We start from the raw sequence: 118041 nt of genomic DNA on the forward strand, positions 1-118041 counted from the left end.
AAATCTATGTAAATAAAAATGGAATGGTGTTTGTATGTAACGAAATGGCTTACGAACGGGTCATCGGATTTAAATGATTCTTTCTTAGTTTTGTTTGTCAAGGGTTCCGACGTGTTTGTGTGTATAAAAATCCCAGGATATTCACCGGAAAAGTTGAAAAAACATGCGCGAACTAAACTGTCATTTTATATGGGACGGTCAAAAGCGTTTTTCAACAGCCTACTTGATGGCAAGACGAAGTTTGCCGGGACCACTAGTTAATAATAAAATCTGTACACTCGCCTTGTGTGTCAATTTTCCACATATAAATTATGCACATATATCGCCTCCACTTTTGTACGCATAAGCCCTTTTGACGACATCTTATACGGCATCTTTGCACATATAAGCATCGCATAACGGAAAAGGTGATTTCGTTATATATTTATTCTGGTTGTCTGGGCGGAATAACTCCGACCAAAGGAACATTCCCGAGTTGCTCTGGCCACTTTTAGAAACTAGATATATGTACGAGTATACTGACAAAAAATAATTGAAACCCGCTGAGCGGTGGGAGTTTAAGTATTTTTTCTCTAACTCAAGCCTATACAGGTTAAGGTGAAACGGTTTGGACCTCAAAGAATACACTAAAACTTCAAAGGCATTAATCTCGCGAAGGAAGCATTCAACAACAGTTCACTTTTTATTTGGGTTTGTGCACTAGCAGAAAGCCTAAAATAAGAAGATTAGGAACGTTTGTCTACTATGTTTCCAGCTTAGTGCCTTTAAAAACGTGAGTAGAGATTTTTTGGATTCCGACATTTTTCACCTTTGGTTTCAACTACATTGAAAATAAACTAGTTTTAGGCATTCGATAATTTAAATTGATCGTTTTGGAATTAGATGTACTTAATTTAGTAGAAGCACACAAAATGTTTTCAGATGCGTTTTTCCTCTTCACTGAATCGCTCTTCACTCCCTGCTATGAATCGTCCTACCTGGGTTGCCCTGCTGTCTTCTCGAAGTCGTTTTTTATTTCCCTTTCTTCTTCTTTCTGGCGTTACGTCCCTACTGGGACAGAGCCTGCTTCTCAGCTTAGTGTTCTTATGAGCACTTCCACAGTTATTAACTGAGAGCTTACTGTGCCAATGACCATTTTTGCATGCGTATATCGTGTGGCAGGTACGAAGATACTCTATGCCCTGGGAAGTCGAGAAAATTTCCAACCCGAAAAGATCCTCGACCGGTGGGATTCGGACCCACGACCCTCAGCTTGGTCTTGCTGAATAGCTGCGCGTTTACCGCTACGGCTATCTGGGCCCCTTTCTGAATCGTATTTTAGCTCTGATTCGCCCTCTCTTTGAACCTGTTTTTCTAGTTCTTCCCTAATCTGTTTTTTCCTTGATTCCTGTTTTTTAATCTTCACTGAAACGTCCTTCCTGTCTTCTTTTAATCGTTTTTGTTCTCTCTTCTCAATTGTCTTCTTTTCAGCATCTTATTTAAAATTTGTATTTTCATCTTCTATGAGACAGCATTTGTCTATTCCTCATCGTCATTTTTATCTTTATTGATTTATTTTATTTCATTATTGATTGATTTTTCTCTGAATTGTCCTTGTGAAGTCATTTGAATCGTCCATGCTTCCTTCCCTAAATTGTATCTCTTCTCAGATTCGTCCAATTTCTCTTTTCTGGCTTGCCTCTTCGTTCAATAGTCCTTTCCGGCTTCTCTGGATCGTTCTAAGGGTCGTCTTTTATCACGTGGATAAAAGATAGAGATGGTCGGGTGTCAAGTTTTCAAAACGGGTATTGAAATTTGATTTTTTTTCTGATTCGAGTTCGGGTTCGGGTTTGGAATAAGTATGCTTAGGGTTTGGAATAAGTATAGTTAGGGTTTGCGTCGGGTTTGTTGAGCATTACGAATAGTTTCCTTATTAATCAGAAACGATAACGTCAGCATTTTTACAAACTCGGGTTATATTCGAGTTTTTCTTACAACATTTTCTCAACATTTTTAAAGTTTTGTGTGGACAAAAAACCACGAGGAAGGAGGAGGGGTCTTGAAAAAAAGAAAGTTTTATGTACAGCCAGGCCTTTATCTGTTTCGCTTGAATCGTCGTATCTCTCTCTGCCCTGCAGCTTATATTTTCCCATGTCGGAATCCGAATTTTCGTTGATGTGAACCATCATTCTGTTCCAAATGACTTTTTCAAAAAGTTTACTGATGGAGGGAAACAAACTGATTGGAGGATAGCTGGAAGCTTCTGCAGGTTTTTTGTTCAGCTCAACCTTGGCATTTTTCCATTTGTCAAGAAAATAATCACTAACGGAGCCTGCGGAGTACCAGGGAACCCTCCACAGTATTCCCGGGTAGAGGAGAATAGCAAAAGGATAACAAAATTTCCTATTAAAATAGAATGTTTGAATAGCAAAATTTGTTCTTTGTTTGTTTGAAATAAGAGATAAAATAACAAAAATAATAACTAAGTTTGTATGGCATAAAAACTAAATAATAACATATTTTGCCATTGTAATAACAAAATAATAGCAAAAATATAGGCAACCGTGAATAACAAAATATGTTATTATTTAGATATTGATAACAAAATAATAACTTAATAAGCTATTGAAAAGTAGATCAAAATAATGGTGATTTTAGTTCTTTGACTTCAATATCTTAATTTAGCATGATTGAAAAATAAAATTTTTGCTTTCCTGCTAAAAACGTTTGCTTTTTGAATCTTCAATGAATATCAAACAAATAGTAAAATGAGCTAATATGGCAAAATATGATGTTGGTTTGTTCTCATGAATTATTTAAATAAAGTTTTCAAATATCAAAATAATAACATAATTTATTGTGATGGCGATGTTTACTATTCTTTAGATATTTAATGTTTTTTAGTATTTTTGCACAAATAACAAATTTTACCATGATAGTATATTTTGTTATTGATTAGTTATTACATGACTTTCAAGTATAACATACCAATGACAAATTTTGCTATGTTTTGCTATTGATGAGATATTTATGTCATATATTAATAACATAATAATGGTTAAACTAGATATGATTGCAAAATTTGTTCTTATTCTACCATTATTTTGTTATTCACCTCTACCCGGGTTGTGCCCTTCCTGTGCTACCCGGAGCGATGGCGCAGGTGACCGACCTATGTTTTTCGCTGCTGGTTGCTGATATTGTAAAAAGCTTAATCCTGTCTAGTTTGGGTAGTGGCTACGGTTAGGATAGCTCAGATCAATCTTCAGCATAAAAGAACAGCAACGATCAATCTTTGCCGACTCATGCAAAATGGTACAGCCCAAGTGGCGCTAGTTCAAGAACCTTACTTTCGTAAGGGGAACTTCTATCTAGGTAACCTTGTAGACCCAGTGTTTGCTACTTTCAGCAAACTTGAAATGGCACACTCGCGTTCCGTGCCCCGCGCATGTGTGCTAGTTATAACGCAATCGTTGCTACACTCATTTCTGAGTTAACTACCAGAGATGTATGTGCTGTCATTGTGTCACTGTGCTGTCACTGTGTAAATTTACCACATGATGAACCATCCCCAACGGATGACTTCAAACGAGTTGTCGTACACTGCGTAACAAAAGGCCTTCCGCTGATTGTGGGCAGTGATGCCAATGCTCATCACTAGAGATGTACCGAATAGCACTATTCGGCTTTCGGCCGAATACCGAATAGTTGAGAAATTATTATTCGGCCAATCGAATATTCGGCCGAATAATGACTCAATATTCGGCCGAATAAAACCCTTAATTTCGGCCGCATAACACCTAGTTTTTAAATAGGGATAGCTTCCACGGTGAAGAATTGATCGGAATGATCGTTTTAAGCTTTTGAAACCGTGTGAAAAAAAAAAACAAAAATCATAAGTTCTGAGGATTTATATTTCTAAAGTAAGGGATTTGTATCTTATTGATTGCGTTTTTGATCCATTTAACTTTTTAAGGAACTAAGTTAATATGTCGCTTTATTTCTCATCCGACTTCTGCAAGTTATATCTGGAAGTTCATATTAATTGAGCAAATACACTGCATAGGGTCGGTGTTCTCTTAGAAGACAGTCCCCTATATTCGCATTAGTAGCTTTTTACGACCGTTTTGCTATAAATCGTTGCAAAATATTTTTTGACATGAAGGTCAGGAGCTATTTATCTAAATATCATCGATTCACAGCTCGATTTTCTTCAAAAAATGATCGAAATAAATCGTTTTACTTAAAATTCCTTGCACTTATAGTACACCTATTGTTCCTATAGTAAAGAAACTTCTTTTTTTCTTTGGATAAACTAAATGAAGAATTAAGAACTTTTTGGATTTAATCGACAGCCATTCTATAAAGTAAAAATATAAAAGTTTTGTAAAAATACGATTTTTATTTTTTTCTTCTGTTTTGCCTACGCCGTAAAGCTTTTGGGAACAGGAATTAGAAATAGTGCTACTATAGTCACATGTGTTCCAATAGTGGCACAAGCGATAATAAATGCAAACATATGAATTTTCGTTGTTTTCATATTTTTTACAACATCAAGATGGAAAGCACTTTCAGATCACGTAAAAAAGCCACAATACAACCCATGCAAGATCAGTGAAAGATTGAATGGCTTGTATATTGAGCAGCACCGTAATGCCATAGAAGGGAAAAATTTTACATTTTTAAACATTTAGCATCAAACTCTATCCATGGAATCCATCAAAAGGAAAATGTGATGTATCATCACTTGAATAAATTAATCGTATTTTTTTTTTATTTTCCTTCGTATGAAACATAATGTTTTGTTACAATTTAGTTTATTTTGTTATTATTCGGTCACTATTCGGCCTATTCGGCCGAATAACAGATTTCAAAATTCGGCAGACCGAATATTCGGCAAAATCAAAATAATTGAGATATTCGGCCCGAATATTCGACCGGCCGAATATTCGGTACATCTCTACTCATCTTATCATCTGGGGCAGCTCAGAAATCAATTTAGGAGGCTCCAGTCTTATGGAATACTTAATATAGGTAATCGCTCAACCTTCATGGTACCTACTAGACAAGAAGTGTTAGACATTACTTAATATAGGCAATCGCTCAACCTTCATGGTACCTACTAGATAAGAAGTGTTAGACATAACGCTCTGCTCACGATTTGACGAATTGGCATGTATCAGACGAGGAATCATTATCTGATCATCGCTACATCTTCTTTGAACTTCGCAGACTTTGCGTTTTAGGAATCCCCGGTCAAACTGGGAACTCTATACTGAATTGGTTGCGACCAAATTTCGTGGATATTCTCCGTCCATTGATAATCGAAGTGCTTTGGATGATGCCGTTGATACTACATACAATGTAGGATTACATTGTGGAAGCTTTTAAAGAAGCATGTCCTCTGCAGTCTGTAAAGACTACAAGAGGGGCCCCATGGTGGAATTCCGATCTGACTAGATTCAAGAAACAATGTAGGAAAAGTTGGAACAGACGCCGTTCAGCTGGATCAGAGTCGTTCAAGTTGGCTCGCAAGGCTTACAAGAAGTTTGAGTGAAGTTAGTCGGCTGAACAAAATCCTTGCAAAATCGAAGGATTTCCAAGTGAACGAAATTCGCTTACCTAATGGTGACTTTACTGGTGTTGTCTTCTAATGAAGTAGTTTTAGAATGTTTCTTCAATACACACTTCCCCGGATGTGTGGAAATAGCATCTACGGATGAACCAAATGTCTTTTCATGTAGTTATGAGTCTCTGGCTTCGGCTTGCAGCATCGTAACTACTGAATCAATTCAATGGGCACTCAATTTATCCTGTTCTGCTCCAGAAGGGATATCTGGAACGCATTATTGATCATCACATCCGTGATGTTTATTTGGCAAACATGCCTCTTCATGTGAATTAACATGCTTACCAATTTGGAAAGTCCACTGTGACTCTTCTACACAAAGTTGTTTACGATATCGAGGAAGCATTCGCTCAGAAGCAATCCTGCTTGGCTGTTTTCTTGGATATTGATATATCTGCTTGAAGGTAGAGCTGGTGCTGGTGTATATTCTCGTGAGCTAAGGCTGAATCAGTTTTACTCACTTGGTAGAAACTGCACCGTTTTTCAGGCGTAAATATTTGCTCTTATGTGTGGAGTACAATCAGCACTTCAACTGCGCGTAATGGGTAAAGTCATATACTTCTGTTCAGATAGTCAGGCTGCTATAAAAGCTCTTGCTTTGGCCAACTCAAGTTCGAAGCTTGTTATCGCATGTCGAACTCAAATTGAGGAACTGTATTCAGTTAACTTTGTAAACCTTGTACACTGAACGAAAGCTCCTTCCGTGAATTGGATGATTTGTAATTCACATGGCTGCAAATCTTTGCTTTCCTAATTTTGAATGAGTACGAAACAATATGATGCATCCACAGTCCATTGAACAAAAATCATCCAATTATGTGATGACGTTCACTATAGATTTGAGCTACTATAAGCAGATAATTGAATTATAATAAAACAAATGACTAACGTGCAACTTATGGTAGATTTTCTTTTCCCCATGTCTCAAACCAAAAATCATCCAATTATTGTCTGAAATACCAGATGGAAAACTGATGATTGAATATGTCAAATTATCTTTGCAAACCGCATCGTAAACATGGCGACATCAGTAGGAAAGTGTGCTATTCATATGGAATAATCCACAATTATCCTTAATTATAGCACCTTTTCATTACATTTTAAGCGTAAGTACCACCCACAAATTGATTATACCAGGTTTCTATGAAGTTGAAGCTGTGGTGCCCATAGAATAGGAGGAGCAGCGCATCACTTGTTCATCGAGGAGGAGCATTGCATCACAAGGCATCCAGGGATCCATTCTCGAGAATTGTAATAGTGATGATTGATATACAAATAAATACTAAAATACATAAAACCAACATCGTCGGGTGATTCTTTATTTTCCAATTGAATTTGTTTTAACTTTTAACTTACAAGTAATGGGGATTGTTTACATTGGAATATGATAATCATTCAATTTTAGGCATCTATCTGAAGGGTGAAAATCGTTTCAAGACCGGATGATTTTCATTCGGTGTGATTTGTAAACAGATGATTTCCATGCAGATGAAAATCATCTTGATTGTGTCTGATAATAGGTATGGGGCGGAGATGAGGCAAAAATCATTCACTTTATGGCGGGAGATTTCGTTCAGTGTATGGGTACCTGGCCATTCTTCCATCGCTGGAAATGAATTGGCTGATGAACTACACTGAGAAAAATCTACACGTCAAGGTCGTGTGTTTTACTTATAGATTTGCGCAATGAGGAAAACCACATGATTTGAGTGTGGTAGCCATATGGATTTCATCATTGATTTCACGGTATAATAACATGTGTATCAACATTAGGTTGTCATGTGAAACAAACATGAATTTCCAAATATTCAATCATGAAAACCAACTAATTTGCTTATTGAATTCGAAATGTAGTAGCTTTAGATAGTCATGTGTGATAGAACATAAATGTCAAGGGACTGAAAGAAGAAATTTAGTAGAAATACTTTTGCTCCCCAAAATATGGATCCGAGGCTCCTCTGCTTGTCGCAAGCTCTCTTGATTTTTTTTCAAACCCGTGAGCCAGCAACAAGCGGGGCGCCGCAAATCCATAATTTGGGAAGCCAGGGATAAGCATATTTCATTTTTTTTTTTGAAACTGAAAGCCAGGAAAATGTGTTAGTGGAATCCGATTTTTCTACTAAACTATACATTATAATCAATGTTTTCTTATAGAAAGGTAGAACTCTCGTATATCGGTCAACTTCACTAATAAAAGAAAAATCGAATTCACAAATTTTCATCTAACACTTTCAGCTTCAAAATTTGCTTCTTCTCTTTGGAAGCATGATGATGGCTGTCGTTCGACACGAGGTCCAACCGCAGTTCAGTTCACTATGCATCCCATGGGTTGATCACAAACAATATAGAAGCTTTGAACATGGAAATCGATAGCATAGCTCATGGATTTCATCATAACAATCTCATTGCGCAAATCAATGAATCGACCAACTTGAACATGATGATTATGACACAAGATAACCATAAGCAAAACACACTGAATCCGTGTTGGAGTGATGATCTATGCGTCCATAGGTTGACACATACGAATCTGAAGAGAAAGCTTCGGGAACTTATGTGGAAAAAATATGGAATCCCTGTTGTCGATTGATGAATCAATCCATGAAGCAATACACAGGAATTTAATGTGTAACACACACGAAGTTTGCAAGAAAATCATAGCAAATCGATATGGACGTTCATGAATCGATCCATAATTATAAACACACAGATCGAGCGTGTGGATTTTTATCAGTGTATCAACGAACTTAAGGTAACACACGATAGACTCATCGTGGCATTCATGAACAATCTATGTTCAAACTATCGTTGAAAAGAAAATTTTTCTGTTTTATATCATATCGATCATTCGGTGATCTATCCGGATCATATGCTTGCTAACAACAGGCATGTTGATACACTTTCAGTTCATCTATATCCGGTAGAACCGATATCACATCCCCAAAACTACAAAATTGATCATCATTTATGGATAGCAAACAGTTGCACCTTAAGCACCGCCAGCACATTTTCAATCGGAAGGATTTTGGCGCGCTCGAACTGACAAATCCTCCGTTGTGGTGAAACTTCTTCCGTCGACGTGATGTTGGACAGTTTTCTAAAACAGTCGAGATAAAAGCCGAGACGCAGAGCAATGACAGTTAGTTCGTTCAAAACTTCGCTTCGGAAGTCCAACCGGCGAACTCCAGATTGGTGCTGCGAAGTCAATAGCACATAATTTTCAACACCAGAAAAAATAAAAATAACAACATAACAAACAGTTTTTAGAAATATTTCAGAGTTTACTGTCTTACTCATCTATTTTCCAAGCAATTATTAGTTTCTCAAACAGAGCTAAACTTGTTCCGTACATGCTTTTGCTTAACTTTTTGCGTTTTTTTACTCATATTTATGCCAATTTTGGTGGATTTCCAAAATATGGATCTTCATAACACAATTATTCATATAATACCAAAAATGAAAAAGAACAACTATGTGTTTACTTCTGATACGCAATTGATTGGATTAACTCATAAAAAAAGGAATATTTCAATAAAGTAATGAAACTTGAAAAATTTAAAAGCGTAACGATTTTTTTAGGAAATTCTTAAAAAACGCTGCTTTTCGGAAATCCAAGAATGAGCTTTAAGGTTCTTAAGTGATTTTTATTGAATCATATAGACATGTAGCTTGGGATTGCAAAATCTGGTTCAGCTACCTTTCCCTCGAATGGCGGTTTCCCGAATGTCGTTCTCCGAAAATCTCGTTTCCCCGAATAGCTCAGTTCTCCGAAAAGTCCTAACACTCATAATTGTCATAACTTTTTGCATGTCAAGGTGATCAAATATCCTCTTCTTTGGTAGCTTATTCATGTTTCTAATTCAACACTATCTCACTACCAGAGCATAAGCAAAGTACTGACCATTAAATCGAGATATTGATTTGATTGACATAAGAGATAAAAGATCTGAAGACAATATCAAAATTTTATTCGTGGAACTTCTGAGCCATAGCTAAATTTGATGTTGGAAGATCTAAGGAATAGCTCTCTGATATTGGTGAGATCTTATAAAAGCTAAATATGATATGCTAATAGCATTCCAGGAGTAAATTTTAGATTTTATTTTCGGTTCTTTTATCTCTTATTTCATCTATTATTTCAATATAATATCACTTTTGTATGTCCATATCAAAATTTACTATTACTTAGTTTTTTTCGCCTGCTCGGGTAAAGACTATTATTGCACATTTTTGAGCTGCATTGCTTTAAAAGAGAACGGGTCATTCGGGAAAAAGGCTTCGGAGAAACGCATAACCTTTGTCTTTTTATTTTGTCCCGTTCTTGTTTTTTGTTTGTCCCGTTTTTGTCTGGTTGGCTTATGGTCAGCCTATTCCGGTCCCATCGCTCTCTTCCGCTGGTGCAATCGATGGACAAAACACTAATGATTCGATCACGCCATTCGCATTGCGCGAACCGGACACTTTATCCTTACCTTTTTTGAATCGCTCTCCCCCCTAGGAGCGAGCGACAAATCATGGACCAAATACTAGCAGTCGTCACGATCGATCAGATTTCGGACAGTACGGATCTACAAATTTGCGTAATTTTTCCAAATGGTTATCTAAGAAATTTATAGCTGCCTATTCTCGAAACAAGAAAACTAAATATTTTTGTGTTCAACGTGTATATTGGACTCAAAAACACAATTGAGTATTTACACATTCAATTTAACATTTCCCTAAAACGTAATCTCGCTCACAAATCTTCGTGTTTCACTTTGTTCTCTTTCTCATTGACATCGATCGTAACCTTCTGGGCAACCTTCCGCCCTGGGGACACAATCCGTAGCACCTCTTCGGTTAGCTTAACTTTCCTAATGGAGTTGTGCATCGGTGAACCGAGCAGCAGATAGTCTCCACTCTGCACGGCATGCGCAACCAAATTGGTGTGGCCATCGTCGCTGTGCAGTGCTGCCAGAATGTTTCCGTCCCAGTCCAGACGCAGAACCGTGCCACGCTTGGGGAATAGAGCGGCCACACTGTTGAAGTTTCCGATGAAATGCGACACCCGCAAGGCCAGATGGCTTCCTGTTTTCGCATAAAGGTACTCGAATGGAACCTCAAGCATACTCATCAACCGTACGAGGAACTTCCGGGCTTTCGGGTACGATGCCAGCTTGGCCAAGAGCGAAGGGTTTTCATCGTCAACTGCAATCAATACAGCTGCCCAGATACCCGTGTCGTCTTCGACAAGGTTATCGATCTGACCTGGTAGTCTGTCGATGAAAATATCGTGAGTACCCGCCTTGGGGCCTTTCAGGTAATACCGACGAATCAATTGCCCTCCCAACTCTGCCACCAGAACGAAACTTTCGTCTTTACTGAGTGCCACTCCACTTGCACCGAACACCTCATCGATCAGAACCCTGTTCTTGCCGGTGGCACGTGAGTAGTGCACGAGACGTCCCGATGGATTCAGTAGCATCGCCTGTAAGCCATCCTCAAAGCGGAAATCCGACGACATTTCCGACCAATAGATGTCTCCATTTTTGGCCACATCCAAGTTCATCGGGATTCCGGGCTTCCGGGACACTTTGCCTCCTTCGATGACCTCATCCAGCGATACCAGCAGCTTCTGCTGGCCGGTTTTGATTTGAACCTGATAGATGCCGAAGTACGGTTCAACCACAATCAGGTTGTTGCCCTGCGTGTCGAACGCTATCCCAAGGGGGTGTCCGCATTCGCGCTCCTGGTAGGGACCCTCTGTGGAATAGAAATATTCTATGAGCTGTGATTTTGGAAGGCACCATCAAAGTACACTTACTACACTCCACACCGAATTTGGTAATCACTCGGATCTGGTCGTTGCCGGTGATCTCGACGATTTTTCCACCGGTTATCGAAGCGAATGTGCTGTTGCCTCGGACTAGAATGGACTCCGGAGCCACCAACTGGTTCTCGAGCCACGGTTGTGGATTGTTGAGAAGCCGATTGGGAGCGAGGACCCCTTCCAGGGGACGTGGCGGTAAAACACTGGAAAGAATTCAATGTAATTAAATGTCTTCTTCACAAAACCCATTATTGAACTTTGTACTCACCTGAATTCTTTGAATGGAAACGTTGGAAAGGGTGGCAATCCCGGTAGGATGGCCACTATTGCCACGAATATCGATACCTTTACTGCAGTTGATGTAAAACCCATTTTCGATTGGATGGGATTAATTTACAACAGATAAACTTACAAAAAAACGCAGCAGTGGTTTCAATTGTCTGCACAACTGACGCCGCACTGTTAAATAACTTTCGCTGATAATCGATATATAGATGTCTTTTGCTGTTCGCTTTTGAGGTCGATGTATTGGATCAGATGTTTATAAACTTTAGCCTCAGCTGCTCACGCTTAGCGGTCTATCTTATCTTGCTCGGCTTTGTAGTTCATTCCTTTGGTACAGACACACATGTGGCGGTAATGCATTTTTTGTTCTCTCTCTAGTTTTACGTACGCATTCAATCGATTGTGTGAAGTTCGATGTGTCAGTGTTTTGGATTTTCTCAAGATTAAAAAAAAACTTTTACGAAATCATACATATTTTAAAGAAAAATAATCAGGCTGCAATAATGTTCTTAAATTTGTTGTCCTTAAATATATTTGAACTCCTTCTATTTCTCCAGCGTTCCATGAAAATGTCCAATTTTGCAAAAGTTTCTTTACCCATTATGTCTAAATCTTTCAGGAGCTCCATCAAAAATTAATCCAACAGAAATGTTTCCAAATATAGTGTATTAGGGGTGCAACAGTGCGAGTGAAGCAAGACTTTTTTTTAGATATCTAACTTAATTCAACTGATATGTATGATTACAAATCTTAAAATATTTTTACTGGGAAATGTTTGTGTATAAGAGTTATGGTTGAATTTTACAAAAAAGATAAAATAGAACAATGATGCAGCAAGCGAATTTTATTTTGAATAATTTCTTTCGCGAACTTTTGAATGTTTTATATTCAAATTAGTGAGTCATTCTATAAATGTATCTCTTAGACGTCGGGAACAGAGTTGAATTGTTGATAAGTAGACGACAGTGAAATATGTCAGCTAAATTGTGAAAATTGAAATTCCTTTAGGGTATAGTGAGGTAGCGGGGGATTTATATACAAAAAACCACATCAAGCCGAGTAAGGTCGTATATACCGCACCGATTTTTTTTTTCAATGTTATTTTGGCATTAACTCTTCGAAGCTTTTAGATTGCTTCAATAATAAGACCATGTTACTATTCGTTTCTGTAGAACAAAATTAAAAGCTTTTTCATCCAGAATATTTTTTAAACTCGCTTATAATTCTTCAATATGACCTTCTAATTAATTTTTATTACGCAACATTTTTGGCGTATTACTTGAATGAACATCAAATCAATTCTGTTCAGAGTTGTTTCTTTCGTCTTAAATACATCTGCATTCATGTCCAATGAAACAGCCGTTAGTTAGGCGACCTTCACTTACATCTATACCAGTCTGATGGTTTTTCAAGAAAGAGCTCATGCATTTTTCATTAAATATGTATTTCTCAGTAATACATTTATAATTGAAGACCGGCCGGATTTTTTTTCGATTTTTAGTAGCCTAAAATTGAACAACAATTGGATATTCTCAAATCCATGAACAAAGTACCATCCATCTTGCTTACTTCCAACAGCTGTGAACGTAATTTGATGTCGACAGCTTTATTTGGCGCGGTAAATGGCTGGGCATGGCGTACCATTGGTACCTCGTGTACCTGCAGGAATAAAATAGACCCCTTTGTGCGGTCCTTAGCCTCTTGCCCAGCAACTCCTATCCCTACCTCCTCGTGGTACTGGCCGGGGTACGAGTAACCTTGGGGAAGATCGGGTAACCAACCCCCGGTGGGAACTTTGGTCGTATGCTGACAGGGAAGGGGGGGTTTGCTTTTGCAAACCTGGAGCGTCTGTACTCCACGTTAGGAGCGGCTCACAACAGCGTCTGTTCCCCATGTCAGGGGCGGCTGATCATCGTCCGAGTGCCAGAGAAGGACTCTAAGCTAAACTGCGCACTATGGCCCTCCGAACATTTAGGGGGAATGGTCCTCCGGAAATCTAGGGGGTTGGTGTCAGGCCCTGCAAGCCAACCGTAAAAACACATCAGCACAGGAACGCCAACGAGAGAATACGGACCGGAACAATCGGCAAAGACCACAGCGACGAAAATGGACTAGCGATTGGAAACTCGGTACGTGGAACTGCAAATCTCTCAACTTCATTGGAAGTACTCGCATACTCTCCAATGTACTGAAGACCCGCGGTTTCGACATCGTAGCGCTGCAGGAGGTGTGCTGGACAGGAGCATTGGTGCGAACGTTTAGAGGTAATCATACCATCTACCAGAGCTGCGGCAACACACGCGAGCTGGGAACAGCTTTCATAGTGATGGGTGATATGCAAAGGCGCGTGATCGGGTGGTGGCCGATCAATGAACGAATGTGCAAGTTAAGAATCAAAGGCCGATTCTTTAACTTCAGCATAATCAACGTGCATAGCCCACACTCCGGAAGCACTGATGATGACAAGGACGCATTTTACGCGCAGCTCGAACGCGAGTACGACCGCTGCCCAAGCCACGACGTCAAGATCATCATAGGAGATTTGAACGCTCAGGTTGGCCAGGAGGAGGAGTTCAGACCGACGATTGGAAAGTTCAGCGCCCACCGGCTGACGAACGAGAACGGCCTACGACTGATAGATTTTGCCGCCTCGAAGAACATGGCCATTCGTAGCACCTATTTCCAGCACAGCCTCCCGTATCGGTACACCTGGAGATCACCTCAGCAGACAGAATCGCAAATCGACCACGTTTTGATCGATGGACTGCACTTCTCCGACATAACCGACGTCAGAACCTATCGTGGCGCCAACATTGACTCCGATCACTACCTGGTGATGGTGAAACTGCGCCCAAAACTATCCGTCATCAACAATGTACGGTACCGACGCCCGCCCCGGTACAATCTCGAGCGGCTGAAACAACCGGATGTCGCCAATGCGTACGCGCAGCATCTTGAGGCAGCGTTGCCGTATGAGGGCGAGCTCGATAGGGCCCCTCTTGAGGACTGCTGGAGGACAGTCAAAGCAGCCATTAACGACGCTGCCGAAAGCGTTGTCGGATATGTGGAACGGAGCTCAAGAAACGATTGGTTCGACGAGGAGTGCCAGGAGGTTTTAGAGGAGAAGAATGCAGCGCGGGCTGCAATGCTGCAGCATGGTACGCGGCAAAACGTGGAACGATACAGACTGAAGCGGAAACAGCAAACCCACCTATTCCGGGACAAAAAGCGCCGCCTGGAAGAGGTGGAATGCCAAGAGATGGAGTTGCTGTACCGTTCTCAAGAAACGCGGAAGTTCTATCAGAAGCTCAACACATCCCGCAAAGGCTTCGTGCCGCGAGCTGAGATGTGCCGGGATAAGGATGGGAGCATCTTGACGGACGGACGCAAGGTGATCGAAAGGTGGAAGCAGCACTACGATGAACACCTGAATGGCGCAGAGAACACAGGCACAGAAGGTCAGGACAGCGAAGGCGATGGCTACGTCAGCACAGCGGACAGCGGAAATCAACCAGCTCCCACGATGGGGGAAGTTAAGGATGCCATTCAACAGCTCAAGAACAACAAAGCCGCTGGCAAGGATGGTATCGGAGCCGAACTCATCAAGATGGGCCCGGACAGGTTGGCCGCTTGTCTGCATCGGCTGATAGTCAGAATCTGGGAAACGGAACAGCTACCGGAGGAGTGGAAGCAAGGCGTTATATGCCCTATCTACAAAAAGGGCGACAAACTGGAGTGTGAAAATTATCGTGCAATCACCATCCCAAACGCCGCCTATAAAGTGCTATCCCAGATTCTCTTCCGTCGTCTATCACCTATAGCAAACGAGTTCGTGGGAAGTTATCAAGCAGGTTTCATCGACGGCCGCTCGACAACGGACCAGATCTTTTCCGTGCGGCAAATCCTCCAGAAATGCCGTGAGTACCAGGTCCCTACGCACCATTTGTTCATCGATTTCAAGGCGGCATACGATAGTATCGACCGCATAGAGTTATGGAAAATCATGGACGAGAACAGCTTTCCCGGGAAGCTCACAAGATTGATCAGAGCAACGATGGACGGTGTGCAAAACTGCGTGAAGATCTCGGGCGAACACTCCAGTTCGTTCGAGTCTCGGCGGGGACTACGACAGGGCGACGGACTTTCGTGCCTGTTGTTCAATATTGCGCTTGAAGGTGTCATGCGGAGAGCCGGACTTAACAGTCGAGGCACGATTTTCACGAGATCCGGACAATTTGTTTGCTTCGCGGACGACATGGATATTATTGGGAGAAAATTTGAAACGGTGGCAGATTTGTTCACCCGCCTGAAACGCGAAGCAACAAGAGTCGGGCTAATGGTGAATGCGTCGAAAACAAAGTACATGCTGGTTGGTGGAACTGAGCGCGACAGGGCCCGCCTAGGAAGCAGTGTTACGATAGACGGGGATACCTTCGAGGTGTTGGACGAGTTCGTCTACCTCGGATCCTTGTTGACGGCTGACAACAATGTTAGTCGGGAAATACGAAGGCGCATCATCAGCGGAAGTCGTGCCTACTATGGGCTCCAGAAGAAACTGCGGTCAAGAAAGATTCACCCCCGCACCAAATGCACGATGTACAAAACGCTCATAAGACCGGTAGTCCTCTATGGGCATGAGGCGTGGACTATGCTCGAGGAGGACTTGCAAGCTCTTGGGGTTTTCGAACGCCGAGTGCTAAGGACGATCTTCAGCGGCGTGCAGGAGAACGGCGTGTGGCGGCGAAGGATGAACCACGAGCTCGCTCAACTCTACGGCGAACCCAGTATCGTGAAGGTAGCTAAAGCTGGAAGGATACGCTGGGCAGGGCATGTTGCAAGAATGCCGGACAACAACCCTGTAAAGATGGTGTTCGCCACGAATCCGGTCGGAACAAGAAGGCGTGGGGCGCAGCGAGCTAGGTGGATTGATCAGGTACACCAGGACCTGGAGAGCGTGGGTCTCAGTCGAGGATGGAGAGAAGCGGCCATGAACCGAGGGAATTGGCGAAATATTGTTGGCGAGGCTTTATCAAGATAATTGATGTAAAGCGAAATAAATAAGTAAGCTTTATTTGAAAAAACTTTCAATTAAAGGGTCTTGTTTCCCGGACATGAAAAAATCGCGGGATTCGTGATTTGTATTGTTGAAATGAACTCAAATTTTCTTTAAACTAGCATAAAACGCTCGAAATTTACCTGAAGTTTAAAATTATGATGCATTAAACAACATATAAGCCCGAATATATGTAAAACCTTTGAAAAATATGTTCTGTCCATAGGTATGTTTTGACCTGAGCTATATTTCAATGTCTGTCAAAAAACAATTTTCTAATACAGGAAAAGGATAGTTTTCTTAGCGCTCTTGTTTCACTTCGGCAAAGGTTTTTTAAGGTTACTAAGCTCATATCTCTACCCTATATTGAGTGGAAATTTGAAATTTGTTATCAGATGATTACTCTTTTTCTATTTATAATTTAACAAAAATATTTTCAAAAAAGGGGTACCTTAATGATTTATTGGCATCAGGAGTTTTTATCGATCGAATCATCTGAAACTCGGCCGTAAGATGTTTTGCAAAATATGGGTCCAGTGGTTTCACCAAAAAACTTTGCCAAGATTAATCTAAAGTTCCAAAAAAAGGATCTCTCTTCATAATGCTTATTTTATTGTATTATATATATTATTTGTTTATAAAATTTAAATAGAATCACAAGATATTCTTCTATTCCGCTTCACATTTTTTTTTCTTATGCCATGATCTCATTTTCTTCAAAAACATAAACTATTGTATGAAAATGCAGAGAAAATCCATGAGATCCATCCGATGTTCGTGAACTCGATATGAACTCATGTAACCATACTATCAAACTTTCTGATTCACATTTATGGTTCAGCAAACAAATTTCAGAAGTATGTTTGACATATTACTTGAGGAGTTAGTTGCTTCAATATTCACTCAAGAAGGTTTGATGTAATTGAAATCCATCACACCTAGTTATGATTGATATGTCGAGCGAAACTTCTGGCATTTCATCCACCTTATGACCACTATTTTCATACGAACAGTACCCAAAACTTCGTGATACATATGAGAGAAAGCCTACTAAAAAGTTATCCAAGCAAACATCTTCCAGTTCCTCAGCAAGTGACAAATCTGCTCGCGACAGCCAAAGATTGCATAACAATTGTCAAATAGTTGTGTGGATCCGAATCACTGTAATTGAGTAAAACAACGGGAAGAATACAGAACAAAATCATTTCAAACTGTAAAACCTAAAAATGTGTCACTCCGAGCAAAAGAGAAAAAAAGCGTGTTCAAAACTTATTTAGATTACTAAAGAAACTATATTTGTATAAACAAGAGCTAAATCGTAAGTTTAAATCGCAGTCTTAAGTATAAATTTTACTCTTTATGGACGTTTTACAAAAAAAGTCTCATACTTTAAAATCATGTACGTATATTTATCGATCTACAGCACATTGTAAACAGTTTTCTCCGAATATTTCAATTGGTAATCTCAGAATAACATATTATGAAAATAATATGTGGAAAACAAAATCGATTTTATTACAGCAGTGTTGCCATTTTCTATGATTGTCATTGTGCTTTGAAAGGTCTTTTAATAATAAAGCAATTGTTTTTCTATTGTGCTTTAAATGTGACGTGAGGACTTATTAAGTGACTCTATGGAGGCGTAAACTATTTTTATTATTAATACTATATTAGCACTTCCGTCAGGACGTACTTTCAACCAAAAATATCTACTCATATCAGTTCTCTTCAAATTTAAAATTAGGCTGTGTAGATATTGCTTTCGGAGAACCAAGCTTTTTGAAAATAAAAAATTATATTGTTGAGTTTTCCAGCCAATTTATAACAATCATTGATTTTGATAACCTCAAAAAATCGACCGTTCTAAACGTTGTTTCATATTCGTGTGCAATTAAATTATTTTGAAGAATATTTTATTATTACAACATTGTACAATACTAGTCGAATGATGTACTGAAAACCGACTGAAATTTCATTGATAAATTAAAAAGATACACGCACAAAGTGTCTACTTTATAAAATGAACAGTCCTTATGATGGACAAATGATCACGAGGGAGGAAGGAAGGTCCTGGAAACAAAAAAAAAATGACCACGTGGTCCCTCAGCTACTTCCACGAATATTTTATAGAAATTGTAAGATTTAATCTGCAGTGTACGTTCTATAGAAATTAATCCAGGGCTTGCACTGAAGAAAAAGTCCAGGGATAGTTTTATGACTATTTTTTATGGGTTTGGAGAACGAGCTTTTCAAAGCAATCGAGTGTTGTCCCTGGGCCACGGGATAAGGGATACCAAATATTCGAAGTTTAGAATTAATCTGCCCTTCTACGTCTACTTGTCCCATGTTCTATGCAAACCTTATGAACCGTGGGACAAATATGCGTAGAACGGTAATAATACAGTATACCGATTGTTTCCTTGATGTAGTTTTGTTAACATATGTGTTAAAAGCAATGTGAGTTTATCAAATATTTACTTCTTGCTGGATTTATTGTGTCCAAAAATAGTTTTCTTACAAAAATCTTATCAGGAAACATTAAACAGTTTTATAAAAAGTTATATTGTAAGAAATCTGTCATAAAACTCAAAAGTTTGCTGCTAAGGGTCGTACCGCCAGCAGAACTATACAATATTAGACAGCTTAAAATTAACCCATCGATGAATACTTCAAAGAATTTGTCGAGAAAACTTAAAAAAAATTCCAAAAGAATTCCTCCTGGGATATGAAGTACCGTAAAGTGCCGTAATTCAGCGCAGTTAAGGAATAAAACGATTCAAATTGTTAATTAAAAATTAGTATTGCATCAACAAAAAAGCTTTATGGGTAGATCGCTAGCAAATCTATTCAAGATTATGGGAAAAATATAAACTAGACTGTATTCATAATTTACAATTGTGATTTTTTTTAAATAGTTCACTCGTTGAAATTGCCTAATTCCGCGCATTTTTTAAACGCTTTTCCATATTCCGCGCAGAAGAATGCCTAATTCCGCGCACTCATGAAACAATCAAATTAACATTAATTTTGATAAGGGGCTGCATCCATTAGTTACGTAACACTTAAAATTGAAAATTTTCAACCCCCTCCCCTTCCGTAACACTTTTTGTATGAGAAAACGTAGAGTTTTGTATGAACCGTAACTTTTTAGTCTACGTTCAGTTTTTTTTATTAACTTTTTGTCTATCACATGAAATAAAGATAACCAAAACCGTGGCATTGGTACGTGTGAATTTCGTCTAGGGGAAAGTGGGGCAATTTGGCCATCTTAAGAAAAGTCGTAATAATTGAAATTTTTAGATCAATACACTAGATACGCACGATTTCCGTCATCGTAAAAAAAAAACACGAATGAATTTTTCGTTGACTTTTCTGTCGATGGGATGATATGAGCACCCTATTTTATGTTGTGAAATTATCCCATAGAATCTAACAATTTAATTATTTTATTCATCGAACTGGAAAGTTTAGAAATGAAATACTCTTTCGAAATCTACTGAGCTCATATTTGGCTTAAATATGCTTCTTATTGCATAGTTTTAGACAATTCGAGAAAAAACCTCCATCTTCTTCTTCTTGGCATTAACGTCAGGGGGACAGAGCCTGCTTCTCATCTTAGTGTTCTTATGAGCACTTCCACAGTTATTAACTGACGCTTTCTTTGTCAAAGTTGCCATTTTTGCATTCGTATATATCGTGTGGCATGCCCAGGGAAGTTAAGGAAATTTCCACTACGAAAAGATCCTGGACCGACCGGGAATCGAACCCAGACACCTTCAGCATGGCTTTGCTTTGTAGCAAACTGCACTGTTCATACAGTACAAGGACCAGTTCGCATTATTGCTTGGAATCAAAGGATTTTAAGCAAATCAATTAATGGTATCCACTAATGCCACGGGTAACTGAAACTTATTTTTTGACGTTGGATATTTAAGCAAAAAGAAACCTCAGAAGAACCTAAGGGTCATCCATAAATTACATCACACAAAATATGGCCATTTACAATCCCTCTCCCCCGTATTATCATACTTTTTGTATGGAGGCTTCGTAAATTATGTAGAGATCGTAAAGTTTCCGTGAATCATTTCCCGAGAGTGTGTCGTAATTTGTGGGGTCTTCTACGATATGTTGTTTGTACAATAATTCTATATGGATTGTACAATATAAATAAGAATCATAAAGAAGTATACATTGCCAATGTTATGTGTGGTTCATTATGCTAAGTAAATTTTGTGCGTACAGATGTATACACTTAATTCAGAATGCCGAATCTCGGCTAATTTCAACCGAGATCCGCACAGCCGAGCTCGTGAAAAAAATCTAAGTGTGTATAGACTATTTTGTTGGGGCTGTGCATAAACCACGTGGTATTTTTCCCTGTAAGGGACCGTCCATAAATGACGTAGCATTTTAGGGGGAGGGGGGAGTCTACGATTTTGCTACGAACCATGTATTAAGTATGGGAAAATAAGCTACGAAGGGGGAAGGGGTGCCAAAAATTGGTCAAAAGATGCTACGTCATTTATGGACGCTGCCTAAGTGGGCTTTTTCGATATTCCGCTTGTACATGAAACGTATGTATGCATAAAGTTACTTTTTAGAGAAATAGACAGATGTGAAGATGGATATAGCATATTATACTTGTCTGTTGTTATGCGAAGAACAGTGCGCGGAATTAGGACATTATGAAAAAAGACGTGGCCTAATTCCGCGCAATACTTTTTTGAATAAAACTCAATAATTATGCTAATAGTTGATAAGATTTCATAGAAGCACCATGAAACATATCTGTAGCAAGTAGTTCCATGGAATATTGCATAAAAAATAAAACATTTTCAATAAAGAAATCGCGTTTGTTGTTGTCCTACAGTCTTAGCGCGGACGCTAAGAAAATTAGAAAAATAACGTCTACTCCGACGGGCCTTCACTGATTATTTTTTTATGCCGCGAAAAAATGCCTTATTTGCTTTTATTTGTGATTCAAACTTATTCTTAATCAAATTAGCCTCGAATAGCATTAAAAGTTGCTGAAATATTAATGTGTATTTCCATATATAAATAATTTTGTATGAAATGTGCAGAATTAGGCACTGCGCTGAATTAGGGCACTTTACGGTACTTCGTTTATTTTTCAGCGATACCGTCAGGTATTTTCTAAATTATCCTTTGGAGAACTCTTTCTAACATTTATCCATGAACTTCTCTAGGAATTTGAAAGAAATTTCTCCAAAAATTAACAATGAATTCTCTCCTAAAATTAACTTGAAAATCCCTATGAAATCTACATTTGAAAAATAAAAAGTATTACTGGATGAACTATTCCAAGAATTCTTGCAAAGAACATACTGGGATTTTTCAATAATACAGGGGATAGGCAAAATTATTGAGATGGGCAACATTTTGCTCAAATTCAAATGCTTATAGCTTTTTTAAAAATGGATGAAATTGAATGCATCTGGAAGTATTTGATGGCAAATTTGGTCTAGTTTCAAGAATTGGCCATGCCTGAACAAGTTTTACGGAAATGGCCTTATATCTGACGATTTTCAACGAATCTTAATGTGTCCACCGGCATTCAATCATCAATTGGATCTAGTTTCTTGGGAAAATCGTAACATATATAGAACGTCACACCGCATAAAATAACAAGCAACAGAAAAAATGTGATTTGGACATGACTTTGGAAAATCCGGTACATATCCGGTGTCCGGTGGCCAATATGCATGGCCAAGCGAATTCCTGAAACAAGACCAAATTTTCCATCGAATACTTCCAGATGCATCCAATTTCATCCATTTTTAAAAAAGTTATAAGCATTTGAATTTGAGCAAAATTTTGCCTATCCCCTGTACTTCATGTTTTCGTATAATAATTTCGCTAATGACACCTCAAGAAATTTTTGCATATAATTTACTTCAAGAATTCCTTCTGAGCTCGAATTCGGAATCATGGGTTTCTTCAGGATCAGGAAGCACTTTGAATAATTTTTTTTTTTTTCTCTCGTGATAATGCATTTGAAGTTCTGCTATGAATCAGGTAATAATTACTCCAACGATTTCTTCGTAAAATCGTTACTACCTGCAACCCATGAGACTATCCAGAAAGAAATTTAAACACAATTTTGGAAGTGAAGGGGGTTAAAACCTTGTTTTGAGAAAATCGACATTGAAGTTTTTCAGTAATTTTTTATTCTATACTAATTGTATGGGAGCCAAAAAATCAAGCCATTCTTTTACAAATTATATTATTTTTTTCTGTTGAATGAAAAAACACTTGAAAATACTGTTGGAAAGCTTGAAAACAGTAGATTTTTTTATTATACTTAACTTGAAAAGGACCAAAATGTCTAAAGGACTGTCTATCCGGTCCATACTGACGCATGCCACTTTGTGACCTAGAAATTATGGTATTTTTGAAGGATTTGCCGTAAATAAAGATTTTATCAGTAGTCGTTCGGTCTACAACGAAACCAGCTTGATAACGATTCTCGTGTTCCGACGATTCTTCGTGTTCGCTTTTCCTTATAAATTGGTTCCCATCATTCCACTCCTCCGATAGCCGTTCTGGGTTGTGATACTGAAGATTATGCCTATAAGCCGATGCAGACAAGCGTCCAGCTTCTCCAAGCTTATTTTGATAAGTTTAGCTTGATTCCAACTATAACCAACTGCGTTATTGTTCTTGAGTTGTTGCTTTTCCTCAAAGATTCATACATTTTGTCCGTTGTTTTGACCATCAATGCCTTAGCGCTATTCAAGTGTCCATAGGAGTGCTGTTTCCATCTTTTAATATCCTTTCGTTCATCCGTCAAGATTCGCTCATTCATATACCTGAACATTGCTGCTCACGTAACGACATGAAGCATTTACGGAATGCCTTTGAGCTGCTTATAGAATTTACATGTATCTATAAACTCTCTCGAAAGAAAAGAACATCGATTTTTTTTTTTGGAAATCTATCAACGGTGTTGTCAAGAAAGGATGGACTTTCGTGCCTGCTAACTCAAGTAACCAAATAGCACTTTTATTCGCCCTCCGTGCTTATATAGGGCTATTATAGAGCTGACATGCTCTATATTCGCCGTATAACAGCCCTATAAGGCCAAAAAGGCGAATTAGCGGGCCAGTGGTTACTTGGGAAGTGCTAATCAACATCACTCTTGAAGGTACCATGCTTATAACTGTTTTGAATAGCCACAGTACGATTTACCAAGGAAAAACGTTAACAATTTACCTAAGGATTTTACCAGCAATACATCCCAAGAAGGATCTTACCATGAGAGGAGTGCTAAGAATACGCTAGGGAATTACTGAAGATCTCTTCAGCAATCTTCCAATCATTTTGCTAGGAAAACATCATTAGTTAATGAAGGGAATTCGTCAGATTCTTAAGCTTTTCCTTGGTGATTCGTATAGGATTGTAATATTTTGACGAATTTCTGTAGGAATCTCTCGAAGATTTTTGCAATACTTGGCCAAGCATATAACCAGAATCTTTTAATAAATTACTCGTGAGGAATTCTCGATTCTAAATATTTTTCGGAAAATTTTTCTTTCAATTCCACCGTACTAAATCAAACAAACCCATATTACATTTATTAGTCAATTATAAATATCATTTTTATTTACTTTATTATTTGCTCGCTTGTCACGTTATGGTTGTGGTTGTTGTTGTTGTCGGTATCCTATGTTCCAAGTATTTTCCCCATCTTCACTTACTCTTCATCTTACTCGCCGTGTACCAATCAAGTGGTGCCACCTGTATCAATGTGGTCTCGTTTATCTTCCGCACAGGAATGATTCCTTTTTTTTGTTGCCATCTTCCTCGGTTTCTGTATCGTAGATTATATTCAATCAATTATCATTGTAATACCCTTAAAAGTAGAGATTAGGTGTTTGCGCGGCGCCTTTATATGTCCCAATTCTTGCGCATGACGTGTTTTTGAATGCTTACTTAAAACTTTCTGTTTTTAACTATTTCTGTGCGGGTATGTATGGGTGTGTTCATCGTTTTTTTTTTACTGGAAGGGATTTCAGGGGGTGGTTGTTCTGTTATGCTTAAAGATTAGTTACTTTTTGTTTATTTTTAATAGAACTGTGGTAATTCGCATTTTTTTCAAAAGTTATCAAATCAAGCTAAATTTAGAGTTTTTTTTTCTGTTCTAGATACTTTCTTTTTCAAAGAGTTGTTTTGTTCGTTAATCTGCGATAAACACGTACACATTTACAGTTCTAACATATGAAATTTCGTAGTTCATGTTTTGCTTCATTAGTTCAGCCGTCTTCAAGTCTTGTTTCTGATTTCGGTGTGGGGTCTCATCTAAACAGTCGATTTTGCAGAACATCAGCAGCTGCATTTTCTTTCACATTTACTGGAACCAGATGCGGTTGTGCTGGTTTTGCATTTTCTGGCTAAAGTTGATTACAGTCGGTGTGGATTATTTACAAGGTATCTTTGGGATATGATGGGTAATTTCACTATTTGCGTTTTTTTTTTGGGACACTGGATTAACATACAAGATGTAAACGAAATTGACACACATTCATTCGAAATCGGTCACGCTTCAAATTTTTCAAATATGATCATAATACTTTTTTCCCCGAACGAAGAATATTGATGTGGATACTTACTGTGGTTCACTTACGTCTGTACTTGAGTTGTTGTAATGGGGATTTGGACGAACTTAAGTCAATCGTAAACTTGCATTTACTGTGGACAAGCAATGTTTAAGCAAAATCAATTTACGCAAACTACATGAATTATAACATATATCACAACATATTTGAACTCATAAAGGTCTATTTATATAAAGAAGACACGGACACCATATTCAAACATCTAGCTGCACTGATTATAACATAACAGGAGACAACTAACAATGTACTGCAATGATATGGCCGGGAAACAATTCTCATGAAAAGTTTCGAAGCTTGAAGCGTGATTCAATCTCACACTTCATGAGTTTACTGCCTGATGAAACTAACCGCACGGCCACGAAGCCCTAATAATCCATTTACAAAAGTCGAAGCCTGCTTTGGGGCTGTGATAAAGGGTGAATGGTGAAATCAATAATGTTGAGAATTGCTTCGAAATTTGCTTTAGACCACCAATTTTCGGAGCAGCAAATCGAAGTAGCCTCCATGACAGGCTCATCGATTTGAATGAGGAAGCAAAGGGTGCCGCCAATCATGATCAGCATTTACAAATTTGGATGAATTAGGCAGGAAATCTTGAAATCTCCATTAGGGGAGTTTCCTCCAAATCGCAAAATTTAATGTTGATAGTCCAAAAATTAAGATTTGTAAAAAATCGTAAAAATACCGACATAAAATGTTACAACACGTGAACAAAAATACATAAGCATAATACATGATGAAGGATCCCCGGAATGTGGAAACGAAAAAGTAGAACACCAATCGATACAAAAGACAATAACACAAGGAAGGTTTCTTTCAACATAACGAAACGATGCGCAATAAAAGCGAGCGAAGAAATAAAACAAACAAAATTATAAAAATTGTACAAAAAAGCATATGGTTTAATGTAATTGTTTAAGATCGGCGCGCAAAAAAGTGCAATATACAGAAATTTACAATTGTCGTTGGCTTGCATCTACATCAAGTGATTCCAATTACACTAATTATAACTCGTTTTCATTCTACCTATTAGTGTTTGATTCAGTACAAATGTGATAGCTCGTCAACCATTAAAATTAATACACGGTTAAAACATCACAATACGCGTGACGATGAGTGATTTGGGTTACGTACGTTCGATCGAACTAAGCCGAAAATAATAATATTAATAATAGAATAATAATACACATCCGTTCTACTAATGCTATCTCGGCGCGCTAAAAAAAGCAGAGCTAATGGTACGATTCGAACACATTCATTTTAATACACAGTAAAAAAAAAATAAAGATTATCAAATGTCGATACAATATGTGTCGCGCGTAAAAAAAACATAAAAATCTAAACCTGTAACACAGATAAATGCACTGGGACACAGTATACAGAGCGCGCGCACGTAGCTTGGCGTGTGAGTTAACAATTTTACAAGCAATGTGTTTTTTTTCTGATTTGTCAAGGTACATGTTACACTAATTTTGAGAATACACTTGCGTCAGATTTTTTATTCGAATTGCGTTGCTATGGGGGTGAAAACGCTGCTGTTGGGGATGATTTTTAACTGTTTTACAAACTAGAGAGAGCCTGATTGACGATCGATGAACCACAACAATTTTTCCACACTGAAAAAACGATCATTCGTGGCTGTTTTCGAAGAGGGGCGCGTTATATAAGTTGGACAGTTAAGGAACGTATTTCGCTTTTCTAGATCAAATGGAACTGCCTTGTGGTTGGTGTAGTTGTCAGGGGTGCTTAGAATTAAGCTAAAATTTGAAATCCGGAGACCTAAAAATTATGAGTACTTGGTATGGTTTGGTTTTACGCTACCGCGTAGGCGGAGTTTAGAGGGATTCTTCATTCGTTTCGTTGTAAGAAATCTACGATTGATGGTCCTACCTGACTCGGTGAGCTGGGTTGAATTGTGTTTGGTTCGTTTCATTTTCGGGTTTCGGAGCATGATTACACACGCTGATATTCGAGATCAGTTTTGTGTTTGAGGCTGATATTTGATTATTTGGAGTGAATAGATTGTCCTTCGTTAGTGAGTATTTAATTGAGAACAGTAGAATAAGGATGAACTACGAATGTGACTTCAAAAAAGGAACTTAGTCCGAGAATTGAAGCAGAAGTTGAACATCCATTTCTTGGTATACGTTTTCTTCTCAGTAACTTTACATTTCAGGCCTCTTATCCTTTGTAGCTTAGCTGAGTGTTTTTCTTCTGTAGAGTATTTTAGCCAATGCTTCCATTATATACGAATATTATGGTATGCCCATTAAATATCCTTCCACAACTGAGATGCGATAGACATTGGTTAATGTGGCACACTATCCCAAATGGGCACAACTCGTTTTAAAAAGTCTCTTACTCTATTAGGACTTCTTTGTCAAACTTCCAAGGGCTCTAATAACCCTTTTCCAAATGTTAACAGCAATGCTCCGCAGTTGCAGAGAAAATGCTCAGCAGTTTCGTTGTCAGCTTGACAAAAACAATATTCAGAGGACTGGATTTTGATCATGTAGCTTTGATCTCCCACTAACAAAACTGCTTCCCGTGGCAACCATGAGGATGCAGAGGTATACTCGGTCTTTTTTAACAATGGATGTCACACTAACATTACTTCCCTTCCCTGATGATCGTAAGGACGTGGCCAGCGCCATTATTGACATTACTAATTTCAGAGTCCTCGAAAATGTACACTGAAGATGGTATGCTACTTCCAAGCTACATCTGTTGGTTCCCTCTACAATTTAGATGATTCTTGTCAATCACGGAGTACCAACTACGAATTGTACGGTTATCAATGCTCATGCGCTTTTGAAATGACTTAATGCAGTCTTGCAGCCGCAGTAGCGTTGTTGATGTTTTCACATACCCGTCACCATTCCTTACGGTTGGCGTGCCTTAGTCCTCTGTTGTATTCCGTTAGAGCTTTTTTTGTATTCAATCCAATCTAAAGTTATCTTTGCTCTATTGAACAACCTGGATTTCTTCCTTAATCCTGCCAGCTTGTCATGCCACCAAGACACATTCCTGTTAGATTACCTTTGTTGAATAGGACAGCTAGCATTATAAGATAAGATCATTTGATGGGTTTTGATCTCACAGTTACGGCTGTACTGAAAACAAAGGCGAACTTTCATGCGTTTTATTGAACGTCATACGAATAAGAATCAGGCCCAACAGTTCTCTTTAACGAAGGATAACATCAACATCTATCAGTAAAGCCAATCGTAACCAACATACAGTATTTCCAAAAGTATCATGATTTGGTTGTTGAATAAATCGACAGTTGTAGGTACTTCTAAACGCTAAATATCACAATTTTCGAAAACTAAAAGTTTCTTAGCAGGGTGTTTCGACGCATAAATTGTTACCTTGCAAAAGTGTCCTGTGGAGTCATATATCTATTTCCATATGACTCCATCGCTAGTTTCTGAGGCTTTCTCACCTTCATCGGCAAGAGACGATGCTCTCGTCTGGAGCAGAAGAGGACCATAATTCGGCAAACTACCGAGAGTTCTTAGAAAGGACCCTTCATGTTGATAAGCTGTCTGCTTGAAGGTTATATTTCAGGTTATCTGTCTTTATGAATTCAGCGATTAACTTGCTTTCGAAGGCAGGCGTGAAGAGAGGTCTGCAATACACTGATGACAGACATTAGAGGAAGAATCTCAACTCAACTGTTCAAGTACGGTTATTGCAAGATCCAGTCAGTTTGTTGGTTTCGCGGACGATATATCCCATTAACGAAGGACAACTCTATTAGTAAGGCCAATTACAGCCACCGTGCAGTATTTCCAAAAGCATCATGATTTCGTTATTAAATAAATCGACAGTTATATTTCTAAACATTAAATACGGAAATTTTCGAAAACTAAAAGTGTCTCAGCAGGATTTTTTACGGAAAAGGCAACGTGTTTCGGTTTCCCAAACATTCAAGGAAAAACACAGAAAACGGACACAAGAACACCTAACTAAAACTAAAAATATAAATATTAGTACACAAATACACAATAATATCAGTTGTCCCGCTCCGCCTGACTTTTCCTAATAAAGCGTCGTAGAAAGGACGACGTGTGGTTATGACGTGACACTAAACTCACATTTACACTTCTATTATACACGGTTGGTTTGATACAATTGAAAGGAGAACAGAAACATGCGCGCGAAACAAAACGAACAGTCGCTAGTAGTGTATACGTGGGATTATGCCTAATACGCTAGAATTTGATTCTGAACAAAATATATAGTTTCACAATAGGTACACTCTTCTTTCAGACGAAATAATAATACTTACACATTGCATGTCACGAAGCAATCCATTCCACGATTTTGTTTCATCGAATTTCACAATGATAGAAAAAAAACACCCATATCAAAAACGATTGCAAACAACAGTGTTCATTGTGAACTTTGCACGCGCACACACACACAAGTCGATTAATCAATTTTCAACATACTATTTCTGTGGATTGTTGTTGGCCTATTACGGAGAGGAGTACGCACTCATTTTTTTTTCCTGAACTACACACACTCTAAATAATAATTACATCGAGATTCGATCCTCTTCCGTCGCCGGTGGTTGGTCTGCAGTGCCGTGCTCTGGGAAGTGCGTACTCGCTTAAATTTGATTCTTTTTTTTTTGCATCCGATCGCGACTCGAAAGGTGGGGAATGTTGTTGGGAAATTATTGATTAGTACTTTCTTAATTTCCAAAAATCGATTATTTAGGCTTTTTTGCGTCAGAAATTAAAAGCTTCTACTCACAGATCCTACTTAATATTCGTTACTTTCTTCATAACGTCTTGCTTTAGAGAGGTGTCGGAGCACGATACAGTTCTTACTGGCATTAGTTTTTTTCTTGTCTTCTGAAACAACTATTGGATTGACGATGAAACATGTTGCGTTCACAGTTTTCGCCAGCAATCTACATACTAGTGTGGTGCTGTTCTCTTCACGTTTTGCTTAGCATGTGTATGGGAGGGTGTGTGGTGTGAACTTTATGTTTCCGGATTATTTCTTTACATTCACTAGTTTTTTTTTTGTTTAACACAGTATGATAAATATAACAAGTCCCTAGTTTACCATCAAGGTGTGCGATTCCATTGGCGCCGCCGAATCGTACAGCGTGTCGGTGTCCTGCGTGGGTTCACCCTGCAGCTGACACTGGTTGGTGAGGGTACCAGCACCACAATCACAGAAGAATCTGTAATAGAAGCGATAAATAGAGGTGGTTAGATAGTGATATACTAAATTGTTGTGATCTGTTGGATTCTAAGAGATAGAATGATGCTTTGAAACCGTTTCGGAAGGGTAACGCCTATCCATAACTAGTTCGGACTATGATGGTTTGATTTCAAGGCATCCCAGGATAGGACATTCATAGCAATACATCTGGAGATTACTACAGTAGACAAATGTGCTCATTCTGCGCGGCGCGTGAGGTGACACGAGTTGAACGAGGTGACAATTGTCGACTCGCTCCCATTGGATTAACATTCGTGCCTATTCTGCGCGGCGTGTGAGGTGACACGAGTCGAATGAGGTGACAATTGTCGACTCGCTCCCATTTGATTAACATTAGTCGTCTCACGTCACTCGCGGTGAGAGCGACTCGTCTCTACTCACACGCCGCGCAGAATAAGCACGATAAGTCGTCTCGCGTCACTCGAGGTGAGAGAGACTCGTCTCGACTCACACGCCGCGCAGAATAAGCACAAAAAACACGAAGCGCCTACGTGATTATTGAGATGAAATTTAATTTAGGTTAACTTCTGCGTCCATGAATCCTCTCGTAGTGTATGAGGTAACGCGCCCTACCTATTGAACAGGGAGTCGGGAGATCGATTCTCAACGAGAAGTGTATCTTTTTCGCTTAATTCACTTCCATTTGTCCATTTAAGAGTTCTGTTTGATCTTTCGACCTTGACACTTGCTTTTGCCGGGGCGAGTGACGAGGGCAGGATCAGACATGTCGCGCGTCGGTCTCGTAAGTGAAAAAGTGGCGTGATCGGTGAGTTCGGTTGAGGAAAGTGAAGAAGTGCCGCGATCGGTTAGTTCTGTTTGATCTTTCGATCTTGACACTTGCTTTTGCCGGGGCGAGCGACGAGGGCAGGATCAAACATGTCGCGCGTCGGTCTCGTAAGTGAAAAAGTGGCGTGATCGGTGAGTTCGGTTGAAGAAAGTGAAAAAGTGCCGCGATCAGTTAGTTCTGTTTGATCTTTCGACCTTGACACTTGCTTTTGCCGGGGCGAGCGACGAGGGCAGGATCAAACATGTCGCGCGTCGGTCTCGTAAGTGAAAAAGTGGCGTGATCGGTGATTTCGGTTGAAGAAAGTGAAAAAGTGCCGCGATCGGTTAGTTCTGTTTGATCTTTCGACCTTGACACTTGCTTTTGCCGGGGCGAGCGACGAGGGCAGGATCAGACATGTCGCGCGTCGGTCTCGTAAGTGAAAAAGTGGCGTGATCGGTGAGTTCGGTTGAAGAAAGTGAAAAAGTGCCGCGATCGGTTAGTTCTGTTTGATCTTTCGATCTTGACACTTGCTTTTGCCGGGGCGAGCGACGAGGGCAGGATCAAACATGTCGCGCGTCGGTCTCGTAAGTGAAAAAGTGGCGTGATCGGTGAGTTCGGTTGAAGAAAGTGAAAAAGTGCCGCGATCAGTTAGTTCTGTTTGATCTTTCGACCTTGACACTTGCTTTTGCCGGGGCGAGCGACGAGGGCAGGATCAAACATGTCGCGCGTCGGTCTCGTAAGTGAAAAAGTGGCGTGATCGGTGAGTTCGGTTGAAGAAAGTGAAAAAGTGCCGCGATCGGTTAGTTCTGTTTGATCTTTCGATCTTGACACTTGCTTTTGCCGGGGCGAGCGACGAGGGCAGGATCAAACATGTCGCGCGTCGGTCTCGTAAGTGAAAAAGTGGCGTGATCGGTGAGTTCGGTTGAAGAAAGTGAAAAAGTGCCGCGATCAGTTAGTTCTGTTTGATCTTTCGACCTTGACACTTGCTTTTGCCGGGGCGAGCGACGAGGGCAGGATCAAACATGTCGCGCGTTGGTCTAGTAAGTGAAAAAGTGGCGTGATCGGTGATTTCGGTTGAAGAAAGTGAAAAAGTGCCGCGATCGGTTAGTTCTGTTTGATCTTTCGACCTTGACACTTGCTTTTGCCGGGGCGAGCGACGAGGGCAGGATCAGACATGTCGCGCGTCGGTCTCGTAAGTGAAAAAGTGGCGTGATCGGTGAGTTCGGTTGAGGAAAGTGAAGAAGTGCCGCGATCGGTTAGTTCTGTTTGATCTTTCGATCTTGACACTTGCTTTTGCCGGGGCGAGCGACGAGGACAGGATCAGACATGTCGCGCGTCGGTCTCGTAAGTGAGAAAGTGGCGTGATCGGTGAGTTCGGTTGAAGAAAGTGAAGGGGTGCCGCGATCAGTTGGTTCTGTTTGATCTTTCGACCTTGACACTTGCTTTTGCCGGGGCGAGCGACGAGGGCAGGATCAGGCATGTCGCGCGTTGGTCTGGTAAGTGAAAGGGTGGCGTGATCGGTGATTTCGGTTGAAGAAAGTGAGAAAGTGCCGCGATCGGTTAGTTCTGTTTGATCTTTCGACCTTGACACTTGCTTTTGCCGGGGCGAGCGACGAGGGCAGGATCAAACATGTCGCGCGTCGGTCTCGTAAGTGAAAAAGTGGCGTGATCGGTGAGTTCGGTTGAAGAAAGTGAAAAAGTGCCGCGATCGGTTAGTTCTGTTTGATCTTTCGATCTTGACACTTGCTTTTGCCGGGGCGAGCGACGAGGGCAGGATCAAACATGTCGCGCGTCGGTCTCGTAAGTGAAAAAGTGGCGTGATCGGTGAGTTCGGTTGAAGAAAGTGAAAAAGTGCCGCGATCAGTTAGTTTTGTTTGATCTTTCGACCTTGACACTTGCTTTTGCCGGGGCGAGCGACGAGGGCAGGATCAAACATGTCGCGCGTTGGTCTAGTAAGTGAAAAAGTGGCGTGATCGGTGATTTCGGTTGAAGAAAGTGAGGAAGTGCCGCGATCGGTTGGTTCTGTTTGATCTTTCGACCTTGACACTTGCTTTTGCCGGGGCGAGCGACGAGGGCAGGATCAAACATGTCGCGCGTCGGTCTCGTAAGTGAAAAAGTGGCGTGATCGGTGAGTTCGGTTGAAGAAAGTGAAAAAGTGCCGCGATCGGTTGGTTCTGTTTGATCTTTCGATCTTGACACTTGCTTTTGCCGGGGCGAGCGACGAGGGCAGGATCAAACATGTCGCGCGTCGGTCTCGTAAGTGAAAAAGTGGCGTGATCGGTGAGTTCGGTTGAAGAAAGTGAAAAAGTGCCGCGATCGGTTAGTTCTGTTTGATCTTTCGATCTTGACACTTGCTTTTGCCGGGGCGAGCGACGAGGGCAGGATCAAACATGTCGCGCGTCGGTCTCGTAAGTGAAAAAGTGGCGTGATCGGTGAGTTCGGTTGAAGAAAGTGAAAAAGTGCCGCGATCAGTTAGTTCTGTTTGATCTTTCGACCTTGACACTTGCTTTTGCCGGGGCGAGCGACGAGGGCAGGATCAGACATGTCGCGCGTCGGTCTCGTAAGTGAAAAAGTGGCGTGATCGGTGAGTTCGGTTGAGGAAAGTGAAGAAGTGCCGCGATCGGTTAGTTCTGTTTGATCTTTCGATCTTGACACTTGCTTTTGCCGGGGCGAGCGACGAGGACAGGATCAGACATGTCGCGCGTCGGTCTCGTAAGTGAGAAAGTGGCGTGATCGGTGAGTTCGGTTGAAGAAAGTGAAAAAGTGCCGCGATCGGTTAGTTCTGTTTGATCTTTCGATCTTGACACTTGCTTTTGCCGGGGCGAGCGACGAGGGCAGGATCAAACATGTCGCGCGTCGGTCTCGTAAGTGAAAAAGTGGCGTGATCGGTGAGTTCGGTTGAAGAAAGTGAAAAAGTGCCGCGATCAGTTAGTTCTGTTTGATCTTTCGACCTTGACACTTGCTTTTGCCGGGGCGAGCGACGAGGGCAGGATCAGACATGTCGCGCGTCGGTCTCGTAAGTGAAAAAGTGGCGTGATCGGTGAGTTCGGTTGAGGAAAGTGAAGAAGTGCCGCGATCGGTTAGTTCTGTTTGATCTTTCGATCTTGACACTTGCTTTTGCCGGGGCGAGCGACGAGGACAGGATCAGACATGTCGCGCGTCGGTCTCGTAAGTGAGAAAGTGGCGTGATCGGTGAGTTCGGTTGAAGAAAGTGAAGGGGTGCCGCGATCAGTTGGTTCTGTTTGATCTTTCGACCTTGACACTTGCTTTTGCCGGGGCGAGCGACGAGGGCAGGATCAGGCATGTCGCGCGTTGGTCTGGTAAGTGAAAGGGTGGCGTGATCGGTGATTTCGGTTGAAGAAAGTGAGAAAGTGCCGCGATCGGTTAGTTCTGTTTGATCTTTCGACCTTGACACTTGCTTTTGCCGGGGCGAGCGACGAGGGCAGGATCAAACATGTCGCGCGTCGGTCTCGTAAGTGAAAAAGTGGCGTGATCGGTGAGTTCGGTTGAAGAAAGTGAAAAAGTGCCGCGATCGGTTAGTTCTGTTTGATCTTTCGATCTTGACACTTGCTTTTGCCGGGGCGAGCGACGAGGGCAGGATCAAACATGTCGCGCGTCGGTCTCGTAAGTGAAAAAGTGGCGTGATCGGTGAGTTCGGTTGAAGAAAGTGAAAAAGTGCCGCGATCAGTTAGTTTTGTTTGATCTTTCGACCTTGACACTTGCTTTTGCCGGGGCGAGCGACGAGGGCAGGATCAAACATGTCGCGCGTTGGTCTAGTAAGTGAAAAAGTGGCGTGATCGGTGATTTCGGTTGAAGAAAGTGAGGAAGTGCCGCGATCGGTTGGTTCTGTTTGATCTTTCGACCTTGACACTTGCTTTTGCCGGGGCGAGCGACGAGGGCAGGATCAAACATGTCGCGCGTCGGTCTCGTAAGTGAAAAAGTGGCGTGATCGGTGAGTTCGGTTGAAGAAAGTGAAAAAGTGCCGCGATCGGTTGGTTCTGTTTGATCTTTCGATCTTGACACTTGCTTTTGCCGGGGCGAGCGACGAGGGCAGGATCAAACATGTCGCGCGTCGGTCTCGTAAGTGAAAAAGTGGCGTGATCGGTGAGTTCGGTTGAAGAAAGTGAAAAAGTGCCGCGATCGGTTAGTTCTGTTTGATCCTTCGACCTTGACGCTTGCTCCTGGGCAGTGCGTCAAGAAAGCCCGAACAGTTTTTTTTTTTTTTTTTTGGGTCGCGCGCTTATTTCTTTTTTTTCCTGAGTGCTTTTTTATAGCCGAGCAAACGAGTGAAGCCGAAAGTGGATTGTGGCTGCTCAGTCAAGGATAACGGATCAATTGGTGAGCTCGTTTCATGCTACTATTTCTAATCTATAAAATATGTATGACTGCACATTCAATCGTTACAATGGTGGGATGTAAATATGATTTTTCAACAAACTATGGATGGTTCGTCACTGTGAGTGTCGACACAAACTCTGATTCATGATTTAATTATGTTTAACATTTTTTTTCAGAACACCTCTTATATACCTTTATTTTTGTAATTAAAAAAACTTTGAATGGTTCGACACTACAAGTGTAGACTTGCGAAAGGTTCACTTTATTCAACAAACTTTGGATGGTTCGCCACTGTAAGTGTCGGCATAAGAATAAGAGTGTTCTATGATGTCCCAACCAATCGAGTTTTTTGTTTCTTTTCAAATGAGTAAAATATAATAACACATGCTTTCGTCCTGACAGCTGTAGAAATGTTACATTTAGGTATTTGTTCAACAAACTTTGAATGGTTCGTCACCTCAAGTGTCGGCATAATTTTCCTCTACATAGAAATTGTTCATATCAAATGAAAATATTATATTTACGTATAAGCATGTATATATCTCACAAATCATTGTTTATCATGGTCTAATCGCTTATAAAAGTGAATCCTATGACCCAACGATCCTCCCCATTAACAAACATCCCTCCCAGTAACCTTTGTGGAGATGCAGAGGCAAACACGGTCTCCAAAAAGCAAAGGTTACACACTAACATTCCTTCCCCCAATCCCACCTGACTGCAAGGACGTGGCCGGCGCCGTTATTGACCCTGTATAAATAGAGGCACTGAATTATGCACACTGAAGAAGATTATGGCCAATCCCAGCCGAACTTCTAGTTGATTCTTTGTGCATTTTCACTGACTTCGGTCAATCACGGAATAGCAACCATTGATATGTGTAGTCAGTCTAAGCTAAGCTAAGCTAATTCACTTCCATTTGTCCATTTAATACAATTGCAAAGTCGTGCTACTTCTGCGCGGCGTGTGAGGTGAGACGAGTCGAATGAGGTGACAATTGTCGGCCCGCTCTTATTTGATTAATTATAAGAATAAGCATAAGTATATGTAGTCTCTACTTTTCCAAAAAGGCGTGCATAGTACAAGGATGTTTTATTCTGCGTGACCATTGCTCTCTATAATCTTGGTTGGACCACGATTTCTACATTTTTCGACCTAATACTGTTCGGTACTGGGAAATCTCCCCCTATTGTTTTACATAGAATCGTACGATTGAATGAAGTGGCTCATACTGCCCCGTTGGGTAGCCTCATTATACCCCATATGGTTGGTGAACACGCGTAAAACATGTTTAGATAGATACAGGGGATAGGCAAAATGATTGGTTCCGTACATGTTTTGAATTGTCCACATCCTCCGGAGCACCTAGAATCTACTATAGAGTGGTCATGGCGTGGTTCTGAAAATACTTTCATCACCTTTAAAAATGATGAAGTTCAAAAGCTATGTTGATATAATTTCGGACACGTTCAAAATTGGCCACATCTGTCGGGGCATCTCGAACCTACTGCAGAGTGGCCATAGAAAAAGCCGGTAAAACTTTAAGCAGGTATTGAAAATGCTTCCGGAAGGCTCAGCTTCAAAAATCCAACCTAAATCAAAAACATGTTTTGCATTGGCCACATTCCCTGGGTACTTGGAACCTACTGTAGAGTGGTCATGACAGCCATTGGTTCTGGAAATGATTTCGAATGCACCATCTTTAAAATCCTTAAGTTTATTTATTTATTTATTTATGCACCGTCTTCGGCTACGCCGTACAGACTGAATTCTTAGTAGCCACTTATTCTAACACTGAATACATTTTTGGACAAATTAAAATCAAACTCGTCACAAACATCATAATCATCAAACTGTTGTTATATCCAAAATTAGAGATTGAAAAGGAATTACTAATAACACTAAATTAAGAAGTCGTTTGGAAGGAACATTCCATGGAATCAATTCGAACAAATCGGGACAGTCTATATTGTTTGTGATAAAGTCAAAAATGAATGATCTTTGCGATCTGATACGCCTTGCAGAGAGGAATTCTAGGTTAATTAACCTAAGTCTTTCCGGATAGCTAGGTAAGTTTATCGGATCATGCCAAGGAAGATGACGTAAAGCAAACCTTAGAAAGCTTTTTGGATGCGTTCAATTGCCAGATTATGCGTTACGTAGAATGGCGACCAAACCGGAGAAGCATACTTAAGCATGCTGCGTACAAGAGAACAGAATAAGGTCTTAAGGGGGCAGGATCCGTCATTGATTTCGGAATTTTCAAAAGCAGTTTTTTCGTTCAAAATCAAGAAAATTTACACGAAAATGTGTTTACTGTATTCTGTTCCCCTCCCGAAACACTGTGAACACATTTTCATCGAATAATATTTAGTTTTGAACAGGAAAACTGCTTTTCAAGTTTCGATGATGACGATGATTACGATGACGGAGCGTTGATCGTTAAGACAATAAACATCGGTAAAATCGGAAACATGGGGACGGATGAAACCAAGCACGGTAAATGCTTTGTCATGCTTATGTGCTCGTTACATCTTAATTTTGATTCAATCGTAATGTTCTAAAAATCTATGTTATATTGATGGAGCGAAATGATATTGGATCGTAGGAAGGAACTTTGCACTTTTTTATCGTTTACGCGCATGCCATTATCATCGCACCAGATGACTACTTATCCCTAGTAGCACACATGTTATAATTGAGGCAGAATAACTCTTATATGACTAGATCTGGTCATATAAGAGTTATTCTGCGTCTATTATAACATGTGTGCTACTCGGGATGTCATCTTGTACTTCGACACAATCTGCAGAGGCGGCAATCACACGGAAAATTTTTAGGTTGAAGTCCACACTATTTGATCCATAACTGTGGGGTCATGGTAAATATTTTTTTAATGAAAGTTCTTCAAATTCTTTTTATTTTGCCGCTGATTACCTATACTTGAAGCTACATTGTGACATAAAAATAGTATTGATCGACACAATAGTTATTTTATAAGAAACATTTGAACATATAACTTCCCTTAAATGAGCGGAATCTGGTGCACTGATGGTACTTCCGTGTGATTTTTTCGAAATTTTGTAGATGCATTTCATTAAGAACCTCCAGGAAAAATCCACATAAAATCCCCATAAATTCTTGCTAATCAAAAAATGCAATATATGCTTAATTATCGTAATAATACATACATTTCTAGAGTAAAACCTGAAATACGACTTTCCTCAAAGTATTCAGCAAGCATACCACAATATTCCTAAATAATGGAAGAAGTGATTAAAAGGCTCTACAGACGAGGGAAAAATCAGGAAGAAAAACTTGGATAAATCGCTGGATTATTGTGTTTTCAGAAATCCTTAGTGAAATTTTAAATCCAATTCTTACTAAATTTCTGCAGGACAAGTCCTGAAATCATCGTGGGAATTTCTATAGAAACTCATGGATTCTCGTAGAAATATCTAGCAACATCCAATGGAACTCTTGGATGAATTCCTTCAAGAATCACACAAATAATTTCAAGAGGAAACTCTGAAAGGTCCTTTCAGAGGAATCCTTGGAGGAATATACGGAAATGTTTCATAATGGATCCCCCTACATCAGGTCCGTCTTGTACAACATATGTTCCGTTCGAAAATTGGGTTGCTTTTATTATGGGCGTTGTATAACAAAAGCTTTTTATCGTCAAAACTAAGCATCAAATCCTGTTTGATAATATCTCGGGTGAGAGATATTTCGATTTGAAAAGGTTTTCTATACGCAACATCGCAGTTTTTATTAGCTTAGAGCTTAGCTTAGCTTAGACTGACTACACATATCAATGGTTGCTATTCCGTGATTGACCGAAGTCAGCGAAAATGCACAAAGTAACAAGTAGAAGTTTGGCTGAGATTGGCCATAATCTTCTTCAATGTGCATAATTCAGTGCCTCTATTTATACAGGGTCAATAACGGCGCCGGCCACGTCCTTGCAGTCAGGTGGGATTGGGGGAAGGAATGTTAGTGTGTAACCTTGGCTATTTGGAGACCGTGTTTGCCTCTGCATCTCTACAAAGGTTACTGGGAGGGATGTTTGTTAATGGGAAGGATCGTTGAGTCACAGGATTCACTTTGATAAGCGATTAGACCATGATAAATAATGATTTGTGAGATATATACATGCTTATTTGTAAATATAATATTTTCATTTGATATGAACAATTTCTATGTAGTGAAAAATTATGCCGACACTTGAGGTGACGAACCATTCAAAGTTTGTTGAACAAATACCTAAATGTAACATTCCTACAGCTGTCAGGACGAAAGCATGTGTTATTATATTTTACTTATTTGAAAAGAAACAAAAAACTTGATTGGTTGGAACATCATAGAACACTCTTATTCTTATGCCGACACTTACAGGTGTGGAGTATGAAGCCTCATGAAAATCGACGGAATAAAGACGGCAGATTCCTACATTAACATCTTGCGGGAAAATCTGGAGGTTTCGCTGATCCAGACGGGCCTTGAAGAGAAATTCATATTCAACAACGACCCGAAGCATACTGCCAAGAAGACCAAGTCTTTCTTCCGGTCTTGTCGGATTAAACCACTGGAATGGCCTCCACAAAGCCCAGACCTCAACCCCATCGAGAATTTGTGGGCGATTCTCGATGCCAGGGTTGACAAAACTGATGTTACCAACAAAAATAATTATTTTGAAGCCTTGGAGCGCGCCTGGGAAGAACTAGATCCACAAAACCTGGTGAAAAGCATGCCGAAGCGCCTCCAGCAAGTCCTTAAGGCCAAAAGAGGACACATTAACTATTAAATTGCTTTTTATTTTTCTTAAATCATCTTTTCTGAGGCCAAGAAGGAAGTGGGCACTTTTTTGTCACTATTTTTTTCAATACAAATTGATTTTCTTTTTCTTTGAGTAAAACTCTTTTTTTTATCAAATTTTCGTGAGTGCAACTTTAAAAGAATATCAAAAATAAAATATCAAAAAAGGTTTAAGTGTGTTTACTTTAATTTGAACCAAATCAATGAGAGAAATTCAAAAACTGGTAAGGTGGGCACGTTATTTTGCCTATCAGTGTACGTCCATAAGCCATAATTGACGGACGGATACAAAAGAACAATCAACTTTAATGGTGTGGGAGTTGGAATATGTCATTCAGCAGCTCAATATTTATCGCTGGCGAGAATAATATCCGCCCTAAACTAAGAATCTAAATCAGCAAAGATGATATCGGAGCTGCTTGTCAGATTCTGGAAGGCAGAAAAGCTACTAAAGTAGTGCAAGAGATCTTATGCAGAACGACAAATGTGAGTACGAACATAAAACCATAAATCATTGATTTCATGGTTGAACACGACAATATAGAAAAAGGCATTTTAGATAAATCATAGATATAAATCCTTCTAAAATTTAATCGAATAAAAGGCGAGATCACTTACCTATCATGCCGGATGAACTCGACATCATGGCCCGCATGACACGTCTTGATGCAGTTCACGCAAATCGCGTTCCGATCGGTTGTGTTGCACGTGTGACACCGGTAGAAGTCGTGCATCGGAAACGACGTGTACGAGCTGATCTTGTACAGACACTGACCGCCGGAGACGGCCTTCTCCACCTCGTCCTGGTTGTTGAATATCTTGTTTCCCCGCGTGATGGGCTGCACACCACTCGCCAAGCACAACCCCCCGAATTTGTTGTTGAAGATCTGGTTGAACTCCAGCGTTGCCGTGGCATTGTTGGTTATCTCAACGCCCGCCGCCAATCCGTCGAATATCCGGTTCCGTTTAAGAATGGGATGGCTCTGCGTGGATATCAGTACTCCGGCTTGAGTATTTCGGAATATGTCGTTCTCTTCTAGAACACCTTTGCCACCGTTGAAAATGCAGATGCCACCATCACGGCCATCGTAGATTTTATTTCGTTTCAACGTAGGATTTGAATCAGTCTTAATCCACACTCCGGCCATCGCATTGTCGAAAATCTCGTTCTGCTCCAAGAGCCCCAGCCCCCCATTATACACTAACACTCCACCGTTTTGGCCGCCCCAAATCTTATTTCCTCGAATCACCGGATTGCTTCCCGTTCGAATTTGAACCCCCGAATACAGATGGTTAAATATGTCGTTATCTTCCAGTTTGCCGTGGCCGTTATCGTAGAAGTACACCCCGACCTGCTTGCCTGAGTGGATACGGTTCCGCCTTAGAACCGGCGTACTTCCGGTCGTAATCCACACTCCGGCCAGCGTATTGGCGTACACCTCGTTCTCCTCTATCAATCCTTGACCCTTCTCGTGCACATAGATGCCCCCATGTTGCCCGTGATGAATCTTGTTGTGCCGCACTATCGGATCGCTTGTCGTTCGAATTTGAATACCAGCTAGTGCATTACCGTAGATATTGTTATGCTCAATCAGTCCTCGGCCTTCGCCGAATATGTACACCCCACCCTGATGACCGTTGTAGATTTCATTTTTCCGTATCGTCGGATTACTGTTGGATGTGATCCAAACACCTGCAGCGAATCAAGAAATTCAGATGAATGAAATTCAATTTTACAGTTTATGCAAGCGAAATCCTTACCCGCAAAGTTATTGGAATGGATCTTATTCTCTATAAACTGGCCCAGTCCGTTCTCGTGGACGTATATCCCTCCGGTTTGACCGTGATGGATCTCGCACTTGACCACCGTCGGGTTGGCTCCCGCCTTCACCTCGAAGCCCGCTATTCGATTGTTGTGAATGTCATTCTTTTCAAAATATCCCTATGAATAGAAAGGTGATCGTTTCAGTAACATGTTAGTATTTTAACCTGCGTGCTGCAGGATTGTACCATCAGTCTGAAACACGAAAGGCTGAATATTCATAAGACTGAAAGCGAAAGGCTCAAATCCGGATATAATGAAATATAGGAATGTAAGACATGAGATGCAAATAAGCCTTTTGAAACTCAACCTTTCGCGGGAAACTCTCCACGGCAATACGTACCATCCCGTTATCGAAGGTAAAAATTCCTACATCCCGCCCGTGGTGGATGTGGTTTTCACGCATGATTGGACTAGCATAGTTTTTCACCCAAATACCGGCCAGCGCATTCCGGCTAATCTCGTTATGTTCGTAGGTCCCCTGGGCGTAATCCGTCACGTACAAGCCAACATTTTCGCAATCGCTAATGTCGCAGTACTTGATCAGTGGATTGGCACCCACACCGCTGACGCAAACCGCCGCACCCACTGTCGGAAATGAGAAAATATCTGTTAGGAATTTTTCCGGAACGGTCATTCTCTCTTCGCAATCACTTACCCACTGACGTACTCCGGATGATACAGTGATCGATCGTCGGACTACAGTTTTCGCTAACCTCCAAGCAGTAGTGTTTGTGGTGGGGCACCGTCGATGTTACGTCCGGCGAAAATTTCAACGTCATGTGGCCCACATAGGCGTGCTTGGCACCCTCGACAAACATCACAGTCGATTCCGATTCCCGCTCCAGGATGATCGATTCGGCCACGTTTCCCGGTGCTGCACCGATCAGTGCCACATCCGAATCGATTACCAGAAACTCGCCCCGGTATGTGCCATGATGAAGAAAGATTAACGATCCGTTGTTCTCCGGTGGGCAGTTTTCATCGCCAGTGGCGGTAGCTGCTCCCCCACCAGCAGCAGAGCTGGATCCAGAGTTACTAGAGCTACTATTATTACCATTATTACTAGTGCTAGTGTTGCTATTACTACTATTGCTTCCGCCCACCACGCCGGCAGGATTGTTGTTGGCCGAATTTTTCTCATCGGCGTAGTCCAGGGCTGCCTGAACCGTGTTAAAGTACGCTATACTTCGACCCTGATACCTCCGATCTTGGTAACCTTGCCTCACATGGATACCTCTGTACAGCTGCCGAAAGCTCTCTTTCCATGGATTCGCATAGTCTGAATCTTCCGATTTGACAAAGATAAACTTACACGGTTCCGGATTGAACAGCGGAAGGTCGTACTCATATACGCTTTGGTAGAGTCGTTTCCACAGTTCCGTATCGTTAGCGATTGTTTGGAAGCGTTTGCATACTAGCGAAACCCGGCAGAGGTCCTGCTCGAGCAGATAGGAGAATATGGTTAACAGAACTTCGTCTGGCATTTCATACTGCAGGTAATGGGCGGCCGATTGCATACAAAGCGCCGTCACCGTGGCACTGTTGGAAGTAACGGTGGAATTGCCTAACACACTGCCAACGCAACTCCCGGAGTTGCCCGTTGCCATGGCGGTCGTTTCTGTGCTGGTAGAATAAGTACGTCTAGGTCGCTTCCGTGCCGGAAGCATGTAGGCAGTATTGCCATCGTAAGCTAGAGATTGATACTGATGCGATTGTAAAAGACTATGACTACTGTTACTGCTAGTGCTTGAGCTTCCGCCGGAGGAGGACGGTCCCGCTCCACTGGATCCACCTGAACTGCCAGACCCGGCAAGCCAGCTGCCCGAGTCATGTGCCGCCAGGGGAGACTTCTTTCTTAGATCATAGGGCGAGTTTGAGTTCTGTTTGACCTCGGAGAGGGCAACCGAGGAGATGGCATTGGAGGATACTGACGGCGACGACGTGGACGACGATGCTACCGCCAGGGAAGATGACGAAGACGCTGCCGCTCCGGTTAGCAGCGCCGAGGAAGATACGGAAGAGCAACCTTGTGACGAAGACGAGCCGGAGGACGATGACGAGGACGACGCCGAAGATGGTGCTGTGCTTGTACTTGTGCTGATTGGTACGTTCGGATTGTTTAGGTTACTTACGTTGCTGCCACTGGAGGAGTTGGTGCTGTTGGTGCCGCTGCTGGAGGAACTGGAAGAGGCGGGATTCACGGACGATCCGGAACCGGGCGCTGCGGCCAAGGTGGGACCGTTGTTCTGCTGACCGGTTGGTGCTGCGCCCACGTTCGGGGCCGGAATGTTTTGACATGGTGGCTCGCAGAGTGCTGGAAGATAAAGGATACGAAATACGGATTAGTATTTTTTTAATGGTAAATCAATTGTATAGTAATAAAGTAGAATTATAAGGAATAATCAAAAACATTACTTGTGAAGTGATTCTTGATCCGTTGAGACATGTCGCAAAAATTCAACAACTGCACAGTACAAGACTATTGAAAACCTTCATATTCTAAAAATATATCTTCTTTCTGGCATTACGTCCCAACTGGGACAGAGCCTGCTCCTCAGTTAGTATTGTTATGAGCACAACCACAGTCATTACCTGAGAGCTTTTTTTGTCAATTGACCATTTTGGCATTCGTATTTCGTGCGGCAGGCTCGAAGTTACACTATGTGCTGAGTAGACGAGAAAAAGTACTTTACGGTAGGATTCCAACCCACGACCCTCAGCTCGGGCTTGTTGAATAGCTGCGCAATTATCGCTACTCGCAGTCATAGCTCAGTCTAAAACTTTATTTGGTGTTAAATTGTTTTGTTTTGCGAATTGAGCTTCTCTGGTAGATTCATGTATGATTATCTGGGTAGATACTTTCTCCAGAAGCTCAAGAACATGGATCGTCCAAAATTTACTGCAAAGCTCCTCCCTCGATCAAGGATTTCTTGAGCAATCCACTAAATATTTACACATAAATTCGAGTGAACCCAGAAATCAATCAACAACACACATCCACAATGGATGTAACGTAAATTTGTAGAACATTTTTATACCCCTTCAAAAACGTTTATGGAAGAAATCTTTTGAGAACCTTAAAAAAATCTCAAGGAAATCACCTAGAACTTCGAATAGATCCTTACAAAACATGTCGAAGCAGTCAACAATTTTGGGAAGTCATGCCAAAGAGTTTTACCTGAAACCACAAAAAAAAAGGTTTTACCTTGATCTCCGGCAGGAATTTCTCAATAAATACCATGAGGAATCATTGGACAGATACCTGCCACCGGTATTCTACGTAAGAATTCGCCAGAAATCCTACAAACATCTTGAAACGCAAATCTACCAAATCCATTAGGACTCTTTCAAAGATCGTGCAAATCAAAGTTCTTGTTAGCAATCCTCCAAAGATCGTGGAAGATCTTTAGCACGAAGTCTCCAGAAGTTTTCGACCATGACAATGTGTTGTAATAATAGGTACAATGAAATTGTGGGAGTTTTGATTTGAATTTTTACCAAGATTTGCACAGCCGAGTAGTGGGCAAACAAATTTCCTGGGATCTCAGGAAAGGAAATAAAATTGGAAAACCGAGATTCGTATAGCCGAGCTCGTGAAAAAAGTATATAGAAGGAAACAGAAGAATAGCTTTTAAAGTATAACCAGATACCAAACAGGGACCAAAACATATACCTAGATTTTAATAAGGATTCCCCAGAGAATCCAGCAGAAATCTCTCAGTGCTAACTATTCTTTTGAGAGTTCTTTGTGACATTACGCCAAGTATACTCTTTATATTTTCCAAGACTATCCAGAAATTTCATCAAAACGCAATCCAGGCACTTGTTGAAATTTTACTTCATGTGTCAATTCGAAAATTCATTCAGAAATTAATTTAGTGATTCTTGTATGAGCTTCCAAAGGAATGCATTCGAGATTTTTGTTCTAAATATCTTGAAGAATTTATTCGGCATTTTTTCTTTCAAAGATTTGATCGGAATAGGAATAAAGATTCTTTCATCCGTGGAGTTCATCCTGGGATTTCCTCCAAGATTTTAGTTTAGGACTTTTTTAAGAATTCAACAAGTAATTGTTCTAAAGATATCTTCAGAAATTAGTTCAGTAATTTGTTGGAAGTTCTTCTAAAAGTTTTGTTTACGGTTTTAATTTCAAACAAGAAACATTTAGGGTAGAAGCACCAGTTTTATCCTGAGAAAACATTAAAAATATATATGGTCAGCCCTATATCTACTGCAAATGCGTCAAATGAATGCTTTCAATCCATTTATGTATGAAAAATATCGGAACTGAGCCGAAACCTATTTTCGCACTAAAAATTGCAATATAGGCCAGCCAGAATCAGTTCGGCCAGGTATTTAACTTCGATGCTTAAATTGGACTATCACATTGATGCCTTATGCAGCGTCCATTTATTACCGTAAAATGGGGTGTTAATGGATGAAAAAAAATTACTCAAATTTCAAGCTACTTCTTCTTCTTCTTTCTGGCGTTACGTCCCAACTGAGACAAAGCCTGCTTCTCAGCTTAGTGTTCTTATGAGCACTTCCACAGTTATTAACCCTCTAATACCCAACCCCGCCTTTAGACGGGGTACACTTTGGAATTTAGTGTATTTTTTCGTAGCTCAGAAATCAAAATGATTTTATTTATGGCTTTAACCTTAACTCATAACATGCATATAAGAAAAGTTTTTTATGACTTTTGAAACTTTTTACTATTTTTGAAAATTGTTTGAAAAATTGTATTCCTATATAACCCACAAATGCCTGGGGTTCATTTAACGTGTAATACAAAAATGCGAACCTTTTATATTTTTCTCCGATCAACCTATCACAGAAGAATAGCTTGGTCGTATTAAAATAGTTTTAAACCTGTTTTTCCGTTAATTACACGGAAAATAAAAAATATCACAGAAAAAAAATATAAATTTAATATTTTTAAAAGTACCGTGAAAACTTAAATTTTTATTATTGCCAAAAATCAGTAACCAGAAGAGGCTTCAAGAAAAAATGAACAAGGATAGGGATGTTCGAAAATAAAAATTATAAAAATCAAAAACCAAAATTCACAAATTCGTGAATAAAAATAAATCATTGCCCAAAACGTGTTTAAAACGATTTAAGATAACGAAAAATGATATTTAGATCGAAAATAAAAATTTGGGTATTAGAGGGTTAACTGATAGCTTTCTTTGCCGATTGACCATTTTTTCATGTGTATATCGTGTGGCAGGTACGAAGATACTCTATGCCCTGGGAATCGAGAAAATTTCCTTTACGAAAAGATCCTCGACCAGCGGGATTCGAACCAACGACCCTCAGCATGGTCATGCTGAATAGCTGCGCGTTTACCGCTACGGCTATCTGGGCCCACTACTTCCAGTATATCAAGGATTGAACAAAAGACAGCCCTACCATTCTCTCGTCGTGTAAATCAAAAGCCAAATACAATGATGACGATCGTATGACCGATTTCTAAGATAATCATGAAAATGCGTGATTTTTGACGGCAATGCAAAAGTGGGTGTTAAGGAATTTTAATTTCGTAAATAAAACCATATTTTGCCAACAACAAAGCATAATATTTTTGGTCAATAAGTTTCATATTTTCATTAAACTTCATAGGTTATGTTCAACCCTTATTAGATAACACATCAATATTATTGAACTTAGAACTCCTGCAAGCGCAAGCCGTTTTATTTTAACTGCTAAGTCTTTCATAGTTTTCAATCCTATTTGGGAACTATCAATGCATCGTAAAATTATTTTGAAATGATTTTTGTAGTTATGTGCAACAGAATCATAACCTATATACAGTCAGTGACATAAGTTAGTAACCAAATGCTGTTTTCCATACAAAATGCCCAAGTTTGGGGTGCTGTATCTCAGCTTCTGAAATTGAACAACTTTGTGGAACTGACCAACAGCCCACAAATTACCATTTTTGAATTGATTTACAAAGTCTTTCGGTTACTTACTTTTGTCTTTGAACAACCCTCTGAAACTCTATGTAAAATGACTGCAATGTAATAATTCCCTTACAGGCAAAATTTCAAGTTATTTGTAGTTCATCATCCAAATTTCGGACTACCAGAAGCTGAGATACAGCACCTCAAACTTGGGCATTCTGTATGGAAAAACAGCATTTGGTTACTAACTCTGACTAACTAACTGACTGTACTTGTAGTTTACGAATCCTAGAAGCTGTGCAGAGCAACTTCGTGAAAAACCTATCATACAGTTACTCCCTTACTCGATATTCTGTATCTCGATATCATGTTAGGGAACCATAGTAAAAGTTGGTTTTCATGGCTAACTCGATAGTCTCTTGGATCGCAGTTGCACTGGTTTTGTGTTCTGTAAGTCGATACTTCCCTTACCCGACGGTCCTTTCAATATGGAGTTATAGAGAGTTGACTGTATAAGGATAATTTCAACAAGCTTTCATTTAATAGTGGAAATGGACAAATTGCCCTGTAAATAAAACACTACACTAAGCAACGTATTTGCATGTAACACCCAGTTACATGGTCGGAAAAATACTGGAGAAAAATATCCCAGTATGAAGCGTAGATTTAACGCACAGTGGGTTTAGTGCCCGACGAGGCCGCGCAGTTTCTTAAAAAGAGCTAAAAATGACAAAATATCATTATTGTATACTACTCCAATCCAAAACCACTTGAAGGATCAATGGCTTCCAAACCATTTCTGAAAAAAAGAATCATTCCTGTCTCCAGTGTGATCGAACGAGTTTTGAAACAGTATAAACAGAAATCCCATTTTTACTTTAATGCGTTGTTATCAAGATATAAGTAAATCTAGTACTTTTAACAAATTTCAAGAATAGACATTATGGTGATATTCAGTAACTAACAGAATAATCTCCTTCTTTTATAATGCAGTTTTACTTTACAGAATAAGCTAAAAGTATGTTGGAATATATTACGGCATAAATCGAATGAGTTTAGTAACTTCCAAAAAGTAGAATGGATAATCCCTTAACACCCCTCTTATTTGCAAAAAGAGACTTTTTCCATAAAAGTTATCAGAAGTCAAAATCTAGATGAAACTTTCAAAAGTTTTTGTCTGCGTTATGATCTCAATTAAATATAACTACCTTCTAAATTACTCACATATTTTTCTCAAATTGTTTTCATAGTTTTGTAGTTTAATGTATTCAGCCTATAAAATTCGAACAAAAATGTTTTGAAACGTTTTCAATGTGTAGGCTCCACAATACTATATTTCAAAAGACATCCCCTATCACATAATGCAGCTCACAATCCTCCGAACAAATCAAGCATTTCAGATGACTGATATATCAACTTTCGACGTTTTTGTGACTTGTCAAACTTGGTTCAATCCCTTAAAACCCCACTTTACCCATTTTACGGTACGTAACGCTGGAGTTTATTATAAATTATTGAAGAAGAGAACTCCTCTCCTGGAGGATCTCTGAAGTGATTTCTGGATCTTTGAGAATGTCTTTGATTATTCTTCAGGTAAATTGTTGAAATAATTATTTAATATTTTAAGACACCCTGGATAGTATCCTGCATAATTTTCTTGTAAATTTCCTGGGAAACTTCAAGGGAATTTTATGGAGAATTTGAATATTCTGGTGTGAAACCCTAAGCCATGGACAATTTACTTAAGAAATTATTCGAGAAATCTTTGAAAAATACTGCATGATTAATTACTCAATAGAAATGCTGAAGAAGTCTCTAGAGAAATTTTTGCGTTCATGGATAAACTTCATTAGAAATGACCGAATCCTCCTCAATTTCTCTACAACTCTTCTGAAGATCAAATTAACGTAAAACTGAAAACAAAAAAGTTAGACCAAAATAACTGATTTTTCGGGTCCACCCTAAGATAAAACTTTCAGAATCAATTTGCTTAGCTCAAATGAAGAGTTAGAACAAAAGTGTCTATGACAAAGTTGGTCAAAATAACATTTTCTAAAACAGAAGAGCGGAGCTACAAATTTCAGCAAACAAAAACGTTTGAGTCAAAATTTATACATAAATAAGGGCCATCCTTTTCAACGTTTTTCGTAGAAGATGCAAAACTCAATTACGAATAACTTCTCTGAAGACATCGAACGTCTAAAATCGACGAGAACGGAGAAACCACTTTTTTCCTGCTAAATTGTCGATTCGGACCGTTGTGCAATGATGAATTCTGTCTTAAATTCAACTAGTACCTCCAAGATTCAAACACTTTTCATGATATTACTAAATTGTTGATTAGTAAAGACATTTATTCAATCAATTCTAGGATAATACGAAGATAGGATTTCTTCATGATTTTAAAATCATTGGTTTGTCAAGTATGTTTGTACATCTTCTTTTGCACAAAATTCATTTTAATCGATTTGTGAAATTTGATGAATTTTCTTCAAAGATGTTCAACAAAATCAATCCAGTGCCTAGTTTCCTCGAACATTGCAAATGAAAGTTTTCAGGCACAATTTTTCCATTGGTATCTCGCTCAAGACGAAACGTTTTGAATCCGATATAAATATTGTACCGTAATTTCGGGTGAAATTGATCATTTTTCACAGTTTTCCATGTCTGTTTTCTATAATGTTATGAATTCCCAACAACTGACTGCAAGAAAACAAATACAACGTCGAGTCTCATTAGCTCATGCACAGAAATATTCATACATATGTTATTTTAGTGCTGAAGATCGTCTCTAAAATAAAAAAATATCAAGGAATCCCATTTCAGGGTGATTAAACCACTTATTAAATCGATTACTGTTAGTTTTTAAAACAACTCTACCTACTTTATACGGGCTCTCTTGATCCAGATATGCTTGCTAAATTCTTAACAATACAATATTTATGAACATAATAAACAATTATTTTCAAGACTGCCGCAAAAAACGCCTAAATGTATGCAATTTCCGAAAAAATCTCCTGATATCTAACAAAAATTGAATTATTTTAGCAAAATGAGCAAATTGGTACGAATTTAATTACTTTTTGAAGTTATTTTCAATTAAATGGCATTGTGTACATGAGAAGATGTGAAACAACAACATGAGGCTAAATTGGTGGGTTTGACCAAGGGTGGAGGACGGCTGTCAAATGGGAGTAAAATTGAAAAGCCGCCAACCTAAGGGATGGTACACAAATTATGTCACGCAAAATTTCAACTTTTTCGATCTACTCCCCCCCACCCCCTTTGTCACACTTTTTGTATGAATCCTCCGAAAATTTTGTAAGGCTTGTCACGCTTGGCTCGACCCCCTCCCCCCTTGGAGCGTGACGTAATTTGTGCATGACCCCTAAGTCCAGTACCAGTTTTTTGTTTGGTCGTAATTTTGTATGGTTGTTTACATTTTAGAACCAGCGACACGTTGGGGTAGCAGTAAAGAGCCGCCAGTACCTCCCTTGAATTTGATAAGTTTTGCACAAGGAGATAGAACAATATTTGATTAAGGTGGCACTCTTGCCCCAAATTCCGCTAGTAGACAACCTGAGTGATTGAAAGGAACCCCATCGTTGCGTAGGGCTCGAAATGTGACGTTCCCCCAACAAAAAATCGACTGGTACTGAGAGGAAAGGTCATTAGGCGAATTCTAACTACGTGTTTTGTGAGTTATTTACTCATGCCTCTGTCCATTATTTATTCATTGTAACAAAAAGACTGATTTTTCCATATAAAGTTGGGACAACCTAAAAGAGATCGAAGACTTTGAGGTTCCTACCGATATTCTGAATGCTGACTTTGAGGCTAAGATCGTTGAAAACCAAGAAATATATTGGAATTAAGATGTTCTCTTAGGTCTCTCTTGAAATATTTTAATTCCGATTTATGAACCCCGGAGATTTACATTTAGGGACATTGATCGACTGAGGACTTCTTTACATATTCTAGATCTAGAAAGATTTCTTGGATTTCTCTCAAGAGACGTGATAGTCCATGTTACTTGAAAAAATAATAAATGGCATTGTTAGAATCTCAAGATTTGACATTGATTGAAAAAGACATGACAAACTTTCAGTTCGAATCAGTAGGTATTATCATGAACTTTTGATGAGATTCAACCTGAGCCACTATATCTCGTTTAAATTTCCCGAAGCTTCCTCACTTCCAGGATCATTATTGTTGTTAGTTACAACAGTATCATCTTCCCATATTGACAATCACGCAAAATGTGTTGTTTTCGTGCATTCGCATCCATCACAATTGGGTTGTTTAGTGATGAAAAATTCACAGTTTTTTGTAGCTTGATCGAAAGAGCATATTTTTCTGAGTGTAACACGTTATTATTGCGCTTTAATATCTTAATTTTGATATAGTAAATGATTAAAAAAGTTTCCATTCCGTCGACACAATGACATTTCAATTTGCATAATGACAGCTCGTACCGAAGTAAAATTTGCCGAGGGGTGATTCAAACGCGATTTTCATACTAATTTCAAACGTCTTTTAAAAATAGTTCTAGGGCACGAAAAATTATGAAACTTTGGATTCTGGCTCAGTTGTTAACGTAGAATCCGAATATGTAAAAAACAGGATACCCCTAAACAAGCCAATTTCCATACGCCTCTCTCTCGCTCTCTCTGTACGTTCGTCCGGATTTCCCTTCTGTCTGGTTATTGTTCCATTTCGACGCAATCCCAAAACCGACGACCATCAAAACTGGATTTTTATTTTTGTTTTTCCACATTGACCCACACACATACACACCTACATGAATACCGGTGAGCATGACAGATAAACTGCCTTGTACTATGATCACACTGACTGAGTTGTGTGTATGTATAATACCTTGTAGGATATCTTGTTTTGCAGCTACCGTTTGGTTATTCGATTTTTCACCCCGCCTCGGTTACTCGTTACTTGCTCGGTTATTTTCCTTCTGCCTACATACCCCTATCTCGACTTCTGGGACGAAAACAAGTTAAGTAGTAACGAAGACTGATGAGAAAATTGGAATTTTCTGAATAATGACCGACAAAACACAATAATAAGCTGTTACTATTGCAACAAAATACTGTAGAAGCATGATGACCATCATAGTTATATCCCTTTCTCCAAAAGCTATGGAAAAACACCAGTCTTGTTCTATGGAGTCTTCGATAGAAGTCACTACATGCGATGTACCAGTTCCATGTTCTGTTCCATTCAATGTATGACTATTTTTCAGCTCTCATACATTGTTGCTGGTCTCGGTTCGTGAGAGTCGTGAACTTGTTTTCGTTCAATCAGGTTGGATCTCGGATGAAATGGATTCTGTGTACCGTAATCCGGGGTAACATTGATCAGCGGGGTATCATTGATCGGAATGACTCATCTCGTTAAAAGTTCAAATAAACATTTATTGATAAAACATTTTCGAATCATGAATGGTGCCTCTCTTTCTCATATTCATGAGCTTATAAAAATTAAGGTTTTTGCCAAAATTGCGTTTAGTTCATGTGTAAATTTATCAACTTTTTGAAACCATAATTTCTATTATTTTTACGGACACTACCGAAAATTCATGTCTCGCATGTGTTTTGCAGACGATGCGATTAATAAAAATGCGGTTGTTACTAAATATGGCATCGCTGAAAACAAATCCGTTGCCAAATCTTTTATAAGTTTATTCAATTAGGCATCATTAACTAATTACTGTTAAGAATGTAGAATTTCCTTAGAAAATTGCCTACTTTTAGGCGTATTCCGCGGTTCAAGGTGTTTTTAATTTTGAAATAACTCAAAAAGTAAATGTCTTGTAAGAGTTTGGTCTGCATTTTCGGCTTCAGGGGCCATGATTTTAGTAAGTAACGACATTCTCAATATTACCGAACATTGTTTACTTGGGTGATCAATGTTACCCCATATCAGCTGTATGAAAAAATCACTTAAAACATTTATTTAAACATGATCAAATCTTTCGAAAAACAAAATGAAGTGTATAGTTAGGAGCGGTGGGTGCCAGTACTTGTTTTAAAAATATGAAACTTGCAACATTTGTATTGTGAAATGAAAAATTTAAGAAATTCTCAAAAAAATGATCAATGTTACCCCGGATTACGGTACCTCGGTTCAACTGGCTGTTGGCTGCCGTTCTTTAATGTGTTGTTTTTCCTCTGTCCTGGGAGAAAACTTTATTGGCGTGCATTTTTTTTTTTTGTGGAAGGACCACCACAAAAGCTGTTTTCGTTTGAAAGTACAATGATTGGGTGGCACGGAGCAGGGCTCTCGTTTATCGATTATTAGGTGTTTTCGATTTTCTGATGCTGGGAAAACCAGTGTGAGTCAAATAATATTGTTCCTGCCTATCCGTGTAAGGGACGGTTATATGAATGCAAATTGATCCTCCGGGACCGCAGATGGATTGGAGGTCTTTTCTGATTATGCTTTTTAGTTTGATATTGGGTCGGACAGTGTTGCGCAAAGCAGAATCAAAGTACAGTGGAAGTCCGTATTTGGCCGTAGAATCAAAATGCTGAAATGTCAAAAACGGAACCCATTTTTTCTGATTGCATTCTGCAAACAAATTTTATCTTATTTATGAAGCAATTTATGTGTGGTTTGTGTAGGAATTACGAAAAGAATCCCTTGGAAGAAAAAATATGGATTTTTTTTCTTTCGAATAATTCTTGCAAGCATTGCTGGAATATTTTCTACACAAGATTAAATAGATGTTCTCCATGAGAGTTATCGGCAGGAAATAAGAGAAAACCATAGAATATTATTGTGAGAATACACCAGAAATATCTGGAGAACACGAAATTTAGGAGCAATCTCTGGATCATTGAAAAAAAAAAGATAGATGACCTCCTGTTCTCTCTAGAAGATTGGAAAGTCTCTACTAAGATTTATGGAAAAGTGTCTCGATTGAAGAAATTCCCAGAAGATTTTTTGAGGGTATTCACGGAAAAAAAAAACAAAATAATGTATGAATTCCTACAAGTATCCGAAGAAAAATTGTTTAAAAATGTTAGAGACATTCTCAACGGATTTCTGAAAAAAAAAAACGATTCTGCTTCGCTATGGAATATCAGATGAAATCTTATAAGGAGATGGAAGAATTATAAAAAATCATCTGACACTGTAGCAAAGTCAGAAATTTTAAGTACAGTCAACTCGTCTGAGGTGAGCCCACATAGTTCAAAAATATAGTTGTATAACAAACTCCTGACCACTCAATTTTTTATGGGGACTTTTTTCTGAACGGCCACTCAATCTGCCAGATCAGAAATCAAATGTTTAAGGCCAACCTTGGCCTCTCGGTTAATTCATTCAATATATGTGATAACGGAGTATCTTTTATAATTTGGATAGCTTTGACAGTGCGGGACACACAACATACTAAACGAAATAACATAAAATCTGTTAATCAGTTAAGCAAAATGAATGCAAAAGTAGAGAGTATTAGTACACGACACTTCATGTCAGATCTTTTTTCGTTGGAATAGAGAACGTTTGAGACTTTATATTCAGATATGAATTTGATGAGATTTAAGCATTTTTGAAACGCTCACGTTCTACAATCACTGTTTGATGAAGTTGTAAAGAGTTCGTGACTTAAGGCCCAAACGCAATGATAGCGGAACGGCAACGGAAAGCGGAACCGGTTCGCCAGTATGTCACACCTTCTCGACTGAGCTGTCAACGAACGAAAGTGAACCAACACAGTCGACAAGCATATCATAGTTCATGCTGGCGTAGCGGTTCCGCTTTGCGTTGCCGTTCCGCTATCGTTACGTTTGAACCTTTATCCTTGATAGCCTTGTTACAGTAGGACATGCATTCGGTCTCAACTCTCGTAACAAAAAGCAGTTTTACAAATTTGAACCATTTTATTAATTAAAATCAGAAATATTCATACAACGTTAACCCCTACTTTAACCAATTCGTTCGATTTTTTCGAAGATTTCTTATTTGGACTCTTAAAACCATTGAGTTATGTTGGTTTCAATGTTAATGTTTGTTAATATTAATGTTTGAAAATTTTTATCGACTTGTAAAGGTGTTTATTGTGTTTTTTAATTTTAATCATCAGTAGTCAGTAGTTTGGTTGTGGCTCACTATGTGTTCAAAGTTACTCCAAAACCGAGAATCGAACTCACGACTCTATATTCACTAGATAGTGCGCGTTACCCTTACACCACGAGAGGACTCTTGGACACAAAAGTTAATCTGAATTCGATTTCAACTCAATAATCACGTGGTCCTGTTTTGCAAAGCGCACCGGGTTCATTTGTTAAGCACACAAGAAAGAGAACATAAACAGAGGCGTCGCGTGCCCAAACCAACTACCTGTTCAACATGAAATATTTTTTAAAAATGTTTAATGTTTAATATTAGTTAAACATTAAATTGATGATTAACCAGCTATACCCAAGTAACATTAGTAGCTGAACAACAGTTTATTCAGCTAAAATCTGCTTGAGAGTAATTTGTTCAACTCGTATTCCACTAAAATATTTGTTGGGAACTAACAAAATGTATCAATGCGTGCATTTTTGCACTTGATATGATAACTGCAGGCTGCAGTGATCGATTTTTTTTCACAATTTCCTGTTATGTTTTACTTGACTGGGAAATATTTTCAGCTGCACATTTATTTTTGTGTATCCAGCAGAAATTAAGTAAAAAAACACTGTTTTCAAATTCTATTTTTCTCACTGCCCAAGCATTGCAACTAATATGTAAATATGGAGAATACTTGGAAGGTTCAATGTTTCGAACATGATAACAAATCAAGGCAAGTTCGAGCGCACAATATTTCTGTTGGGATTGTTAATCCTTCAATCAACAACATAGATCTCTCAATAATCTATTGAGAAAATACATAGAGGGGAATTAAATATTTTACAATAAATGTTAGTCGAGGCAGTGTACATCGAAAAAACGAAATTGCACTACCCTATTCAATTTAATTGAAATACAATCTTCCTGAGTTTTCATCACCTTTTTCAGCCTGTTTAAGCGGCTGATTGAACGTGTTGAGAGAAGCGAGAGAAACCGGCATCGTATTGCATGAAAGTTTGCATCATCTTTGCATGTTTCACGCTCTAAGAACACTCCATATTGGTTGCACTAACATCGCCAAAGACCAGAATTTGCTAGTCTAACGATGAATGAATAAAATTTACATATAGGTAAATGAGTATGCATTTATTTTTTATTTTATTTTTTCATTTTGATTTTGATTATTAGAAGCTATACTATGGGTATCCTTCTAAGTTGGTGGACGAACATTGTTTCGAACAAAATGAACAAAACACATTTTATAAGGAAATTTTTCAGCGTGCATGCATCTGGCGTAAAAGTGAAACCTGTTAAATTATTTTTTAGAACCAGGCCCATGGCAAGGGACGACTTCTAGCGTAATCAACATCTCGATGTGTTAACCCATTTTCGGGTAAATTGAATCGAGAGTGCAATCATAATGCAATGTTTTGTTTAATGTTTATGATCCGTAATCGAACCAGCGTCGCAATAAAATAACTAATGTGGGCTAAACTAACTAATAAAATAAAAAAATAACTAATTGTGGGTTTCGTGGCCTTGCGGTTAGCGGCGTCAGTCGTTTAGGCGTACTGTGCCACGAAGTGTGGGTTCGATTCCCGCTCCAGTCGGTGGAAACTTTTCGTCAAACGAAAAATCCACTACTGGGTGTTTCGTGTTGTCCGTTGCCTAATGTTAGTGATCGTTCAGTCTGTGCAGCCTATGACGGTGTAAATTGTTTTAAATTGCTTTTTTGGATGCTTGCAGGATGCCTGTAAATGTATGCTCTCTTTCCAAAACCACCGAAATATTGAATATGCTCCAACTTTTTGGCACATTATTAGCTGATTTAACGATAGCAAAAATTGATAACCAAATCTTAACAAACATTTAAACAAAGCAATGGTCTTTATTTTCACATTTTGTCACTTCTGACAGTAAGCGATATTCACATATCGCCCGGGACATCCTGGCTACGAAGAGCACTGTGTATTGATATATGGGTATCTGGGGCCTGTGTAGAACAGTTTGGTTCCACACATGTATGCTTCAGAGCGTATACGTATTACTAAGCTGTGAATGTATGTGGGAGCTTATTTATATGGGATTTTGTTCAACAGGGACAGTAGAACAGGTTGAGTGCACAGTAGCGTTTTCCTACGATATGTCTCTTCAGCTTTTGCGTTGCACCATGCTCGTGCTGTGGATATCAAGCGAGCTATTTTCATAGTGGGTATATACGACGGGATCGGGCTTAGCGTCTTGGGAGAATTGCTATGCTACCCTTCTAATGCATATGTACCTGCACTCTATTAAAAACCCTCATGCTATTTTAAGATTACATGTCGAATTTTCTTTTTTTTTATATTTTTGTATAATTTTAGTTCAAATGGTCTACCTGTTCCACGAATAGGTTGAACAGGTTGACGCCTCTGAAAATGACGTTTGTTTTTGCAGGGTGGCTGCATTTTCTTACCCTAACCACTAATTATTAAAAAAAAAAATTATACGAAAAACTAAGGAAAGTTTTAGCATTAGGGTGCCGGTACCAATGGTTGTAATGTACCAGTAGATTGGACTATGGAATAAAACGTACATTTTTCGATAAAAACAACATGTGTTATTTTTGGTGGATAGATCGCCTCTAGTTTAGTCGATTTGCCAAATTTCAGCTTTTTATTCTATCAAAAAGTCATATAAATAATTAAGTTAACGCAAAAATTTGCTCCCTTGCACCAATAGTCGCCGTCGTGTTCCAGTAGTGGATCAACGGATGGAAGCAGTTTTTGAAATGGATGTATAAAAATGAGGAAAAGTCCCAGAGATGATCTTTATGCTTCATTCGAAAGATATTAGTTGCTGTTTCGAGGGAAAAATGTAAAACCCATGTAAAAATTTACCATTTTGTTTAAAATTCCTTGTATCATTCCCGAACGTCTACTACTGGAGCATTAGCGCAACTACTGGAACACGTGTACCAATAGTGGCTCAAGCGATTTTATGTTAAAAAATTAGTTTTATCACTCTTGTTATATTTTTCCCATATAGTAGAGGTTGAAATCTATCTGTTGACGCCAAAAGATCTCTGTTAAGACTTTTCGTTATTTTGTTATGATTTTTTGAAGCTTAGGTAATCCACTAATGGCATCGGCACCCTATTCATAAGAAAATATATGAGAAAATATCTTTAGAAGTTCACGAAGAAACCCCACAAGAAACCCATTGAAAGTTCTGAATGAAATCCAGCGGAAATTTTTAATCTAATCGATGAAGAAGTAGGGTAAATCGGTATAAAACGCCCCACTTAATATTTACAGGACTAAGGGTTCTTTTACACGTAAATATGACTACCTATACTATATCTTAAACATCCGAGAAAAAAGGATGTTGCGCATAAATGTTCTTTGAGAAGTATCCATTGAAATTCCAAAAATATCGAAAATCAGATTTTGGATTAAAGTTTTGCGTCCGATAAGCAAGCCGATAAGTTGGGGCCTTCCTTAGCCGAGTGGTTAGAGTCCGCGGCTACAAAGCAAAGCCATGCTAAAGATGTCTGGGTTCGATTCCCGGTCGATCCAGGTTCTTTTCGTAAAGGAAATTTCCTTGACTTCCCTGGGCATAGAGTATCATCGTGCCACACGATATACGAATGCGAAAATGGCAACTATGGCAAACAAAGCTCTCAGTCAATAACTGTGGAAGTGCTCATAAGAACACTAAGCTGAGAAGCCGGCTTAGTCCCAGTGGGGACGTTAATGCCAAGAAGAAGAAGAAGCAAGCCACATTCTTTACTATTGTACTTATTACAAAAACTTCTACCGGAAGACGACTGCTAATGAACCCTTTTAAGCTTGGCAGATGGTGGAATTCTCTTCGGAAACATTTATACAACGCTGAGGAACTTTTTTCTACGGGGCATATTGCCCGGGTTGTTTTTAAATGTCAAGATTTGGATCGTTTACGAAAAACATCTTGCATGCTTTTGCCGAAGCTACCTGGCGAAAAAACTTGCATGCAGTGTTCTGCTACTGAATGACCAAAACCTTGACATAAAAAACAATACAAATTATGAATTTTCTTCTGCGATGTAGAGCAGTTTTCCCCGACGGGTTCAGGTTTGAAATGTTGAAATTTCTCATGTTCGGGATTGAATGAATATAAAATTTTCGGGTACAGGTCGGGTTCGAGCTTGAAAAATGTGAGTTTTGTGAAAAGATCAACAATGAACAAGCTTCCTTATTACATATAATGTAAAATGTGAAACCCGACTATCTCTACTAATAAGTTTGTAGCCAAACATAGACCCTTGGACCTTGGAAAACCTGTTCTGGAATGACTACTTCGAGATCAACACATAAGATGAATCCATAACAACTAGAAACAGTTCCCGGAACTTAGATATCCATACTACCAATGACCTACCGAAATCCATATACAAAATCATAACGTAGAATCTACCCCATTATCTCGAATGCCATTAATCCGAATGTCACGACCCCAAATTCCATTTCCCCAACCAATTCATATTAGGCCGGGGTAATGTCATACAAGGTGATTGTACATTCGGGGTTATGGAATTCGGGATAAAAGGATAGAATCGTAACACGGATATGTATGAATAGATTTTCTAAATCAAGTAAAGATGCATATGAAGAATAACGATTTCGTTAGAGGTTGCGAGTATAAAAGTGCGTATGGAAACCCTATAGTTCGGAGTATTTGAGATATCGACGAAGATGGGGCTACAGGATATAATCAGAGTGAAGCTGAGCTGCTGTTCAAACGACAAAAACCAAAATATATGATGATATTTATAATAAAATAGGATGACTTGTTGTATTTTTGGCAGCATTGTTCCTTTCGCAATGAATGGTTTTCTAAAACCTATTTGGTTCAAAATTTGCATGAACACTATTAGCATAGAAGCGATTTTTACTGCCGAGTTTCAGAAGATTTGGCTGACAAAAACAACCTTCCAGGATGACGAATTGAACAATGCAAAAATACGTAAGTTGCCCTACTAGTTTTACACGTATTCAAAACTGTTATTTCCAAAAAATGACCATACCAAAAGCAGAGCATGCCAAAAACGGGATCCCACTGTATAAGACGTGAATGCAAATCATCGGTCACGGCTACCAGACTGCGATGGTGCGAGTGCGATAAAAATCTTGCCAAAATTGCATATTTTAAATCCATTTGTCCTTCGATCCATAAGTCAACAGGATCTGGCAGATGTATTACCCATTTGGGTGTGTATGTGTATCGTGTGAAAGGTTTCGACCGGTTTTCCTCTATCCATGTTGCACAAAAACGGGTCCGGTTCTTATCCGTCTACCTGGCCATGTTTAATTCATCATACTCACAAGGATCCCAAAAAATAAATACCCAAAGCGTTCATACTCGATCACAAAACTCGTGCCTCCTTCTGCTATGCAACTATAAATATGAATTTTCCGTCCATATCGGTAACTTTCACTTTAAACCGTTAAATCACTCACATGGGCGGTCAACCGCCAGCTAGCGATGCGCCGTTCTCATTTGCAGCGAGAAAAAGCATTTGGTGCGTTGTAAAATTCTAGTATAAATATAATAATTAATAACGAATCTATTTATACTTCGCATCGCACGCGCATCCAAGTGGGTATTTGCCGCCGCCGCACAGTGGCACGCCTTCATGCAAAGATCGGACAAAATCTCAAAGAAGCCTCAAACGATTTGAAAATGATAAATTACCAACTTTGTTTGATACTCGAATTAATGTGGAAATGTGGAAATAAACAAAAACATAATCCCATCCCCGAGATAGTCACTTATGAATTTAAAAATTGATAGTGACGACTTCAATTCTAGACTCCTAGATGGATGGACCCTGGATAAAACTGTATACTGTAGTAGGAGAATTTTAAGGGGACACGGGAGACCGTGTTATTTTCCCTATCTTTCGTCTCACTCTAACAATAATCATCAAAACTTTGTGGAAGCAAATCTCGAGTTTTAGTGAACCGATAAAGCTGAAAATTTATCGGGTTGTGCACTAAATATATAGAATCTTAGTGATACTTTTTCGCATCGATATATGGAGTGGTTCTTGGGATTTGCTTCTTGAAATGGATATGGTGATTATGATGACGTCCCGTGCGGCCTTAAGCGACCAAATTCTGCTGACTTGAGGCATTGCATTGCTCTCATTTGATTTTGAAGCACGATCAAAGCAAGCGAAGTAAAACATCTCATCTATATCGGTCCATTATCGGCAATGTTTCGCAAGTTGTAACAAGCTTGATAAATAATACCGACAAAAGGGAGTGCGATAATAAAACCCGTTTTTTTCTCGCATATTTACCATTTAAGGGTAGATGTTTTATTTTACTGACATGATAAACAATTCCCGAGTATCCTATAACAATACTGCCCCCAGGTCTGGACCTTGTTTAGATGGATTTTATCATGCACTGTTATCCCCTAGATCTAATCAGAGCTGTAGCAGAAGATGATTAACAGACTCTCATGATGTGTTGCGGGTCATGATTGTTACAGAGAGCGATAAGTGAGAGATATTCTCAATTCTCTCCAAATTCAATCCCTGATGGCGCCAAAGATCTGAATTAGTATCTTCTTTTTCTTCCTGGCGTTACGTCCCAACTGGGACAAAGCCTGCTTCTCAGATTAGTGTTCTTATGAGCACTTCCACCGTTATTAACTGAGAGCTTTCTTTGCCGATTGACCATTTTTGCATGTGTATATCGTGTGGCAGGTACGATGATACTCTATGCCCAGGGAATCGAGAAAATTTCCTTTACGAAAAGATCCTCGACCAGCGAGATTCGAACCCACGACCCTCAGCATGGTCATGCTGAATAGCTGCGCGTTTACCGCTACGGCTATCTGGGACCCATGAATTAGTATATAAATCTATAAAATTGGTTAATAGACAATTCCAAGAACTTCATTTTTTTGGGTTTTGTCCAGCCACTGTTTGTCGCTGCATATGCGCCGCAGGCAAGCTAACATCCAGTTTCGTCGTCCGGCCCGTCGAGTCGAATCAAGTGCTGAATCGTTTTTCGGTGTCATCAACATCCCATCAACATGCAATCGTCGACCAAGACGACGACCAAGATGACGACGGCGACAGCAGGTTTTTCACCTTCCTTACAAACTATTTCGCTTGGATTATACATACTCTGGGTATTCTGCCGCAGCAGTTAGTGGTTTTTGCTGATTCATTCATAAATTTTCATCCTCCGCCGATCGCAGTGCGTCGCGTTGCGTTGAAGAACGCGATGAATGATTGCTGCGACTTGCGAGCCGGTCGGTGGCAGCTTAAGTCGAGTGAAAAGGCGATTACTGTGTGGCGGTGGGTAAAGCTAGCTAGCTACCTACTTATGCTCTTGAAGGCGCACGCAACACCTAACGAATGGAAATGTCACAGTTCAAATGCGTGGAAGAATTACGACTGAATCGAGGGCGGAAATGTAGCCGGAGGTAGATATCTTTTAGGGGTTCGGTGTCGAGGTGTCCCACGTCTACTGGAATTAGTCATTTGCCGGTTATATTTCCGGACAATCGCCGCAACACCAGTATAGTCGAGCTAAATTTTACGTCCAACACATTGTAAGGCTCTTGTTTGATGATGGAAATTCTAAAATAATGGTTAAAACACCTGATAAATGAAGAAACCAACGCTAACGTAATCAATGTTCTACAGTGCATTCGACAGAACTCGAGAATGTTAAGAGCCTGTTAAGGGGGCAGGATCCGTCAGTGATTTCGGAATTTTCATGAGCAGTTTATTCGTTCAAAATCGAGAAAATTTACAGGAAAATGTGTTCACTGTATTCTATTCGCCATTCTAAACACGGTGAACACATTTTTATCAAATGATTTTTAGTTTTGGACAGCAAAACCGCTTTTGAAATTTCGATGATGACGATGATTACGATGACGGAGCGTTGAACGTTAATGTAACGTTATTTTTTCCTGTCATTAAGCTAACATCTAACAACACTTTACCGAATTCGAGAGATGTGGATGCTTGAGAGGTTAAACGGGACAAAAGCATGAATACAGTTACATACATCAGATGATATCGTCCCCTTAATGCTACAACTAGATAACTCGAAAATCAAAATTTTGTGATGTGTAACTTTGAAAGTATGACCGTTTAACAAGGTGATAGTTAATCGCAGAGATTATGATTGAAAAATAATCTTTAACTTGTGTATTTTGAATCACACGCTTAAGACCTGTGGATATTTTGCAGATCTAATTAAGAAAAATGTTTTGACATATTGAAGCCAAAAATTTCAAATTTCGAGTTATCTAGTTGTAGCATCAAGGGGACGATATGAGGTTCCGTAATCGGATTCACATCTATCACCCACAGAAGAACCAGCACGTTGAGTATTTGCCATATAATAGTTGTGTCGGCAGTGGCCAACTAATGCTTTGGCAAGTAGACTGTAGTTTGATGCTTTGACAGATTTTTTAAATAATTTGCCACCACTGTAGATACTTTCTTGATAATAAGACTTCGCACTATTCTAGTATTGTTTATTCTAAGTTGCCGCCTAAGAAACGATCTGAAGCTAAACCCAGTACTTTCAAATTGGAATAGCTGGCTCAGGGCCAATGAAGTCATACGATGCCTCATTGCGAGATAACTCATCAGCCAATTCATTTCTAGCGATGAAAGAATGTCCAATAACCTATACAAGGTTTACAGAGTTATCTGAATTCAGTTCTTCAATTTGAGCTCGACATGCGTAAATTTCGGCAACAAAATGGATGTGTTTTTGAATATTAGGTTATAAAAATTGGTACATTTTTCTATAATATTATCGTGTTTATTGATTTGATCACCTGCTGTTTGGCTTATGTACACGTTTATTTACTGCAGGATTATCAAGTATATGCATCGTTTAACGTTTCATGTCATTATTCTCTATAAGTATGTCAACTAGAGTTTTAACTTCTTTTCCTTTTATTCCAATTCTCTTTTACACTTAACATAAACAATTTTTTTATTTTTCATTTTCTTTCCGTGAAGGGAAATAAGTGGAAAATTTCCAGTAAGGGAAGTTACAAGTAATTTGAGACTCCCTTACGCAAGCGCAATTTCGTCCTAATTCGTCAAAAATGTAAACAACGAAGTGAGTGTCGATCTACGGTTCATCCATAGCCCAGTATTGGTCAAGCAACAATTGTGTAAATCCATAGTAATGTGATTGAACAAGAGTTTATTAAACTGAAATAAGCACGAGAATGATTCGTTTACCACTTATTATACCGGCAAACGACCGAAGGCAATACGAGCTTTCTTGCCTCTCTGAAGTCAATGTGTCTCGCCTTTCCGTCGAAGAGTAATAGATGTTTTACTTGGCTTAACCGAAAAAGCCATATTACTGACACCATCCTTGAAGTGCTTGCAGAGCTTTTCATCAGGTCGAAAGGGAGCTTATGTACATACTATTTCAAACTAGAATTGTCGACGGTTAATCCATAAGTAGGAATTCACCACAGTGGGTATTCGTACACCCTCAGTTTAGTTGCTTGACGTACTGTCGAGAAGATGTTGGCTTTTAAGCAATTGATGAATTCTACTTGTAACAATAGTAGGTAACCCATTATTTCGCACAGCTTCCAATATTGCATTGAAAAACTCACTATCAAACGCACCTTCAATATTCATGAAAACACTCAAGCAGGCATGTTTTCTCAACAGTTATAGTGGACTTTCCATTTTTATTTATATGAACATGAATATTTGTCAAATGGACACCACGAATGTGATGAGATGATTGATTATACATCCTAGAAGTTTTAGAAGACAAGATATTAGACTGCTATTGCATGTGACTCACGTCCTTCTTTTACGATAATCTTTACGCAAATATCACGTCAGGATCGGGAATAAACATGAAAATTGCTAATAAGTAGTGTTTTTCAAACATATATGATAAATTCAAATACCCTGGCCAAGATCACAGGGTTGAACGGTACCAAAGTGAAGATTCAAAGACAGGAGTTCGGCTTCGAAACACTCAAACAAAAAATCTAACGATAATTTTCAAAGTACTTTTCAATTCAATGAAAAAAATATTTGTTCTGAATGTGTATACAACTTGAGGAAAAAAAAGTGGTGATTTCGATTTAATTTTCACGAAATCCAATAACGCTTAACAAATAATCTGAAAGCGCCTTTAATTATCAAAGTCAGATATGAACAAAATAGTCTAACTAAAAAATAGCCTTTTCCTTAACATGGGATTCAGATTTATTGACATCAGCGACGTACCGTCGATGGGGGTGACAATAGGTCTAGGGGGTGAGATTGGGTCAAAACGGGAAAATATGTTTTGTGAAATATTTCAGCTAATAACGCTGATATTACTAAAATTAATAATTCATATGTTAGGGAACATATTATTACACATAATTCATAACAATATACATTTTTCGAAATAGTAGTTTTTGTTTACTACATCAATAAACTTGCATGTTGAAACTAGATAAAATTTACAACATTAAATTTCTCCTGTACAAAGTATCACGCATGTACTCTAGCCTCTATCGTTGTATTAGTAGAATGTTGAAAGTCTTTTCATTACACATCACAGGTATTTTCTGGAATCTGTTCGATTTTCCTACAAAAAAATCATTTTTTTCGGTACGATGTCTAAAACATTGAAAATGGGGGTAAGATTGGGTCAAGCAAGAACGATAGTAAATGAAATTCCAAGTCCACTTTTTTGACATTTTACGGTGCCGGGTGTTCTCTTTTTTTCATAAAGATATGTTTATTCTTTCTAAATACAGCATCTCTGAAACATCAAACATGTCTACTTAAGTATTCCGTGCATTAAATAACAATACAACACATTTTGACAACTTCTCAAACCAGCAACTGTGTTTCGTGCGCAGCAACATCGTAATTTTTTATCAAAAGGGTGTTTTTTCTAAATTTGATTATTTATTAGTGTTTTCATATTATAGAAACATCTCACGGAAGTACATATGAGTTGGATCGCTGAAATACTGGGATTATGACGTCAACTTCTGCCTGAAATGTATTGATCGTGGAATGTCGCACCGAAATTTAACTATTTGCGAAGGTTTAAAATAATCATTGTTTCAGTACACCTTTGGGGAAACTGAATGGGCTTTATAGCAATGGGGATGAGACTTTGAAGACAATTTGAGGCGAAAACCAAGAAAATGTATGTAAACTTGACGATAAATGTTGGGTTTACATATTTTTTCTCATAGCTCTTCAATTTTCAGTATAATCTTTCTTTAAAGTGTATTTATCATACTTGTGAAACATCTTAGATATCTTTTTGTCTTCTTTGCATCGTTTTTTGTCAATATTTTTCAGTTCCGAATGGTTTTGAAATCATATTTTTAAAAACAAGTTATTTCAATTACAGTGACCCAATGTCACCCCCTCTATGGGGTGAGATTGGGTCATTTTTCATTCACTTGTGGTGCCGCTGTGAATAAATATTTGTCTTTAATTTTTTTCTGGAGGGCATTTTGTATTTTTTCATACTGCTTGTTTTGCGTTAAATTTCTGTCATATAGGGTGCCGGTGCCATTAGTGGACTACCTAAGCTATAAAAAATCATAACAAAATAACGAAAAGCCTTAGCAGAGATCTCTACTATATGGGAAACATACAAAAAGAGTGATAAAACTAAATTTTTAACATAAAATCGCTTGAGCCACTATTGGTACACGTGTTCCAGTAGTTGCGCTAGTGCTCCAGTAGTAGACGTTCGGGAATTATACAAGGAATTTCAAACAAAATGGCAAATTTTTACAAAGGTTTAACATTTTTCCCTCGGAACAGCAATTAATATCTTTCGAATGAAGCATAAAGATCATCTCTGGGACTTTTCTCCATTTTTATACATCACTTTTAAAAACTGCTTCCATCCATTGATCCACTCCTGGAACACGACGGTAACTATTGGTGCAAGGGAGCAAATTTTTTGCGTAAACTTAATTATTTATATGACTTTTTGATGAAATAAAAAGCTGAAATTTGGCAAATCGACTAAACTAGAGGCGATCTATTCACCAAAAATAGCACATGTCGTTTTTATCGAAAAATGTACGTTTTGTTCCGTAGTCCAATCTACTGGTACATTACAACCATTGGCACCGGCACCCTATTACTTTCAATAATCTTAAGAAGAACTTGATTTGTGATTCTTCACAATCTTTTATCTTTTTTCAAGAATGTTCCAAGTTTTCCAGAAATTTATCCATTCATTCTTCCATTGATTTCCCTAGAACTTTCCCCAAAATTTCATTTCAGAGCATCTTTAAGAATTCAAAAGTCTTCCATTTTTTTAATTGCCAAGGAAATCTTCAAAGTTTTTTTTTTTTTCAATTAGTCATCAAGGCACGCTATGTCTGAACCAGACGATTATTAAAATCGAATGCACATCGGATTTTCTCGCTAGAGATCAGTATTCGATCTATCTTTTTATAATCGGAAAGTTTTGAAATATTCTATCGATGATTTTTTTTTTTCATTCATTTTGTATAGGCTGAATTGCATCGAAAAACGGGGTTTTCATTGGTTTTTGTATGAAAAATAGCCAAAATGTGGAAAAAAAATCAAAATTTCTTCGATGAAATATTTTAAAACCTTCCTCTTATGGAAATATAACCCAGATATTGCACTCTAGCGAGAAAAAACTCGATGTACATTGGATTTTTATAATCGTCTGGTTCAGATATAGCGTGCAAGGGATGTCTCCAGGCAAATGACAAGGACATTTTTGAGATTTTTAAAAGCAAATTTTGAAAAAAATCAGTGGTATTTCTAAAGAAAATCCTACAGTAATCTCATGAAACTTTTGGTAAATCTCAGTATGCCTTGATGAATTCCTACGATGATCTCTCAATAATCTCTGAAAAAACTGGATTCTTGATGAAATTCATTTTAGGGTTTTCTTGATAAATTGCTTAACCGAGTGGTTAGAGGCCACGGCTTTTCGTAATGGAAATTTTATTTACTTCCCTGGGTATAGGGTATCATCGTACCTGCCACAGGATATACGAATGCGAAATTGGCAACTTAGGCAAAGAAAGCTAACAACTCTTCAAATCTTAAGAAGCACATTTTATGTTACTTGTTAACCTTCCGTCAGTCGCTCAAAAAAAAGTTACACCAGCGGTCGCATCGTGTACTGAGTACACGCGGAGCAATTTTGATTGTCAATCTAAAACTAGGCAAAATAGAATATTGGTGTCTTCGGCAAATTTGTTCAGTTCAACGGTACCAATTGTTCAGTGGACAAATGATACTTTGAAAACATCCTCACCTTCCAGTGGCCATCGGATTGTGTCCCGGGGGAACCGATGAAGTGGACATTTCGCAATGCAACATCTCGAACACAAATATCTCAGGATCTAGATATTTTAGCAAGATGGTGTCTTCGGCAAAGTTGTTCAGTAGTTCAAGGACAAACATGTGATAGGCCGCTTGTTTCGGAATTCTGCCACCAGTTGGCGCTAGTGTGCATTTAATTTTTCAAACACAGATATCTCAGGATCCTGATTACCTAGAACTATGCGGTCTTCGACAAAGTTGTTTTGTAAGTCATGGTCTAACATATTATAGGCCATCTAACTTGAAATTCTGCCATCAGATGGCGCTAGTGAGTATACAATATTTCAATCACGAATATCTCAGGATCCCGATTTCTTAGAAAGATGGTGTTTTCAGTAAAGTTGTTCAGTAGTTCATGGATGATTTAATTTTATTTTTATGTATTTCATTCTTATTTATTATATGACTTTAATTTTTATTTTTATTAATTAAATGACATTTTTCAAACACAGATATCTCAGGATCCCGATTACCTAGAAAGTTGACGTCTTTGACAAAAGTGTTGAGTAGGTCAAGGTCTAGCCTATGACCAAACTAGAAATTCTACCACTAGATGACGCTAATGAGCATGCTGTATATTAATTGCGGCTATCTCAGGATAGCAATATTATAGCAAGATGGTGTCTTTTGCAAAGCTGTTTAGTAGATCAAGAACTAAACATATGATGTGCCGTTTGGTTCGGAATTCTTCCACTAAACGGTGCTTATGATCAAGCAAATTTTTAAAACGCAGATATTTTTGGATACTGATTCCTAAAATAATGATCCTGAGATATCCTCATACTAAGAAATATAACATCTTTGAGAAAGTTTTTCATTAGATGAAAGCCTAAATGCGAAGGACCTCAAGTTTTCAAATTCATCCAACATGTGGCACTACTAGTGAGCATGTATATTAATGATTACCAATATCTGAGGATCCTGATTTCATTGAAAGATGATGTTTTCAGCTAAATGGCTCAGTAAATCAAGTACAAACTTGTGATGGGTAACTCTTGGTTCGGAATTTTTCCACTAGATTTTGCTAATAAATATGCTATATTTCCAACCCAAATATCTAGGATCGTGATTGCATAGTAATGAAAATGACTTCTTCATCAAATTTGTTTATTCTGTCCAAGGCTAAAGCACAGACAAACAGACGTCACACTCTCATCATTGTCCATCGACCACTTTTTTAACGGTCATTTCAAAAATATGGTAGGTGGCCAATCCGCCACCTGCAGCGCTCGCAACGTTTTTGTTCGTGTTTGACGTTTCCACACTACCGCCATCTGTTGGCCGTTTGCCAAACACACCGATTGTAGCATTGGGCGTACATGTCCTCGTGACTATGATTTTGATCGAGATTTGTTCTAAATGTTACGTTTGTTTGTCTGTGGCTAAAGTATGTTGTAATAATCCGTTTGATTCGAATATCCCACCAAACGGCGCTATTCAGCATGAAAATTCCATAAGTAAATACTTCAGAATCTTAACTACAGTCAAACTTCCAATCAATATTCAAGGGATCATCGACTCATGGAAATATCGAATCATGGAACAGATATTCTTTGGAAAGCTGATTGAAGGGAGTATCATAGTAACCACGATTTTTATTTTTGTTTCAATTATGGTTTCATGAGTCGGTATCCAGCTATGGAACATCGACTCACGGATGTTTGACTGTATTGAAAAATATGGTGTCTTCTGTTTTATTCACAAACTGTGTTTGAAACAACTATAATTCAACTGCTTCCTGGCTTCTATTGCAAATCCCTAAGAAATCTTGACTGAACTGTGTTTGGTTAGGAATTATATTTATTTTCCTTTCTTTATCAGCTGCACCAGTATAAACGTATTTTATAAAATTCGTTCTTATATTCACTTTTGACATCATTTTTTATAGCATTACTTTCCGAGTACACGCCCAGACAACCAGAAGTTGCAAAAAATTTCACATAATAACTCGTTTATTCATGCAAATCACATCAAACCCGCAAAACACGGTGGATAAAATCGTCAGATTGATGAGTTTCCTCGCTTAAAACGCTTTTTCCTGAGTTCATTTGTACATTTTGTTTCCTCCCGTACCCTCGTCCAAAGTAAGTCGAATCAATTCGTAGCAGCTGTCAAATCAACATTTATTATCATACGTTAAGTCGCATAATATCACAGGTTAGCTCGGTAGAATATTAATAAACTCGCATTGTATGCAATTATTCATCACATAACATATGCACGTATATCGCCTCCACTTTTGTACGTAGAAGGCCTTTTCGCGACATCTTATAAGTGAAATGTTGCACATACAAAGCCTCCAGGTGATTTCGTTATACGTACATTTTGGTTGTCTGGGCGACACCGAAGGCGGTCTTGCAATTGATATCGAAATACGCGTAGAGTAAGGTGGGGCAAAAGTTCGACCTTAGTGGTATAATCAATGTTTCCAGGAAAACAATAGCAGTTAAAACAAAACAAATGCCATACAGTGAAGCTTCAACATATTGGCTAGAATTTTGCTGAACAAACTTGTGTCAAAATATTTACCCATTTTTAGTTATAACAGTTTCAAAATTAATTGTCTTATTCGAACTTTTGCCCCACCGGTGGGGCAAAAGTTCGAATCTAGTGTGGGGCAAAAGTTCGCTGGCTAAAACACAAAATATCGATCCTTTTATGATAGGCATACTTTACACCAGCCGTAAACTTAAGTTTGACGAAAAATACACACTAAATTTTCATCAAAAAATTGCCCAAAACCGGGTTAATTGTAATATACTCAAAAATAGCAGTTTTTCACAAAACTATGTGGAAATGTAAAATTTTGGTGACAATTTTCACACGATAATTTGAAAATAATATGTGGATTTAAGGCAATTTGTAAATTTTTCCGCGATTTTATACATGGGTCGAACTTTTGCCCCGCTGATTCGAACTTTTGCCCCACTATGGGCCAAAAATTGTTTTCAAGCATTTATGCAAAAACTAATACACCTCAAAGCAACCTTATGATAGGCCTAGAAACGCCCTTACATAAAATATTGAAACATATTTTATCTTCAATTGGTTCCATGCAACGAAAGTTTGACCAAAAATTACAATATTCACGTCGAAAAACAACAAATAGCCATAACTTTTCCAAATCTCAATCGTTTTTTATGATATTTGGATTGAAAGTCTCTTACTTGAATAACATTCGACCCACCATGACATTTATAAGATTTGTTTTGAATTGAACTGGAAATCTTAAAAAGAAATTCTTACCCCACTCGAACTTTTGCCCCACTTTACTCTATCTGTCAAAGGATACAAACTCTAGTGGAGTTAAATGGTACAGTACTTAATTCGGCTTACGTTCATTTTAAGGTATTTTAATACACTACTTGAAGTTCATCAAGATTATCAAGAAAGTAGGGTTTATCCACATAATTTGTTTATATGGTGAACCACGAATAGTGGAATCAAAGAACTGTCAAACGCCAGCTCGGTCTATTATGGCGACTCACGGGATAATACGCACACTACAACATTGTTCGAATCACCTCAAATGTGATAGAAAAGTGCATGGTGACGTCACGGAAAACTCCTCTTCTCTGTCCCTCTCATATCATGCTCAATTAAATGTCCTGCTCTTTGACATTCACTGCTGGAATTGTTTTGGGTTTTTATATATATGGACATATAAATATCGACATTTTTTTATATGGAGTTTCGAGATTATGCAGGCGTGCAACGATCTTTAGTCACTGCCTGTATTGTTTATAAATAAATTCAAAATGCTATCAGTGCATCTCTAGTATAGAGCTTAGTGACTTTTGAACGCACGAAGACTAGCATTCGCTCGTCATACGCACTTTGCTTTTGTATTTCTCAAAGAAACTTGCAGACGCTTTCCAGACTCATCAAAATGCATATGGAAATATCACCCAATTTGAAAAATTTACACTCGGATTCTGGGTGTTTTTCGAGACAGAGTGCATATTGTTTTCCTCTAAGGTTCACAACCACATATATACTAAGGCACCCATGTCATTGGACGTGATAACCATTATAATCATATTCTTTAAGTTTATCGTTATAGCCAACGCTCCATGAATGCTATGATAATTGAAGAAATCATCGACTGATGGTAATATTGCGTTATGTACAGTAATGCAAACAGACATACAGACGTAACACTTAGAAAAATCTTTATTAAAATCATAGTCACAAAAACATATACGCCCAATGTTAAAATCGGCGTGTTTGGCCAATCGATCAACAGATGGCGGTAGTGAGCAAACGTCAAACATGAACAAAAACGATGCGAGCGCTGCGAGTAAAACGGTGGTCGATGGACAGCGATTAGAGTTTGACGACTCTTTGTCCGTGGTAATACCTTGGAAAGCTGTTGTTGGGGATAATTACAGTAAACATGAAACTTGAATTCAAGTATGGTTTCATGAGTCGTTAACGAGTAGCAAAAAATGGAGGTTTCACAATAAATTAGTGCAGCGAAAATTCTATCATGCCGAAATTAAACGATCTTTTTATGACTCATTTTTGGAGTCAAATTATTTAGATATTGAAATAGAAAATCATTCTACATCATAGATTGTGTTATATACATTGTTCATAATCAATGAACATAATTATTATTATATCATAACATATTTATGAAAACCTTTGCATTGGGGTTGAAAAAAAATGTTACCAAAATCGAATCGAGATTCAATTTTGAAATTACCGAATTCTCAGCTTTTGGGTTCTTGGCGAAATGTTTCTCTGAGGTCGGAAACATAATGCAAGTGTGTACGGATCTCCATTTACCCGGTTCACCGTATCATGAGAATTTCCGAGATCATTTTACCTGTAAGCCACGTAGATATAGTGCGTCTTATGTAAGGATAACTTCTGTGCGTTTAACGAAGTCTTTTCACGCAAACATAATCAATGTATTCATCAGAAGCAGGGATGGGAAAAGTACTGTAGCAATCATTTATCGCCTCTACATTTACATATTTTTACACGACCATCAAAATCCAAAGCAAACCATGACCGTTCTAAACAAAAAATATGTCACGACTCTTCAAAACTGTTATCTTCTTCTTCCCTACGTTTTTCAAACCCGAATGCAAAATGACTCGAGCACAGTGGTGACACGGGTGACACGATTTTTGCGGTTTTCGGGGTTTTGCATTTTTGCTCGATAAAGGCAGCATAAAATGGAACTTGTTTATGTGTATCGCAACGGAATGATTGTGCTCTTGCTGTTAGCGCTAATAGATTTCAATTAGTTGAAAACACAAGCGAAATATTAGCGATTGAATTATTTAATATGTTTTTCAATCATTCTCCTCGGAATGGTTGCCCGAAAACGATCATAGTGGAGAGATAAAAAACATTCGAGCAGTGTGTGAACCGTTGGCAGCGCAACGCCTGATGGTATTGATGCTGCTGCTGCTTTGCGTTTTGGTTGACTGGCAGAATCGATGAACTGTGGTAAATTGTGGTCACAGGTCCCAAGCCTGATCAGAAGTTCGTTTAGTGACAAAACGTGCACTGTTAGCCCAAATGATCGGCATCATATGATGGCAGGAAAATAAAATGCTCACTGGCACCGAATTACATAATTCCAAATATAATTGCCCATAACATGTCAGCACTTTGCTTGCTGAATAACTTTGATGAAGACTCCAAGTTTTCAAATAATCGGGAACTCGAGATTCTGTATTAGAAAAATTTTAATCAGGACCTCTAGCGTTGCCTGATGAAAGTATTTGAAATCTAGCAGCCCACTGTATTTTAAATTGAATGTGGAAGAATTTTAAGTATATTTTACCTCTCACACGTTGGCCCGTGATATACAGACATACAGACATACAGATACATACAAATATACAGACAAATATACAGACACCGTCTTGCTATAATATCGCTATCCTGAGATAGCAGCGATCAATATACAGCATGCTCATTAGCGCCATCTAGTGGTAGAATTTCTAGTTGGGTGGCCTATCACATGCTAGACCTTGACCTACTCAACACTTTTGTCGAAGACGTCAACTTTCTATGTAATCGGGATCCTGAGATATTCGTGATTGAAATATTGTATACTCACGAGCGCCATCTGATGGTAGAATTTCAAGTAAGATGGCCTATAATATGTTAGACCATGACTTACTAAACAACTTTGTCGAAGACCGCATAGTTCTAGGTAATCAGGATCCTGAGATATCTGTGTTTGAAAAATTAAATGCACACTAGCGCCAACTGGTGGCAGAATTCCGAAACAAGCGGCCTATCACATGTTAGTCCTTCACCTACTGAACAACTTTGCCGAAGACACCATCTTGCTAAAATATCTAGATCGTGAGATATTTGTGTTCGAGATGTTGCATTGCGAAATGTCCACTTCATCGGTTCCCCCGGGGCACAATCCGATGGCCACTGGAAGGTGAGGATGTTTTCAAAGTATCATTTGTCCACTGAACAATTGGTACCGTTGAACTGAACAAATTTGCCGAAGACATCAATATTCTATCTTGCCTAGTTTAAGATTTATAACAAAATGCTGCGCGTGTACTCAGTACACGATGCGACCGCTCGTGTGATGGGCCCGGTAAAAAAAAGTTACACGAGCGGTCGCACTGGTGTACTGAGTACACGCGTAAAAACTTAGGTTAAAAACACGAAGTTTTCGAAAACTTTTCGTTGATTTTATCGAAAAATTTCTTCTCTACAAGCAAAAAGAAGAGTAGATCTTGGAATAGGACCAACACCCGGATCACTTTGAAGGGATTTTCAACGTGTTTTTCAGCTTTTCGCAAAGTGCGTGTACTCAGTACACTAGGGCGACCGACGGTGGGTTAAAAAAAAGTTTTTCCATTGGTTATTCGAATAAGGAGTGCAAAAGATATATAAATAATTTAACGGTTTTGTTTCAAACAGGGTCAGACAAATCGATTAGCATATGATACTTCTTGAGGCGCAAGGCAGTTGTGAAGAAAATACATTCATATTTTTATGAGCTATTGACTCTATTGAGTACAAACTTATAAGTTCCCTCTTTATTGTTCGTAAAATATCATTGTATTTATATTTTGTAGATTTCGTGCAAATTTAACGCTAAGCATTGAGTAAACATTTCAAGGAAACCTTGACAATTACGGCATACAAATGGAAAAGTGCTTAAATACCAGCGAGTAACCAAACTATCAAGCTTTCAACTTAACCGAAAGTACGGTTCTTCAGATTTTTGCTCTTAAAAATTTTGAGATCTAGCTTCGATTCATTCTCACCTTGAAAAAAAAAACAGACTTCTGCTGACATTTCAAGTTTCTTATAGAGTTTGAAATACGATTAGAAGATTTTTTATTATTACCTATTATGGATAAAACTGCTGAAGCACAAAGATGACCGCATTATACCTGTCATTTTAGAGCACAAATATCCAAAATATCTACAAAGCTGAGGACGCAGCTCGTTGTGTAGGGTAGAAGCACCGGTTTTAGCCATACGCCAGTTATAGCCATAGGGGATTATACACCGTTTTACATAGACAATCAGCATGAAACCTTTTGAGTTCAGTAGATCACATTCACATGATATAGCTACACTCATTCACTTGTCCAAATTGATTCAAAACATAAGAAAAACAATTCATTTCCCTTATTATTTTAACTCCCATACACCTAATTTGGCCAGGGCACTCCTAATTTGGCCACTCTCATGAGAAATCAATGCGATTGGCCAATTTAGGAACCGAAGATAAATCTCTGGCCGAAACTGGTTCCGTTGGCCTATATTAACCATCGGGATTTTCAAAGCGAAAAAATGGTTGTAGCTCAGTTTTGATATTTTACACATATAATATGGATTGAAAGCTTGCATTTGACATATTTGTAGTATAAATACGGCTTCTTTTGACATTTTCTCTTAGGCTGGCCAAAACCGGTGCTTTTACCCTACTACCATTTAGTAGCATACGATACGTATAAAAGATCACCTGATTGTGCTCTAAAAAACGAGATACAACATAAGGCTTTTCGAAGTTTAATACATTCAACCTCCATCTTAAAAGTAACGTGTTTGTATCATTTGACGAACAAATAATTCCTTTTCAACTTTTAAAATAAAAATGTGAATTCTAGTAACCACAATTCTGGGTAGTATACGATGTATATTCATCATTGAAATTATATTGAAAAATGGTTTTCAAAGCTTAAGCTTGCACTTGACAACCGTCAAAAATTACTTTTTATGTTCATATCAAAATTATCTATGCTAAAATAAACTAAGTAAATACCGTTAAGTCACCAGTCACCGTGCGGCCTCCATTCACCGTGCACATATACAAATTCCTACAGAATATTCATACAATTTTCATAAATTATTCTTTTGTCAGCAAAATAAGATAAAACTGATGAAATGAAGTAGTTTTTGTCACAAAGCATTTTGAAAAACCTAGTTTATGTAGTCAAAATCATGTGAATTTTGTTTGATAATGAGATTTTCCAACACTCTTAGTAGAAGCGCAAAAAATTCACATTTTTCATTTTAACGTTAGAGTACGAAATTTTTCAAAATTTCAACTAGTTTTTGCTGTGGATACTATTAGTAAGATGTATTTCATCGTATCAAATCGTACAAATAATTATTTAGCCATTTTTTTTAACTTTTTAAGGTTTTTATTGTAAATGTAGATTTGAATACTCTTAAAAATGAGTGCGCACACTACTAGCAACATAGTTGATCTATCAACAACGTTTTTTCAAGATACGAAATAAAATCACGACGAAAACTATACGCACGGTGAATGGTGCACTAGTGTGCACGGTAAATGGTGACATAGAACGGTACGAGGCGACCTTAGCATGACATTTTGAAACATATTTTTTTAATATTTTTTTGTTATGCATCACTAGTTTTAGATTTTTCCCTGAATTATGATATAACTGCACGCTACGTAGTGGTATTCTAGTATGCTCCAAATTATTTGGAAAAGTTATATAATTTATTGAAGTGCATTTGTTTCTTAAATGCACGGTGAATGGTAGCTTGACGGTATAAGGTTTCAAAAGATTTCTGAGTACCGAAATACCGGTATAAAGCACCATTTAGGACCGATATTCCGGTATCAATATTGAATTGAAGAGCACATTATAAGAATCACCTCCAATGTTTGAAAAAACACCCAAGCAGAAAAGCTTTTGAGCGACTGCTTTCTCAATATCGCAAACAACTTTGTGCAAAAAGGTTAGGGATGAAATTTAGGCGTGTTGATTCACATGAAGAGAGATGTTATGCCAAATGGATGTCACCGGTTGTAATGATCAATAATACGTTTTACATTTCAGAAGAAAATATATCAGACTACTATCGTTCTTTATGCAACACACGACCTCCATTATCTCAAATCCTTTCCTGAGCAAAACAGAACACATTCAATCTGCTCTCAAAGAATTTAAAAGAGCAAAACTAATTATTGCCAATTGAATCAATTTTATGGTTCATCCACCTATGCAGTATGCTCAGTAGAATGATGCAAATATTGAAATGTTGGCTCCCCTATGCTTAACCGATTTATATTATGGTGAATAGCATCCTTCCAAAGTTTGAAATGATTCGGAAAAAAATTGACTGTGCACAAGCCATTTGAAGTTTATATGGAGATTACTATGGAAAACGCCAACTTTTTGTGTCCAGGACTCTATCTTTTCGACATAATATTTTATGGAAAAGTGAACAACCCCTGCTCATGTGAAATCTATTCAGCTACAACTTTACTGAAGACATGTTTGCATGTTTAACCAACTGTTCGGCAGGCAACAGTGGTGCTCTTGGCGGGTAGAATAGATCATGTTATCCAGGCTACTATGTTCTACAGCAAAACAGCAGTGTTGCTCTGAAAATAATTTAATGATCATCTCAGCATGATTTTGACTTTGTTATCTTTGATAACAAATTATCCTTACGTCTAATCAAAATGTGGTCTTCGGCAAAGTTGTAGCTGGGAAGATTTGACATGAGTAGAGTTTGTTCACTTTTCCATAATTTATTATTACGAGCGGTTAGAGGACTGAACACAAAAGGTTTGTCATTTCCATAATAATTTCCATAGCAACTTCAAATGGCCTGTGCACAACCAAATTTCTTCCAAATCACTTCAAATTTTGGGAGAATGATTTTCATCATAATTGACACCGTTTGAGCATAGGGGAGCAAAAACTTCAAAATTTGCATCAGTCTACGCGTCCGTGGAGTTTTGTATTCAATAAACTTGCTGAACCTTCTAAAAATTGTAGTTATTATTAGGCAATTAAACTTCATTCACTCGAAAATGCTTCGTTATCCTTGGGATATCGTTCAACTGACTAATCTCAATCAAACTGAAAGTATTCCTACATAATGTTTTCCAGCCGAATCATTCTGCAGAACGTCCTACAAAAGGGTCCTTTTGTAGGCCTTGCAAGCTGTCTCAAATATATTTGTTTAGACCATCGGCTTCGTTTCAAACTCCTTCTATGTTATTCTCTGTGTTTTGTTAGATTTGAATTTCACTATGGAACGTCTCTGTACATACCGCAGAAGATAAGCTTCTGGAAAAGCTTCCATAATGTTGGACATTGTGACATCAACGGCATCTTACATTAAATGCACTTGAAGTTTTCAAGGATAGTGAGTAAGTATCCATATAAGCTCATCTACAAATTCAAGGTGAGTTCTCAGTTTGTTGACAGAAGATTCCTAAAATGCAGAGCCTGTAAAGTCACATTCAAGTATTCAAAGATGTCCATTTCGATTTTCTAATCCAATATCAGTACTATGCAAATTGATATCTCAAGTTGATATGTGTGCTTATGGCATGGAGATATGAAATTTTCCAATTTACAATTTAGTTATCCGTCAAGAATATTTTCAAGAAACTTGAACGTGTTTTAATGTTCATTAAAACTCTATTCAATTGTATATACCTAGGTTCTATAAATGGGTCTGTTTCGTGTAAACTATGAAATCAAGCTTCAAGCCCTGTTATATCCCATAAAGTGTTCTAATAGATCAACACCCAAAAATACACACATTATCCAAGAATATTATCCCAGAGTTTAAAAAGACTTCAACAAAAATGTATGATTATCCTTGCATTCTGCGTCAACTCATCTACCAGATCCCGAACAACCATTTCTGGGTTCACGAAACCCTCTCCCATATAGAATCTGTTACGCTGCATTTTCTTACCTGACGTTCTCGACGGCAATGGAATCCGATTTCCCTTCCTGCGGGATCGTCTCACGTACGACCGGGACGAGGAAAACGAAGCACTCGGCATTTTTCTTCTCTCTGTTGGCTGCTTTCCCCCGCGCTGTCCTCCCGTCCTGTGCGGGATTCCCTGTTCTGGTCGCTTTTTTTGTTGATACTTGAAATAGGTCTGTGCTGTCTGCTTGTTCTTGGGGGTTTATTTCTGACAGACACACCACAGTCCTTCCTATGTAGAAATACCTATTCTTATGCACTCTTCTCCTAGCCTAGGTTGTGTATATCACCGTCGACGACAACGACGAACCAGAAGTACAAATCGATTTTCCAGCTGCTTCCTTTCTCGCTCTTTCAGATGGCGCTCTTATGGGGCTGGCTGCACTCTTTCACTTCTCACCGGAGCTGGAAGCGCTTCCTACTGCTGCTTCGACGGCTATTAGCTCATCTGGTACAAGATTTTCCTCTTCCACAGACATTGCCACTAAAATTTTCATTCTTCACCAATTTTCCGGAAATGCTCACTGGACAAAATGGAAAAATACCGATCATATGAATTCACACGCACCAAATTGCTCGACCACGGAACACATTCAATATACTCTTCGCATACACAATCCGTGGAGGCCCTTCCACTTTTCTTTCTGCCTTTATGACGGGGTTGTGCAAACTCTTTATTTTTCCGAACTACACACACCCGTCACGATTACCGAGAAGTCACACAGTAGTGGCCGTTCCCTTTATTCGTGGGGTTCCGGGGCCTGCAGTTTTGGGGCCGTTTTGCCTAGATTTTCAACACGGTAACCGATCAATTCACGCACCACCAGCAACACTAAACCGACAATTTGCGGTCGAACAAAGAAGGTGACGACGACGTCGACGACCAAAAAACCGTGTCCAGCACTAGTAGCAGTAACAGCAGCACCGAATCGGTACCAGTCCAGTGCGGCGAGCCGACGTCGAATTGGATGCGGCCATTTTTCAACTTTTCGAAAGCATAATACACACGAATATACGATACCCGAGAGCTGCCCATGAAAGCATAACTGTCCCATGTATGTAACAAGTAGAGATTGAGAAAATAGCGCTTGATGTTTGTTTTCTTATACAAATGTTTATAATTTCCTATTCATGTTTTGGAGTAGCTACTTGGGTTAAAAGTTCATATAGAGACCGCGGGTTTTTTTTTCAAATGTGAAATAGCAACTTTAGCTAACAAACTTTCAATAACTGTGGAAGCACTCTAAGAACACTAAGCTAAGTAGCATTCTGCGTCAAGTTGAGATGTGATGGCAAAAGGTAGAGGATAATTGCTATAGTTTTGTAAACATTACCCGATAGTCACCTAAATTCATGTTCTAACTCAATTTTGAACGATGCCTTAATATTCCAAAAGTTCCATGACATTATACGAATTAGAGAGAAGAATGTTTCTGAAAATGCTCGAATTTTCTGCTGAATAGCTGTTGTAGCGTTCTCCATATTTTATGGTAGTCTTTGCAATATTCTGACATTCAAATAAACTGTTGTAGGGCTTCAAAATGTATGTCGTGCTCAACGAAACATTTTGGTGAAATATTTAGTTACTGATTTTTAGATAGACAACTCTGGGAGGTGTAGGTTCGAAAATCCATATGGGACTGTTATGCCTTTACGATCAGTGTGGCCGTCGTCGCGTTTCGTATGTGTGTAAAGTTCCGAACGTGTGTGTAAAACACACCTTTTGGCTTCTCGCTCTGGTCTCCGGTGCTGTTGTTGGAGTGCTGCTGGCTGGATGCTTCCACACTGGCACTACTGGGCTACCGAGGGTTGCTGGCTCAGCTCATTCATCTCAGAGCTATACGCAATGTTGCTTCGCACACATAGAGCTATGCTTTGTGGTGTATCTATGCTTTTGGGATTTTTGAGTTATGCTTCCCAACCGAAACTGTGCTGCCAGGCTATGGAAAGGCCCAGTTTAAATGGATGTATGGGCCCAGAACAGGTAGGGCAACTAACTAGTGAAAATCTTTTGCAATTATGCGTATGTTTCGATGTTCATAATGTATCAATTTACTATTCACTAGAAGTATGTAATAGTAAATTGCTAATATGGAATATGGCATTATTCATCCGGCGAATCCATTAATGCGACGATTTGTAGATATCTCTTCAAAAGTTTTCCTACTATATTGTGTTAGTTTCAGTTTGATGTGAGGTACCGTGGGGCAAGTGGATAACGAAAATCGTATAAGGACTGTTCATTTAAGAAAGTGGACACCTGATTGTTAACATTTTGGTGTGAAAATTTCAAGAAAAAGAAGAAAAAAATGTTTCAATGTGTACTCAAGTGTTTATTTTGACAGCAGAAAAAAGTTGACATCAAAACAGTTGTTAATTCCAAGCGATGGGTCGGTTTAACATGGCTACACGCAGATTTATTCTGCACAAATGGTGTTCAGAAAAGCTGTCGTTCCGAGATTTGGCTTAAATCGCCCAAAATACAATTTTTCAAAACTGTATAAAAAATAAATGCTCTTGACGACGTACGATACATCCGAACAGAAAAATTTGGGAAAAAGGTTTTGGTATGGCAAGCAATTTGCTCCTGTGGAATGAGAAGTACTACAAATTTCACAATGGGGTCCATTAAAGGGCGAAAATTACAGAACTGAATGCAGCTCAGCTACTTTGGAGATGTTTAAGAAGGAAAAAGTTGGAAAGGAATTTGTTGAAATATGTAAAATTCCACCGAATTGCCCAGAAATACGCCCCATTGGAGAATATTGGGCAATAACCAAACGACATCTTAGGAAAGATGGAAGAGAAGCAAGTTCCATCGATTTTTTCAAGAAAATGTGGTCAGTAACCCAACGAAAAGTTACGAAGAAAGTTGTGCAGAACCCGATGGGAGGTATCAAGAGAAAAGTCAGAGCATTCTCCAGGAATGCTCAATAAATGTTCAAACTTTTGTGAATTTGGTCGAAATTATCTTGATTTATATGTATTTAAAAAATACGTGTTCACTTTCTGAAATGAGCAGTCCTTCGTTGAGGTTCTTTGGAACACAAGGAATATAAATATAAATAAATGGGATCGTGTATATTTTCTAGATTGACTCCCACCAATAATAAGCGGTATCTGCGCAAAAGTTCTGGGAAAATATAGAAAGAGTAAAAAAAAACGACTCTCCCATTTTCACATGCCCAAAAAGTGAAAATATTGTCATTTTAAATAAGGTACAGTGGGGTAAGTGGATCATTTGTCAATATATGGTACCGCGGGGCAAGTGGGTAAATGGGGTAAGTGAAAACAATTGATATATTTTACTGAATATGTGAATTAACGTTTTAAACTCATGCGTAAACCTTTGAGGCCATTCAGAACATTACGATAGGTAAGAGATTTCTGAGATTTTTCAGTTATTATTGCATAATAGAGCGAAAAAATGTTAACCTGTCAACTGTTACTCCGTAACAAGTTGGCGGCGTACAATCTTATTTTAATATTTTCAGTGGAAAAAAGTTGCGGAAAATAATTTCCTGCACCACTTCTTAGTTGTCCTCTGTGACAGTTTCAAACTGCAATAAAAAAAAGTTTGAGAATTAATTCGACGTAGACTTAAAAATAACTAAATTTAAACACCGTCAATATTCTTATCAGGTGGGGCAAGTGAAAAGTTTATCATTGAAGATTGAATTTGTGTTTTCTCTTTAAGTAGCCATAAGTAAACATGGTTCGCAATTATCATAGAAAAACATAACGTGCTGATAATTCAAGAAACACTATACTCAAGCGTTAAAAGCTATTAGAAATCATGGAACTTCTCTAAAAGATGTTGCCAAACATTACAATATTAATATGTCTACTTCGGGCAGCCAATTAAAAGGAAGACGTTGACTGAAAAATTGCAATATTAGAGAACACACGGAAACCTCGTGGAATGTCTTTGTAAAGCTAGTTCAAAACATAAAAATGGGGTATAGGTCTATCCACATAAAAAAGATTCTAAATACGTTATTGAAGGATTCCGTTTTCTCCCGAAGAGTTATCCGACGTCATATCCGACTTTTTCAAAAACAAATAACGAGCGGTGGAAATTCTACAGATCAGAAATGCAATTGCTGTTCTATAATGTAAGAACTAACATTGGAAATGTTGCAGTTATAATGTTGTCGAATCATTTCAACTAACATAACTGAAGAGAAGAAAATTCAAGTGAAAAGAATAACATTTTCTTTGTTTACATGTCATTCATATTATTGTTCATTGGGAAGCCTTAACAAATGTTAAAGCTAATAAAAATCTTGAATATAACTGTTTGTTTTTAAATTTATTGTTCAAAACGGTAAACTTTTCACTTGCCCCACTTTTGGGGCAAGTGAAAAGTAAGGAGACATTTTTCAAAAACTTTTTCTGTATTTTTTTCTTGAATTTTTCATAAAAATCAATTTCAGTATGCTGCTTATATTTGGTGGGAGTCAAGCTAAAAAATATACACGACCTCATTTGTTTCAATTTAAAGTCTCTAGAATTTGAAGAATCTCAACTATGGGAATTCCATTACCCACTTGCCCCACGGTACCTTATAGCATAAATACTTGACTATGTTGAATGTGTTCACACCATTGCTTCGTTTTAGGTTATATTCTAAAGCCCACACTGATAATACAGTCAAACCTCCATGAGTCGATATCTCAAGGGACCATCGACTCATGGAAATATCGAATCGTGGAAACAAATGCCCTGGAAAGCCGTTTGAGGGGACCATCATAGTAACCATGAAATTTTGTTTTCAATATGGTTCCATGAGTCGATATCGAGTCATGGAACATCGACTCATGGGTGTATCACTGTATTGCAAAACTGCCCGCATAATCATGAACCATACTAGTACCGTTTCCCGTTTTGTCCATAACAATTTGCTACAATATGTGAACAATTTCGTACAGTATCAAAAATAACAATAAATCTACCCTACCGCAAACGTTGTTTACATTTTGATAGATAGTAACTGAGAAAATAACAATATGAGGAATAGGCGGTTAAGTTATGTAACCATTTGAAACCGACGATTTTCGCGAACAAAATTTTGCGTTTACAGTTTACCAAACGTTAGATATATTATCCATTTTTTTGTATAAATCACTGTTATGCAAACAGTTTGAAAACTGTATAACTATAAAATTGGAATAAAAAAAAATACTGTATGTGTAATGATTGATTCACGGTTTTGTATGGTACTTTAACCGCTTACTGTACTGTTCTTTCACTGTCATACAATATAATAAGTAATAGGTTCATGTAGGTTATATTTGTTTAATTGTTTATTATTGAAAAATATTTGGTTTTCTAAAACTCACTTTATCTACCCTGAAGTGCCATGCCATGGTTTATAGAAAATATCGAAATACAGTTCCAACACCAGTCCTATAATTTCTCCCAACTCCTCCGCCATCCATGTGTCTTAGATCCGGAAAAGGCATTTTTCTTTCATCAGCTTGATGAAAAGTGAATCTACTCCGTAGATCGTAGAACTTCCATTGCCTTCGATCACCAAGAAATGTTGTCATACAGGCACCGACAGTAGTTTGTGGTTCCATGAGGGTTTTTGTGCTGCCATGTCACCTGGAATGACGATGAGTATCAGAACTTCAGACGGGATTTACGGCATATGTGGCTATTCGATAGAGTTGCGGGTTTAAACTTACCTGGCGCACAGAATTCCATGCGTTTTCAACGCTGCTGGATTGTTTGATTTCACGGAGTTTCAGAAAATCAGCGGTTACTAAATAAAACATAAACTTTGGCTTTTGTGGAAATATGACACAACGATGAAAATGATCAACGATGCACTAAATATGTTCAGTACGAATCGCTCACAAATATCAACATGTTTGACTGTTTGCCAAATTGTGAAACAAAAGTAACATATTGTTTTAATTTTCGTGTGTGCGTGTGTTGCCATGTTTCTTGCGATTATTTGAAAATATAATTTGAGAAAAGGTGATCAAATTGTTGCACAATTTCTCTCAAGTTTCTGTCTTCGTTTCGTTCTTCGTATGGTTTTACAATTTCTTGACACTTTTACATATTGTAACCGTTCGCTAAGAACTCTGCAAAGTGTTCTTAATGATTTTAAGCTTTTTGATTGATATTGTTCGACAAAATAGCAACTATTTGGGATAAATTAACCGTTTCTGTTAAAAGAAACATACTGTTTGGAAGCTAAGGATAATTGTTATTTTCTATGCGGGTGGTACTACACGTACACTAACACAAGCAAACTTGTTAGCTGCTAAAATTAATTAATTTGAAAATTGTTTTCCATCAATCAAAAGTCCATTGCATCTCTGTCTAAAATCGAATACTATTATTTTTTTCGACACGTGATGAACATTTTAGTTCTAATTGAATAAATGACAATGAAAAAATGTGGTTTATATAAATAAATACAGATATATTGTACATGGTACACTTACCTCTACTTTTTAATGGGGTGGGGTAAGTGGATCAAGTATTATTATCATTTATTGGCAGACTACTAACGAGAATTTTTATAAGTTTTAATAACCGCAAATGTTGTTTTCCTTTATTTTTTTCCATTCCCAGCTTAAATTTGTCAAATTGATCAAAGAAAATTTGAATTAATCCACCTTGAAGTTTTTTTGACCTCTCTAAAGCATAGTATAGTAGCTTATTTGACCATGTATATTGATCTAGACAGATGATACAAATATATTTATAAAAAGAATAGAAGGATTTTAATTTCTTATTTAAAAGTTAATGTCATTAATATTTTTAAACTACAATTTTTTTTACGAAAATATCGTTAGGAATAATCTTACAATACTTAGGTCCCGTGTTTCAAGCTAAACTTAGTTGAAATATCTCGGCAAAAAATACAGCTCCGAAAAGATTAATGATTGTTTTTTAGGAATTTTACCATAAATTTCTACATATTCAGACTTGTTGCCAAATTATCCAGACAGTTCGTCTCCATTTTTGGTTCGTTGATTTTGAGATCAGAATAAAGTTTCTGTTATGAATATTTGATCCTATTGAACATTACAGGTTTACTCTTAAATTTGGAAAGCTAGACCAAGGTATAGTTGTTTTATCCTCATATCCCAAAAAATAGTGATTTTAGTGACTTTTTATTGGGAATAGTGACTTTTCAGTGAACAGGTAAAAAATTAAAACCAGGTTATTAAAAATGACTCTCCACCAGCCCTATAAGTCCTTAAACTTTTGGTAAAATCTTGTTTTTAATCAATAACACAATAAAGCGTATTCTTGCAACTGCTTTGTTTTTTTTAGTTTCACATCGAATTAATTTTATAACTTTTTTTATTTCAGTTTAAAATTATTAGAAAGGGCAACTAAGAAAATTATTTCCCAAAATATGTTTCCACAAAAAATAACAAAATAAGATTGCACGCTATTAACTTGCTATGAAGCCATATTAGTCCGGTAAACAATCTTTCGCTTGATTATGCTATAATGGTTCAATGGTTTTGTAAATTTTTTGTTTGTCGTAATGTTCTGAATGACCTGGAAGGTTTACGCATGGGCTTGGAAAGTAAATTCATGTATTCACTCATCACTGAATATTCAAGTTGTTTTATTTTATCCCATTTACCCACTTGCTCCGTGGTTCTTTAATTCTAAATGTACAGTTGTGTTCAGAATAATAGTAGTGAAAGCCGATTTTCATACAAAATGCTCAACTTTGGCATGCTGTAAATTTGTTTCCATATGAGCAATCGGCATGAAATTTTGACAGTGAACTACAAATATACTCAATTTCATTATCACAAGATTTGAACAATCTCACACTACCGGCTAAAAAGTTAAGCACCAGGTGAAATCGCTCAAAAAAATAGTAGTTTTTCTTTTGTAAATATTTGTTCAGCAACAATTTTGTAAAAAATGCTTGTTTATACATTTATAGCTTGGGTGAAAATGGTTGAAACGATGAATAAAGATAAATTCAAAAACTCAAAATATAGCAGATATTTAATTTATTAAAACTACTATTATTTTGAGCGATTTCACCTGGTGCTTAACTTTTTAGCCGGTAATGTTAAAATTTTTGAATCTTATGATAATGAAATTGAGTATATTTGAAGTTCACTGCCAAAATTTCATGCCGATTGCTCATATGGAAACAAAGTTACAGCATGCCAAAGTTGAGCATTTTGTATGAAAATCGGCTTTCACTACTATTATTCTGAACATAAAGGTATAAGACTGTATGGGTTGCTTCTTTATGTCATTAAGACACTGCACTTCAACATTATCTTCTTTAGGTAATGTCAATTATATTGACTGAAAGATTTCTTTTACAAAATTTGTATCCAGTTTTTTTACGAGCGATCTGTCGTTTGTGACAATTTCTCAGGGGGTCCCGTGAAGCCATGTTAAATAAAGGTCGTATCCTTGATTAATGAATTAATTTGAGCAATCTTTCATCTCGCTTTTATTGCTTTTTTTTTTTGAAAAACTTTTGTATTTTATAAAGAAGGATCGCAGCAAACCTTTGTGGGATGCGGTTGAGTTTTTACTAAGTAGTGATTTAGCAGGAATTTACAGAAAGCAAGACGATTCGTTTTCGAGACGCCAGGAGTTTGGTTTTCGGTTCGTGAGTTGTGCTGGGCAGTGTTTTGGAAAGCCTAAACAAGACGCTTCGTTTCCGGGAGGCCGGGAGTTTGGTTTTCGTTTCGCGTGTTGTGCTGGGCAGTGTTTTGGAAAGCCCAAGCAAGACGCTTCGTTTTCGGGACGCCGGGAGTTTGGTTTTCGGTTCGCGAGTTGTGCTGGGCAGTGTTTTGGAAAGCCCAAGCTAGACGCTTTGTTTTCGGGACGCCGGGAGTTTGGTTTTCGGTTCGCGAGTTGTGCTGGGCAGTGTTTTGGAAAGCCAAAGCAAGACGATTCGTTTTCGAGACGCCAGGAGTTTGGTTTTCGGTTCGTGAGTTGTGCTGGGCAGTGTTTTGGAAAGCCTAAACAAGACGCTTCGTTTCCGGGAGGCCGGGAGTTTGGTTTTCGTTTCGCGTGTTGTGCTGGGCAGTGTTTTGGAAAGCCCAAGCAAGACGCTTCGTTTTCGGGACGCCGGGAGTTTGGTTTTCGGTTCGCGTGTTGTGCTGGGCAGTGTTTTGGAAAGCCAAAGCAAGACGATTCGTTTTCGAGACGCCAGGAGTTTGGTTTTCGGTTCGTGAGTTGTGCTGGGCAGTGTTTTGGAAAGCCTAAACAAGACGCTTCGTTTCCGGGAGTTTGGTTTTCGTTTCGCGTGTTGTGCTGGGCAGTGTTTTGGAAAGCCCAAGCAAGACGCTTCGTTTTCGGGACGCCGGGAGTTTGGTTTTCGGTTCGCGTGTTGTGCTGGGCTGTGTTTTGGAAAGCCAAAGCAAGACGATTCGTTTTCGAGACGCCAGGAGTTTGGTTTTCGGTTCGTGAGTTGTGCTGGGCAGTGTTTTGGAAAGCCTAAACAAGACGCTTCGTTTCCGGGAGGCCGGGAGTTTGGTTTTCGTTTCGCGTGTTGTGCTGGGCAGTGTTTTGGAAAGCCCAAGCAAGACGATTCGTTTTCGGGACGTCGGGAGTTTGGTTTTCGGTTCGCGAATTGTGCTGGGCAGTGTTTTGGAAAGCCCAAGCTAGACGCTTCGTTTTCGGGACGCCGGGAGTTTGGTTTTCGGTTCGCGTGTTGTGCTGGGCAGTGTTTTGGAAAGCCAAAGCAAGACGATTCGTTTTCGAGACGCCAGGAGTTTGGTTTTCGGTTCGTGAGTTGTGCTGGGCAGTGTTTTGGAAAGCCTAAACAAGACGCTTCGTTTCCGGGAGGCCGGGAGTTTGGTTTTCGTTTCGCGTGTTGTGCTGGGCAGTGTTTTGGAAAGCCCAAGCAAGACGATTCGTTTTCGGGACGTCGGGAGTTTGGTTTTCGGTTCGCGTGTTGTGCTGGGCAGTGTTTTTTATTTATTTGGTTCTACATCTTCAACACTTATGGTTGCACAGATTGTGACTTAATCTAGATTCCTTATCCTACTAGCAAAAACATTTTTAGAGATATTCAGGTCAAATTTATCGGAAACATCATTAAATAATCTACAACTATCGTCAAAAGGGTCAAAAAAAGCGTATTGAGTGCGTCTAGTAGGAATCCACAAAATAGAACGATTACGAAGAGTGCGTACAGGAGCATAAAAACAAATATTACCTAACAAATAATTACAGTCAATACGATTCATAATCAGGTCAAACACGAATAATCTGCGCAATTTTTTCCTACGGTTCGCTAGCGTTTCTATGTCAATTAGTTGGCAACGGTCTTCATAGGCCGGTAATTCGATGGGATTGGACCACGGTAGACGACGTAACGCGTATCTAAGAAACGATTTCTGGACGCTCTCTATTCGATGGCACTGTTCGTTATGATACGGTGCCCAGACTTGGACAGCATATTCCAAAGTGCTACGCACTAAGGAGCAAAAAAGAGTTTTTAAAGCATACACGTCGTCGAAGGCAGCTGTATTGCGCCGGATGAAACCCAATAGTGCATACGATTTGGCTGTGACGGTAGAGATATGCTCGTTAAACCTAACTTTAGAATCAATAACGACGCCAAGATCCCGAATTTTGTCAACACGTTCCAATTGTTCACTGTCGAGTCTGTACGGGAAGAAAAATGGAGAGCGCTGACGACTGTAGGATATCACCTTGCATTTCGAGATGTTCACTTGCATTCCATTCCTTCCGCACCAGTCCAAAACAATGTTCAGATCTTCCTGAAGAGCACAGCAGTCCAACGGTGACAATACGGTGCGGTAGATTTTTAAGTCATCCGCGAACATCAAACAATCACAGCGAAGAAGACTACAGATGTCGTTGACGAAAATTATAAAAATTAACGGGCCAAGGTGGCTGCCTTGTGGGACTCCGGAGGGAACGGAGAAGGTATCGGAAAATGCGTCGCTAATTTTTACGTAACTCTTACGATTAGTTAAGTACGATGACGTCCAGTTGATGATCCAGTCGGGCAAACCAATGTGCCGCATTTTCTCCACAGCTAACGTGTGGGGCACTTTATCGAAAGCTTTGGAGAAATCAATATAAACTGCGTCAACTTGCTGCCTCTTTTCGATCCTCTTCGTTAATTTGTTTGCAAATGTCATGAGATTTGTGGTCGTCGAACGGTTTTTCATGAATCCATGTTGACTATCAGATATCACATGTCGGACGGAGCGGTAAAGAACTTCATGAACCATTTTCTCAAGTACCTTACCCAAGCAGTTTAGTATTGAGATCGGCCGATAATTCTCGACATCGTGTATACTGCCACTTTTGTGAATTGGCGTAATACATGCAATCTTCCACGCTTCAGGAAAGATGCCGTCCAATAACGACTTGTTGAAAATAATCGATACTGGTAACGAGAGCGAGGACGCACACTTTTTGAAGAAAACGGGAGGAAGGCGATCCGGCCCAGCACCTTTCGTCGGGTCAACATCTGACAGCGCTGTATGGGAAGCCTAAGCAAGACGGATCGTTTTCGGGGCGCCGAGAAGTTTTGCTGTTCGCGCTGTGTGAGTGCGAAAAGATATTCGTGTTCAGTCGAGGATGGATTACCAACTGGTGAGCTCGTTTCATGCTTATGATAACACATTTTTTCATGAAAGCGTTACTTGTTTTGTAATATGCAATCAAACTTTGTATGGTTCGTCACTTTAAGTGTCGGCATTATGCTTGTTTTATACAATTCTAATAAACATAAAATTTTTGACATTTCTTAAAATATTTTTTGACTTGTTTGACATCATGAATGTCGACGTTTATTTTAAAACTTCTACCAAAGACTTTTCTTCTTGAGGCATAAATGTTGTAATTTTCAAACAAACTATGTATGGTTCGTCACTACATGTGTCGGCATTATTCCTGTTCCATATAATTTAAGATATACGCATATATTTTTCTCTTTTCGCCATTTTTAAAAACTTCTTTTGAATGGTTCGACATTATAGATGTTGACGTTTATTTTAAATCTTCTACCAAAAACTTTTTGAGACAAAACTCAAAACTAGCTTTAGGTATAAATCGTATTTTTCCTCCCTATCCATGGATCGCATCACCGACCAAAGGTGACTCCCAGATCTTTTCCTTCTTCACTAATAAACACCCTTCCCGTGGTGATTGTGGAGATGCAGAGGTATTCTCGGTCTCTAGAAGCAACAATCATTACACCCTAACATTCCTTTCCTATCCCAACTGACTGTAAGGACTTGGCCGGCGCCGTTATTGATCAATAATATTAGATCTGCTAAAATTGCACTCCGAGAGTAAGCGGAAACTCCCATCCCTTATTCATTTGGATCGCAGTGCAATTATTACCAGTTCCGATCAATCACGGAGTAGCAACCATTGACATGTACAGTCAGTCTATGCTATGCTATGCTAAAAACTTTTGTATTTTATAAATTAGACATTAAATTTTTATGGAAACTAGCTAACACGTAAAACGTTAGGGGGACATGGGGCAAGAAGGACACCTGGGGCAAGAGTGCCACCTCTAATTTCACGTAGTTCAAATCAATTTTTTGATGTTTAACGCACGATAAGAATAAATTGAGTTCTAATTGAGGGTTGTGTAAATATTACAGTTAAAAATGTTTAGTACAAAAAATTAGAAAAATGTATTTAACTCACCAACGCAAAAAATGCGAAATATTATAAGAATGTAAGACTGGAAAATAAGGTTTGACTCCCAATAAATTCAAAACATATTTGTTTTTCCGCACAGTATTGATGATTTTCAATTGTTTAATATAGCTGTGAGGATTTGTTTTCGAAAAAGTTCTTTTGACATTAAGTTTTACATATATAAAAACAATATGTCTAATGGGGCAAGAGGGACACCGCAATTTTCTCATATAAAATCCCATGAACTTTTTTTTCTTGTTTAATATTGCATTAAATCAATAATGCTTCCTACTAAATTAAATCAAAATAAACCATCTTGGACATTCAAAATGGTTTCTGAAATGTTTTACTATTATTGTTACAGTCAAATAAGATGAGAACTAAATTAATTTCGTATAATTACTTTTTAACCATAAGTCAACTTTTATCCCCCAGTTTTTATCTTTACTTACTCTAGAATTTATCGTTTAGGTGGGAAAATAATAATATACAAAATTTGTGGCATTTTGCTCTGGTGGTCTTCTTGCCCCATACGAGTGGCACTCTTGCCCCGTGCCATGATAAAAAACCTCATAAGAAGGGACATTTTCAAAAATCTCAAATCATCATGTAATTCTTATATTTTTGAAATCTATCGATAACATAATTTAGAACAAGAGGTGAGGTTGCCCCTACACTGGAATAATCTTCAAAAATTGTGCTAATCAACCATGATTTGCTCCTATATATCTTAAGGTGTCCTTCTTGCCCCCAGCCCCCCTACCTTGCGTCAAGGTTTACGCAATATTGATTTCCGAAACCTTTTCCCAACACTCTGGCAGCACTGGAAGCACCCTTCTTGTTTTGTTTTACCATCCCGTTTCCACCTCCAGGAAAAACTTTACCTCTATGACCCACCCCCGCACTGTCACTCACACAAGCACAAGATAACCGATTGTGTGACCGCAAACATTCACACGAGCAAACGAGAAAGCACAACACTAGCCACCTTTCGCTTGCACTCGCACTTTTCCCGTGTCTAGTAGCGTTTCATTCCGTGCACACAAAAAGTTCCGTACTCTTCTCCGTTAACCGCGGTCTCACTTTCGCCTCCGCATTCAACGCCTTCCGAACGTTCGTTCCTTGTCACTCCACCGGGGACAGTTTTTCTTCTTTCACTCACTTCGGGGCCATCAGAAGCAAACCCAAATTTGCTGCACCAATTTTTCCGATCAACTTTTTCGCACTTTCACGCGCAGTTTCCTCGCGGAAAACAGTCTTCCACGATGGCCCACCAGACGAACTCACGATCGACACTAGACACAACCGGAAACGGTGAACATAAATTGTATAATTTTGCACTTTTCCGCGACTGCACAGTAATTTGCTGCCCACAATGGCACAGTTCCGAGACACGAATTTGTAACCGTGTAGCTCTTCTGTGTGGGTTTTGTTTCTGTGCAGCGGCCATCACGCAAGACATGAATGCAAAAACTGCGGCACGCACACCAGTTGGGGATTGTTTTGTAAACCGTGCACCAACACCACAAAACCAGAGGGGGTTCGGTAAACGACGGTCGAATTTGAGAAACATCGGAAGAAGTCAACGAGTTCATAAGAGATTTGCAATTAGGGCTAAACCGATATATCAATAATGACTTTTGGGGAGATTTACCTTTGGCAGAAACACACAAAGATTGATAGAAGCTTTTATTTTCGCAGCTAGTTTCAAGAAGAAACACACCTATTTCTCTAAGTAGTCGACAGTTACAAAATATTGCAAGTACATATCTTAACCATTCCGAAATGCGGTTCAGGACATTTCCTCGTTGTTATTGATACCTATTCGAGATACTTTTACTCTATTGAAATAAAGCACACCGACGCTAGAACAGCAAATGCAGCTCTCTGTAAGATTTTTTCGACGTGGGGAATGCCTTTTATTATGCAAATTATCGACTTTGTCGATATGCACGGTGTACGAATTCAACAGAAAAGTCCCTTAGACGGCTGCTGGGGCACGTCAGGAGGTAATTATCAATATTAGCTTCCTTTTCCTGATCAGCCTAGATAGCCACGAAGTGTCGGTAGCGTTTGTTTCAATTGACTGAGGGCTCATTCACAAATTTCATAACGCTGAAAGGGGTGGGTGGGTGTCTTCGTGATGTTACGGCTCATACAAAATTTAAAAAATATTGATACAAAAAGCGTTACGCGAGGGTGGCCTAAAAATGACCATTTTAGGCGTTATGAAATTTGTGAATAAACCCTAAGAATTAACACTACACTCAGAAACACGGGTAGTCACGGAATGGCTAAATTTTAGTAATTTACGACTATTTTCTATCTGCCTCTCTTTCATCCTGCAGGCAATTTTATTCCTATTTGTCAATTCGCCTGGGTTGAAGCATTGCTAAGCTTCAACCCAGTCGAAATGACAGTTAGTGTAAAACTTCACAGCAGAATGAAAGAGGGCCAGATAGAAAATAGTCATTAATGCATAAACTTTAATCATTCTGTGACTATTTTTATTTCTGAGTGTACGGCCTGTTCCTATGGTAAAATTCCACCTCACAGGTGATCCCTAATTCATTCGGCTGCGCTTCTTCAGTCTCAATCCTGAGGCTAAATAAGCTATTCCAATTTCGAATAGCTGTGTGAAGGTTCAGAAATTCTAGGGCGGCAACTCAGCACAAGCAATATTGGAATAATTTGGAGTCAAGTCGTCAAACAAAATTGATGGTACAAATCTCACAAATGGCGAGGAACGTGCCTCTGGAGCCGGTCTTCTGATACCTGGCACATGAAACCTGGTAAGAATTGGAGGAACGTATTTGAGGCAAACACTCATTTGCTTTACTCTAAGGAAAGATTTACCGTAATAGCTAGACAGAGAGCTAAAGTAATCATATGAAATTACTTCGGAGTTCGAATGGAAAGAAATGTTCAATACAGCAAGCGTGACCTAACAATTCCATGCACCATGCACTCAACACCAAACCGAAGCGAGCCCTTTGTAGGCCAAAAAGATTCTCTAATATAATTTTATATACTATTTTTTCATAATGAGTAGAGGAGGAGCAGAATGTAGGGAACGTAAGGATTAAGATGGAAAATTAGGAGTGATACTTGGAGTGATAGCGAAAAGACAGAAAGAGAGGAAGTAGAATATAGCGTGCAAAGCAAGAGAAATCGTGGGTGATCTTAGTAGTCATAGATAAAAAAAAACTTCTGTCTTGAGATGAGCGATGAGCCAGTCTAGGGCCGAAGAACATTGAATAAAGGTAATAATAATAATTAAAAAATATGAATTCAGTTTGTTGGTTTGCTTTAGTGTGAATACACGTGTCTGTGGAAAGTGAAAAGCATGTTCTTTTGCATAAAAGAAGGTTCTCTTGAAATCGAAAATGACTACAGTCCCCACTTCAGACCACACTTGTTATGTCTGTAATGCGCTATACATTTTTACTCGTATGTGTCGTTGTTTTATTGTATTGTGTTACAGTGGAATAAATATTTTGTGTTTAATTAGTTTTATAGTAAAGACGTGCGTTTAATTTGTTTTAAAATGTTCTTACTTGTACGCTATTTGTCCATGACTACTCGCTTATTGTACTATTTAAAACATGGAAGACAATTCTCGCGGAACATTACTAAATGACCGATGTACAAACGATAGATTCTCTCCTCTCTCGTTCTCTTTCGATTATAACAGTGGAATACTAAAGATTTTGGGAAGCTTTTCACTATAGATCGAAAGCCAATTTCCTTGACTAGCGTTTCATACAAAAAACGCAACAGAAGAGGTTAATGTGACTCAGCTATTAATAAAAGAGAAAGTAAAAAAAGAGAGCCTCTCAATGTTAGATAGGTCCTTTAGTAATGTTTCGCGAGAATTGAAATTACAAAATTCTACAAACAAGTTAGAACCTCCAAGAAGGAATTCGAATCATTCTACGTTTAGCCTATTCGACAACCAAAGTCCGAGCCCCCTTGTTTAGGTTTTCCAATTGTGACAGTGAAATCCGCCTTAACGCGAATTGTCAAATCACAAAAGTTACCCAGAAAGAAAACATGCGAAGCAGCATCTGTTGTGGAAAAAGTTTATAAATTTTCGGCATATTGAATGGTGAAATCTCCCTCAATCTAATTCGCAAACTACCAAGAGAGGCGGACATCAAAATGACCACGGAAGAACCTCGCAATCTAACGCAATTCAAGCGCTACAAAACCGACGAAGAAGGTCGGAAAACTTTCTCGTCCATCGAGCAGGTAAAATTCTTCACATCACCACATGAAGTATTGCGTGAAAGACTATTTTAAAAATAGAACTGCGTTGTAAGACTGCCGGGTAAATCCCGTACTTGTACCTAATTACAGATAAAAACGGAAGCATCAATCGAACGGTTCTACGATCGCTACGAACAGCTGGCAGCTCTCGATCCCTCGCTACCGAAGCTGCTGAGAACGGAACACGCTCGCTATCTGGAGACTTCCCTGGAGCGGTTGTCCTGTGGGTATGAGTGCCTGGACAGCAGCCGGCCCTGGTTGGTCTACTGGATCATGAATGCGGCCAGCGTGCTGGGGATCAAGTTCAACGACAGCTTGCTCAATCGGACGGTGGATTTCTTGATCAAGTAAGACTGAAAAGCTTGTGTTATTCTAAGATAATATTATTAAAATATGATACAGTGACTCGAACTCATATTGGTACAGGGCACTGTTTTCACATTAACCTGATGAAAAACTATCAAATCTCGCATAACTTATGATCTCGCATTAAAAGCCATTGTTAACCAAGTATGTAGCTTGTCGTTATACAACAATGCTACGATGAAGAGAAGGTCCTCCTCTATCTATCAGTGGGAAAAGTATGAGAGCTTCGAAAATGTTGTAAGGCCAAAACTTGGCTCTTCTGGAAATCGGCTGGAAAGTCAAGGAATTCCATTCTCAAAATTGCCATTTTAATATTGAGTCGCAAACAGGGCTTAGTTGGATATGCTAACTTTATGATTTTGCAAACCAACTCTGAAGAAGACTGGTTTAAGAGCTTTTGGATGACTTTGCCATATGCCGGAGTTTGTTCCGGATGCTGATTCCCCGGAGTAAGGGATCAAACTTCATGAATTTGCACACCACGTGCAAAGGACTGAAGTGTTTCCTGACTTCAATCTCAGAGGAATTATTGCAAACTAAGTTAGATTTTATTGAACAATTCTTGGATGATTTTCGGAGGAAGGTTGTTTGAATAGTTAAGTCGGAATTTCCTTATTGGAGAAACAATATTTTTAATCAATGTTTGAAAGGAAATATCTATCCTTCCTTGTTTTTTTTTAATTCCTTCCTTTAGATGATACCTTTCTTGATTTTTTTAGATATCAGATCAAAAAAGTGATCCTCTTTCTCCAGGGGTATCAGATATCCTTAGTAGTAGTAGAATTTAGTAAAGTATTCGGTAAAATCTGAAATCGCGATGTGATACGTCGCGAACTAGCTTTTCAAATCATCGACAAAATGCTCACTTCTTCCTGGTAACCATAGGTATTCGAACTCTACTGGTTTTCGGCCAAAACATCTGAAATCTCTAGAATCGTTCTTTTAGCTAAATCTGCAGTTTAAAATAGTATATGGACAAAAGGTCGAAAGACAAAACGTAATCAATCACATTTACACATTCAAAAAATGGATGGAATTGGAGAACTCGATATCCGAAAGAGACACTGCCGTAGATCAAGCTTTCAAAGACTCATGAACTTATTAAGACTTGATTTGCAGAATCATTAAGTTTATTGGGATAGGACGTGGAGAGATGAGCACCCCAAGGATAGACAGATTTTTGCTTAATTCTTCTTTATTTAAAATGACATGGAACCGTTTATATAACATGTTTTATATTTTCTATAAACATAGCAGGTTCTAAAACTTCATTGAATAAAATGACTAAACAAAAAATATGTTTTTCAGTTGGCTTGAATACGCTGCTGGGCAAGTTGAGCACCCCTTCTGGGCAAGAAGGGCATTCCCTTAATTAACATATTTAATTAAACTATCAATGGTTTCTCATTGATACGCATTATATATTCTGCTCCAAGCTATACGTTGTATACGTTTTGTTTGAGCAGAAAATTCTTGAATCATTTCACAATTTGGAGATATGAATGCAATACATATTTTATTTTACTAGAAATGGAAGGAAACAAACTGTAAACAAACAGCTCAATTTTATGAATACAAGCTAACCAACAGATGTAATGATGCTAAAGCATCTAGTCCAAGCATTGCGAAGTGTATTTGAATGATTTCGAAAGAAAATATAATGCGTGCTCATCTTGCCCTGACATGTAAATCTTACTTAAATCAAGTAAAGTGCAGTAAAATTTGTTTAATGATTTTTTTTCTGTATACACTAAAAGGCTTGAAATGTTGGATGAGATTCAGAAATTTGGAGATTAAGTGTTTATTTTCTAGAGTAATTGTTGCCAGAAAAGCAGAAGAGATGTTCTCTTTACCTTGTTTAGGAACGTTACCATTACTTCTTCAGAAGGTAAGCCAGCAGCTTCTATAGAACTCCTATCAACATTGTTCAAGGAATTCGTACAACTTTTTCCAGGAAATATGCCTGAATTTTGTTTAGGAATTTAGAAAGAAATTAAGTAATTTTGTATAAATATTGACTTCCTAATGAATTACTTTCTTCTTTGTTTTCAAATTATGGATTCTGACAGGAGTTTCATGAGAAATTTCTAAAATTTATCTTTAACTTTGTTCTAGAATTTTTAGGAAATTATTTCAAAATTTCTGTCGAAAATTGGTCAAATTTGTGAGACATCCACGTTGTTTGAAAAACTTTCAATTAATTTGAGAAATTTATATTAATACTTAAAGAAATTTCGTCAGTTTATCTTTCCGAAGGTGCTTTCTCCGAAACCCATTAATTTATTGTTTCATATACAATTTAGAAGTTCTCTAAAGACTGGGATTTTTCTAGCCTTCTCAAAAATTGCAGGCCATGGTTGCAGGTTGATTGATGAATTCTCATTATTTTCATTATAAAATAGACCCACAACAGCTTATAACTTTTTGAAAAATTGATCAAATTGGATGCATGTGGAAGCATTTGATGGCAAATTTGGTGGCGGAGATGTTCCGGATTTTCCAAGGTCATGTCTAAATCACATTTATTCTAAAAGTAGATGAAAAACCGAATTTAGTACTATACCATTTGATTCCACTAGAGTTTGTATCCTTTGACAGATACGCGTATTTCGAGGAGGAAGGAGTCGAGTCTAGTACACGACACTGAAGACGGCCTTACAGCTGAGGTCGAAATACGCGTATCTGTCAAAGGATACAAACTCTTGTGGAATTAAATGGTATAGTACTAAATATTTTTTTTTCATCTATTTATAGGTATTCTACTAAACAGCTCGAAGATTTATTAACATTTATTCTGTCGCTTGTTATTTTGTGTGGTGTGAAGTTCTATAGATGTTGAGATTTTTCCAAGAAACTAGCTCTAATTGATGATCGAATGCAGGTGCACGCATTAAAATTTGTTGAGAATCTTCCGAGATATGGCAATTTTCGTAAAACTTGTTCCGGAAAATATTATCAGTCACGTTTATATTCACAATATCCAAGGGAGCCTCAAACTTCAATAGATGATGCTTTCGAGATAATATTTAGAACCATTCGATACTCTGACCAATCTATATTAGGTTCCAGGAGCCCTGGTGGAAGTGGCCAATTTGGAACATGTGCGGTGCGCATTGATATGGGTATCAAATTTTAAGATCTTTGAAGGTGATGCTTTCGAAAGCATTTCCAGAATCATTGTCTGTTAGACCACTCTACATTAGGTTCCAAGTACCCCAGGGGATGTAGCCAATTCAAAACATGTTCCAATCCATGTGTTTTTTTTTTTTTTTGAGTTTAGGCCGGTTATAATAGCTAAACTGCAGGAAACAGTGATCGCACTGAAGGATTGTGCAGGAGTGGAAAACGTGACAAAACGTGTATTGCTGGATGCTTTTGACGTGATTGATATCCATTTGCTAGAAGTGATTACACTAGATCTCTACAAAGTGGTGTTTTTCCTAAGACGTGGAAAAGGTCATTGGTGATTCCAATTCCAAAAATACCCAAATCAACGAGTCCTGAAGACTACAGACCAATAAATATGTTACCATTATATGAGAAGATATTGGAACTATTGGCGAAGGAGCAGGTAATGGAGTATGTAAATGATAATGGGATAATACTTAAAGAGCAATCGGGATTCAGGAAGCACCATGCATGCGAAACTGCGCTGAACTTGCTGTTGTTGAAATGGAAGCAATCCATTGAACGTGGGAAGATAGTCATGGCAGTATTCGTTGATCTGAAGCGAGCGTTTGTTTATTCTGTACATAAACGATATAAAACGAGTGCTTCGAAAAACGGAGGTGAACCTTTTCGCTGATGACACAGTTTTGTTTGTCGAAGGGAGTAACTGCAACGAGTGTTTTCAAATAATGAACGAAGAATTAAAGTACTTCTCGGAATGGTTGAAATTAAGAAGGTAAAACTAAATATTACCAAAACCAAATATATGGTGATTACGACGCGGTTCCAAATAAATTGTGTTGGCGAAGTGCGCTTTGATGGCGAAAATGTGGAACGAGTGAAATCAATGAAATATCTAGGAGTAATACTGGATGAAAAATTGTATTTTTGTGATCACATCAACTACTTGATTAGATAGGCTGCTCAAAAATTTGGAATTTTGTGTAGCGTGAGCCGTTTTCTTCCGATGGATTCAAAAGTCACATTGTACAAATCAATAATCGCGCCTCATTACGACTACTGTGCATCGATACTCTTCCTGGCTTCGAAAACTCTATTGAAGCGAATGCACATTCTGCAAAACAAAGTTCTACGTTTAATTCTGAAATGCAATCGTCTGACTCCCCGAGTTGCAATGTTGAACTGCCTTCAATGGATGTCCGTTCGGCAACGAAAAGAATTTAACACCTTGGTTTTCATATTCCGTTTAGGCAAGGGGATGGCTCCTCAATATTTGACGTGTACTAAAAGATATGGAACAGATGTGCATCGATATGAAACAAGACATGCAGGAGACCTCATATTGTTGAACTGCAGAAAAACATGCACGCTAAATTCGCTGTTCAGTTCTATAAGGGCTATAGCTTGTTTAACCAACTACCAGAAGATGCTAAGCGAACCAACAATCTGCGGGACTTCAAAAGCCTCTGCTCAATATTTGTAAAACAGAGATCAATAGAATAAACGACAGAGAGAAATGGATGGGCATACACGGAAGTGGAGTCAGATTCAGAGATCTCTCATAAGCTGGTGGAAAACATTATCGAAAGATATCTGCTCGTAAACCTTCCATACTACAAAAGACGTGTATGGGTATGTGGAGGGCCATCCGAAGAAAATTTTTAATTTGAATAAATTTCTGCCTATCTCAATCATTTTGCCCTGTATGTTCTATCTGGAAAAATAATTACAATAACAGCTTGAATGTGATCACTACTTGAATTGTGGGTATTGTAGGACCGATTTGTGGAAATCAGTGGAGCTCTGGAGCTACCATGGGAAAGAGAGGGTTGAATGTTGTATGTCTGAATGTTGATAGATGTCCGATCAGACGGAAGAAACAAAATTATTGCAAAATGTGTTCCTCTGTTGATTTTTCTTTAAATCGACAGTTGTGATAAAACATGTACCGTTGTGAAAAAAGCCAAAATTCTTACAAAATTTGCAAATCCTATCAAAGACAAATTAAAGACCTCCATGTTCCTTGCAGTTGCCCAAACTGTTATGGCTCATAAGGTAATCTAGAATGCCGTGAAAAGTGTACTGCGATCTGTCAAACTTGGGTACCTTTTGCACTACCGAGGGACCAAATGCAGTACTACTGAGCCCGAGTGGGACGGACCTGATCCTATTGTGAATTGTGATAATTATTATAACAAAAAATAACAAAATTATTGCAAATATGTATCTATTACCAAAATATAACAAGGAATAAAGCTATTTTGATAACAAAATTATATCAATTTCGATTATTTTTAACTGTTGATAGAAATGTATTAAAATCTTTTTATGTGATTCTAGCCGGGTTTACGAATACATATGGTATTGGGTCCATATTAGACACAAATTCAATACTTTTCTATTATTACACAGAGAAAGTGAATGGAAATAGTGTATGAATAGTTTATCCAATAATAGATGACACCTTTAACCTTCATTACCTCTAAAGTATTTTAAATTTGATATATCATTTGATCTACCAACTTGATGTGAAAACAATGCCCTGTACAAATATGAAACTGAATCCAGTTCCTAAACAGCTATTTCCCTTTCCAGATGTCGCGGCCAGGATGGCGGTTTTGGCGGTGGACCGGGTCAAGATCCGCATCTGGCGCCGACCTACGCAGCCGTGAATGCTCTCTGCATCATCGGTACTGACCGAGCACTGAATGCGATCAATCGTCGAACGCTGAAGAAGTTCTTATGGGCCGTGAGAGAGTCCAATGGCGCATTTAGGATGCACGTTGGTGGAGAACTGGACGTTCGTGGGGCTTACTGTGCTATATCATCGGCAAAGTTGGCTGCCTTTTCGGTGGAGGACGAAGCCAAGCTGTTCGAGGGCACGGCCAGCTGGATTGCCGAGTGTCAAACATACGAAGGCGGGTTCGGGGGAGCTCCGGATTTGGAGGCGCACGGAGGGTATTCCTTCTGTGCTGCGGCTGCTTTGGCCATTCTGGGTGGAGAGGACAAATGCGATCTGAATGCCCTTCTTCGGTGGGCTGTGAATCGTCAGATGGCCTACGAGGGTGGATTTCAGGGACGGACTAACAAACTCGTTGATGGATGCTACTCATTTTGGCAGGGAGCGTTGATACCCGTTATTCAGAGCCTGATTGCCAGGAAGGAGAACTATCCAGAAATCATGAACACGGCATTGTTCAATCGAATCGCACTGCAGGAGTACGTCTTTATCTGCTGCCAGAAACCAACAGGAGGGCTGATTGATAAACCTGGAAAGTGAGTACAGATTCGTTGCAATTGGGCTGACCATGCGTACCTCGAATAACATATAAATGCTGTTTGGTCTTAGCCGTTATTTATTCAGGTTTTATTAAAGGTGCATTCTATCATAACAGATTTATCGAAGCATTGTATAGAGATGAACATTTGAGTGATGCAAAAAATGAAATTTTGGCTCCCCTTGGTTTGGAAAATATTATGATAAACAGCAGCCTACCTAAGTTTGAAATGATTCGGAAGAAATTTGACTGTGCACACGCCATTTGAAGTTTATAAGGAAATTACTATGGAAACGCCAACTTCTTGTGTTCGGCCCTCTTTCTCTCCGTCGTATTTTGTTTTAATGGAAAAGTGAACAAACTCTTCTCATATGAAATCCTTTAATTAATTGAATCCTAACATAGCCACGATAAAAATGTTTTATCATAAAAATGAAACGAGCTCACCAGTTGGCAATCCATTCTCGTTTGAACACAGATAACTTTTCGCACAACGCGAAACGGACACGATTGATCTTGATTCGTTTTACAAGAACATGCAAAAATCCCACACACTTCAATCTAGAATCGAACGGGCGGCGTTGAGTAAAAACAATTGTTTTATTCACTCTTAACTACATTGTATACTGGATTTTTAAGAAATGTACCGCTGTTGGATTTCTTGTTCCCTTTTTTCCTTCCATAACGTTCTGGTCAGCCTAATTACTATCCATTTAATAAATTGCAACGTACATAATTTTCCTCTTTCAGGCCAACGGATCTATACCACACATGCTACACACTGAGTGGCGCCGCCGTCGCTCAACACTGCGAAACCAGCAAACCGCCACTGATCCTGGGCCATCCAGACAACGAACTGCTCCCGACACATCCCGTACATAACATCCCTCCAAAGTGCGTAATCGATGCGTACAAGTACTTCCTGAAGAACGAGCTGATCGAAGCGGAACATACCAACGGCGAGTGGAATGGGGTCGCAGAGGACACCCCCTTGGCAGCGACGGCCGGTGCCGAGGTCGACGTGGTGGATGTGGAAATGAGAGAAAGATCTGTCGATTCGGAACGGTCCACTGCGAGCCGCAGCACGGTCCAATCGGATGCAACGGATTCCATGTCCGGGGCCACCACCAGCGGTACCAGCCAAAGAAGCTCCGAGGAACGTTCGGAGTCGATCGATTGAAGCGACGTCTGAGCGATTGGAGGAAAAGATTAATCGGTTTGTTGGAATTTAACTTAAGCGTTCGAAAGTGTTTCAGATACAAATAGAGATCAGGGCCTGATGTCGGATACAAGTTAGCTTTACTCAGCTGTTCAATACCTTAATAATACATCTCTGGTATAAATTCATAATAAATGACGCTATATTTATATACAAAAAAAAAGTTTGGAAACGTCGATCTTGGACACCCATCCCTTCTCCGAGGTCAACGCACTCATTTCTTCAAACGGGTGTTAAGATTTGTGGGCTTCGTAGCCGTGCGGTTAGTGTCACCGAGGCATTTAGCCGCATCGTGCTAAGGAGTGTGGGTTCGATTCCCGCCTCAGTCCGAAAAACTTTTCGAGAGGAATGTTTTCCGACTGTGCCACTGGGCGTTGCATGCTAGTCCGTTGTCTAGTGTGGTGCTTCCTTCAAAGGGCAACTAGCCCACTGGAAGCATTTACGTGTAGTGTCTTTAAAAAAAAAAGATTGTTGGTTTCAACGATGACATTAATTTATTTATTTATTTATTTATTTATTTATTTATTTATTTATTTATTTATTTATTTACGCAATTGAAAATGGTTTTCTGGGGAATGTTATAGAATCCATGTTATTCTGAGATTACCTATCGAAATATTTGAAGACGTTCACAAATTTCTGTACAGCGGTGAATCAGTGCTTGAACACGCTTTTCCTTTGCTTTTTTTGCTGGCAGTAGAAGGATGGTATTTCGGCAAATTTGGCCATAAATGTTTAGAGTGCCTTAGTGTCTGAGATATGTGGAATATTTTTGGTGGTATATTACCGTCAGTAGAAGAGTAAAGGATATCAACATACAATTTGTTCATAAAAATGAAGATTTTTGTTATTGAAACTTTTAGTTCTTTAATCAGAAGCATTACGTAAAATCTTTTATTTTCATATCATTGAAGTATAGTAATTGAAAGATGGATAGAAAACCAATCACGATTTCCACAAGATATAATCTATAAAATAAATAAATCCCTGTAGAGATTTTCCTTGAGGAATCTTTAGAGGAGTATCTGGAAGAATTTCTGCAGGAATATCAGGAAAAATCGCTTGAAAATAATCTTTGGAGAAGTCCTTGAAGAAATCTCTGCAATAATTCCTGGAAAAAGTTCCCTGAAAAATCCTTGGATAAATTCCTAAGGAAATCCCAGTAAAGATTTTACTCGAGGAATCACTAGAGTCATTCCTGCAGAAACTCATGGTGAAAATGCTAGAGGAAAAATAGAAATATCTCTGCAAAAAATCCTAGAATAATCCTTGGTGGAATCCCTAGAGGATCGCATGGCAAAATTTCAGAACGAATTGCTGAAGGCATTTCTGGACGTCTATCCCTGGCCACGATCACAGGGTTTGACGGTGCCAAAGTAGAAGGTGCACCATAATAATACCCGTCTGTGAAACATATCACCTTCCCAATACTTTGGCACACCTCCAACGGTTCATGATTTATCATGAAACGGCTGCATTCAGGCGGAGGATCTGTTAATACGTTTCGGCATATTATCAGGTCCTCTTCGAACGGAGGGACCGCCAGGGCTCATTAGTTACTTATAAACCAGTGCTGGTTGTTGATGTTTCAATTCGTTTACACGAGCTGTAGCATCCTTTGTACTAGTCAGCAATAGTGGTTAAGTTTCGAAGCTAACGTGTGATCAATCGTTTTATAATGCAACATAAGAATGGGTGTTTGGTGGAACTGTGCTCGTCGTTATTAAATTTAGTGATTGTGAAGGTGCTAATAGTGATTTTATAATAAAATCTATGGTGATTAAAATTTGAAAATGAAAGTGGAAGTGATTCTGATAGTTTTGTAAAAATATAATAATAATGATGTGAACTCTACTAATTCAATAATGGCCATATTACATTGTGCAATCATTTCTCTGAATATAAACTTATTGCCTAGTTGTGCCTAGTTCTTCAAACGTGCATGATAAAAACGTTAATAATGACAGCGAGTGCAGAAGAATGGATCGAAGTGATATTTTTACTGTAACTTTCTTGATCGTAGTGCTAAATCGTAGTTTGAATAGTAATGACTCAACAGCAACAAAAATAATGAAAAATTTCAATTGATTATCTTTTAATAACTTAGTAATGATAACAGATGGTAAATGGTAAATAATAACAAAATGAAAATGGTGTGCTGTGAAAAGTGATATAATGGAAAGTATATCTGAAGTGTATTACAAAAGTTGATGAGTGATAATCGGTGATATACGTGATAGTGTCGAAAATAAAAGTGTCAATAGTGAGTGATGAAATGAAATGGGGAATGAGGACCTTTTAATAAAACTATTTCGTTCTTCACTTTAACCACTCTAGTAGCATTTCAGGCCTTATCATAGTTTGATAGTAGTCTGAACTACTAGACTGCAAAACTACGGCAAGGGTTGATTGCTGCTAGCGTACACAGTGACCATTTGAGCAACATTGCTTAGGAACGTCTGTGTGATGAACGCAATAGAGGCTTATAAAAGCAAATGCTGGGAAGGAGCTTAGGGCAGATTAAGAGTGCCAGTACTACCCCTATCGCTACCGACAAAAAAAAAAAAAAAAAAAAAAATTGCTGAAGGCATTTCTGGACGTCTATCGGAACCGGTCAAGAAAATCCGGTTAGCGAACAAAAGGTCTTTCGGGAGAAATGTCTGGCCAAACCGGCACCCTGGATAAATCGCTGTAGGGATTACGGTGGAGATTATTCTGCATAAATTTCTGGAAAAGTCCCTGGAGGAATCTCCGAAAGAATCCCAGAAGGAAACTCTGAAGATATTTCGAAAGTAATTTTCGAAGAAATCTATGGAGTTTTTCCTGAAGGAACTCCGGGAGCCCCATTTGATCTGATCCCAAAATTACGATTGCTGTCAAAAGTTATAATTCCTGCGTAGATAAAAAAAAATACTAATTATGACTTGCTGAAAGATGCCAATTACCTATGTTATATATTTTTTTAATTTGACCGTTACGTAATACTAGAGTACCATTGAGTAGAATAAATTTTATGTTTGGGAAGCCTAACCAGGACGTTAGGCAACAATTTGTCGTTTCGATTGTGTTGTTAACACGGGCCATATGTGTTACAACAAAATCTGTCAATTTTCGACTTCTATTACTTTTTCTCGTCGCTCGCTTGCGATTCTATCCATCTTTTCATTTCATTACTCCCTTTCACTCTGAGTATAAGTATTGTGGTCACCGAAAAAAGGCAATAATTTTTCATAATATTAATGAATTCTTGTTGGATGCATCAAAAATGCTTGCAGAATTGTTTAGAAATTCCAGTGACATAATTAAAGGAGTTTATGCACGTTGAACCGTATAACAAAAATCTTCAGCTTCTTGAAAATTTTACAATAAGCCCGGAGGTTTCTTTGCTTTGGTGATATCCAGATAGCACCACTGCTATGAATCGCAAGTAAAATTGAGTTGATATCAGCTTTCAACATATCTTCTAACTATCGTTCATTTGCACTAGTAATACACTAGGTAATACAGCACGACTTTTTTTGTTAAATTAGACAAAAACACGCAAAAACTTCTTAATACATTTTCACCATGCCTACTCTTTACACATGGAACTGGTTCGCGATTTATGATAGTCCAGAAATTATTAGTTTCTCCCAGTAAGCTCTGTTAAGCTCCCTAACGAATCTTTATATCACAATTCTGTAAAGAAATGAAACAAAAATATGGAGGGATTCCCAGCATTTAATAAGAATATTAACAAACAATATCACTGGCTGTTAAATTTCGCAGATTGTTCAAGTTTTTTTCAATCTGTCTAAGTGAACTGCAGTCATGGTCCGCAAAAGGATGTAAATTTTGATCAAAATTAAATCAAATCAATACCAGTAGGGCGTCTGTACCAGTGATAGAGGCAATAGTAACGGGCTGAGGAATAAAAAATCGCCAAAAAATAACGGAAGGTCGTTTTTAATATCTGAATATGTCATTTGAAAGCTATTCTATTCTATTTCACGTAAAAAATAATCTTAGAATGATAATGTTAACAGGTGTTCCTATAATAGTGGTTTACATTGATTTCCCATTGAGACTCACTATTATAGAAATGACATACTATACTGCCCAGAAACGCATAATTGTCCCATCTAAATAGGAAATCCAGCAAACATGGGACTGACATGCATTTATGGGCAGTATAGCTCGTGCAAAGGAGCAAAAAAGATAATGGTTTCAGTTACGTAATTACTATTCCCGCACTGCATACTTCAGTGCAGGAAAGTAGGCCGTTTCATGACAGATTGGCGTGATGAAAAACAGCCTATTACGATGAGAAATTGATTTTCCGTCCAATATGAAAAATATCATAATTTGTAGAAGGCTAATTGGCTGTTTTTTTGGCTTCTATATCATTTGCATGAAAAATTGTTGAGAAACTTTAAAGCCGTTTTTGTCCCAAATAGTGTTGTTCCCCTTATATGGAAATTGCATCTTTTCACTCTTTTAATTGTTCTACATTTAACCGAAATGAACGAAGAGACTAGTTGATATAATGGCAAACGCGTTATTTAAATTGTATACTGTATGATTCTATTTTTATTAAAATTTTAAAACAAAGTAACTTTTAAGCAAACGTTGTATCAAAATTCAATAGTTTCTGCCTCAGACACTACTTTTCCTGAATGACAGTAAAAAAACGCTTTTTTTTTCTCCTGATATCTCATATTCAGGAAAGTTTCTGGCATTCATCATTATTCCAACTAAATACTAAACTAACTGATTATCTGTTATGAAATTGATAGAGAGTTATTTCAAGTTATTCCATACTCGGCGTCAATTGTTTAGTCCCGATTAATCGATCCTTTTTCTAGTTTTTAATCTTTTGCTGGAACGTTTTTAATCATTGGCTCGTTATTATTATTATCTATTATTAATTTAAAAAAAAATTATATTCTTTTATAATCAATTGACTTTAATCAATATATGTTTTCAGTTTGTCTCTGGTTGCTGCATTCTTCCATAAAAAAAACTATGGTATTTATATTCTATGGATTTGATTCAAAGTTAACCCTAAGCCGTCACTGAATTCAAAGGATAGTTTATTAACTACGGCATAAAAAATAGAAAAGGTCATAATAATATTGACTACCGCAGCACAGAAGAATTTTATCAATCGTCGAAAAGAAATCGACCATTGCAGATACGCACTTATGATAATGAACGCGAGATGTTTAAATTTTAGAGCTCTGATAGGAAACTATTCAATTCTTTAAACTGAGCTTTACTCTACAGGTTTAGCCTGCACTTAACCTAGATATACACTACCCGCCATAAGTATGGAATCGCATCATCTAGTATTGCAACACCTCAGTTGAATATTGCAGTACCCCCCAAAAAGTTTAGCATCACCCGTAAACTATTACACTAATAACGCAATATCTTGGAAACCTTACTTACTATAAAGCTGCGGTCTTCAGCAAAGTTGTTCAGAAGCCTTACGGCGTTCATCAGCTGAAATTTTTAATGCGCCATTTTGCCACTACGTGGCGCTAGTGTGCATGTAATTTGATTATATTTTAGCCGGCTCTAGCTCATGAACCTAACCACCTAGAATGTTCGTGTCTTCAGCAAAGTTGTTCAGAAGCTTAAAAGCAATGTGAGGCAGCACTGATTCGTTAGCAATTTTGCCGCTACGTGGCGCTAGTATGCATGTAATTTGGTCATATTTTAGCAGGCTCTAGCTCATGAACTTGACCACCTAGAATGTTCGTGTCTTCAGCAAAGTTGTTCAGAAGCTTAAAAGCAATGTGAGACAGCACTGGTTGGTAAGAAATATTTCTGTACTTATTTTTTAGTTGTTTAAAAGGCTAAGGGCTATTGAACGCAGCAATGTTTAGTTCGCAATTAAAATATTTTTTTTTTAGTAAACAGTATTGCATGATCAAGATCACCAAGAAAGTCCTCAGCAAAGTGGTAGAAAAACGTGAGAGGAATTAGAAGCACCACACTTTTGAAATTACGCGGTGCTTATATGCATGTTATATTAGGCAATTTCGATTACCTTGATGATCTGGGAAGTATTTTTAATAAAGTTAGCTACAACTACGAATGGAATTTAGAACGTGCAACATTTGATTCATTATTTGCTACACCTAGTGTGTATTATTCTTCTTCTTAGTATTAACGTCCTCACTATGATGAGCCTGCTTCTCAGTTTAGTGTTTTTTTTGGGGACTTCCATATTTATTGACATTTGTAAGAGCCATCTTTGCTTAAGTTTTTCAGCATGGCTTTGCTTTGTAGCCACAGACGTTACCATGTTACCAGTCTGTATTCAGAATATCTAAATATGTTTTTCCCGTGATCCTCACCACCCGAAATATTTATGTCTTACACCATTTAAAGAGTTGCAATTTTTAAGGATGAATTTTGCTGTTACATTAACAAAGGGCAGCTGAACATTTTAATCTTTTGATTTGATTCAGTAGCAAAAACCTCGGTTGTCTACATCCATGAATTTGATCAGGGTTGGAAAAAATCTTGAAATTCACTCTACAGTAGCCAAGCAAAGCAAATCACAGTCAGCGAAGCCAGTGAAACACACGCCCATCGTTGCTGTAGACAAAAAGCCTCGAAAATAGCAAAATACCTATTGCTAAGGGCTACCCAAAATTAGTGAAGAAAAATTTTCTACTTCCCGCTGCATTTCTCGCATTAGGTTCAAAATGACACTTATGATTTAGAAAATTCATGCACCCAAAATAGGGTACTTGATGACATTCATGTTTTTGAACTACTGTACTGGGAAGAGCCACGTGATTTTCTCGAAATTAAAGCCTACTAATATTACCATTCCCAGCACTGGATTTGATCTTCAAACCGTATGGCATAATATGATGATTCATATAGAACACAAACACACACTCACTAAACAATAGGGGTTCTGATAGTGTGAGTGAAAACAGTGAAGTTCATGCAGCGCGCGTCAATCAAGACAACAGTACGTACGAAGTTGTGTCAAATTAGTTACATCTCTAGTGTCGGGTTAATCACACGAGTTTTGTTTGATTCCATTTGGTGTTGAATTGAATTAAATAAAACACTATGGGTTGAAAGGCTGAGATTTAATTTAAAAGCCGTTGTACCATCGTTGCTTTACACTTGAAAAGATTCTCCAAGCGTAACATTGCAAATACAGTTTGTGTTAATCAATCTACCGTAGTTCGTGCAATCCAGCGCCACAAGCTAAGCGGAGAGCACAAAAGTAAAGCACGATCAGGCAGACCGAAAGATCGCGTTTCTAAAAAAAAACAAGCAATGTTATTAAAAAACGAACATGTTTGAAGAAATCTTCTCAGAACAAAAAGTTGTGGAAAAGAACAAATTCTGTAAACGTTCAGAAGTTACTACACTCCATGAGGCAAACGTTTCTACGCAAAAAATAGCCTGTTAAAATATGACCAAATCACATGCAGACTAGCGCCACGTAGCGGCAAAATTGCTAATTGCTGCCTCACATTACTTTTAAGCTTCTGAACAACTTTGCTGAAGACACGAACGTTCTAGGTGGTCAGGTTCATGAGCTAGAGCCTGCTAGAATATGACCAAATTACATGCACACTAGCGCCACGTAGCGGCAAAATTGCTAACCAATACATTGCTTTTAAGCTTCTGAACAACTTTGCTGAAGACACGAACATTCTAGGTGGTCAGGTTCATGAGCTAGAGCCAGCTAAAATATGACCAAATTACATGCACACTAGCGCCACGTAGTGGCAAAATTGCTAACCAATCAGTGCTGCCTCACATTGCTTTGAAGCTTCTGAACAACTTTGCTGAAGACACGAACGTTCTAGGTGGTCATGTTCATGGGCTAGAGCCTGCTAAAATATGACCAAATTACATGCACACTAGCGCCACGTAGCGGCAAAATTGCTAACCAATCAGTACTGCCTCACATTGTTTTTAAGCTTCTGATCAACTTTGCTGAAGACACGAACGTTCTAGGTGGTCAGATTCATGAGCTAGAGCTTGCTAGAATATGACTAAACTACATGCTCTCTAGCGCCACGTACCGGCAAAATGGCGCATTAAAAATTTCAGCTGATGAACGCCGTAAGGCTTCTGAACAACTTTGCTGAAGACCGCAGCTTTCTAGTAAGTAAGGTTTCCAAGATATTGCGTCATTAGTGTGATAGTTTACGGGTGATGCTAAACTTTTCGGGGTGCTGCAATATTCAACTGAGGTGTTGCAATACTAAATGATGCGATTCCATACTTATGGCGGGTAGTGTATAACGCATTTATCGTGGGAATACAAGGTTGCAACGATTTTTGTCTAAAATTTTTAATAATTTTATTCGTCATTTTTTCCAATGTTTCATCATTAGATATTCTGTGTAACTCATTAGTACTATACCAGGATCATCAAAATTTTATTTTGAATACTCTGCAGAGCTTTCTTCCAGGTATTACAACAGCTAGTCCATGTTGGTACAGCATACAGCATGGTTGGCCTGAAAATTTGTTTGGAGATCAAATGCTTGTTCTCAAGACAAAGTTTAGATTTTCTGTTAATAAGTGGATACAGACATTTTATATATTTGTTACATTTGGCTTGAATGCCCTTAATGTGATTTTTGAAAGTTAAATTTATATCTAGCATGAGCCCTAGAACATCATCTTACCAGTTGGAAAATGAAAATTGGAACCCCTCTTATCGTACCAACATGTCTACTTGAAGGTTTCAAATAAAGAGCTTTGGTCCATGTGGGAATATTCTAAGTTGAGTTTTGGAAGCATTAGTAGAAATCTTCCATTTTTGCAAGTATGAACAAAAAATTTCCAAACTTTTTAGCAATCTACTACAGATGACACAGACTTCGTCCTTTGGCGGAGAGGCCTGTGTCATCCGCAAACAAATATTTTCGACATCCCTGAGGTAACTCAGGTAAGTCATATTTATTTATATATACACACACTTAATTTAGAATGCCGAATCTCGGCTAATTTTAACCGAGATCCGCACAGCCGAGTAGTCGACAAACAAATTTCCTGGGATCTCAGCAAATAAAAGCCGAGTATCAGTAAATCGTGTTTCGTTGCTAAGCAACCTGCCAATTTGTTAGCTGAGTTTTGGTTAAAATCGGGAAACCGAGATTCGCACAGCCGAGCTCGCGAAAAAAATCTAAGTGTGTACATATATATAACTCAGGAACGAAGCATCGTAGAAACAAAGTTTTTTTTTTATGAAAATGAAAGCAAATTTTCTCAGGAATAAAAAAAAAATAACTGGAAAACAGTTTTCCAGAAAATTTTCCACCGTTGAGAAAATTCGTAAAGAAATGCCAGAAAAACTATGCTCCAACTCGTGGGACATTTTCAAAAATAAATGTCTGAGATGATAATTTCATAAGCTTTAATCGCTGAAATTTTTGAAATGTACTTTTTTCGTTATTGAGTTAAGGTACCGCGGGGCAAGTGGGTAAATGGGGTAAGTGAAAACAATTGATATATTTTACTGAATATGTGAATTAACATTTTAAACTCATGCGTAAACCTTTGAGGCCATTGAGAACATTACGATAGGTAAGAGATTTCTGAGATTTTTCAGCCATTATTGCATAATAGAGCGAAAAATAGTTAACCTGTCAACTGTTACTCCGTAACAAGTTGGCGGCGTACAATCTTATTTTAATATTTTCAGTGGAAAAAAGTTGCGGAAAATAATTTCCTGTACCACTTCTTAGTTGTCCTCTGTGACAGTTTCAAACTGCAATCAAAAAAAATTTAGAATTAATTCGACGTAGACCTAAAAATAACTAAATTTAAACACCGTCAATTTTCTTATCAGGTGGGGCAAGTGAAAAGTTTATCATTAGAGATTGAATTTGTGTTTTCTCTTTAAGTAGCCATAAATAAACATGGTTCGCAATTATCATAGAAAAACATAACGTGCTGATAATTCAAGAAACACTATACTTAAGCGTTAAAAGCTATTAGAAATCATGGAACTTCTCTAAAAGATGTTGCCAAACATTACAATATTAATATGTCTACTTCGGGCAGCCAATTAAAAGGAAGACGTTGACTGAAAAGTTGCAATATTAGAGAACACACGGAAATCTCGAGAAATGTCTATGTAAAGCTAGTTCAAAACATAAAAATGGTGTATAGGTCTATCCACATAAAAAAAAATTCTAAATACGTTATTGAAGGATTCCGTTTGATTTCTCCCGAAGAATTATCCGACTTTCTCAAAAACAAATAACGAGCGGTGGAAATTCTACAGAGCGGAAATGCAATTGCTGTCCTATAATGTAAGAACTAACATTGGAAATGTTGCAGTTATAATGTTGTCGAATCATTTCAACTAACATAACTGAACAGAAGAAAATTCAAGTGAAAAGAATAACATTTTCTTTGTTCACATGTTACTTATGTTATTGTTCATTGGGAAGCCTTAACAAATGTTAAAGCTAATAGAAATCATGAATATAACTGTTTGTTTTTGAATTTATTGTTCAAAACAGTAAACTTTTCACTTGCCCCACTTTTGAGGCAAGTGAAAAGTAAGGAGACATTTTTCAAAAACTTTTTCTGTATTTTTTTCTTCAATTTTTCATAAAAATCAATTTCAGCATGCTGCTTATATTTGGTGAGAGTCAAGCTAAAAAATATACACGACCTCATTTGTTTCAATTTAAAGTCTCTAGAATTTGAAGAATCTCAACTATGCGAATTCCATTACCCACTTGCCCCACGGTACCTTATGGCCAATTTTGTAAAGAATGTGCAAATGTGCCATTTTGAGCCTTTTCTTTGAAAAATCATAACTCAAAAAAGAAGCATTGTAGAAACAAAGTTTTTTTTTATGAAAATGAAAGCAAATTTTCTCAGAAATAAAAAAAAAATAACTGGAAACAGTTTTCCACAAAATTTTCCACCGTTGAGAAAATTCGTGAAGAAGAGCCGGAAAAACTATGTTCCAATTAGTGGAAAACTTTCAAAAATATATTTTTGAGAAGGTAATTTCATAAGCTTTAATCGCTGAAATTTTTGAAATGTACTTTTTTTTCGTTTTTGAGTTATGGCCAATTTTGTGGAAAATGATCATTCTGTGACTATTTTTATTTCTGAGTGTGCAATTATTTCAGATTAGAACATTTAAACAGCAATCGGCCACGTGGTCGATTGAGTGTGGATAGTGCATACATTTAGGCGCAAAAAAAGTTAATTTCACAATTTTTTGTTTAATTACTTTCTAAAAAAGTTTACAATAAATAAACATAATGCTTAACATTCACTTAGGTTTACCATAGGGTAGTTGTTTCAACGGCTTTTTTCCCTCGAAAACCTTATAAAGTTAAACTAAAGCAGAAGAACTATTTCTTCTCCCCTTCAATATTTTCACTGTTTGAGGGGGGTGGTGACACAAAAGAAAATTAATATTTGTACCAGCCTTATTGATGGATAATAATTGACCAAACCATACCGTGAGATTCAGTTATTTCGAAAAGAACAAAAATCCTACCCGAATATGATATGTGCCAGTTCCTTCTGGAACAGGTTCAAGGTGCAATTGTGCCCAGAATTGCCATACTCACAAAAAAAAGTTTAATGGTTTCAGTCTAGAGTTCCTTATCTTTCATTTGAAGCTAAGAGTACAAAAATCAATCCAAAAATAGATTTTTAAGAGCATTTCAAAGTCATGGGTCATTTATGACCTTTAATACATAATGCGTCACTTTTTTTGTAGTGCCGCTCTTAGGAAGGTTAACATAACAAAAATATCATAAAAAATGTTATCTTTCAAACAAAAATCGGCATTTGAGAATAAGCAGGTTTTTTTTTTGCTTCATTGTGAACTGTTGGCTATTCACGTGTGAAAGTGCTAGTGTTAAGCTGAGAAGCAGACTCTATCCCAGCGGGAACGTAACGCCAAGATGAAGAAGAAGAACCGTCAGCGGACAGCTGTTGAAATCTACGCTCTTGATCTGAGTAGGTAGTGTTCAAATTCAAATCTCCAGCGTGGTTTTACCAACGGCTCGCGACGTCGCGACGCGATGGACGCAAGCACCGTTATAAATCTGTTAACTAAATTTTGAAATAGTATTATCCTTTGCTAGTATAATTTGCACCTATGGATATGAGAAATAACATAAAAAAAATAAACAAAACAA

At 38.3% G+C, this 118041-nt stretch overlaps 3 protein-coding genes across 5 annotated transcripts; 1 reads left to right on the plus strand and 2 right to left on the minus strand.

Moving 5' to 3' along the window:
* Positions 1 to 10255: 10255 nt before the first annotated feature.
* On the minus strand, positions 10256 to 12046 carry LOC5565604 (adipocyte plasma membrane-associated protein). The gene is made up of 3 exons (XM_001649911.2): positions 11686 to 12046; positions 11412 to 11620; positions 10256 to 11350 (listed from the first exon to the last, which is right to left on the minus strand). The coding sequence occupies exons 1-3, from the start codon at positions 11787 to 11789 to the stop codon at positions 10344 to 10346; spliced, it is 1320 nt and encodes a 439-aa protein (XP_001649961.1). The 5' UTR covers positions 11790 to 12046; the 3' UTR covers positions 10256 to 10343.
* A 12977-nt stretch (positions 12047 to 25023) lies between these two features.
* LOC5565593 (F-box only protein 11) lies at positions 25024 to 95036 on the minus strand. 3 transcript variants are annotated; one of them, XM_021838112.1, is made up of 7 exons: positions 94541 to 95036; positions 80954 to 81492; positions 43038 to 44696; positions 42723 to 42967; positions 42319 to 42499; positions 41176 to 42250; positions 25024 to 30594 (listed from the first exon to the last, which is right to left on the minus strand). In XM_021838112.1, exons 2-7 carry the CDS (start codon positions 81042 to 81044, stop codon positions 30465 to 30467), a joined length of 3381 nt encoding a protein of 1126 aa, XP_021693804.1. In that variant the 5' UTR covers positions 81045 to 81492; positions 94541 to 95036; the 3' UTR covers positions 25024 to 30464. The 3 variants fall into 3 exon arrangements, with proteins under 3 accessions (XP_021693804.1, XP_021693801.1, XP_021693803.1); XM_021838109.1 differs by having other exon boundaries at positions 94510 to 95036; XM_021838111.1 differs by lacking the exon at positions 94541 to 95036 and having other exon boundaries at positions 80954 to 81672.
* A 2604-nt stretch (positions 95037 to 97640) lies between these two features.
* On the plus strand, positions 97641 to 106049 carry LOC5565594 (protein farnesyltransferase subunit beta). Its single transcript, XM_001649913.2, has 4 exons — positions 97641 to 97876; positions 97985 to 98241; positions 103985 to 104665; positions 105418 to 106049. Exons 1-4 carry the CDS (start codon positions 97787 to 97789, stop codon positions 105845 to 105847), a joined length of 1458 nt encoding a protein of 485 aa, XP_001649963.1. The 5' UTR covers positions 97641 to 97786; the 3' UTR covers positions 105848 to 106049.
* The last annotated feature ends 11992 nt before the right edge of the window (positions 106050 to 118041 follow it).

The sequence above is a fragment of the Aedes aegypti genome, chromosome 1 (genome assembly GCF_002204515.2).
Source record: "Aedes aegypti strain LVP_AGWG chromosome 1, AaegL5.0 Primary Assembly, whole genome shotgun sequence".
Classification (NCBI taxonomy): domain Eukaryota; kingdom Metazoa; phylum Arthropoda; class Insecta; order Diptera; family Culicidae; genus Aedes; species Aedes aegypti.

What these genes read in the sequence shown, in the direction of transcription:
- LOC5565604 (XM_001649911.2), bottom strand. Translation starts at nt 11,789, where the DNA reads ATGGGTTTTACATCAACTGCAGTAAAGGTATCGATATTCGTGGCAATA. An exon ending in TTTCCATTCAAAGAATTCAG is followed by an intron (nt 11,621 to 11,685) that starts GTGAGTACAAAG and finishes AATTCTTTCCAG; the next exon opens with TGTTTTACCGCCACGTCCCC. An exon ending in CAAATTCGGTGTGGAGTGTA is followed by an intron (nt 11,351 to 11,411) that starts GTAAGTGTACTT and finishes TCTATTCCACAG; the next exon opens with AGGGTCCCTACCAGGAGCGC.
- LOC5565593 (XM_021838112.1), bottom strand. Translation starts at nt 81,044, where the DNA reads ATGCCGAGTGCTTCGTTTTCCTCGTCCCGGTCGTACGTGAGACGATCC. An exon ending in ATTGCCGTCGAGAACGTCAG is followed by an intron (nt 44,697 to 80,953) that starts GTAAGAAAATGC and finishes TTTATCTTCCAG; the next exon opens with CACTCTGCGAGCCACCATGT. An exon ending in TTACCTTCGATAACGGGATG is followed by an intron (nt 42,500 to 42,722) that starts GTACGTATTGCC and finishes TTCTATTCATAG; the next exon opens with GGATATTTTGAAAAGAATGA.
- LOC5565594 (XM_001649913.2), top strand. Translation starts at nt 97,787, where the DNA reads ATGACCACGGAAGAACCTCGCAATCTAACGCAATTCAAGCGCTACAAA. An exon ending in CTTTCTCGTCCATCGAGCAG is followed by an intron (nt 97,877 to 97,984) that starts GTAAAATTCTTC and finishes ACCTAATTACAG; the next exon opens with ATAAAAACGGAAGCATCAAT. An exon ending in CTGATTGATAAACCTGGAAA is followed by an intron (nt 104,666 to 105,417) that starts GTGAGTACAGAT and finishes TTCCTCTTTCAG; the next exon opens with GCCAACGGATCTATACCACA.